The sequence below is a fragment of the Pinus tabuliformis genome, chromosome 5_2, assembly GCF_031772625.1.
Source record: "Pinus tabuliformis cultivar Carrire ecotype Pingquan chromosome 5_2, CPIR1, whole genome shotgun sequence".
NCBI lineage: Eukaryota > Viridiplantae > Streptophyta > Pinopsida > Pinales > Pinaceae > Pinus > Pinus tabuliformis.
In genome coordinates, this window is record NC_142306.1 from 695,385,158 (window position 1) to 695,529,336 (window position 144,179).

Below are 144,179 nucleotides of genomic sequence, written 5' to 3' on the forward strand. Positions count from 1 at the left end.
TAAATATTTAAAAAAAAAAATCATAATGTATTTTCTTGGTGTTATGAAGATATTCCTGGTATTAATCCTAGAATCATGCAACATGAGACCAAGACATATGAAAATGTGAATCTAGTTTTCCAGAAGCTTCAATTAGTGAATCCTAGGAAGGGGAAAACTATTAAGGCTAAGGTTGAAAATATATTTAAAGTAAGATTTATTGACCTTGTTCCTTTGACTGAATGGGTTTCAAATCCCATTCCTATGGATAGAAAGTAAGGAACAATTCATGTATGCACATATTCTAGAAATATTAATAAGGCCTGTCCAAAGGATAATTTCCCTAGACTTTTTATTGATCAAATTATTCATGAGTGTGTGGGAAATGATATTTTTTCCTCTATGGATAGAGTTTATGTTTATAATCAAATACAAATCCATCTAAAATATCAACATAACATGGCTATGATTTTCCCAAGGGATACATTTGCATATCGAAAATTGCCTTTCAACCTTAAAAAACACTAGAGCTACTTTTCAATGGGCCACGTCATATGCCTTCCACAACATTATTCATATTGTAGAATTATTTGGATGATATCATTACTCCGTTTTGGAGAAGAATAGATCACCCAAGTCATCTTCCAAATATTTTTGAGTGATTTTGATTTTATGAAATCTGGTTGAATCCTCACAAGTGTTCTTTCGCCATAAATTTTGGTCAATTGTTGCGACTCATAGTGTCCAGTGAAGGTATCAAGGTTGATCCTTTTAAGTTTGAGTCAATACTTTAGTTTCCTCCCTCGTCCAATATATGTCAACTTCAAAGTCTTCAAGGAAAATCCAACTTCAATAGGCCATGTCATATGCCATCCACAACATTATTCATATTGTATAATATTATTTTGATGATATAATTACTCACTTTTGGAGAAGAATGGATCACCCAAGTCATTTTAAAAATATTTTTGAGTGATGTTGATTTTATGAGATCTGGTTGAATCCTCACAAGTATTCTTTCGCCATAAATTTTGGTCAATTGTTGTGACTCATAGTGTTAAGTGAAGATATAAAGGTTGATCCTTTTAAGGTTGAGTCAATACTTTAGTTTCCTCCCCCGTCCAATATATGTCAACTTCAAAGTCTCCAAGAAAAATCCAATTCTTGAGGATATTTATCATAAATTACGTTGAAATTATTGAGGGATTCATGTGTTAGTTGAAGAAAGGAGACCCATTTGTTTAAGACGAGTATGATCAATGATTATTTGGTGCTTTGAAAAAATGCATTGATCTCTTCTCCATTGTAACTGAGTTCACTTCATCATAGCAGAAATTTCCTTTATATCTTGCAGTGGAAAAATATACCATAGGTATGGTTCTAGTTCAAGAGGATGATATGCCCCATGGGCATGTCATCTATTACCTTAGTCATGGAACATCAGGTCCTAAATTTTTATATTCTCATGTTAAGAATTTGGCATTGGAAACAATCTATGTTGCATAGAGAATCCAACATTATATTCTTCTTAAGAAAACCACCATAATTACTAGCGTTAATCCATTTCAATATGTCCTAAATAGGTGAGTAATTGGGGCTAAATTTGATAAATGGATAGTTATTTTGTAAGAATTAAATCTTGAATTTATGTCAGTGAAGGCTAAAATTTCTTTCGTTTTGCTGATTTAATTTTGGAATCACCTCATGAGTATGATTTTTTTATGATGAGGATTCATTACCAAATAAGCACCTCTTCCTAATCTCCTCACATAATCCTTGGTATGGGGACATTTTGATATATCTCCATACGTTGAAGTTCCCCCATTCCTTTTCTAGGGTTGATCATCAATGTCTCTAAAATCTAGCTAAACATTATTTAATCATTGGTGATGCATTTAATCACCATAGAATTGAATCAATTCTATGGTGATACAATGCATCACCAATGATTAAATAATGTTTAGCTAGATTTTAGAGAAGTCAACGATCGTCCCTAAAAAAGGACCGGGGTAACTTCAACATATGGAGATATATGAACATGTCCCCATGAATAGGATGAAAGAGTTTCGAATGTTTTCCATAGTGGATCCTATGGTGGTCATTTGTCATGGCTGGAAACAGTGTAAACTTTTATGCGTTCGATAATTCTGGCTCATGATATTCAAGAATTGTATTGAGGTGGTCAAGAAGTGAAACCCTTGTCAAATTTATATGAGAAAACTGTGTGCTTATCCAACTCCTTTTTTTCCTATTCTCACCATCATTCCATTCACTAAGAAGGGATTGGATTTGACTACTTGTCACCCAGCTTCGACTAGGGGGAATAAGTACATTATTGTGGAAGTAAACTACTTCACCAAGTGGGCTGAGGCCATGCCAAATTATTTTAATGATGGTGATATAGCCATACTTTGTCTTGTCAAACAATTCATTTCATGTTTTGATATCCCAAAGGATATTTTCATTGACCATGGAAATCATTTTCAAAATCGGATGACGACTGAGTTAGCTTCCGAATTGGGGTTTAAGTAGGGAAATTCCTCTCCACACTACTCCCAAACAAATGGTAAAGTAGAAGTAGCTAAAAATTATTTAAAGACCATTTTGTAGTGAACAAATAATGATGTCAAGTCAAATTGGCACATCATGTTATATCCAACCCTTTGGGCATACAATACATTAATGAAAACTACTACTAGGTTTAGTCCTTTCCAACTTTTATATGGAATGGAATTGATACTCTTGATTGAATGAAAGATTCCATATCTTAAGTTAGTAGTTAAGCTTATTCCTAACATGTCGAGTCTTCAAGAATGTCTCATCCGCTTGAAACATCTTGACGAGCAACGTCAAGATGCATCCACAACAAATGAGGCCCATAAAAGGCATGTGAAGGCTCAATATGATAAGTTTGTGCATCCTAGGGTTTCCTCTGAAGGGGACTTTGTGTTAGTCTATGACCAAGACAAGGATTCCTTGGGGTAGACAAATTCAAACCCATGTGGTATGACCCTTACATTGTCAAACATGTGTTAGAGAAAGGGGCTTATGAATTAGTTGATTTAGATCGAAATGTGTTGTTTGAGCCCATAAATGGGCTCTATCTCAAGAAGTATTATGGTTAAGTTGTTGGTTGAGATTTTTCTTTGTATTATTAGTGTACATAGTAATTTTTACCATGTTATATTTTTGGTGGCATGTATTATTGTGGCTTCAACATGATTTGGTAGGTGTCAATGGGTGATTTAATCTACTTAGGGTTCACATATGGACCTAGTCATCACACTTGGAACTTAGCTTCCACAACATGTGTAATTTACTATACGACTAGAAAACTATTTATTTATGGCGGCACATGTGTAGGACTTGCATATAATTATATGGTTGAATATAGTATTTTCATTGAATTACTCCTGAAAGCAATATCACATGATACAATCGTTAGTACTTCATTGGGATTTTTAGAGAGTGGTATCAAAACTAAATAATTTTTATCATGTGTGTGATCCTTTATTGTTTCAACAATTTCTTAGAGTGAGGTTACTTGAGTGTTCTTTTAGTTTTATTGCTTACATTCATATTCCAATATCTAGTCGTGTCACTGGATTTATTGCAAATTATGTTTTAGATTGGCATATATATCATTCATCAATATGACAAGCATAACCACTATAACACAATTAAATAAACACATGGTCAACTCATCATAAATCATTTTATGCGTGTGTGTGTAGATAGAGAGAGAGAGAGAGAGAAACCCACACACACACACATATAGTGTTCAAAATATAGTTACAAAATGTGGACAAAATTCCTACAAAATTATGGCTTCTATCTTGCTGATCATATAATAAGATCAATACATGAAAACCCTATGGTTGAGGTCCCTGCCTTAAATGTGTGTTGTAATAGTGGATGATGGGATTAGCCACCCTTCAAAATAGTCAAACCTAGGGATTTCATACTCTTACCATGTGTATGTCAACTACCTTAGGACGGCCCTCCAGTTGTACTATTGATACTTGGAAGGTTAAACCCTCCAAGTTCCACTGAATAGAGTGGAGAATCCTCTTGGTCTCAATGGCTACTTCCTCTTTCCTCCTACCTCAATGTTGATGATGAGTAATGTTAACCTCCTATTGCAATAGGTTTCATATTTCATGATTGACTGTTTTACATGCCAAATATGTCATCTTGTCATGCTGCAAGGTTCCATATTTCCAAGAAGTTCCATTTTGAATAATCATACCATTTTTGAAGAGTTTTACAGATAAGGGAAAGCCAAACAACTTAATCTTGGCTTCCCTAGGTTTAAATTACTTGTTTTAGAAGATAGAGAATGAATATCTGTCCAAACAGCTTAAGCTTGGCAGATCAGTAGCTAGGTAGAGAAATGAAGGAGCCCAACTGCTTAATCTGGGCCCTTGGAAGAGATAAGGGTTGATTTTAGATAGGAGGGCAGTTAAAAGAAAAGAAGACAATTAGGGTCTGCAAGTCTAAGTGCACCCATGCAAAAAGAAGAAAAAATGCTAGGTAAGTAGGCTGGGTAAGTAGTTTTGTGGTTGCAGAATCAAGCTATGTGATCCATTTCATGTTTTCAAGTGTTATATCTATTCAGATCACAATTGTGAGGCAGTTTTTTCAGTTGGAGGAGCTCAAGCGAGGCATGTTTAACTCCCCCTTCTTCTTATTCCCCAAATCATTCACTAACCTCCCCAAAGAGGTCAAGATCTGCTTGTTATCTCTTAAGTTTCATCATTTGTCATATCATTGGCCTAAGTAAAGGTTTGCTTTGCTTAGGAGTACTCTTATTCATTCTATAAGTCTTATTTCCCCTTTGTAGCCTAAGATTTCTATCCTTAGCGCTTTCTAAACAAAATTCATATTAATTTCTAACTTGCTATGTAAATCCCTATCTATTTTCCCTTCCCCTATTAAAAATATGTTAAATATCCCCCTTAGATACATATCCCCTCCCTCTGGTTGAAATATAACCATAAATAATTCTTGGGAATTACTAAGTTTATTTGAGACTCAGTAAGAACCCTTAGTTTGCTTCTTTAACCATTTTCCTATGCTTTGGGACCCCTTCCAAAGAATAAAAACCCTCTTCCATGCAATTGGACCCCTTCCAATGCATTAATAACCCGCTTTCCAAAGTTTTTGAACACCCCGCACATAAATAAATCAAATATATGGCGGGCCCCTGTACACTAACTTGTCGCCAGCTCCGCGCTCCGTCGGCCCTCCGATCTACCCTCCCAGATCCAACGGCCCAGGTGCATTTCGGAGCCACCCTGACGTCCGACGCTTAGCCTCCGATAGGCTAGCGGTTTCCCCACCATACCAAAGACGCGTGTCTCCATGTGATTGCATCGGAGCCCCTCTAAAAAATACCGCCCCCGTACAGAAGGCGGTCCGATGAAACCACAAACCGCCTTCTATCCCTCCGCTACTCACGTCACCTCCTCGTCAACCCGCCACTGCAACGTGTCACTGCCACCGCATCTGCCTCTGTCCCTACCCCGCTACCGTGTCCTATGCCACGTCGTCACCCTGACGTCACTACCCAGTCACCCTGCCATACTGGGACCCGCCGCTGACGTCATCACCGAAAAGGCGCCAATGGTGAAAATCACAGCAAAGGATGCCTAGAATGAGAAACTGAGGCAGTTTTCGATGCGCGATTATAAGAAAAATTGATCAAAATGGAGGGCTTCTCATGGCTCGGCTACCTGCAAAACCCAAAAATTCGCGGGAGGCAACATGATTTCTTCATGTATGTTCATATTCAATCATCCAGCGCCGATAGCATTCTAGAGGTCACGAAAATCATTTGCAGCAGCTATTTTTGCCTTGAAAGGGCAGAAAAGGGGCGATTTGACAGTTTCAAGAGTATCAGAGGAAAGATAAAGCCCAAATTCAATCAAAGAGTATCAGTGAAGCGGCAAAGAGTATCAGATCAGCAATACCAAAGCATGTGAACATTAAAGGCCTCCATCCAAGTCAAAGAAGCAATAAAGGCCATTCAAAGCTGATCGGATCGGGATTAGTGCACATAAAAGCCACCTAAAAGCAGTAGAACTGCCTAAGATATTAAAGTCACAGTTATTGCAGAAACACTGCACCGAGCCACCAAGGACACCATATTAACTCATTTTGATGCAGCTGCCTCCAGCACAGCTCAAATAAATATCTTCTTGCATTAATTCCAGGACAAGATTAGATTAAAGAACTCATTTCCCTCAGATCTGTTTTAGGTCTGCTGTAATAGATATTTTTGCATATTTTCTCTATATAAACCATCCTAATTCATTGTTTAAAGGGTTGGTTGGTTGATAATCCTCATTCGAGACTTGTGTTGTATATTTTGAGAGCACTATAATCAAAGACTGTTGGAATGCTTTGGATGAAGAACTATCTATTGTGTTATTAATGGCCAAAGAGTGACTGTGGAATTCCTGTGCTACTATATGACTCAATAAGTGTCTTCCTAACTCTGTTTACAGTTTACATATGTTTATGCACCATTGTGTTACCATCTAAATAGCAAGAAAGAAGAATAGCTTAGGTTTTGCTTGACTGCACCCTATGCTCAATTCTTGTTATTTCTATATGTTTTCTTCAGAAATGGTTATGAATATGCATACTTAAATGATCATGTTTACCCTGTTTCTTTCACATATGACTGTTATTTAGGAATTCTTGACTGCTCCTAGACAAACTTTCATTCACCTTCCCTCTCTGTTAGCTAATGAAAGATTCTTAGTTTCCTTTCATCTCTGACCTTCATTCCATCTTTATTCCAGCCTGATATTGTTTTGTGTGTAGCTATCCTGCTCTATATTCCTCTTGTGACCAAGAAAACGCAACAACAAGCCCTAATCCATGACTCCATACCCAATGGTTTGAACCTCTCACTCTATGCATCCCAACTCTGCTTAAAAACATCATCCTTCCCACCAAAATCAAAACAAAACCCATGTACACCATAAATAGCCTAAAATCAACCCAAAACAAAGTTAAATATTAAAGAGAGAGCCCTCTCTGACTGTAGGTAGGCTAGGACCTGTAGCCCAAAGATTGGTTTGTGGTTACCTCGGCCGTATCCCTTAAGGAGCCAAGGGACAACCTAAGTGATAACATCATTGGCGACTCCACTGGGGACTTATTCAGAAAATTCCAAAAAACAAGTTAGAAGATGGCTCCCAAGAAGAAAACACATAATACTAGGTCAAATCCAGACCCAAATCCACCAGCTATTTTTGAAAATCCCAATTTAATCTCTAGAAACCTTAGCAAACAAAAACAAGAAGAGTTTGTTGATTCTAGTCCTGAAACAGTTCAGCCAAGCTATTTTCCAACCCCTGTTAAAGTTTTGTTTCGTTCAACCCCTACTTCCCCTTGTTCATCATCCACCTCTCCAAGCACCTTTTCCACACCTCCATTCACTGCGCATACTACCACTACCACCCCTGTTATTACAACTGTTCTAGTTGTTCCAGTTGTTCCACTTATCCCTGTAAATATGGCTAATAGATATGCATCTTTACAGTTACCTGCAAATCCAGGGGCTATGCCTCAGGATTACCAAACCAAAATCACATATTTTGAAGGTACTGGTTCTGGCACAGCCCTGCAACATACCAAGAAAATGCAGGACTATTTTGAGAGTTATGAAATAGATGATGATAGTGTAAGAATGAAGATTTTTGTCCAAAGTTTAACAGGAGATGTAAGACCCTGGTTTAGAGCTCTTCCTGCAAATTCCATAGCTGACCCAGAGGCCCTTTACCAAACATTTCTTAACCGATGGGAGAAGAAGAAGGACCCTCTGCACATATTATCCAAGTATGACACTATCAAAAGAGGCCCTCAAGAAGCTGTCTTAGACTATTGTGCCAGGTTTAACAATGTTTACAATGCTATTCCACAAAACATTAGACCTCCACCTGATCTTGCTTTATACAAATTCCCTGATGGATTTGATTCAGACATGGCTTATCAGTTAAGGGAAAGGACCCCTCAAACCTTAGCAGACATGCAAAATGTAGCTGTTAGTGTGGAGGCAAATCTGATTGCCAAGTGAAATAGAGCAAGAGCTGAGAGAAGAACCACTTTTAAAGATGAACCTTCAGCCTTTGAGCAAAAATTGGACACAATCATCAAAGGTATGGACAGCTTTGAAAATAGGATGGGTACTATTGAAAGAAAAGCCTCATGGGAAGGACAGAAAAACAATCCTATCAGAAATCCAAACTCTAGAAAAAATCAGAACCCAAACGTTAGAAGGGCAAGTCCTGACCATGATATAAGACCTCCTTTTCATGAAAACTATGCGGAAGCATCCGCATCTAGTGAGCAGATAGAGGACACTCACATAAACTTGATGGGTTTGAAAAGTGAACAACAAGTATTTATAACCCAAGAAGACCAAGATGACCATGATATAAATCAATTTTAGACCAAGTCTGGAGAGTCATTTGACTTCAAAAAAGGTTGTGATTCAGCTGTCTACGAAGTCCATAAACAATACAAATTGAGAACAAGAACCATTGATGTGTCTGATCCCATCAAGCCAAAGGATGCCAAGCAAGCTAAGAAAGTAAAAGACAAGGCCGCTATCACAGAACCTGCTGATAAAACAGACCCAAAATTAAAAGAAGTGACCATAGAGGATGTATCTGACATGCAGCCCCCTAATAACCAGCCTTTTGTATCCTTTCCCTCAAAAGATAATGTAAATAGCACTCCTCAAAGCCTTCCCAAAACAGAACAATCTCAAGAAATCACTGATAACCAAGAGAAGATCACTGAAGAGACAATTGAAAAGGGAAAATCTGCCAGTCACTATACTAAAACACAATCAGAAAAACCTTTTGATTTAGAAGCAGAAATTGGTAAATTAAAGATATCTATTCCTCTCTCTGAGCTTGCCAAACATGATGTGTATAGACAGCAAATCAAAAGATCACTACAAATGCCAGAGAACAAGGATGATGTTAATGTCTTAGATAATCAACCTGAATTACTTTTTGGTCCTGAAGTCAATGGTAAATCAGGACAGGGAGTTGTTCTACCCTTTTATGTCAGTTTGCACATTCATGATAAAGTGTTGCACAATGCTATGTTTGATTCAGGTGCTTCACACAATCTAATGCCCAAAGCTGTAATGGAGAAGCTAAACCTTGATGTCACTAGACCCTACAAAGACTTATTCTCATTTGAATCTAGTCAGATCAAGTGTTTAGGCTTAATCAAAGACCTTTGTGTGTCTTTAGTCCAATTTCCCAAAAAAATGATCCTAATGGACGTGGTGGTTGCTGACATTCCACCAAAGTATGGCATGCTCTTATCAAGATCTTGGGGAGAAAAACTCCAAGGATCCCTCCAACTAGACCTCTCCTATGCCACTATTTCAGTCTTTGGGAAACCAAAGAGACTGTATAGAGAAACACTAATGGAGTATGTGGTAAGTAGTGAGGAAAAACCCCAAAAATTTCCCATTTACTCAATCCATTCTGATATGGATTCCTTTATATTGTTCAATGATGATAGCTACCCTCCCACTGATGAGAAGACTTTGCCTTTAGAACAAGAAACATGCATCAATCAAGAGTCGGTTGCCCATACCCGTGAAACTGTTAAAACAATTAGTGCAACCATGTTACACTAAAAAATGTCACCATGACTATTTACAGTTAGTATGGCTCAATCAACAGTCATGCTACCCTCTTAGGCAAGTCTTATGCCTCTGCTATCCATCTCAAACTCAAAAAAGAGAGAAAGTCTTGTAAAAAATGTGTTTATCTCTGGGGACGCAGGTTCTCTCAAGCCTTACCTGCGGGGACGCTCACAATGTTCACAAAGATTGCGTCCTTGGACGCTCTGTATGTTAAAGGACAGGTGCATCCTTCTGTAAAAGGAAAAATGCGCAAGTTTCATCTTAAAAAAGTTACTTGTGGTTACTTCTAGAACTTTCTAGAGGTCGGTTTGATGAAATGGATGCGCCTCCAGTTGGTTCATGTATCCCTATTAAGGAGGAACTTATCCCATCAATAAGGGAGCTATCCCACCCAAAGAGGGGGATTATCCCATTGATGGTGGACCTGAATAACCTCTTTACAGCACTATAAATAAAGGCATTAAGCCAGAGGGAGAGGAGGTTGAAGCTATACATTTTCTTTGGGTAAATGCTGCAGGAATTAGGACTCCCATTTAGAACCTTGTGAGGAGAGATTGTCTTTGCTTGATTCTACTTGGAAGTGGGTGAGCTTTGTCAAAGTAGAGGAAAACCCTTGATGGACCCTGGGAGGAACTTGCACAACACCAAGGCCAGGTTGTAAGAGTTTCTTTGTTTCGTTATTAATACAAACTGGTTTATTTTTCTCAATAGCTTGTGTTAATGAGTTATTTCATGTGTTCCTTGGTCTGCATGTTGAATATATGTTTTATTATATGAGATGCAAGTGCTTGGTAATTGTTTGATTGTTTGTGGTTGCAGGAATTGATGTGAAGGAGGAGCTCATCCGGATCGGCAAAGACGGACTACAACAACAACGTTTTGGAATAAGGTAAGCCTAAACACTAGTAGTTTTCATGTTTTAAAAGGTATATTTAGAGAAAGATCACTCCATTTTGTCTTGTTTGTCGCTAGAGAGTTTAGACTCCTAGGGAGGTCAGTTGTGTCCGCACAAACGACTTTTTCCGCCACGACAAATTGGCGACTCCGCTGGGGAATCCATTAATGAGAAAGTCTTTTCCTTTGTGTGAACTTTGCTCTGAGAAAATCATTTTTATTTTCTGGTTTTTGACTATGAGAATTAGTATTTGGGTGGCTTAGCTTTAGATTTAGTTAGATTTGGTTTTTCTTAACTTTTCCAGAAGGACGCACCCTCTTAGTACTGCACAGTGCGTCTTTGGACGCGCTGTTGCCGTTTGCACAGAGCGGGCCCGCGCCTGTTATAACGGGTTGCCTGCGTCTTCCTGTAAAATTTAGGAAAATTCCATTTTTTGCTTTAATTGCTTTTAGATTTTGATTTTTCTTAGTGTTTTCTGCCCAGATCCTTTAGTACCCTGTCAAAAATTTTCACCTGAACTTGTTTTGTGAGCTTTGAGTGTTTTAGTGGATTTCAACGAAGTTTAGGCCTAGGGTTTGATTTTTGGATAGGTCCTGTAGTGACTTTGACGGTAGAAAGTTGTCCAGCCTTAGATCTCTCTGGTTTGTCAGCCTTCTTAGAAGTCGGGCCTGTCGTAAAGTCTCCTTGTGTGAGCAGCTTGCCATTTAAGTTGTTTTGGGTCAAATTTCGAATTACTTGTTTATAAAGTGTTGATTTCCATTTTACAAAAGAACAAAAAGATTAGAGTTTTGTTTTGGCTAGTTTTTGGTTCTGTAATAAGCTAGTCCTTGATTTGATTGTGATCAAGTAAAACACCTTAGAATAATCATTGTTGGTTTTGGCCTCGTTAAGATTGCTTAGAGTAAATTTACCTTTTAGTTTGCTTATGAGTGAATTTTCGTAGATTTTAATAGTTGTTAAGATTGATTTTTGTTACCTTAGATTTATTTGCTTTATTAAAAGAAAAATACAAAAACATCTTCTTTAAAAGTCTTGTTTCAAGTAGCTTTTTGTTTTTGAAAGAGAAAAAGAGTTTTTTCGTGCACGTAAAGAGCGGTCATGTTTTTATGCTTGGAAAAGACAAACGAATTGTTTCTTTGATTGTCTTCAATTAAGAAGTTGCTTTTATAAAGATTGCATTCTCTCGACTTTTTAGTTAAGCAATTCATCGAAAAAGTAAAGTAGTGGGTAAATCATCCTAGGTGCATTTTGTAGTGGTTTCGAGTCGAGTCAACACACCACTGGTTTCACTTCCATCACCTTTTGACTTAAGAAACAACCTTAAAAGTAACGCTTAAATTAAAATCAATCTAGTAATTTTTATTTTTCTAGGGCTCTGAAACACCAACATAGCTTAGGCTAGGGTCTTGGAGTAGGTGAGTACTTAACTCTCCAAGACTACAAAACCAAACAGATAGTTTATCTTGAGTAGAATAAATCCAATTGTTTCAGTTGCACTCTGGGAAAGCTCCTCTTAAAGGAGAAGCACGAGCTCGTGTCCGAACCAGTGAGGGGATCATTCCCCCCTCGTTGGGAACGACGCCAGACAGTACGTATTACAAACGGTAAACCTCGGATTAACCATTGTCGAGGAGCCAGGGGTCACTTATCGGTAAACCTTGGATTATTGTCAAGGAGCCGGTAAGGGGATTGAGCTTGTTACTCTGCCCTTGCGTGCTGTCGGAGTTTAGACTGTTCCCCCAGGTGTAATTGTTGTGATTGGTAACTTTAGTGACCATAATCTTTAGGGTTCTACCGAGGTGACGGTGGAGGGAAGGTCCCACTGTACCTGGAGCAGACGTCGGTTATACTCACTTGGATTTTCCGGGGGTTCACTTCACTTCGAGACGGTTAAAGTGGAGGAACTTGTGCCGGTCTATTCATTAAGCAGGTTGCCGGGGTAACTGTTCCACCCGCCATTTCTGTACTGAATCCTGCGAGGTTGGGCCTAATCACCAACTAGCGCTTTTGGTCCGGAAGACTACTGTTTGTGTTTGGTTTGACGCTCTAGATTATTTAGGCGTGTGCTTCAAATTTGTTTGCTTCTTTAGAAGACTTTAGGTGGTTTGATTTGAAATTTTTACTTTGTTTTCGTGTGTTGTAGTTAAAAATCTTTAATTGTGGCGGAATTACCGAGACAGTCCCGTAGACTTCGGGGCAAGTCTCCTGAGATTGTTACCGGAATAGATTTGTTAAGAAAACTCCGTAAATCGCGGGGTGAATCTCCTGAAGACGTTCCGGGTCAGTACGAAGGGTTAAAGGTCCTTGTAACTCCTCCTAGTGACAGTAGAGTAGGTTCACCTGAAGAAGGAGAATCTTCCTTGGTAGTCCATCCAGATTACCAAAGTTTAGAGATAGGTTACAATCCCGAAACTGTTACAGTTTCCGAGCTTGCTGGTAGTTTTTCATCTGCCAGTGAAACAGGCGAAGAACCTGAAATTTCCGAACTTGTTACTCCAACTTCTAGTTTCCCTGATTCACCGAGAATAGAAAGAATTATCACCGAAAATCTTCCTTCTGGTTTGATTGCTATAGAAGAACTTGCTCCAGAAGAGGATATAGGTGTCTCTCACCTTGAAGGTCAGTTTACAGTCCTCCTAGAAGTACTTCTTGGTACCTTGCGTTAACCAATTTTTTAGACAACTCAGTAGGTTTTTCTACACCTCGTACTCCTTTTCCACCTGGAGGTATTTATACTCCTGTAAATATGTCTGGTCAGTCGTCCGTGTTTACTCAAAGTCCTGAATCTTTTTTACACGGCGGTCCTTCTGTTCCCACTGGGTATCAGTCACTTTCTGGTACCTTTGCGGGGGCATCTCCTCAACCCGTTGATCATGGGTTATTTGCTGGAAACAGTGGTAATATACCATTGGGTGTAGGAGACATTTACATGATGTCAGGTTCAGTTCCCGTTTCCCAACCTCAAGGTGGCCAATTACCGCCTGGGGGGCAACCGCAGTTAACGCCTGGGGGGCAACCTCAAGGTACACAAATCGTGTCTGGGGGGCAACCTCAAAGTCAGTATGCACCTATGGTGCAATACGTGCCTCAAGGTCAACCTCAGCCTCAATATGTACCCCAAGGTCAACCTCAGTATCAATATCAACCTCAAGGATGGCAACCCCAAGGATGGCAACCTCAAGGGTATCAACCCCAAGGTTATCAACCTCAAGGGTACCAACCTCAAGGTCAAGGTCAACCCCAGTATCAGTATTTACCTCAAGGTTATCAACCTCAAGGTCAATACTCAAGTCAAGGTTATCAACCGCCTCAAGGTCAGTCATATGTTCCAAGTATGGGAACTGCACCTTACAATTATCAATCCTACCCTCAATCTGGTTATGGATCTCAGTATCCTCAACCTGTTACGGGTCAATACCCTGGAATGTTAGTGTGGGATCCATCACAGGGTCAACAGGTGTTGCAGCCAAGTGTACAGATGGTTCCTCAAGCTGGACAACCCGTAGTTTCTGGTCCAACCCAGCAACCGCAACCTGTCCAGCCAAATGTTCAAACTTCTGTAGCTTCGGTAGTTACTCAGCCGTCAATTGCACCTAGTACTCCATCTCAAACGGCTGCTGCAACTACCGCTACATCTACCATACTTACTTCTGGAGTATCGACGGCTCCAGTTTCTACTGTCCCTGTTACCACACCTCAGACATCTTTACCGTTGTCTGGATCTACGATTCAAACCACGGTCCAGATGCCTGTAGGTCAGCCTGGTATAAGTACGGTTGTCACTACTCAACCTCAATTTGTTCAACCTCCGTACCAGGGACAGTACCAACATGGGCAAGCTGTCCAACAACCGGTTTACCAGTATCAACCGTATCCTGGGTACACTTATCAACAACCTCAACAACCCCAGTACGGTCCGGTTAATCCTGGTTTTCCAGGAGGATATAATATCCCAAATGCGACTCCTGTTCCTAGTTATCCTGGATATCCTCCTCCTGGGGCTGGTATTGTGACCCAGAGTTTTAGAGATCCTAACCGGCAGTTACCGTTTATTGCAACTTTGGATTTACCCGACTTGACGCGCCTAACGAACGATCCAATTCAATATCTTCAGTTCTGGCCGCCAATGCCAAATAAGTTGCCCAGCGATATACCCAAGTTCGAAGGTAAGTCTGGAGAGGATCCGTCCAATCATGTGATGACTTACCACCTCTGGTGTGCTTCGAATTCTATCTCAGATGATTCCATCCGCTTACGTCTTTTCCAGCGTACACTCATTGGTCTCGCGGCCAAGTGGTACATTGAGTTACCACGGGCCTCTTTTTACAACTTTAGCCAGTTAGCTACCTCGTTCTTAACTCACTTTCAGTTGCCGGTCAGATACGATAACGGCACGGAGTTATTAACTTCACTAAAACAATCGACGTCCACGTATATTTCTGATCACATTCATGAGTGGAGACGTCGAAGGAGATTAGTGAAAGTTTTTATCCCGGACCAAATCTTAGCTGAATGGTTTGTCAAATCATTATTACCGAAGATTACTGAAGATGTAGCTAAGGCCGGAGTAGTTACTGAGGAGCAAGTCATTGCTCAGGCACAATACCTTGACTTAGTTTACACTCAGTCGGGTACGTTACACGAGAAGATTCCGGATCTTCCAAAGTCGAATCAAATCGCTGCTGCTCCTTCGGGATCTCATGCCGCTGATGGTATGATTGGTATCGTGACTACGAAGAGCAAGAAGAAGTCTTCCAAGGCTTCAACTACTCCAATTATCACTTTGCCTGATTCTCCGACAGGAGAGTCTTCTCCTGAACTCACCGCCGACATTCACGCTGTAGAGTCATCTACGGCCAAATCAAAAAACGGTGGAAAGAAGAAAGGAAAGAAGAAGGCTAAAGCAGACAAGGCTCCAAAGGAGAAAACTGAAAAGTCGGAAACCAATGACGAAAAACGCAAACCTCGATATCCTTGTCTTATTTGTGAAGAGGATCATTTTACGAGAGATTGCCCTCATCGGGCCGAGGTTGTGAAAATAGTCAAAGGTTCTCCCACTCCTGCTGTGTTAAAGAATCCATTTCCAGAGCAGGAGAATAAGATGATAGGTTCTTCTTCGAATGCCAGTGAAGAACCCATTTTGATGATGTCTCATGTGAGGATTGCGACTCGATCGCAAGATTATGGTAGTAAGGCTCCTGTTGATGGTAAGGAAGCAGAATCTTCTCACTCTAACCCATCAACCTCAGCTCCTGGTTCCGATCCACTACAGATCGAAAAACCTAACCCAGACTTAGTGATTAAGCCGCCCGCCAAGGGTGTACTTCGAAGGTCTGCTTTCAATCCACATGCGAGAGCAGCCCAGAATTACAACATTGTTGAGGACTTAGCTGTTTCACCTTCAGCAATGTCGGCACTCGAAGTGCTGCAATCATGCCCAGCACAACGGAAATTGCTTTTGTCGGCTATCGGAGCTGTCGATGTTCAGGACCCGAACCTAATGATCTTTGATCTAGAAAATAGTACACCACGTCTCCCCCATCAAATGGCTTTCCAAATTCCAGTGATAGTCAAAAACAGGCCTATTCATCGGACTGTGATTGATGAGGGAGCTTCTACGTGTATTATGTCGATTCAATGTTGGAGATCGCTTGGTTCTCCTTCGTTGAACCAATCCCCCACCATCCTTAAGGCCTTTGATGGCCGTGGGTTCCGTCCGTTTGGTATTCTACAAGAATTGCCTATAGGGGTTGAAGGTAAAACCGTTAGTCTGGATGTGGAAGTGGTTGATGCCCCTCTAGACTACAACCTTCTTTTGGGTCGAAGTTGGTCATATGCTATGACAGCGGTCGTTTCATCGGTCTTCAGAGTAATTAAGTTTCCACATAACGGTAAGATCGTGACTATTGATCAGCTGACATACTTTTCATCCGACCCAGCCTCTTCAGAGAGTATCCAGCATGTCGGTAAGACGACAATCCCTTATAGGGACGTTGGTGTAGGTTTAGTTAAGGATTCCGGTTTACTGGGAACTTTTCCTCTCCCTCCACTCAGCGCAGATCCTTCATTTGCAACAATTCATATGATTACATCAGAAAACATTATTTATGATGATCCTTGGTTCGTCCCATCTGACTCTGAGATAGACTCACTCGGTAATGCTATGCCTTTGAGTCCGTATGAAATTGCTTATGAAGCTCTCATGTCTTTTACCGACTTTCATTCAACCGAAGTCGACCAAATGAATGTGGTCAGTGAAGAGTCACTTTTCACCTCACCCTTAGAACGGATAACGTTTCCCGAAGTCGTGTCATCTGACGAACAACTTCGCGAAATCCTAAGTGTAGACGATCTACCATGGGAGGATCTCCATCACAGATCTTCGTTTTTACCTAAGGATGATGCATTTGAAAATGATTTTTCATCTATCTTTACCGCTGAATATGTCAAAGACGCTCAGGATCCAACGAAACATTCTGATTCAGAGTTGAATTTAGGGAATATTTCTCGTACTATTCCCATTGATATTTCAGTGAAGCCCGGAATCGAGGAAAACATTCATATAGGTGCCGCATGTACTGAAGAAGAAATCCAAACTTACAAGGCCCTATTCCAAGAATTCCGCGACGTGTTTGCCTGGTCTTACGAGGAAATGCCGGGAATTGATCCTGCCATTGTTGTTCATGAAATAAAGACCTACCCGGATGCTAAACCCGTCCGGCAACGGTTGCGTCAAATTCACCCTCGAAAAGCGGCTGCGATTAAAGCAGAAGTCGAAAAGCTGTTGAAAGCAGGTTTCATTTATCCGATCCCGTTAACGGATTGGGTATCGAATATTGTTCCGGTCAATAAGAAACAAGGAACAATAAGAATCTGTATCGACTATAGGGATATAAATCGAGCTTGTCCAAAAGACAACTATCCTACGCCTTATATCGATCAAATTATTGATGATTGTGCCGGAAGTGAAATGTTTTCCTTCATGGATGGTTTCTCGGGCTATAATCAAATCAATATTCTACCTGCCGACCAACCAAAAACGGCATTCATTTGTCCATGGGGGACATTTGCTTATTGCAAATTACCTTTTGGGCTTAAGAATGCCGGGGCTACTTTTCAACGGGCGATGTCTTATGCATTTCATGACATCAAGCACATTGTGCAACCCTATCTCGATGATTTGCCTGCTCATTCTTTACATCGAGCTGATCACCTTGTCCACCTACGAGCAATCTTTATGAGGTGTAGGCATTATCGAATTCGGTTGAATCCCCACAAGTGTGTTTTCTGTATAGAAACAGGTCGATTGCTGGGATTTGTTGTTTCAAAAGCCGGCATTCGCGTCGATCCCTCGAAAGTCGAGGCTATCATCAAATTGCCTCCTCCTTCGAGTTTGCGCCAACTCCAAAGTTTGCAAGGGAAAGCGAACTTTTTACGCCGATTCATCCCAAACTACGCCGAGGTCACTAAAGGTTTTACACGGTTGTTGAAACAGAACGCACAATTCTTTTGGGACGAGATTGCCCAACAATCTTTTGATGCACTTAAACACGCGTTGACCCATGCACCGTTATTGCATCCTCCCAACTACAACCAGGACTACTTCTTATACCTCGCAGCTTCGCATTCCACCATTGGAATGGTGTTAGTTCAAGAAGATGAATTCGGAGCGGAGCATGTGATATATTATCTTAGTAGGACCTTGAATCCCACTGAGCTAAAATATTCGCATGTGGAGAAATTGGCCCTGGCAGCCGTTCAAGCTGTCCAGCGTTTTCGTCACTACATTCTTCTCCGTAAAACTACAGTTATTTCGGATTGCAACCCTATGATTTATATTTTGACAAAACAACTGCTAGGGGGCAAGTACTCTAAATGGATTGTCATCCTGCAAGAGTTCGACTTGGAGTTCGAGAAGTCCAAGTCTAAGAAATCCTTAGTTTTTGCGGAATTGATGTGTGATTTCCCGAGTGCTGACACAGAGACTGTGGCAGAGGAGTCCATTGCGGACGAATCTTTGTTTCTTATCAGTATTGTAGATCCGTGGTACGGGGATATAATCATCTATCTCCAAACCCAAACCTTTCGGCCTGAAGCTTCCAAAGCGGAACGTCGAAAAATTCGGTTTCAATCCCAGCCATACAAAATTATTGGAGATACACTTTATCGCCGGGGGGCAGACTTAGTTTTTCGACGTTGTTTAACTCACGAAGAGGCTGAGAGGGTTTTGAATGATTGTCACTCTGGAGCATGTGGCGGTCATATGTCTGGGTATGCCACAGCTCAGAAGGTGTTGCGCGCTGGCTATTTCTGGCCGTCTATGTTTAAGGATTGTATCATTGCAGTCAGGAAGTGCCACAACTGTCAAGTGTTTGATCGCAAGATGCGCGCTCCACCTGCTCCTCTCCACCCTATAATTGCCGTTGGTCCATTCGCCAAATGGGGTATCGACTTTATTACTTGTAACCCTCACTCGGCCGGGGGGCATGCGTATATCATCCTTGCGGTTGATTATTTTACTAAGTGGGCCGAGGCGATGCCTACATTCGACGCAAGCGGCAAAACAGCTGCAGTTTTCGTATTCAATCATATCATAACTAGGTTTGGTGTCCCACAAGCAATCATTACTGACCATGGGAGCCATTTTCGAAACGTCATGATGACTGAGCTTACAAGCCAGCTTGGTTTGCGCCACGATAGCTCTACTCCTTATTATCCGCAAGCCAACGGTTTGGTTGAGTCTATCAACAAAGTTCTAGTTATCATGATCCGACGAACCATTGGTGTTCATCGGTCGAATTGGCACAACATGTTATTTTCAGCGCTATGGGCATACCGAACCTCAGTGAAAAATTCAACAGGGTTCACTCCTTTCCAGCTAGTTTATGGCTTAGAAGCTGTGTTACCCATTGAATGCGAAATCCCATCACTTCAAATGGCTGTCGAATTACTTCCAGCTACTTCCGAAGAGGAGAAACGTTTATTGTACTTGGCTAAATTAGATGAGACTCGACGTGACGCTACATTGGCAATCGAGACTCACGCGAAACGAATGAAAGCTCAGTATGATAGAAATGTAACCCCTCGAAGTTTTTCGGAAGGAGACCTAGTACTATTATATGATCAAGCTAACGATAAGCTAGGTGCCGGAAAATTCGTTCCCATGTGGCATGGGCCCTACATTGTAAAGCGAAAGCTAGCAAAAGGGGCTTATGAGCTAGTTGACTTTGATGGGGACTCTTTGGGTAAACCCAGAAATGGACTTTACCTAAAGAGGTATTATGCTTAAATGATGGGTATGGAGAAATTTTTAGATAGGTTAGATTTTCTTTCTAGCTAGCAAGTGTGTTAGTTTAGTCAGTGTGCTTAGCTTAGAGAGTGTGGTTTTTCGTCGTTATTCTGGCTTATCTTGGTTTTACTCTTGATATTGCAGATGTCGACGCCTCTCCAAACATACATTGGATTTGCTGATGGTGCTTGTCGTAGTACACGGAATATCTCTTCCGCAGCTTGGGTTATCTATTCGCCCTCTGACGAGTTAGTTTCTATGCATGGGGTAAGCCTCGGTCAAACAACGAACAACATTGCAGAATACAGTGCAGTGATTGAATTATTATCCGAATCTATTTCATTTGGAATTCGACGTTTGATAGTGAGGTTAGATTCTGAACTTGTTGTATTACAGCTTAATAGAGTTTATGCCATTAGAAATCCTGTGTTATTAAGGTTGTTTTTGAGAGTGCGTCTCTTGGAACGTGAATTTGATTACATTGAATATCAACATATTCCAAGGTCTTTGAATACATTAGCAGATGCAATTGCTTCTCGAATGTTGGACAGACATTTACGATAATCATGCAAGTAAATTTAAAAACACATTTCATCACATATGTTAAACAGGATAAGCCGGTAATAGTGATATATATAGATAGAAGTGTGTCAAAAAATATATACATCGTCTTCGATCATAGGTTGAAAACACCTTATGATCGGCAAAATGATAGTACAAAAAGTCAAAATGTCACATGTGACTACAAAAGTGACTAGTCAATCACTGGTGGTGCTCTCTGTATGACACCACTGCGCGGGCTACCTTACGCAAAAATCTCCTAAACGGTCCAGGGACCGCGACTACGAAGCGCTGAAGCCTGTAGGAATGTCATCCATAGTAGTCTCAGGTATATCTGCCGTGAGACGCTCTAGATCATGCTCCAACTCAGCTAGTACTTCTGCAGCCGCGTCCTGTGGGGCCGGTACCGGTGCAGCTGGATGTAGTCTATCAAAAGGCCGGAGGTTGGCTGGACGCTGTGGACCAACATCTGCATTTTGAAAATTTTACTGTTAGTTTTGAGACGATATATATGAAAAATAAAAAAAATACATAATTAGAAAACTTGTGAAAATAAAAGTACCTCTGTCATCCCATTGTTCTCCCTGTGGAAGAACCATGTCCGGATCACCTCGAAATCCACTCCGGCATACGGAAAGTCCTGTATCGAAAAAACCTGGTCCTCTAACCAGTGAAAGTAACTATCTGAGAATCGAACCACTGTCGCGCCCTCGTCAGGATGCCGGGCCATCACCGTAACCCATCGTATCAGCTTTGGCTCCCGAGGACCCAAGATATCAACAGTGAGTTGCTGAGGGATCAGCATTGGAACTCTCTCCAAGGCAAAGCTCACGACTAGAGGCCCATATCCAAAAGTCTTTAGTCGTCCGTTCTTTGCCTTGGTCATTTGGCTCTTCATATGAGCCGACACAGCTTCACACCAGTTGAAAATGGTGCCTTGGTAACAGTCAATTGCCATCCGCATTTGGGATCCGGAAGCAATGTGTAAAGCGGCCGCGCCGCAAATTCTGGTAACCGTGAACGCTATGACTTTGAGTTCACGTAGAGTGATGTGTTTTATCTCTATGCCTTTCGAATGGTGAGCCCCAGGTGTGCACCACTCGTCGCGGAGACTATCAAGGGATTGGCCACCCGGCCTAGTCCCCGCAAGACTGAGTTGCTCGCCTCTGTTCGGCAAGCCAGTGAGAAAGTATACATCCGAGGGCTCTATCTCGAGCTGGTGCCCTCCTATGTAAAAGCATTGTTCTTGAACGTTCCATCGCTCAACCAGCCATTCCAAGAATCTTACCTGGCCCCTCATGCCCGGTATGGTCCAGTATTTGTATAACCGCATGCTCTTAGGGCATCCAGGGAAGGTTGATGATTTATTGCAGCTTCATCATCCTCTACATGCTCTCTTTCTCTCCAATCTAACATGGTTAATGCCCTGCACACCAGAAATAGTCATTAGAAATTGATTTGGGGATTTTTAGATAGTTATTTGAGGGGTTGGGGTTTTGAAATGCGCGTTTCACGGAAGACGCACCCCGCCTTTACAGCACAGGGCGCCCGGACGCGGCTGGCCTGAAGGCAGACTGCGTCTTCCGACCGTTTTCCTGTATAGGAAAAAGTCGGGGGATGCGGGTCACCCGAAGGGCACCCGCGTCCGCCGAGAGGCGCATTCCAAAACCAAAACCCCCCCAAAAAATGAAACTAAGACCTAAAAATTAATTCTAAACGGATAGAAATGCAGAGTAGGATGTGTAAAATACCTGGATAAGACGGCGTTCGATTCCGACGGTCGGATTTTCCGCAGCGACCACGGGAAGTTTCTTGTCAAAAGCTCCTTTTTCAACCTCAACAGTCAAACGGTAAAAATGACATGGTAAAAGGTATTTTTATAGGTTTTTTGGATGAATTAGTTCATTTTTTACCATGAAAAGATATTTTTCAATGTATTTTTGCCTATTTTAAACAGGTATGAATAATGTGTTGCTTTTGTGCAGGACAAAGGGATTTTGAGGGAAATTGTCATTTTTTCACAAACAAAAATATCAGAGTCATCTTTTAAGCCCTTTTCTGACTCCTAAAACATGAAAAGATCGCCGAGCATTTCTTTTACACTCGTTAAAACGGAATTAAAAGACGGTCCCCTTTTAGCTCTTTTCTGACCGCAAAATCAGGAAAAGATTGCCGGGTTTTTGTCGTTTCAAACTCGATAAGGAAATAAAACGACGTGTCCTTGATCGCTTTTTACTTTTTAGGTCAACGACACTATTATGAAAGTACTCCTTGGTCGCAAGATCAAGCGGTTCCCCCAGGTATTATTTTATACTTTTTCGGGCTTGGGGGACACAAATATATGAAAAAGTTCAACGTGGAGTCTCCTTTTGTTTTTTCAGACTCTCTAAAATTGAAAAACGCCGAGTTTCTCCTATACTGTGCTCGTTAAACTTTTACAGTAGAGGACCTGTTCAATTACAAACAGGAACGAACCACTCCTTCCTAGGGTTCGAATTTAAACTAGGTTGGACTCGTCCGAAGGATGAGCTTATAATCAAGCATATGTTATCCTCCTCAAGCTTGTTAAAAATAAAGAGGTACTTGCCAGAAATGGTGGGGGAAAAGAGAGAAGAATGAACCTGTTTGTTACCTTTTGTCTCAAAAGAAACTTTATTACCACTCTTGAACACGACACTTTTTCATTCACCTGGGTTGGGAAATCTTTTACCTCACAGTTGATCAAACCACTTTGAAAATCTTTAACCGGGTTCCGGGGATTAACTTTGAGTTATTCGTCACCAAGCCATCTGTCGTGTTGTTATGTGTTCAAGAGGTCTGCAAGCAAAACTTTCATCTGCAAAATACTTGTCATCCATTTGACCATCCCTGAGTCAGTCCTTACAGCAACATTTCTTCAACTTGAACAATGATTTCGTGTTGCGGGCTTGCCTGCAACAGGTCGCTTTCTATCGACATCGACACATTATCTAGAAAGATGACTTAGGAATCAACAGTACCTTGAAGTCTGCATGCATCAATGGCAGGTTTCTTGCCTTTGACGTCAGTTTACATCATTGACTTTCGATCAAAGGATTCCGTGAAGTGTTCGACATCAAAACATCTATTCACATTTCACGGGTTGTGCTTGGTACTTTGAGAACCATTGACATTACTGGTGGTCTCTCTCACGCTTGTTAACAGTTTACATCATCGACTGGCAATCAAGTGGTTTCTAACATGTTCGACATCAAATCATTTAATCACATGGCTAGAATCGTACCAATTCGGGAAGTAGAAGTGAAGACCCTGGATCTAGTTTCTACCATCCAGGCTGCGAGGAGTTTTGTATTCATTATCTATGTAGACTAATCATAAACAGATGGCTGCGTCCATACTGTGTCTACAAAAGTCTATAAAATGATGTACTGCAAGATCATTCCTGTATCATAATAGTTAGTCCATTAGTTAAAGTTTTGAATCTGAGTATGGGAATGCCTACCTCAGTGATGATATAATCTTATACATGTATTTTGTGTTGAAAATTGCAGGTTCCAACCAGGTCATCCACAAGACAATCCTTGAAATGATAAAGCGCTTCACCCTTCCTAGAATTACAAACCCTAATCTATTCCAGGCTTCGCACTTTAGTGGGCAATCTGTTACACTAAAAAATGTCACCATGACTATTTACAGTTAGTATGGCTCAATCAACAGTCATGCTACCCTCTTAGGCAAGTCTTATGCCTCTGCTATCCATCTCAAACTCAAAAAAGAGAGAAAGTCTTGTAAAAAATGTGTTTATCTCTGGGGACACAGGTTCTCTCAAGCCTTACCTGCGGGGACGCTCACAATGTTCACAAAGACTGCGTCCTTGGACGCTCTGTATGTTAAAGGACAGGTGCGTCCTTCTGTAAAAGGCAAAATGCGCAAGTTTCATCTTAAAAAAGTTACTTGTGGTTACTTCTAGAACTTTCTAGAGGTCGGTTTGATGAAATGGATGCGCCTCCAGTTGGTTCATGTATCCCTATTAAGGAGGAACTTATCCCATCAATAAGGGAGCTATCCCACCCAAAGAGGGGGATTATCCCATTGATGGTGGACCTGAATAACCTCTTTACAGCACTATAAATAAAGGCATTAAGCCAGAGGGAGAGGAGGTTGAAGCTATACATTTTCTTTGGGTAAATGCTGCAGGAATTAGGACTCCCATTTAGAACCTTGTGAGGAGAGATTGTCTTTGCTTGATTCTACTTGGAAGTGGGTGAGCTTTGTCAAAGTAGAGGAAAACCCTTGATGGACCCTGGGAGGAACTTGCACAACACCAAGGCCAGGTTGTAAGAGTTTCTTTGTTTCGTTATTAATACAAACTGGTTTATTTTTCTCAATAGCTTGTGTTAATGAGTTATTTCATGTGTTCCTTGGTCTGCATGTTGAATATATGTTTTATTATATGAGATGCAAGTGCTTGGTAATTGTTTGATTGTTTGTGGTTGCAGGAATTGATGTGAAGGAGGAGCTCATCCGGATCGGCAAAGATGGACTACAACAACAGCGTTTTGGAATAAGGTAAGCCTAAACACTTGTAGTTTTCATGTTTTAAAAGGTATATTTAGAGAAAGATCACTCCATTTTGTCTTGTTTGTTGCTAGAGAGTTTAGACTCCTAGGGAGGTCAGTTGTGTCCGCACAAACGACTTTTTCCGCCACGACAAACCAGCATACAAGAAAAACCACATGAAGCACAAAACCTAGGTCTGCCCAATCCTAAAATGAATGAAACTCTTAATACTAACCACAAGCAAGAAATCACATGGTATTTAGAGTTTGATGGTTCTGTTAATAAGCTAGGAGCAGGGGAAGGAATATGGATTCACAATACACATAACAACCATGCAAAGGGTCATGCTTACAGACTAAACTTCAAATACACCAACAACATGGCAGAGTATGAGGCTCTCCTTTTAGGCCTTAAACTGCTCAAAGCTCTAGGAGCTGCAAAAGTGTCCATTCTAGGTGACTCCGATTTGATCATTCAACAGATGAAAGGTAACTTTGTTACTAATGACAATAGGCTAAGAGCTTATAGGTCTGCTACCACAGAAATACTCCATTCCTTCACTGAATCCAAGCTTGCTAAGGTTTCTAGAAGCCATAACATGCATGCTCATAGTCTAGCTACTTTTGCTAGCACTTGCAAGCTACCCTTTGAGCCCAATTACCACTTTATTGCTGAGATAAAGCATAGGCTTGCTGTCCCTAACAATATCAAAGATTGGCAAGTGTTTGAGGATGATGCTCAAATCAACAATTTTCTTACCTTACAGCAAGAATTCTCAAGCTTAAACATTGATGAAGATGCCATGGATGACCCACAACAGCAAATGAGCCAAAATGAGCAAACTATAACAGCTGAAGCAGCAAATCAAATGCTGCACCCAACCATTTTTGATGAGAAAAACATGCAAGAGTTGAAGCAAATGCATTTAGATGAAATAGCTGAAGCAGAGGCTGAAGTGATTGATTTAAAAGACAATTTTCTACATACTGTCCTCACTCCATTAGAAGACATATTTGATTCAAACGATGTCCCCAAAAATCCAAAGATGTAGCCCTTAAATGCTGCTATGGAAGACTGTAATATTGGGACAGCAGAGAAGCCCAAAATGATTAAACTGTCCAAGTCTTTGCCTCCCGATCAAAAACCAAAATATGTTGATTTATTTAAAGAGTTTCAAGATGTATTTGCCTGGAGTTATGAGGACCTTAAGTCCTATGACACCTCTGTTATTCAACATACCATTCCCTTAAAGCCAAATCAAAAGCCCTTCAAACAGAAACTAAGGAGGATTAATCCTGTGCTTCTCCCTTTTATTGAGAAAGAAGTGAAAAGAATGTTTGAGGCTGGTATCATAGCACCCATTAGATTTTCAGAATGGGTATCCAATCTTGTTCCCACAAGGAAGAAAACAGGGGAGATTAGACTATGTGTGGACTTAAGAAATCTGAACCAAGTCTCCCTTAAAGATCACTACCCACTGCCAAAAATGGACCACATTCTACAAAGAGTAGTGGGGTCTTCAAGAATTTCTTTGCTAGATGGCTTTTCAGGTTTTAATCAAATACTTGTTCACCTCGATGACCAAGATAAGACAACCTTTACAACACCGTGGGGAACATTTAAATATGTGAAAATGCCTTTTGGACTAAAGAATGCAGGTGCCACCTTTCAAAGGGCCATGGACATTGCATTTGCCAAGGAAATCCATTATTTCCTAGTGGTTTACCTTGATGACCTTACTCCTTTCTCAAAATCTGATCAAGAGCACCTTAAACACCTAAGGCAAGTGTTGCCAACCTATAGGAAATATGGCATTTCCTTAAATCCTAAGAAATCTCTCTTCAGCCTAGAAGAAGGCATATTGCTAGGCCATATCTTTTCAAAATATGGAATTAGAATAGATCCGGAAAGAATCCAAGCCATTTTGCAAATCCATTATCCAAGAAACATTAAAGAATTGCAAGCATTCCTAGGAAAGATCAATTTCCTAAGGAGATTTATCCCAAACTTGGCCGAGCTGATACGAATGCTAAATAAAATGTTAAAGAAGGATTCCAAGGTAAAAAGGACTTTAGAGGCCAAGCAAGCCTTTGAGGGCATAAAATCTGCCTTAACCCAAGCCCCAGTCCTCACAAGTCCTCAATTTGATAGAGATTTCAACATTTTTTCATTTGCATCTGAACACACCATTGTTGATGTCCTTTTGCAGAAAGATGATCAGGGAAATGAAAAGCCAATTGGATTTTTCATCCGAGCCCTTAGAGATGCACCCTTGAAGTACCAAATCATGGAGAAGCAAGCATATGCCCTTGTTAAAGCAATCAAAGATTTCAGAATTTACATTTTATATTCACATGTGATTGCTTATGTGCCAAATGCTATTGTAAAAGACATATTAACTCAGGAGGGCATAGAAGGCAAAAGAGGCAAATGGATTGCCAATATCCTGGAGTATGACATTGAGATAAAACCCACCAAGCTGATAAAGGGACAAGGTTTAGCCAAACTGATGTCCGAAACCAATTTTCAAGCCTTAGACATTAATCAACTGGACAATGAACAGGAGCTGGCGACTCCACAGATCAGTGAAGCTTTTTTGCAATCCACATGGTATGCTGATATATGTTTTATATTGTTAAACCTGTGTGCTCCTCCAGGGTTGTCCAGAACCAAAAAGAGATTTTTAAAAATGAAAGCATCAAAGTTTTGTGTCTTAGATAGTGCCCTGTTTTGGAAAAATCATGAAGGAATATTGTTGAATTGTCTAACTATGAATGAAACTGACAGTGTCATGAAAGAATTCCATGCAGGGGACTGTGGAGGGCACTTATATTGGAAGTCTACTGCTGATAAGATACTAAGGGCTGGTTTCTGTTGGCCCTCTTTGTTTGCTGATGTGTGAAAGTTTGTTGTTTCATGCCACAAATGCCAAATCTTTGAAGGCAAAAGAAAGCTTCTGCCCTTGCCCCTTAGGCCCATTTCAACCGAGAAACCTTTTCAACAATGGGGTCTTGACTTCATTGGAGAAATCCATCCATCCTCTTCTGGCTAGCATAAGTGGATTCTAACAGCCACAGATTACTTTACCAAGTGGATTGAAGCCATCCCATGTAGGCAAGCCAATGACTCCACCATCATCCAATTCCTTGAAACCAACATTTTGTCCAAATTTCGCTGTCCTGAGAAGATCATTACAGATAACGTTGCTGCCTTCAGATCCAAGAAAATGATCAGTTTTTGCCACAAATTCCACATTACCTTAGGTCACTCCACAGCTTATTACCCTCAAGGTAATGGCTTGGCAAAATCATCCAACAAGAGTCTGATTAACATCATTAAGAAAGTCTTGGAGGAGAACAAGAAGAATTGGCACAAAAAGCTTGTAAATGCCCTATGGGCAGACAGATTGTCAACCAAGAGATCCATTGGGATGAGCCCATATGAGTTAGTCTATGGCATGGAGGCCAAGTTCCCCTCTTCTTTGGGAATCCCTGTTATCAAATTGCTGCAAGAGATTCAGGCAAAGCCAAATGACATCCAAAGAAGAATAAACCAAACCATCCATTTGCAGCAAACAAGAGAGAAAGTGTACGACAGAGCTCAGATTTTACAAGAGAAGCTCAAGAAAATGTTTGACAAAAGAACCAAGGCTGAAGATTTCTACTTAGGCAACAAAGTCTTAAGATGGGATTCAAGAAGAGAGGACAAAGGAAAGCATGGCAAGTTTGATTTCATGTGGAAAGGAACCTTTATTATTTCTGTTGTTCAAGGCAACAACACATATTTTCTTAAGAGTTTGGATGGTAGCACAGCTAAAGAAGGCCCTGTCAATGGCCGAATGCTAAAGAACTATCATGATCCCTTTTGTTGAACGCAGCACAGCTCTGTATACTATCTGTACATTAATATTTGTATTTTCAACACTTTTTCTTATAGCAGGCCAATAAGAGGGAACAACGCAGCAAATTCTGAAGGAAAGATCAAAGAAAGTTCTATTTCAGACCTTTGTTTTTGAAATAATCCCAAAGAAGTGCTCAAGCAGATTTCAATATGTTTACAAGCACCCAAAGGGCAAGAAGCAGAGCTGTAATGTTTCTGCAATTCATCTCAAAAAGATACTGCATATTAGCTTATAAGAATTCAGTCAAAGGCATTGACAATAAGGATAATTTCAGTTTACAGCAACAAGTGAAGATCAAGGCATTCTAACCTGTTGTTCTTGGCTTTTCATCCTGAAAAACCATCCCCAAGTGGAGCCACTGTTAGCCTCCTATTGCAATAGGTTTCATATTTCATGATTGACTGTTTTACATGCCAAATATGTCATCTTGTCATGCTGCAAGGTTCCATATTTCCAAGAAGTTCCATTTTGAAGAATCATACCATTTTTGAAGAGTTTTACAGATAAGGGAAAGCCAAACAGCTTAATCTTGGCTTCCCTAGGTTTAAATTGCTTGTTTTAGAAGATAGAGAATGAATATCTGTCTAAACAGCTTAAGCTTGGCAGATCAGTAGCTAGGTAGAGAAATGAAGGAGCCCAACTGCTTAATATGGGCCCTTGGAAGAGATAAGGGTTGATTTTAGATAGGAGGGCAGTTAAAAGAAAAGAAGACAATCAGGGTCTGCAAGTCTAAGTGCACCCATGCAAAAAGAAGAAAAAATGCTAGGTAAGTAGGCTGGGTAAGTAGTTTTGTGGTTGCAGAATCAAGCTATGTGATCCATTTCATGTTTTCAAGTGTTATATCTATTCAGATCACAATTGTGAGGCAGTTTTTTCATTTGGAGGAGCTCAAGCGAGGCATGTTTAACTCCCCCTTCTTCTTATTCCCCAAATCATTCACTAACCTCCCCAAAGAGGTCAAGATCTGCTTGCTATCTCTTAAGTTTCATCATTTGTCATATCATTGGCCTAAGTAAAGGTTTTCTTTGCTTAGGAGTACTCTTATTCATTCTATAAGTCCTATTTCCCCTTTGTAGCCTAAGATTTCTATCCTTAGCGCTTTCTAATCAAAATTCATATTAATTTCTAACTTACTATGTAAATCCCTATCTATTTTCCCTTCCCCTATTAAAAATATGTTAAATATCCCCCTTAGATACATATCCCCTCCCTCTGGTTGAAATATAACCATAAATAATGCTTGGGAATTACTAAGTTTATTTGAGACTTAGTAAGAACCCTTAGTTTGCTTCTTTAACCATTTTCCTATGCTTTTGGACCCCTTCCAAAGCATAAAAACCCTCTTCCATGCAATCGGACCCCTTCCGATGCATTAATAACCTGCTTTCCAAAGTTTTTGAACCCCTCACACATAAATAAATCAAATATATGGCGGGCCCCTGTACACTAACCTGCCTCCAGCTCCGCGCTCCATCGGCCCTCCGATCCACCCTCCCAGATCCAACGGCCTAGGTGCATTTCGGAGCCACCCCGACGTCCGACGCTTAGCCTCCGATAGGCTAGCGGTTTCCCCACCGTACCAAAGACGCGTGTCTCCACGCGATTGCATTGGAGCTCCTCTGACAAATACCGCCCCCATACAGAAGGCGGTCCGATGAAACCAGAAACCGCCTTCTGTCCCTCCGCTACTCACGTCACCTCTACGTCAACCCGCCACTGCAACGTGTCGCTACCACCACATCTGCCTCCATCCCTACCCCACTACCGTGTCCTGTGCCACGTCGTCACCGTGACGTCACTGCCCCATCACCCTGCCGTACGGCCACGTCACCCTGCCGTACCGGGACCCGCCGCTGACGTCATCACTGAAAAGGCGTGAAGGGCGAAAATCGCAGCAAAGGATGCTCGGAATGAGAAACTGAGGCAGTTTTCGATGCGGGATTATAAGAAAAATTGATCAAAATAGAGGGCTTCTCATGGCTCGACTACCTGCAAAACCCAAAAATTCGTGGGAGGCAACATGATTTCTTCATGTATGTTCATATTCAATCGGCCAGTGGTTATAGCATTCTGGGGGCCACGAAAAGCATTTGCAGCAGCTATTTTTTCCTTGAAAGGGCAGAAAAGGGGCGATTTGACAGTTTCAAGAGTATCAGAGGAAAGATAAAGCCCAAATTCATTCAAAGAGTATCAGTGAAGTGGTAAAGAGTATCAGATCGGCAATACCAAAGCAGGTGAACATTAAAGGCCTCCATCCAAGTCAAAGAAGCAATAAAGGCCATTCAAAGCTCATCGGATCGGGATTAGTGCACATAAAAGCCACCTAAAAGCAGCAGAACCGCCTAAGTTATTAAAGTCACAGTTATTGCAGAAACACTGCACCGAGCCACCAAGGACACCATATTAACTCATTTTGATGTAGGTGCCTCCAGCACAGCTCAAATAAATATCTTCTTGCATTAATTCCAGGACAAGATTAGATTAAAGAACTCATTTCCCTCAGATCTGTTTTAGGTCTGCTGTAATAGATATTTTTGGATATTTTCTCGATATAAACCACCCTAATTCATTGTTTAAAGGGTTGGTTGGTTGATAATCCTCATTCGAGACTTGCGCTATATATTTTGAGAGCTCTATAATCAAAGGCTGTTGGAATGCTTTGGATGAAGAGCTGTCTGTTGTGTTATTAATGGCCAAAGAGTGACTGTGGAATTCCCGTGCTACTACATGGCTCAATAAGTGTTTTCCTAACTCTGTTTACAGTTTACATATGTTTATGCACCATTGTGTTACCATCTAAATAGCAAGAAAGAAGAATAGCTTAGGTTTTGCTTGACTGCACCCTATGCTCAGTTCTTGTTATTTCTATATGTTTTCTTCAGAAATGGTTATGAATATGCATACTTAAATGATCATGTTTACCCTGTTTCTTTCACATATGACTGTTATTTAGGAATTCTTGACTGCTCCTAGACAAACTTTCATTCACCTTCCCTCTCTGTTAGCTAATGAAAGATTCTTAGTTGCCTTTCATCTTTGACCTTCATTCCATCTTTATTCCAGCCTAATATTGTTCTATGTGTAGCTATCCTGCTCTGTATTCCTCTTGTGACCAAGAAAACGCAACAGCAAGCCCTAATCCATGACTCCATGCCCAATGGTTTGAACTTCTCACTCTATGCATCCCAACTCTGCTTGAAAACATCATCCTTCCCACCAAAATCAAAACAAAACCCATGTACACCATAACTAGCCTAAAATCAACCCAAAACAAAGTTAAATATTAAAGAGAGAGCCCTCTCTGACTGCAGGTAGGCTAGGACCTGCAGCCCAAATATTGGTTTGTGGTTACCTCGGCCATATCCCTTAAGGAGCCAAGGGACAACCTGAGTGATAACAAGTAATACCCTTAGTTATAACTAATCTAACATCTACACAAAATCATTTTTTTCAATACTTTTGTTCCACAAAAAATAAAATTTACTTCTTCCATATATATATATATATATATATATATATATATATATATAAAATCCAAATAAAAAATATTTTTAAAAAATCACATTTTTAGTCACCTATATCTCTCTATGTAGCATTCTTTAGAAGGACTAGCTCTAGGTCTCCTTGGAAGTCTATTCTAACATCGGGGTAATCCTCTATAACGATGACCTATTGTTCCCACCACTAAAAGAAATCATCATTGAATGCGGCTTAGGTAGCTCATCCACCTTTGAGTCTACCCATCAAATCTTCCCACCATTTGATTCAAGGCTCTCTTGGAATATTGATGCAAGGAATCACTAGTGGATTTAGTTCGCTTCCATTCACATATACTTCCAAGGGATCACCGTGAAATTTTTCTACTTACACCATGCTTTCGTTTGTAAAAAAATCTAATCTTGTATGGACCCAACTAGGGAATTTGAAACTTTCTTTGGAGCTTGAGAAACTTTCTATCGTAAAGCAACACCAAATCCCCTTCTTGTAATATATTTTGTTTAATGCATTTTTTATGTCAGGCCTTGTCTCATGCCTTCTGGACCTTTTGGTGGAACCCTACAAGAAACCAATCTTCTTCCAACTACAATAACTCCTCCAATCCATGTTTCAGGGATCCCTCCTCCATCATTTTCATGTATGCCTCAATGCACAAACTTGACATGATATGTTCCATTAGAATCACTCTTTCTAGCTCGTACACCAGTCTGAATGGTGCATGGCCTATTAGATGCTTGCAAGTGGTGCAAAATTCCCAAAGGGAAGCTAGAATATGAGGATGCCAGTCATCGCAACTTACATTGAAAATCTTCATGAGTGCATTCTCTAAGATCTTATTAAAGCCTTCCACCATGCCATTAGCTTTTGGGTGGCACCGGGTACCTTTCTAATGGTAGATCTCAAACTCTTGTGTTAAGGCTATAATGGTTTTATTTAGAAAATTTATACCTTGGTCACTCATTGGGATTCTGTGGCAGCCAAACCTAGTAACAACTCAAATAAGAAATGTGCAACAATATCAACACTACATTCCTTCACTAACAAAGCTTCATCCTATTGAGTTAAATAGTTGGTAGCCATAATAATGTATCTCACACCTGGAATTTTAGCAAGCGGATAGGGATGACAAAATATATATCCCACTTATCAGAAGGATTTTATGTAATTTGAGGGTTCAATGACATATTTTTCCCTCCTAGGTCTCCCTACTCTCTCAAAGAGGTCACAACTCCTACAAAATATGTTTACATCTATGTGTATTGCCATCCACCACAACCCTACATGCATAATATTTTACACTATAGCCCATCCTGCATAATGTCCTCCTCCCACACCTCCATGTGCCTCTGCAAAAATCATCATCTATTCATGTCCTAGGATGCATCTCCTCAAAATTTCATTGGCACCCAACTTATATAAACATCCTGAAATCATTTGATAGTCTACAACCTTCACTACCAACTGTTTCTTCAGAACTAATGTATAGTCGGTTGGAGTAACCACTATGCTTAATTACTATGCAATCTCTATGAAGTAGTCATCCACCATGGTCATAGAAAATAGCTACACATTTGGAAAACCATGGCCCATACTTTGAGCTTCTTCCCCCATAACGATTCTTGAGAAGTATTTTGGTTGAGCATTCAAACATCCAAGATTGACCATAACTTCAAAGTCATATTCCTAGAACAATAACAACCAATTGCAAATATGCCCCCCTAACATGGGCTTGTTGACTAGGTATCTTAAAGCAGAATAATCAATGTACATTTTAAGCTTAGTACCTAACAGATAGTGTTGGTATCTTTGCAATGCATATACCATGGCTATGCCTTCTCACTCCATGGTGGTGTAATTGTGCTTAGTCGTGGACAATTTATTTCTAGCGAATGTGATGGGGTGATCCATATTTTCTCCTCCTAGTTGTGCTAGCACAACCACTAGTACATGGAACTCTTTGTTCCAATTGGGGAAAAACAAGATAGGCACACTGACCATTTTATCCTTCATTGTGTTGAGGGATTACTAACACTCATTCATCCATTTAAATAGGACTTCCTTCTTTAATAGATGCTCCATGGGTTTTGTTATGTGCAAGTGCCCCTCAATAAAATTCTGATAGTACCCTATGTGACTCAACATGGTGCACAATTGTTAGATTGATGTAGGGGGAGGAAGAATCACTATTACCATTATCTTCATCAGATCCACTAGCAATCCTTATTTTCAGATGATATGGCCCAATAATGTGTTGAATGGTGAACAAAATATACACTTATTAAGGTTTGAGGAAATTTAGATTTTTTGACACATGTCCAGCATTAGCCGTGATGAGCCCCGAATTGGGTAACTTATTGGGCTCATTTTGCCTAATTATCCTTGTTCAATCCTCCATTTTTCATAGATTATGCATGTTTTTCTAGTATGTTTATGTTATTTGAACGAATAAGGGTGGTCACTCTACCTAGGAGGCTAATACGTGGATATTTCAGGATTTTTGGACAAACTTTGGAGCAAAACCAAGCAATCATGGGTCAGCTGACAGCCAAGCTTGAGGGGAGGATTCTTAGGGAGGTTGTCTCTTGCATTAAATGGCCATCCTCGAAATCTCCACCCTCAACTCCGAGCTCCACAGGCCACCAAAACGAGTTTTAAAGGCAACCAAGCAGTTTTGGGAAGAACTAGCAGTTGGGACAGCTAAGTCCCTTGAATCTAGGAGGGGTGCTAGCCCCCTCGTATTATACAAATAGGAAGGCCTCAGCCTTCGTAGTTTACTTTTGGAACTGTTGGTATTTGCACTATAGTGTTGTCCTTTCTTCAGCTCGTTTTTCTTAGCTACTGTTGTACAAACTTTCTTGTGATGATTATTTTTTAGTAATGAGAAGCAGTCTTACTTGGCATCAGATCTGAGTTCTTTATAGGAGCCTGTAGCTCTTGGGGTTGGGCCCAACCCGAGTGCTAAGGCCTCCTTTATGTATTGTTATTTGTTCTTCATGCATTTGCAAAATTATTTCTATTAAAGTAGATTAAATCTTGCTGATTAACTAGGTCACTGTTAATGGTTAGAAAGACTTTTGATGCTCAGATTTAGTTGATAGGTTGTTTACAGGGAAAAGCTTCAAAAAAGGGCCATCAACCATCTCTGGTTTCACCTCTCCCTCAGTGGGATCAGGAGCTGTGATCAGGATAACCTTTCTGCCCACAAAAACACTGATTTTGCTTTGCCATGCAATCACTAGTGTTTGATTTTCATGTATAGAAGTTGGTTACAAGTTCAAACTTTTGCCTGCTTAGTTGCATGAGTTAGTGTACATGGTTTCATTGCAGTTCAACTTCTGTTCATCCTTTTTACTGCAGCTAGATCAGATTAGGTCAACGTAACTAGGTTTTTGATTTTACAAGTCTTCATCGGTTCAGTTGGAAAAACGACTTTCAGAGTCCTGGACCACCTCCAACCCTTATCCTACCTCCATACCCACTCCTTCATATTTCTTCATCCATCCATCCTCCAAAATCCCATTTCTGAACATCCTGTATAAAGTTACAGAACATCCTGTAGAAAATCACAAACATCCTGTAGAACCCCTACAGACTTCCTGTAGAAGCTCACGAATGAGGTTTCTTGATAGCCAAACTCTGTGAAACTCTCTGGAAGGATGTTAGAGACCCCTTAGGCCCTCTCTAAACCTTCCTGACCTCATCCAAGCATTTCCCCTCACCAATCCACCTCTGCACAATCAAAACAGTCAAATTTCATGCATGATAATTCTGACAACTTATTCAAAAATACAAAAAGATGTTTTTTTCAGTTGTTACTGTAGAAGTAGCTTAGATACATGTATTTACCTTCCTAGAAGTCAATGGCATCTCTTTCAGTATCTTGCATCCTCTTTCTTGCATTGGTAGGGATAGCTGGTAAAATTAGGGTTTGCTAGGGTTACGTTTCCTTTCAGCTTTCCAGTTTCTTTCTGCAAGTAGATCAACCTTCTTTGAGTTAGCTTTCTTCCATCAGTTAAAAAGCTTCTTCTCAGAGCTCATAGAAGTTGGCTTAAGCCCCTATCAGACTTGTGCCAGCTGACCAAGTGACAGTTGCGGCAAGAGCTAGTACTTGTGCATACAGCACCGTCACTTCCAAGTTTGTTACGAACTACCGGGTTGATAAAAGTAAAGAAGGGAGTCCCAGGAGTTGCATCATTATTGCTGCAATACTGGAGCTCGCCACTCTTTTTGGCGCCATTGTTGGGGAAGCGTCAGACTATTTGTGATTGCTGCTTTTCTTCTATTTTCCTACTCTAATCTTCTGCTAAGTAGTTTATTTCAGTTCCATTCTGCAAAAGTAAATTAGACATTTCCTGCTTTCATAGATTAGCCTTTTAATTCCGCAATTTCAATTCTGCAAGCGTAAAATAGAATTTCAATTCTGCAAGCGTAGTCTAACATTTCATTCTAGCAATTTGATTTCAGCAAAGTAGATTAGTCCTTTCCTACTTTCATTTCAACTCTGCATTTCCATTTCTGCAAGATAGATTTTAGTTAGTTGCAATTCCATCTGTTTCAGTTTTGCAGGTACAAGCAGAGAAAAAAGCAAAGCAACCAAAAATCCTTTCATGCCTCATAGGAACAGAGATAATACCGGAAAATTCCTACCCAACACCCCCACCACTTCACTGAGTCACCCTTCTCTCTTCTTTGGTGGAAGTGATCCAGAAGAACCTATAGGTGAACCTCCTGAGATATACGAAGATCCTATAATAGAAGAAGAGCAAGAAAACATTCCTTTTGAGACCATGGCTGACAACAGAAATGGTAGAGATGATGACGAGAGAATAGAAGGTACCTTCCCCATCCGAGAGACCAATGGGGACATGAAAATGAAGAACATCAGTCCCTCAGCCTTACCTCATTTCCATGGATTGACCACTGAAGACCCTAATACCTTCCTGTTTGAGTTTACTGTCCTTTGTCGAACCTGTGACTATACAGAAGATGAGAATAAGTTGAAACTCTTTCCCTCTACCCTCAAGGATGCAGCATTACACTGGTTCATGGGGTTACCTGGAAACAGTATCACTACTTGGGCTCAGATGCAGCAATCCTTTAACAAAAAATACCGGGATTACTGTAGGTCAAAGGAAACCAAGGGAGAAATCTTTCGGATGACCATGGGAAATGATAAGTCTTTAGAGGACTATGAGGAAAGGTTCCAACTTAGCTATAAATGGGCCAGGTGCACACTTGACCCTGAATCTCTAAAGCTGGTTCTGCTCCGAGGAGTCCCTGAAGACCTTCTAGATACCCTTCACATGCTAGCTGGAGGAGACATTTACCAACTACCTTTTGAGGACATAAAGACTTTGTTTAGAAACCACTCTAGGGCAGCCCAGAAAAGAGGTAGGGGGAATCCACTTTCAGCTAATACTACCTTCTCCAAGCATGAGTTTGCTAATCAGATGGAAGACCTCAAAAGTGAGATGAGACAGACCATTGCCATGCAACTTGATACTTTCCAAATCCAACAAAAGAAAGAGGAAGCTGAGAGGGCTCTAGCCATTTTCTGTCCCAGATGTATGAGGAAGCACCCTAAGAACGAGTGTCCATTACACTCAGTATAGGTATGTTTCGTTTGTGAGGAGAACCACCCTACAAACCAATGCCCAACCTTGCCCGGATTCAAAGCCATGTACCAAGGGACTGAGGCACCCACTGAACCTCTCTACTTCCTCAACCAAAGGAGGCCACATGGACCCAGACCTTACCAGCAGGGGATGCAAGGGACATCCCAAGCTTATTATAGCCCCAACCAATCTGCTCACATGCCTTCTTGGGGTCCCCCTACTCATCCTTCCTGGTCTGCACCTCCTCTGTGGTCTTATCCACCTCAATACCATACTCAACCCACTTCTCATTCGTTTCACTCACATGTCCAGCCACAGCCTCAGTGGAATGCACCTCAACCGGGGTGGAGGCCCCAATACAACTCTCCTCTCGCCATTCTGCCTCCACCACTGGCTCAACCACAACCATTACCTCCTACTCCTCCAAGACAACCCCAGATGCCTGCTCAACCGAACCTGAACCCCAACAACTGACAGGCCCAACAGGTATACACTGGGGAGACAACATGTCCTACCTATGCTGTGGAGATCTAGGAGATCAACCTGCAATCCGGAAAGACCCTTCCAGATCACCAACCTCCTCCCCCAGAGGACGAGGAAGAGAAACAGGAAAGTGAACCCAAAGCCATTCCACCCTTTCCTAAGCGACTAACAGTAACCATGCAACCAAACCCAGAGGAGACTGAACTTCTGGGAGAACTGAAACAGTTGTGTGTGAAAATACCCCTTCTCCAGGCCATCAAAGATGTACCGATATACAACAAATTGATTAAGGAGAAGTGTTTCAGGCACCCAGGTAGGAGAAAGAGAGATGCCTCAACTATCAATGTCATCGGACAACTGTCTGATCTAATGTTGGGGCGAGTAATCTATCCAAAGTATTTGGACCCTGGGAACCCTGTAGTTGATGTCCACATCAATGGCACCATAATTCCCCATACCTTGATTGATCTAGGGGCTGCCATTAATGTGATGACCAGGGACACCATGCTTAAACTCAACCTTCAGAATTCCTTAAGGAAGACCTCGACAGTCTTGCAGTTGGCAGATCGCTCCACCGTGACTCCCGAAGGGATTGTGGAGGATGTCTTGGTCTCTGTTGACTCTTGGGAATACCCTGCGAACTTCTTGGTCCTTCAGCCAAATGCTAAGCTCACTGGATACCCCCTCATTTTGGGAAGGCCTTGGTTAGCCACTGCGGATTCTTACATCAGTTGTCGAGCTGGAAACATGACCATAAAAAATGGTCCTATGTCCAAGAAGCTAGTCCTATACCCTCCTGCCCAACCTCTGCTAGAACATGACTTACCACTCTGGTTGGAAGAAGGAGATGAGGATGAGGTCTACTCTGCACCCTTGTGCACAATAGAAACCACTAGGGGAGGTCCTAAAACCAAGGATGATTTGATTGAGACTTTGATTCAAAATCCACCTCCCAGTGCAATGTCCTTAGAGGAATTGGTGGAGGATACCCAAGCCAACACCTTAGTGGACCTCTGTGTGACTGATCCAACCTCTCCCAGAGTTAAGAATGTGGAGTTTGGTCCCCAAAGAACTTTAAAGATCAGCTCTTCCCTATATCCTTCCCAGGAGAAGGAGCTGTGTAGCTTACTAAACAATCATTTAGATGCTTTCGCTTGGAGCTATAAGGAGATGAAAGGAGTCCATCCTTCGGTCTGTACCCATCACATGTACATCAAAGAAGATTGTAAACCAGTCAGGCAGCCTCAGAGGAGAATGAATCTGATCCGGATTTAAACAGGAACGCAATAAAATACAGAGATAACCATAAACACAAAGATGCAGCGGAAATAATACTTCATTTCATTACTGTAAAATACTGAAATATGCTTGCAACCAGAAATGGAAATAAACCAGCTAGGGCGATGGTAGCTTATCTCTGAGAAGAGATGTGCGGCTACATGCCTCTGAACTGTTCTAAACTATGTTACAATGAGGCTCGAAGGCCTATTTATTTTTGAGAAACAATGGAAAACCCTTCACATCCCGAAACCTAACCCTAGAAGATGAAACACCAAATTGTGGGCCCCGTTTGGGTAAATTGGTACATCAATTTCCCGAGGTCGTAACTTTGGCATACGATCTCCATTTGACGCGTACGATAGCTCGTTAGAAAGATCTATCTGAGTACTACCACTTTGGGAGACAACATCGGTCCATGGACCCATGTTGCCCCAGATTCCCAAAAAAAACGTCGTTTAGGGCCTCAAAACGGCTCCGGAAGTTCAGGACCCGAAAAACTACTAAAAATAGTAAACTGTGCTACAATTTAGGAAACTGAAAAAGCTAAAAGAGACAGTTGTGGGGGTCCAAATGGGATAGGTGGGTGGCCACCAACATCCACCTGGATCATTCCTCCCCCCTTGGGAAGCAATGGTCCCCATTGCGTTGAGTTCATCCCTGAGATGAGGAAGCTTCTGCTGAGCTGGGTCTCTGGTGAGCTGTTCTGCAATCTCTGCTGTGACCAGAAATGGTGGGAAGCATGGTTGGCGATGGTCCACATTGAACACTTGGTGCAAGCGAAGGAATGGAGGAATGTTGTGCTTCAAAGCATTGTTGCCCGTAGCCTTGGTACTGGTGTAAGGACCATGTCGGAGTCGCTTGATTTTCTGATGGGTTTTGGTAAGGCGTTTTCTCTGCAGATGTAACCAAACTTTGTCACCCACCTGAAGCTTGTGTGGTACCCCTGTGGGTGAGGAGAAGTTGTTCTTGTGTATTGTCATGACTGTATCCCTTTACTGCTATTGCTGCATGGATGAACCCTTCGCGGGGGTCATGGATGTGATGGCAATCTTCCCCTTACTTTGGGAGTGAACCAGACAGATGAATTTCCTGGTCTGGGAGATGAGCTTGCTACCTTTCTTAGCAGTGATCAAAGATGTGGCCATAGGTGGGGCTACCTCTGGTATCCTGTATAATGAATTTTTAAATAAATAATGATAGCACGAGGTCTTGACTCATACACAGCATGTTGCCTCCACAAGTATGGTTGGCCTAATAATACATCACAAACATCCAGAGGTGTAACATCACACAATACCTCATCTGTGAAGGGCTTGATGCTGTACGGAAGGCGGCACTATTGGCGAACTTTTAGATCTCGTCCTTCGTGAAGCCACCCGATATTGTACGACTGCGGGTGTGGTGTAGTCGGTAGGCCCAACCACTTCACGACCTCTGCTGAAATGACGTTCTTTTGGCTGCCACTGTCAACAATGAATTGTAGCGGCGAACCCTTCACCCACATCTGTGAGTGGAAAAGATGCTCCCCTTCCTTTGGATTTTCGAGCTCATCTTTCTGGATCTTGGCGGTGGCAACAGTGGTGCTGGGATCCGCATCAATGATTTGCTTCCCTTTGCCATTCCCCTTGTCGGGTTCTGGCTCAGGGTCAGAACATGCATCTGATTCGGAAGCCTTCAACTCGGCCACAAGCGACTGCTTGGTCCGACACTCACTTGTGTTATGAGTGGGACTCTTGTGGAACTCACACCACTTTCCTGTGTCCTTCTTCAGCTTCATGGTGTTGTTCTTTTCTTGCGGCTTCGACTAGTTGTCTTGGGTCACCCCGCCTTGGCTTTGTCCTTTGGGCTTCGGATTTGCAGATCCAAAGTCTCGCTTCTTCTGTTTGAACTTTTTCTCGATTGTGACAGCGTATCGGTATGCTGTGCCAAGTGAGGAGATGTTCAAGAACACCATCTCTTCCTGGATGTACTTGTGCAGGCAGCCACGGTATTTGAGTACCAAATGCAGCTCAGAATCTTTGATACCCAACTGTGTGCGAAGGGTATGAAAAATGTTTGTGAACTCCGGCACATCTTGGTCTCGTCCCTGCCGCAGTGTGGTCCATTTGATGTATTTGTCCTCATATCTTCCGACAGGGTAGTACTGCTCTTTGATGGCATCCCGGAAGTCATTCCAAGTGGGTGTGGCTGAAAATAGTGAGCCTGTACTTTCATCCTTCTGCTCGCAGTAGTTTTCCCACCAGTCCTTGATGTGGGGGGCTGCTTTGAGAAGAGCAAAAACAATCTTTTCCCGACTTGAAAATTCGTGAACAGAAAAATACCCATCTAGCAGATTTAACCATTTATCTACGGCATCTGCGTCTATTTGACCCTCGAAGATGGGGATTTCAAAATTAACTTGTACCTTAAACGGTATGGCGTTTCCAGAGTCGCTGTTGGAAGCCGATGCATCGCCTCTGGGTAGCCACTGAAGGATCTGCGCAAAGCTATCCATCATCGCGTTCCTTTGCCGCTCGAGCGCTTCTTTGAGCAAGATTTTGATAGGATCTCCTGCCCCATCGTCTTTCTTCTCATCCGCCATAGGAGGCCGTCGAGATTTGTGAGGCTGGTCTTGTAAAGGTTCGACCAGTTCAAGCCCTAACTCCTGATATCCCGACCTCGTTGGGGACATGCAAAGAAAAACAAAGAAAAAGCAGACCGCTCTGATACCACTGATCCGGATTTAAACATGAACGCAATAAAATACAGAGATAACAATAAACACAAAGATGCAGCGGAAATAATACTTCATTTCATTACTGTAAAATACTGAAATATGCTTGCAACCAGAAATGGAAATAAACCAGCTAGGGCGATGGTAGCTTATCTCTGAGAAGAGATGTGCGGCTACATGCCTCTGAACTGTTCTAAACTATGTTACAATGAGGCTCGAAGGCCTATTTATTGTTGAGAAACAATGGAAAACCCTTCACATCCCGAAACCTAACCCTAGAAGATGAAACGCCAAATTGTGGGCCCCGTTTGGGTAAATTGGTACATCAATTTCCCGGGGTCGTAACTTTGGCATACGATCTCCATTTGACGCGTACGATAGCTCGTTAGAAAGATCTATCCGAGTACTACCACTTTGGGAGGAAACATCGGTCCGTGGACCCATGTTGCCCCAGATTCCCAAAAAAACGTCATTTAGGGCCTCAAAACGGCTCCGGAAGTTCAGGACCCAAAAAACTGCTAAAAATAGTAAACTGTGCTACAATTTAGGAAACTGAAAAAGCTAAAAGAGATAGTTGTGGGGGTCCAAATGGGATAGGTGGGTGGCCACCAACATCCACCTAGATCAGAATCCATCCCTTAAGGACATTTTCAAATAAGAATTGCAAAAATTATTGGATGCAGGATTCATCTATCCTATCTCCGATAGTGAGTGGGTCTCACCTCTATTGCTGGTGCCCAAAAAGAATGGGAAGTGGAGAATCTATGTATATTACCGAGAACTTGACAAAGTCACTAAGAAAGACCATTTCCCTTTGCCTTTCATAGATTAGGTGTTGGATGGACTAGCAGGGAAGAAGTTCTTCTCTTTCCTAGATGGGTTCAGCGGGTATAACCAGATCTAAATCAGCCCGGAAAACCAAGATAAAACCACCTTCACCTGTCCTTGGGGTACCTTTGCCTATCGAGTCCTTCCCTTTGGGCTATGCAATGCTCCTGCCACTTTCCAGCGACCAGTATTAAGCATCTTTTCTGAGTTGGTCCATGATTCGGTAGAAATCTATATGGATGACTTTACTCCTTATGGGTCCAACTTCCAAGAAGCATTGACTAATCTGGGAAAAGTTCTAACCAAGTGCATTGAGATGAACCTATCCCTCAGTCCCGAAAAATGTGAATTTCTGATGACTGAAGGGACCGTGCTAGGACATACCATTTCTCGCCAAGGGTTACAGGTGGATCCTAACAAAATTGCTATCATCCAAAAGGTTCCACCTCCTCAGAAGGTAAGAGATGTTCGGAGTTTCCTAGGCTTAGCAGGATATTATCGAAGATTCATTAAAGACTTCAGTAAGCTAGCCTCGCCTTTGTTTGGACTCTTAGGGAAGGATGTTGAGTTTAAATGGACTGACAACTGTCAAGGGGCACTGGATGAGTTGAAAGATAAACTGGTGTCTGCCCCAATCTTGAGAGGTCCAAACTGGGCCCTACCTTTCCACATCCACACTGATGCCTCAAACAAAGCCATAGGGGCAGCCTTAGGACAAGTTGAGGAGAAACTCCCATATGCCATATACTTCGTCAGCAAAAACCTGTCCAAGGCAGAAATGAACTATACTGTAACCGAGAAAGAGTTCCTGGCTGTAGTCCATTCCCTGAACAAGTTCAGACACTACATCACTGGTTATCAAACATTCGTACACACTGATCATGCCGCGATTAGATATTTAATGAATAAGCCTGATGTCAATGCTCGTATCATTAGATGGTTACTTTTGTTGCAGCAATTTGATTTGACAATTGTTGACAAGCCAGGTAAGGAAAATGTTGTTGCTGACTTCTTGTCTAGATTGGACTTGCCTGCAGGTGAAGAAGGAACAGTGGATGACCAGATACCAGATGAGCATCTGTTTGCTATCTCTGTGCTCTCTCCATGGTTTGCTGATATAGCAAATTACTTGGTCTCAGCACAGTTCCCTCTGCATCTATCCTCAAAGGAGAAGAGTAGAATTGTAAGGAAGAGTGCCCTGTTCATTTGGATAGGGGGCAACCTATTTAAACTTGGCTCAGATCAGATCTTGAGACGTTGTGTTAGGGAGGAGGAAGTCTTTGACATCCTCCTAACCTGTCATGATGGACCTTGTGGAGGCCACTTTGCAACCAAAAGGACTGCCTTCAAAATTCTACAGGCAGGCTACTATTGGCCTACTCTTCATCAAGATGTCAGAAGATACATTAGCCAGTGTGACCGATGTCAGAGGATGGGGAAACTGACTCCAAGGGATGAAATGCCTCTCCAACCTCAAGTGACCTTCGAGCCATTTGAGAAGTGGGGCATGGATTTTGTGGGTCCTATCAAAGCTCCTTCAAAGCAACGGTCTTACATCATTGTGTGCACCGACTATCTAGCCAAGTGGGAAGAAGCGAAGGCAATCAAAGCAGCAACAGAAGAAAAGGTGGTTGAGTTTCTGAGGGAAAATATCTTCTACAAGTGTGGCTACCCAAGAGAGTTAGTCACAGATCAAGGAAGCCAGTTCACCTCCAACCCGATTGAAGATTTGATCGCTCATCACAAGATCAAGCACAAGACTTCCACCCCCTATCATCCTCAAGCAAATGGGTAGGTGGAAGTCACTAACAGAGCATTGGAATGGATTTTGACTAAGGTTGTGAGCAGCAGCAGAAAGGATTGGGCAGATCGCCTGGTTGAGGCCACCTGGGCCTACAACAGCAATTGGAAGACCACAACCAGTTTCACACCTTATGAGCTGGTCTACGGGAAGAAAGCTTTTCTGTCCATAGAGTTCAAATACAATACATTAAGGGTGGTAGCTCAGCTGGACCTAGATCTCAGCCATGCTCAATGTGAAAGATTATTGCAGCTGAATGGATTAGATGAACAAAGAATGCAGGCCCTCCTCCACTCAGAAGTAGTTCAACTCTAGAGGAAGATATGGCATGACCGGCACCTTAATGAAAAGCAATTCCAGCCGGGAGATTGGGCGCTGCTGTATGACTCAAGATATAGGGATTTCAAAGGGAAGCTAAGGACGAGATGGTTAGGACCGTATACAGTGGAGAAATGCAATGACAATGATTCAGTCCTTATCAGGACCATTGATGAAGAAGCCATCCCCATGCTTGTCAATGGGCATCGACTAAAAATCTACAAGAAACCCCTTTCAAGGCAGGAGTTCATTGAAACTGTGGAAAAATCAATGTTGGTAATAGAGCAGGGTTCTACCTCTGCTCCGGCCACACCTTGATCATCAAAAAAAAAAAAAAAAGAGGAATAAAAAGATCCCTGGACAAAAACCTCTCTGAGGCGGCCAGGGCAGGCAGTGAGGGTGAAAACCTTAGGGAGGCGCCCCTGCTGTCTCTCAGAAAATAAAGAATTTGAATAAAAAGATCCTTGGTTGAAAACCTCTCTGAGGCGCCCAAGGCAGATAGTGGGGGTGAAAACCTCATGAAGGCGCCCCTGTTGTCTTTCAAAAAATAAAAAAGAGGAAATAAAAAATAAAAGAAACTGGTCTAATCTCTGAAAAATTATTGCAGGTTGCAGGGAATACAGTGCTGATAAAGAAGGTCTCGTAAAATGAGGACAGGGGTCCGTACCAAGTCACCAAACATCCTCACATACACTCCCTCCATGACCACTCACTTTTTCCAGGATTTGGACACATTCAGGTCAAGACTCGACCTCCTACAGGAAGTTCAGGGCTTTCTACAGGAAGTTCTGCATTTCTACAGTAAACATCCTGTAGAACCTTTGGGCAGGCCAAAATCAATTCTGAAGAGGGATTTAAAGCTTGAAATCTGTTGATAAGGCATGCAGCCATCCATTTTTCCCATCCATCACCTGTTTCATCTCTTTCCACCACCATTACCACAATTTGGTCCCGTATTCCTGCATAGTCATGCAAAAAGTCATGTTTTCCTTAGAGTGACTTTTTTTTCCTAAGGGACAAATCAAATGTTCAAAAGCTCGCACACTCTACCTGTCAAAAGCTTCAATAGGAACCTTCATCAGTGACTATAGCCTTTCCCATTTCAGCATGCATCCTAGGAGGAGAAGCAACTACAAGATGTCCTACAGGAATCCTGTAGCAGCTGATCCATCTGGAGCGCACACTATGGAGTCAAGAGCAGTTGAAATCGACATAGAAGGCATGCAACCAGCTCTGCGTGAATGTGAACACCTCCTTGACAGCTGAGAAAAGACGGGGCTATGCATGCGACATTCACCACCAGAGTGTTGAAAAGTGTGCAACAAGAAATGCTTGTTGAGAATGCAACAAGATGATGGAGCTTAGTGGAAAGGAGTCACCTTCACTAAGTGGGCCCGCAGGAAAATTATGGCGCAAAGTCTATTTTTGGATCACACCAGGAGTGAGCACAGCAGGAGTGATCAGAGTCTATTTTTAGACTGCTAGTCAAAAATAGAAAAGTCAAATATTATTGTCTCATAATAATATTTAGACTATAAAATTTATCTTATCCTCTTGGAGCACTTTAGTTTGAGCTACAGATGTGGCACATGCAGCTGTTAGAAGGAAATACGCTTTCTTTATGAGTCAGTTGAGTTATTGCATGCAGGACATCAGTTAGAACTCATGTGGTTGAGTTATGTGGAGTTAGATGAGCAGTTAATGGAGTTGTGTTCAGTTTGACTTAGTTGAACTAGTTGTATTTAGTCTAACTGATCAATAGACTAAGTGATGAGTTGTTTGAATTAGTTATTAATTAATTCACTAATTATTAACTCATAATGCAACTGAAGAATACATCAGTTAACTCAGTGCATGTACAGTTCAGTAGAGACAGGTGTTAGAGGTTGAGATTGCTATCAGTTGTGCATGAGATTGTGCATATGCATGGGATTGAGTTATGCCAATGATCTCTGCGTAGTGTGGGCCAATACCAAGTGAAATATAGCTTGTGCTCACGTGATTTACAATGTGGGTGATTTTCACAAGGTAAATAGGAGTTTGGATCAGCCATTCTCATTCATTCTCAGCAGGTATTGCGCAGTGGAGGCAGGCAAGCAACGGAGGAGATTTGGAGATCAAATATGAGCTGTATTGTGTGTAACAGGTGGAGATAGTACTGAGTACTTGTGAGGAGTATTGTACTATGTTTGTTACATGTTCTCAGTCAATATAATATACAGATAGTTGGGGTTTTTAGCGAGATGCTTTCCCCGGGAAAATACTGTGTTGATATGTGTGATTGATGCTTCTATGTGTGCATGTTATTGTTTCTACTTCTATAAATTGATGATCAACGTAGAGGAGGTTATGTATTATGCATGTATTCTACAATAGTGTATAATCAGGATAATCTATGTTGAATATGTGTTTATTATTCAAAATTTCTACATGGTATCGGAGCAAGCTGATTTGTAGAAGAAGTTCTAAATGATATCAGTGTTGTATTGATCATCATATCTATTATTTAGAAAGTGTTTACATTTTATTTCTTCAGGCAGAGTCTGTGATCGGGCCAGGTAGCCTCTGGATTCATCCTTCTTTTGGAAGGTGAGATATCTGGTGAATTCCCATATAGTCGATCTCTGTACGAGAAATACTTTGTTCTCACAAATTTTAGATCAGAAGCGGTTGAGTTTTTTTGAGCTGGTGGAATTCGAATTTGCAACAGTGTTTTCTTAGTGTCAAAGTTGAAATGTCTTTCAACGGATTACGATTGGAGTATTCCCTTGAGGGCAGCTCGAACTATATTGCATGGAAGGATAGGATGGAGGCGGTGTTAGATGATAATGGGTTGAAGGAGTTCATAGATGCGGATGTCCCAAAACCTACTGATGCTGCTCAAGTCGAGGATTGGCAAAAGAAGACAGCAAAGTGTCAAAAGATTCTGTTGGAGGGTGTGAGGGATCACATTGTGTCCAACCTCCATGGAAAGGCTTCTCCATATTTGATGTGGAAAACGTTGACAGAATTATTCCAAAGTAAGAGCGACCAGAGGAAGTTGGCGCTCAAGGATAAACTCAGAAACATTAGGTGTAAGAATGGAGATAGTATGCCCCAGTATCTCACGAAGTTCACCCAATGTCGGGATGAGCTGGGAAGTGTGGGGGTAACTGTTGAGGATGAGGATATGGTGAGTCTAGCACTCCTTGGCCTTCCTAAGAGTTGGCATAGCTACCAGGACTCGGTGAATGGAAGGGAGAAATTTCCAGGATGGGAGAGACTTTGGTCGGATCTTGTGCAAGAGGAGATTAGATGGCACACCAGAGACAGTTCTTGATCTATGCATGATGAGGAGAACTGTGCCTTAGCGAGTAAGGCGAAGAAGGGGAAGGGGAAGGTTTCTCTTTCTGAATCCAGTTCTTCCAATGATGGGAATAAGGTTGACAAGTCAAAGGTGCGATGCTTTCGTTGTCATGAGTTGGGCCATTATGGTACTAATTGCCCAAAGAAGAAGTCTAAGAAGGGATCCGGGGAAGGATCTGAAGGTGAGGCAGCCTCACTTGCTTCACAGTTTGAGTTGGACTTCACACTCTTCGCATGCATGGTTTCATCCATGGTGGGAAGTGGTTGGTTTCTTGACAGTGGAGCTTCTTTCCACATGACCGGTGACAAAAGTTTGTTCAGTACTTTGGAGGAGAAATATCTCCAGATACTCATAGGGATGGGTAATGATGAGAAGTATAGTGTCTCAGGTGTAGGCACGGTTATTTTTTAGAGGGAGCATGGAGCTCGCCTTACCTTGACCGATGTCAATTATGTACCAGGACTGAAGAGAAACTTGGTGTCGATCGCGATGCTGGAAGATAGAGGCTATGATGTAGTCTTTAGTAAGGGAAAGGTTTTCCTTAGACACATCATCACTAGATAGGTGAAGCAGATTGGTTCACGGGTCAAGAACCTGTATGCTCTTGAGGTTCAATATGCATGCAAAGCCTTGAGTAGCGAGGCAACTAATGGAGACTTGGTGGTTGAGAGGGAGCGTATATTACCTCTCAACATGCAGAGCCAAAAGAAGTCTCAGATGATTGTGGAGGAGCCACGATTGGTGCAGCAACTTCAGGAGGTTGTGGAGTAGCCACAACAAGGGAAGCTGAGAGGAGATCGAGTAGAGACATCTACTCATGCAGAGACCTCCAGTAGGGGGAAACTTCGAGCTAGGTGGGCTTAGGGATCGCATGAAGCCATACCTCCAGGTAGGAGGTGGGGTGATGTGGATTGATCGTCCCAAGGAGGAGGGGCAGGATCCTTGAGGTACCCAACCTCTTGGATGTGACCTTGCTACGGGAGCCCCAATGTGTAGTAGCAGGAACTGACTGATTTGGTAGAGATAGATGTGGATGGAGCGGCAGAGAGAGCGACAGTGTAGGGAATCCCAGGACAGCGCATAGCATGCAGGCTGCAACAATATGAGAGACACAAGTGTTTTTCACGGTGCTAGGTGGCACAGAGAGGTGTGCAATGGTGCAAGATGCATGGAGATGTTGCAGTAGCGCAGATGTCAGAGAGGGAGCACTTGTCAGCAGCAGGTAGAGCTTCAGCATCAAAGTATGTTCCTAGCCCAACAAAGTGGTCATTTGGGAGTGTTTTTGTTCCAAGTGTTGTTGGAGCAAAGTGGAGCGGGAAGATGTGTTGCATGCAAAACATTCCAGAGTTACAGGATCGGGTTTGAGAGGAAGCCTTTCTTGTTGAGAGGGAGTGTTGAAAAGTGTGCAACAAGAAATGCTTGTTGAGAATGCAACAAGATGATGGAGCTTAGTGGAAAGGAGTCGCCTTCAATAAGTGGGCCCGCAGGCAAATTATGGCGCAAAGTCTATTTTTGGATCACAGCAGGAGTGATCAGAGTCTATTTTTAGACTGCTAGTCAAAAATAGAAAAATCAAATATTATTGTCTCGTAATAATATTTAGACTATAAACTTTATCTTATCCTCTTGGAGCACTTCAGTTTGAGCTACAAATGCAACACATGCAGCTGTCAGAAGGAAATACACTTTCTTTATGAGTCAGTTGAGTAATTGCATGCAGGACATCAGTTAGAACTCATGTGGTTGAGTTCTGTGGAGTTGGATGAGTAGTTAATGGAGTTGTGTTTAGTTTGACTTAGTTGAACTAGTTGTATTTAGTTTAACTGATCAATAGACTAAGTGATGAGTTGTGTGAATTAGTTATTAATTAATTCACTAATTATTAACTCATAATGCAACTAAAGAATACATCAGTTAACTCAGTGCATGTACAGTTCAGTGGAGACAGGTGTTAGAGGTTGAGATTGGTATCAGTGGTGCATGAGATTGTGCACATGCATGGGATTGAGTTATGCCAATGATCTCTGCATAGTGTGGGCCAATACCAAGTGAAATATAGCTTGTGCTCACGTGATTTACAGTGTGGGTGATTTTCACAAGGTAAATAGGAGTTTGGATCAGCCATTCTCATTCATTCTCAGCAGGTATTGTGCAGTGGAGGCAGGCAAGCAGCGGAGGAGATTTGGAGATTAGATCTGAGTTGTATTGTGTGTAACAGGTGGAGATAGTATTGAGTACTTGTGAGGAGTATTGTACTATGTTTTTTACATGTTCTCAATCAATATAATATACAGATAGTTGGGGTTTTTAGCGAGATGCTTTCCCCGGGAAAACACTGTGTTGATATGTGTGATTGATGCTTCTATGTGTGCATGTTATTGTTTCTGCTTCTATAAATTGATGATCAACGTAGAGGAGGTTATGTATTATGCATGTATTCCGCAATAGCATATAATCAGGATAATCTATGTTGAATATGTGTTTATTATTCAAAATTTCTACACAGAGGACCGGGTCTTGAAAGCCTTGCATCCAGCATCAGCCAATGAACGAAGGAATTCCAAACGCTTGTGCACGAGGTAGCAGTGAGCAAAGCCATTGTTTCACGTCCAGAAACCTGCGAAACACATCCACAGCCACATAGGTAAGTGCCTAACCTTATTTCATCAAATTTCATAAGCTATACTGTGAACACTGCATATCTGTGAATGGTGCGGATTGAACGAATGCAATGGCCAATCAACTAGCCACCCACAGCCAGTAGAATTGCATCGTGGGATCTGAACAAGCTCGGTTACACTCGATTCCGCTAGAAGGACGTGGAGCCAACATGTGGGAAGTGTCCAGTCGGGGAAAATCATCAGATTTGCAGTGAAATCGACGGACTGACAGGGATGACGGCGGGTAATGGCAGAGATAGACATTGGCGGTCAGAGACACGCCGAGGAATGATGGCCGTGACATTGTCTAACGACTCGGCCTAGACACCTCACCCCTTGCGCCATGAATTGTGCCGTATTTCAAAATCATTCGACCAGAGCTCTCACATTAACCACTGTCATTTACGCCTACAACCGGTTTTCAGCAACATGAGCGTCCTCCTCCTCTGCAGTTCGTTAGCCCGAGTTCCTCGACCCGGTTCAAAATATTCCCATGTCCCAAGCTTGCTCAGAAGCGCCATGACATCCTCCAGAAGTAGGAAAAGCTATCTACAGGAAGGAGCTCTACAGGAAGCACAGCGAAAGCTCCCGGAGCAGAGAAACCCATATCTGCTGCATCGGAATTGGAAATTTCGGAGAGAGGTAGGCTCGAGCATGCCATTCCCATGCTTGATATTTCGAAAGGTGGTGAATTAACTTGTTTGGAGTAGGGAAAAGTAAAACCAGTCTGCCTGTGGGTCAAGAATGGTGGTTTGCTTATATGATACACGGAATTTCTTTCAAATGATGCTGCATCACATTTTCCTCCACGATTCCTGTTAACCAATTCTCTCCATGAATGATAAACCACTATAAGGCTCACCTGTGCACATATAAAAGATTGTTGTGACTGTTATGTGGATGGAATAGAAAAACAAGCTCTGCACCCTATCTGTGAGAGCCTAATTTCCTTTTGACAAGTCGAGTTTTGGTCAGCAACAGTAGTATAACCAGGAAATTGGTGAAAGGGGAGATACAAACAGCTGAGAAACCCTGTCCTGAGAATCCAAGGAGAAAACCATATCCAAATTTCCATTCTAACCAGGGTTCAAGCTAAAAACAGAGTGTTTTCATCATGCCAGGAGGGTTTATCAGAAAGGAACCCTCCGATTCCAGAAAATTGAGGGAAACTCCCGAGGTGGTAGAACTGTTTACCCGTGTCAACTGGATGACCTTCTGTGATAGAATTCAAGGTCACGATAATGAAATAATAGAGGAATTCCTAAGGTCCCTGCAGCCCAAACCAAAAACACTGGCCACTGTAAATTTCAGAGGATTGACCTTGAAACTCACCCCACAACTCATTAGTCGGGTCACTAATTTGCCATTGGGGATACCCTGGGATAAAGAGGAAAGTAAATTGGGCCAGAAGGCAAGAAATGAATTCTTCCTATCGGAAGAACAGTTTTCAGAGGATAAGAATGGGGTCCAGAGAGCCAGCCTTCAGCCATTTTGGAGCGAGGTTAACCTTCAGATTATGAAATATATTACCTATGAGGGGTGATTCAGTATTGTGTATGGTTATCACTTCCGCTTGTTAACTGAGCTCAGGCATAAAATGGATTTGCCCTCAGAAAAAAAATTGAGCATCCCATACTTCCTCCTATAGTCATTGATTGAGTGTGGCACAAAACTGAAGGAGTGGACACCAGACTAGCTGGCCCGTCATGGGCTTATCAAGCTTCTAGTAGAAGATGCCCTCCATACTTATACTGTCCCTATCTCCTGGGAGATTTTTCGCAATATGACCAAGGATGATGATATCCAGATTCTAGCCGAGGAACTCACTTCATCCAACAGTGAGGAAAAGGAGCATATTGAGGTAGAGAAGCTAACTAAGGGTAAGGAAATTAAGGGTAAGAAAATGCAGGACAAGCCACCACAGGAAAAGCAAGAAGAGAAACAATAAAAAGGCCAAGATACTGAGGCTAAAGCTGTGGGTGAGATAAAAGCACAAACGCCAAGGGAGAAACGGTTGAAAATTAGGGCAGAAAGGACTGAAAAGGTCCAAGCAAGTGAGGGCACATCCAAGGAAACCATAGCAAAATTGAAGAAGAGGACACCCCCAGCCAAGCAAGCCAAATTAGTAAAAACCGGTTCTACAGGAAGCCCGAAAACTGCTTCTACAGGAAGATAGAAAACAGTCAGCACAGGACTTTCTATAGGAAGTCCGAAGACAGAGCAACAGAGGGAAAAATCACTGGAAATTTTAGCTAGGGAGGTAGCAGCTATGCTGGCCACCCTAAGAACATCTCCCAAGCAGAAGGAAAAGTGAAAGAGGGAGCCTCCCCTATATTTTAAGGCAAGAAGGAGTGTAAGGATTAAGACTGGCAGACCCCAGCCTCCGTCAAAAGAACCAATCAAAATTGTAGACACCCCTGCCACACAAAAGGAGAGGTCCCCCTCCAAGGCATCCATCACTTATGAATGGGGAAGCCCAAAGACATCCACCTGGAGGGAGAGAATGAAAATATTGGACACAAAGGCCTCTCTACAGGATGTTGAGACTATTCTACAGGAAACACTGGCTAGGTTGAAGGAGACCGAAGCAATGGAGGGTGAGGCAGATAAATCAACACAGGAGGAAGAAAAGGTAGAAAACATTCTGGAACCTAGCCCCCAGCCCAGCTTGGGCTCCTATTATAACTTCTTGGAGGCCGGAAAGATCATTCCTCAAAAATTCACAGTGCCACTTTTCCTTGCACTAGAAGAAGAGAGAGTGAGGACCCACACTTGGATGAAAATCGCTAAGTCCAAGGGTGTGGCAGATATAGGTCCTCTGGAGGAACAACTCAAAGAGGCAAGGAGGGAATTGGCTCTAGTACGACATGTGGAGAGCAGCCAATGGGTCAAGCTACAGGAAGAAAATGAGCTGCTTAGACAACAGCTACAATTACAGGGACAGAGGAAGGAAGACAGGCCTCATATCTTGGGAGAACAACAGCAGCAGGAGGAGCCCACAATAGCCAGAGATACCCCTGATGAATAGCAGAGAAAGGAAGGGGTGCAGACTGAAGTTGAGATACTGAATCGGCAGCTACAAGAAAAAGAATTGGAGACACAATCTCTGAAACAGCAGATACAAGAAAAGGAGGCCCAACTAGCCTGCATGGCCAGCTGGGCAATGGAAGCTCTGCAGTGTAGGCAGCCTGCCAAATCCTATGCCCTATACCTCAAGGATCAATGGTTACAGTTTCAGATCAATACCTTGGCTCAAAGGGGCATCACCCCAAATTATCATCAGTTTGCAGCACTATGTGGCAGTAGTTCATCTGAGGATAGGGCCAAATTATCATAGTTCTACTTGCACAACTTTGCCCTTCCAGACATGAACGCATGAGATCCTAACATGGTGGTAGGGGATGTCCAGATCATGGCCATGGCCTCTTGGATGAGCCATGAGGAGAAGAGAGCAGCAGAGGTCCGCAGTGTCATAGGCAGAGAGCTCAGTGAGCCTCTCATGATCAGAGCAAAGCTAGATGACCCATTAGCAATGATAAGCGCCCACTACCACTTGGCCAATAGTCCTCAGGATCTACCGGAATACATTGAGCAACAGGCTCAAGCCATTGCCCACTTTGAGGACATGGAGAGACTGTTGGGAGAAAACTGCATGCATGCCTGCACAAGGTGGTGGAACACACTGCCTCACAGCCTGAAGATAAAAGAATACCACTCTCCCACCAGGATGAGGGAAGCCTTGGCAAGGGTACCCCTATACAAACAGTTGATGGAGAACTTGCAGGCCAATTGGATTGGCTTGAAATTCAGTCCTCCTTTACTTTTGGGATTGCTAGAAGGAGTGAAGGAAGAGGAAGAAGGTAGACAATGGGAGGAAGTGGAAAGGAAGGCAGGATTCCACGACCGGGAAGAGGATATCATAGCAGAGGCTTGGGACGTGAGGGAGGCGATCAAAGCCATAAAGGATGATGAGCCCCGAATTGGGTAACTTATTGGGCTCATTTTGCCTAATTGTCCTTGTTCAATCCTACATTTTTTATAGATTATGCATGTTTTTCTAGTATGTTTATGTTATTTGAACGAATAAGGATGGTCACTCTACCTAGGAGGCTAATACGTGGTTATTTCAGGATTTTTGGACAAATTTTGGAGCAAAACCAAGCAATCATGGGTCAGCTGACAGCCAAGCTTGAGGGGAGGATTCGTAGGGAGGTTGTCTCTTGCATCAAATGGCCTTCCTCGAAATCTCCACCCTCAACTCCGAGCTCCACAGGCCACCAAAACGAGTTTTAAAGGCAGCCAAGCAGTTTTGGGAAGAGTGACTGTTTACTAGCAGTTGGGACAGTCGAGTCCCTTGAATCTAGGAGGGCTGCTATCCCCCTCGTATTGTACAAATAGGAAGGCCTCAACCTTCGTAGTTTACTTTTGGAACTGTTGGTATTTGCACTATAGTGCTGTCCTTTCTTCAGCTTGTTTTTCTTAGCTACTGCTATATAAACTTTCTTGTGATGACTATTTTTGAGTAATGAGAAGCAATCTTACTTGGCATTAGATCTGAGTTCTTTATAGGAGCCTACAGCTCTTGGGCTTGGGCCCAACCCGAGTGCTAAGGCCTCCTTTATGCATTGTTATTTGTTCTTCATGCATTTGCAAAATTATTTCTGTTAAAGTAGATTAAATCTTGTTGATTAACTAGGTCACTGTTAATGGTTAGAAAGACTTTTGACGCTCAGATTTAGTTGATAGGTTGTTTACAGGCAAAAGCTTCAAAAAAAGGGCCATCAACCATCTCTGGTTTCACCTCTCCCTCAATGGGATCAGGAGCTGTGATTAGGATAACCTTACTGCCCACAAAAACACTGATTTTGCTTTGCCATGCAATCACTAGTGTTTGATTTTCATGTATAGAAGTTGGTTACAAGTTCAGACTTTTGCTTGCTTAGTTGCATGAGTTAGTGTACACGGTTTCATTGCAGTTCAACTTCTGTTCATCCTTTTTACTGACAGCTAGATCAGATTAGGTCAACGTAACTAGGTTTTTGATTTTACAAGTCTTCATCGGTTCAATTGGAAAAACGACTTGCAGAGTCCTGGACCACCTCCAACCCTTATCCTACCTCCATACCCACTCTTTCATCTTTCTCCATCCATCCATCCTCCAAAATCCCATTTATGAACATCCTGTAGAAAGTTACAGAACATCCTGTAGAAAATCACAGACATCCTGTAGAACCCCTGCAGACTTCCTGTAGAAGCTCACGAATGAGGTTTATTGATAGCCAAACTCTATGAAACTCTCTGGAAGGATTTTAGGGACCCCTTAGGCCCTTTTTGAACCTTCCCGACCTCATCCAAGCATTTCCCCTCGCCAATCCACCTCTGCACAGTCAAAACAGTCAAATTGCATGCATGATAATTCTGACAACTTATTCAAAAATACAAAAAGATGTTTTTTTCAGATGTTACTGTAGAAGTATATTAGATACATGTATTTACCTTCCTAGAAGTCAATGGCATCTCTTTCAGTAGCTTGCATCCTCTTTCTTACATCGGTAGGGATAGCTGGTAAAATTAGGGTTTGCTAGGGTTACGTTTCCTTTCAGCTTTCCAGTTTCTTTCTGCAAGTAGATCAGCCTTCTTTGAGTTAGCTTTCTTCCGTCAGTTAAAAAGCTTCTTCGTAGAGCTCATAGAGGTTGGATTAAGCCCCTAGCGGACTTGTGCCAGCTGACCAAGTGACAGCTGCGGCAAGAGCTAGTACTTGTTCATACAGCACTGTCGCTTCCAAGTTTGTTACGAACTACCGGGTTGATAAAAGTAAAGAAGGGAGTCCTAGGAGTTGCAGCATTATTGCTACAATACTGGAGCTCACCAATCCGTAAGACCTCAATATGCTTCTGCAATAAACTTAGCATTGTCCAGTCATTTAATTAGACTTCCAAGAAGTTATGGATGATCTCCTAGAAAGTTAGCCACTACAACTAGAGAGAAAATAAATGGTGCATTCTTTAGGCTGAAATGCATTACATCATACTGAAGTCATCCCCATTTTGTCACAAATGTGGTCTTGTGGCAATCCTCCTTAGCAATACAAATCTGATGGTACCCTGAGAACTTGTTTGTGAAGGAATAAGCTTCATGAACCCCAACACTATCTAGAAATTCATTCATAAATGAAGTGGGGAACAGGTCATGCACATAAGAATCTTTTAGTTTCCTTATGATAACAGAAATATGAATCTCTCATGTTTTCTTATTCTGCACCACAATAGGGTTGATTCATTCAGGCTACTCCACTAGCTTGATGATCTCAACTTCCAACATCTTATCCAATTCCTTCTTCACTTTTTTTTTGTATATCAGATTTAACCGGTACGACATATGGTTTATCAGTCTTGTATCTGGCTTGAGAGGAATGTGAATTTTTCCAAGATCTCCCACAAATTCCTTCATCTTGGTGAAAGTGTTCAGGAACAACTCCTAGTACTCTCTTAGCATATCTACAACTTTTTTTACAGTCTCATCATCCCAATAATCCCTAATTAATGCCATCTTTGGTTTGTCCTCACTCTTGATATTTACTTTGTTCATCCTGATTAGAATAATCCTCTATTCCCAGATCTAGTCCTATTACTTTATGTTCCCCTTCAGATTCTAGAATATTTAAATTTCTTGGGTCTTCATCATCAGCATCCCATGTAACATTGTAGCACTCCATGAAATCTCGTGCCTATTTCCAATGCTAGTGGGCTGGGCATAGTAGCATTGTCCTCTACTCTAACCATTGTTCCATTAAAAATATTTCCTTCTTCAATGCCTTTAGCACATGGTACAATGCTAAATTATCAACCATGAAACTAAATGTGACCTTAAAGTTTCTCATTTCTTCCCACTACGCAGTTCCTCTAGGCACTCCCAATTCCACATACCAATTCTAGGGAATGGTATCCAACGTATGCACAAATATATGAACCCATTCATCCTACAGAATTACTCTTTGATTCCATGCTACAACAAAAATTTTCACATGAGTTTTGGGTAAATTCATCCTTGTATACTTCTCTCCCCTAATTTTTTTCTCACAACCAAACTATATGCACAAAAAATGCTTCAACTTCACTTAGGTGTCAATCCCATCTTTATGCGCCACCCACCATCTTGCAGGAGTTTCCTTCAAAGAAATATCTATGGTTGATAATATTAAATGCTCATCCAAATTCTTCTCAAACTCATAAAAAAATTCTCCAACATCAGTGAAACTATCATACCTTGGGGGATTGTGCACTTTCGTTATGATCAAGCATATTATGCAGGTAATGTGTGTGCACCGCTGAGTTGAAATTTTGTGCAACCTTCTTTTTTAGTTTTCTATTCCCTCTTCAAAATCTGAGGTGCATGAACCAATACAGCACCAACTTAGTACTCCATCCACATTTGGGTTGACCCAGTCCTCCTTACGCACAGTGACTTTATAAATTTACTCCAAAGCTTCTATGTTGGCTTCTTCTCACACGAAATCCACATAGTGATCCTCTTCACTTGGGTATAGCAATGTGATTACGTAGACACCCCCTAACTCAAAGATATTTTTTATTTTTTTTAGATTGATAAGCACCTGGTTATTGCAGGCCCAATGAATCCCTACCAGGATGAACAAGGATCTGTATCATCCACAATCTCAAACACCTCAAAGTATGTCATGTTGGTAACTCCATCGATGTCAGCCTCCACATTAGATAATTTTCCGATCGGAAAAATCTTGCACTGATTGGCCAATCAAATTTGGATGGGTGAACAAGTTAAATTTAGCCTCCCCATCATCTCCCACATATTTGGAAATATATTCACATTAGAACCCAAATCTATAATTATGTTATCCATCTCGTATGCTCTTGCCTTTGTCCAAAACAAAAATTCTTGGCTAGTTATCTTCTTCTACGCAACCTAGTTAAATGTGCACCTTGTCACTTACATTTCTTATTTCTTAGGCTCCTTCGTGCACTAGGTGATCACCTTGCACATATTTTGTAGGTCCCCATCATCTTGTATCATATCCAAGAAGCTCTTCAAGAATGCCAAAATCAACCTATCTCCACCTTCTAGACTCTTCTCAGTTATCCTATCAAAAAATCGGGGCATATCAAAAATAGGGTTATCCTCAGGAAGCAACAAATCTATTGCAACCAACTCCTTACATGCTTCCTTGTATCTGTCCTTCTCTTTTTTAGGATAAAATCTCAAAGTTGGATCATTAGCTTTACACACCCACTGTTGACCAATACCATCCTGGCTCGCAGTGTCTATGCCAATCTTAATTCCTATGCGCATCACCACCTTTACCTACAGTTGGAATTATGTATTTTGACCTTAACCTTTTGCAAATTTTACCCCTTTTTCTATTGTAGCTTCACCAACAGCTATGGAAATTCCTCCATCACATTGTTAAGAGCCCAACAATATATACAAGGAAAGTATGGAATTGGACAACCTCTCATAAGATGCCAAGGTTGACCACAACTGTAACAAACAATCATTCCTCTTCGATGCCTAAAGGCTCCTCGTCCTTGTCATAATCCAAAAATCCCTCCTAGTCCTCTCCCCATTACACCTTGACGTCTACCATGCTGACTGTAGTTTTTCACCGACCTTTATTAACCCTCCTATACTTGATATGCATCCATACTGTGGTTGTGCATCAACTCCAATGCCATGCAATGGTGGATATCATGACCAAATGAGTTACAAAAATCACAAAATAATTTTCTTGTAGAACATTGATACTTTTTCATTATAAGGAAATCTATGGGCATATGATCCCACACTCTACAAATCTCACACCATAACCCTCTTCCTTAGACTATGGGGTTTGCACCACAAGTCACCATGTAATCACTAAGCATGGGGCACTCATTCTTGTGATGACCATCTATGTGATAGATGGTGCACCATACTTCCAAACATTGTTTCTTCCCCTTAGCTAGGTCCTGGAACCGTTTGGTGAGCGCAACCATATGTGATTGAAGTTGTGTTATGGCCACATTATATTTGACCATTGAAACCATTTGAGACACCTTCAAATTCAACGAGTGCTCTAGAGATTCTGACTGAGTGTGTATCTCCTATTGAGTAAGTGGTACCTAAATGTGAGGTATTTCTCCAACAATAAACCACTATTTATGTTGTTCATCTGCAATATCAAACACTATCTTCCCTAGTAGCATCTTAAATCACTAGTCGTATCCACAAACAAACTCACTTGGCTTCTGTGTAATCTACTTCGATTCTTTCATACATTGTGAGGAAGAATTAGGTATGTGAAACTCTCTAAGAGGTTATTGCTTGATATCCTGGAGTGTCTTGGCTGGACTGGCGAGGCATTAACTATGTACTTAATATACTAGGCTAGTACAGGGTCTCTAAAATGTGAATAATCAGTTACCTGATTCCTACTGCAGCAAACTGATAATATTTCACCTACTTGTTAAATTACTTGAACAAGTTACTTGCATTTTTCTACGGAAAATATTGAAATACATACACTACAACTTTCACAAAATAAAATACCGCGGAAACGAAATACTTCACTGAAGAGAAATAAACACACACATCAACACAGTTGCTTTTGGACAATGTCCCCAGAAAAACCCAATGTGGGAAAATCGATGCAGTAGCTGAGGGTTTTAATTATTATGCAACAGTAAATCTTAGTACAAATCATTGGATGCCAAAACTGACTATCTAATACAAAGAAATGTTGGCAAAGAGTTAGTGATAAAAATCTCACAATGATTTTGGAGATCCGACACTGATCAGGGGCTGGCTAGCTAGCCCCATTCTACCTCTACGCATCTGTTGCGTCAATCCTATGTAGATCTGCTTCACACTTGCTAGGCTCTACGTCACCTCCTATGTTGATCTTGTGTTGTCTGGAAATTTGACCTTCTGGCCCTCCAGTCTCACACCCCTGCTTCTGGCACTGGATCTCGACTCTCCCAGCTAGATTTCAAACTCCCTCTAAAGCTTTGTGATGTCTCTGCGTGGCACCGCACTGCCTCATTGAATTTCTCTATGCACTCTCTGCTTTGCACTCTCTGGATCTAGAAAACTCTCCTCCAGACTACTATCCCTTCCCCTCACTGCAAGAATATCACTTGATCTCACTTCGACAACTCAATGATGCTACTCTTGATAAATTCGATCTCTGATCTCTCATTCAATATGTCCTCCAAGTGCCCATCAAACTCCTTCTTATAATCTCTCATTAGAGCTCCAACGAGCAATATTAAAACATAATCAAAGGTTAATATTAATTTTGAGTTGATCCTCAACCTTCTTCTAGAAGATTCACACCTTATTTAATTAATTCCCTTTAATTAACCAGATTTTCTAAGTTTAGACTTAGGGAACCATTTAAAAAAGTTAATTATTTTAATTAAACCATCTCTAGGTGGAATTTTCCCAGACGATTTTTGGGTATTGGAGAATGCACGTGTCTTAGCCTCTCTATAAAATATCGAGGAAAGAGCACAACTGATTATACAAAAATCAACACACCCCTCTTAGCGAGGAATGTTCTCTGGCGTTGCAACCTATTGAAGCATCACTTTGTCTTTGCATCATCTCTTGTTGCGCTGCTGATGTTTGGCTCTAATTCCCACTAGTTGCTGCACAACTATAATAGTAGTTGCGTTTGTGTTGCTATTGACCCTGTTGAACTGCTATCAACCCTTGCATCCTCACTGCAACCCTCTCTCCATCTGTTTTTGTTGTAACTACAACAGAAAAGAATCCAAAATACTGAAACAATTGTGTTCAGTATGATGCATCTGTCGGTCGAGTTCTGACTGCTGCTAGCATCTACGTTGTCACTGAAGCTTCTATGATGCTGTTGACTTTGCATTGTGCCAACTTCACTTTGCCAACTCTTCTCTGTGCTTCTCAGTCTCATACCGCTAGTAGCTACTTCATCTGCCACTCTAGCACCTGACTACACCAATTGACACTAGTTCATTCTGTGACTGCTAACTATGGGCTCCCATAGCAAGATCTTGATCCAAGAGGTGGAATCCTCAAGGATCCTGCCCATCATGTAGCTCTTTGGGGCTACAACTCCATATCGCCCCACCTCACTCCTGGAGGCATCTTGATAATCATAACAAACTCTTCCTCCAATGTGGAGGACAACCTATCGATCTCAATGGATGTAGCTTGTTGATTATGCTTCTCCTCCTTGCCCTTCTTTCTAAGAGGACACTGACTGTTGTAGTGGCCCATCTTGCCACACATGAAGCACATGATCTTCGAAATATCCTTCTTTCTTTTGTATTGCTCCTATTGTCCCTTTGATGCAAGGGCCATGTCCTACTCTTCATTCATGGCTTTCATCCCACTGCTTCTACTGTCACTAATTGTGGCCTTCACCAAATCACGCCTCATATCCTCCTCCTATAGATCAGCCCATACACGCTCCCAATTTGGTAGTTTTTCTCTACCCATGAAACTTTGGACTAAAACTTTCCATTCTTCAGAAATGTTATTTAGCTCTAATCGTACAAACTCCGAGGGTTGGGGTGTTGATCCTACTAAAGAAAATTGGTCCCAGACATCCTAAAGCCTCGTAAGGAAGGGGACCACTCACTCACCTTTATGCATCCTCGTGCATCTCAGCTTCTCGTATAAGTAATCTTCTACTCCTCGGAATATCCTTCATATAACATAGCTAAGGCTTCCCACATCTGTCAGGCAGTATCCTTGCCGAATATATGGGATACTACATGATCTCAAACCCCATCAAGAATGATCATCTTAGTATTCGCCATCTCAGCCTTGTACTTCTTGAGCAAATTTGCATCGTCAAGTATAGCTACCACACTATCGACATAAGTTTTAAGATCATGCTCATCTAGAAGGCAGGAGATACTAGCCTTCTATATCACATAATTGGAGGATCCATCCAACCGATCTTGATCTCTCAACCCAGCTAATGCCATCTCTCTTGAAAAATTCGAGCTTCTCCCTCTTCTCCTCTATGCAGCTACTGCCTAGCTATTCACGCTCCCTTCTAGAGTGAGAAATCTCACACAAATCTATTGCTGCTCTCCTAGAAAAATTCAAACTTCTTGGTTGGAAGCCCTTTGATGAAGAAATTCCCTAAGTATGTGTTACTATCTTCTTCTGACGTTATTCTTCCAGCAACTGCTACAAAATATCTACATCTAGCTGAAGATTTTCTCTACAAGGAAAATACGTTGCTCCCTTCTGCCTCTGGAAAGCTTCAATCTAGAGATCAAATTTATTTGTTGACTCACTTAGAGAAATCAATTTCTCCTCAAAATTTCGACTTCCTTGGCCCAAGGACTGTGTTGCCTGTGGGGTTTTGAATTGTTGCCTCTGCATTAATTTCAAAATCCCTCTTCCTTTTTGCAACTGAGATCTTCTTCTCACAATATGTGCTATAATACCATGTGAATAATAGGTTACCTGATTCCCACTATTGCAAACTGATAATATTTCACCCACTTGTTAAAATACTTGAACAAGTTACTTACAATTTTCTTTGACAAATATTGAAATACATACACTGCAGCCTACACAAAATAAAATACTGCGGAAACTAAATACTGCATTGAAGAGAAATAAACACACACATCAACACAGTTGTTTTTGGACAATGTCCTTGGAAAAACTCAATGTGGGAAAACCAGTGCAGCAACTGAGGGTTTTAGTTATTATGCAATAATAAATCTAAGTACAAATCGTTGGATGCCCAAACTGGCTATCTGATATAGAGAAATGTTGGAAAATAGTTAGTGAAAAAATTCTCACATTGATTAAGGATATATGACACTAGTCAGGGGCTGGCTAGCTAGCGCCACGTTGCCTCTGCACATCTTATGCGTCAATCCTACATAGATCTGTGTCACACTAGCTAGGCTCTGCATCACCTCCTTTGTTGATCTCTTGTTGTCTGGAAATTCGACCTTCTGGGTCTCTGGTCTCACACCCCCCTTCTGGCACTGGATCTTGACTCTCCCAGTTGGATATCAAACTCCCTCTGAAGCTCTACATTACCTCTACGTGGCACTATGCTACCTCACTAAACTTCTATATGCCTTCTCAGTTTTACACTCTTCGGATCTGGAAAACTCTCTTTTGGACTACTATCCCTGCCCCTCACTGCAAGATCACCCGATCTCACTCCAGAAACTCAATGATGATACCCTTGAGAAATTTTATCTCTAATCTCTCATTCAATATGTCATCCAAGTGTGCATCAAACTCCTTCGTATAATCTCTCATTGTAGCTCTAACGACCAATATTAAAACATAATCGATGGTTAAAATTAACTGGGAGTTGATCCTCATATTCTTCTAGAATATTCACACGTGATTTAATTAATGCCCTTTAATTAACCATGATTCCTAATTTTATACTTAGTGAACCATTTAAAAAAAAAAGTTAATTATTTTAATTAAACCATCTCTAGGTAGAATTTTCCCAAACAATTTTTGGGTATTGGAGAATGCATGTGTCTTAGCCTCTCTACAAAATCTCGAGGAAAGAGAACATTCGATGCTACACAAATAAACATAAAAGTAATTCCAATTGTACAATCTTTGCATTCTCATCCTGCACATTATTAGTATCCCAGACTATTTCACACGCAAAAAAATGCTGCTTGGGGTCCTCTTTCCTGGCACTGCGAAAAACTAGAATATTTAAAGTATCTTCCATCCTTCTTTGTCCACCACCTCCTACTAGCATTGCTCCTAATCCAACTATTATCTGTTTCACACTACTCCCTCCTATCTGACTCTATCCACTAACTATTATATGCAATACGCTACTAGGAGAACTTACCACTACAAAATCAAATGCACGCAGGGTGGTGCATTTAATGTGGGACATACTCTGAGTAGGATCCTTAGGATTCACAATCTCTGCGAGTTTTGGTTTAGGATACAACAACTCCCCTTCTTCTTCTTCAATGCATGGCATACCAATGTGTGCTTTCTCGGAGATCCCCCAATATCCTCCACTCTTTCTCCTTCTATGTCCTCTCACCGTCTTCTCTTCAAACTTCCACACTATTGCTAGCCCTGAAGCTGACCTTTCTCCTCTACAACAACCTCTTCAAAATCATCTACCACTCTGGATTACTCCTTCTAATTCCATCATATCTTACATTTCCCACAAAACCTCTATAGGCTGACTTGGAATACCCTTTTCCTCTTCACATTTAGGGATTTCTCACACCACCTTCATTATTTTCTTCCTTCTCCTCTTGCATCCTAGTCCTACCTCTCTATATTACACCTCCTCCATCCCCAAAATCACTCTAAGTGCACAAGGGGTCTGGCCGCTCATGGTGTTAAACGTCATCTTAAATATGCCTTGATCACACAACAACATCTTCACAAATGTCAACAAAATTTGAGTAAAGCATCCTTAAGGACCTCTTAGAAACCAATGTTCAATAGCTTTCTGCTATTATTTCTCAACACCAATTCTGTAGTTTTTTTTTCCTCCTACATCAAGTTCTCATAGTTCAATTCTAAACCCTCTACCAATTTCTTCCTTAATGGGATTCCACATCCCCTTCAATTCGAACACCCCATCTAGGAAATGAAACCATTTATTTGGAAATTTTCAGCTATATCTTACCTAATTTTGGCGTGCTCGATGAGCCAAGCGAAGTCCTTAGCGGTACCGACCCTTTCAACAATAACTAAGGAACATTCAAAGTCTCACTTGAGCCACCTTAGACGGAGTCGCGAGAACTAAGTTTCGGCAGTTGAGAAGGGGATGGGATTCTAATGGATGCCATTTTCTCATTGGGGGTCAGGGCCTCAACACTCATACACATATTTTTCCATTCTCGTATCACACATATTGCATTTTTAATGCTAGAGTTTAGCATAGCCACGAAAACATTAACAAAAAATAAAGAAAGGGGGCTCTACATCCTTCAAAAAAGTTAACAATTCAATGATGTAACATTCTCAATCAAACATATAATTCACATTGACAATATATCCATGTATCAACCTTGCTACAGGGATAATTCATAATCATCTTATTAGTAATATTAATCGTCCTCGAGAATCAGAAACATATTAGAAAACAAAGCAACAAGCATGAAATAGAAACCACATTACACCATTAAATAACAAAAAAACACATAATTAACCAAATGCATGTTTCATTAACTCATAGCAGAAGATTATAGAGAAAAGACCCAATTCTCTATCTTCTCTCTGTTAGTGTCAGTATTTGCAGCCTTCCTCCAGTGATCAAATATGCTCTTACAAAGTGGTCTTAGAGTTTCAAAGTCAAATTTTGTCATTTCAGTGAGTTTTCAAGTAAAATTTGGTCACTAGGTATTAGGTCTAGGGTTTGTGTTCACTCCTTCCAAATTTTTCCAAATGTCGGTCCATGTCACCATTCAGCTGAGTGTACCATCATTCAAAGAGTTGTCATCATCATTTCAGGTTCCAATGGGTCATTTTACACCTTGTTCATATTTTAGTTGTGCTTAGGTAAGACTCATTTCCCTCTCCTAGGGTTTTGAAGGTAATTTCTCTTAGATGGTCAAATCATCAACAAAACTTGTGTCCTGATGCTCATACACCTTCCCTTATCCTTAATGTACCTTATTAAACACTTCCCATCATTGATATCGCTCAAATTCCTCATTTTCCCACAAACCCTAGTTTCTTGCTACAATTTGATAATTTTCTAGGCTAGGCCTGTGTTTTTCCCTTTCGGACCCCTTCCCTCCACTCAATATTTGAAATTGCACTTTCCCCTATTTCCTAACATCCCTTCCTACTTCCCAAAATTTTCTTAAGAATTTAGAAGCCCCTTATCCCCTTCATTTCACTTCATTTTGACAAAACCCCTGTTCCACACATCAGGATAGGTTTTAATCAAATGCTTCTTCTAAGCAAAGAAAAATGAATTTGGAAATGTGAGAGAGGCGTTTTCTCCATAATAGGCCAAGGAAGAAAAACCTCCTTCACTTCTTACACAGGTGTTATGGTTTTAGAGAAATGTCAAAAATATAGTTGACTCAAGAGAATTGTTGCACCTCTGGAGTGACCTTGGGAAAAACAAGATTTCTCCTAAATTGGTTCACCAAATGACTTGCTTGATGAGTGAAATTATATCTAGATAGAGATATCTTTTCAATGAGCTATCATGAGCTCAATTTGGAGTTGACGAAGACCTTCAAACGTTGACTGCAACAACACTCTGCATTTAGGCAGCCTCATTTTGCACATTTTGACCAGTATTAGGAGATTGGACTTTTGACAGGGAAAATGACCTCCAAATTGAAAAATTCAAGTTGTTTTGGAAATTAGACTCAATACTCTTTCCAACGAGCTATCACACGCCCAATTTGGACACCAGGAAGGCCCTAAAAACTGGTCTGCAAAAAGGCGCTACACATAGAATTGGTGCTACGCACCTATGGCAAGTTTCCAGTGTAAAATTACACTGGTGCTATGCATAGAATTGGCACTACGCACCTGGCAGCCAAGCCCCAAATCACTCCAAAATCACTCAATTTGCTTCAAATATCTCAAGTTATCTCTTGGCAAGTAAGTAAATCAATCCTTCTTGTTGAAAAGGGTTTTGCATCAAGTCTTGGTGATTCTTTCACTCATAAAGTTAAAACCCTAGTGTTCACCCAAACTGTCCCATAAAATTGAAAAGTTCACCCTCTCATTTGCTTTCCTATCTCATCAATTTTCACTAAACCCCATTCCCTCATATAAATTTCCCAAACATCATTCCCTCATATATTCTCCCTAAATCCCACTCTTTCATATAAATTTCCCAAACCCTATACATTCTCCTCAAAACCCTACACACTTTATCCTACATACATCTCTCCTACACTATCGCTAAACCATACTCACTCCCATTCCCTCTCACCTATTCATTCCTAAAATCTCTTCATACTCATCTTTCATCCATCCACCCTATATCATCATTCACCACAAGTGTTCACAAACAATGAAAAACGCCAAGTGACTAGGTAGTAAAGAGGCAAGGTTATAAAACAAAAGGCAAAGGAAATTGAGAATCCTAAGGAGATTTGTCTTGAGCGGTTAAAACACACCTGGAGAAGTTTATTTAGAGGGTTAATAGAGACAAAAAAATGCTTCGTCACTTAGCTTATCACTACCTAACCCGGAACAAGATTTGTAATGCAAGGACAAAGAGGTTAATGGCCAACCTAAAAAGAGTTCTGAGGAGCAAAAAAGAGCAAGATAAGCTCATTATATTGGCTGAAGCCTCATTGGCTCATCAAAGCACCTGATAAGGATCACTCATGCCAAATTTCAAGAAATTTGGAGCATTTTTTTTTCATTTTTGAAAATTTTAGGGCAAAAAATAGGTTATTTTAGTAGGTGCGTAGCACCACCAGTGCTACGCTTTTGTTGGGGGCATCCATTTGCAAAAAGGTTTGCATTTTTGGAATAAATATGAAAAAATATGCATGCTCAAGAATGGATGAGATTTTTGGACAAGTCCTAGGTCACCAAAAGGGCAAAAAACACCCAAAAAGTGCCCTTTCTGCCACTTTTTTGCCACACAGGAAGCAGTCTTGGTATAATCAATTTTTGGAGGGGAAAATGGACTCCAAATTCAGAAATTCAAGTTGTTCCAGAAAGTAGACTCACCAAGCTTTCCAATTAGCTATTCTTCACCTGATTTGGACTTCAGGAAACCTTCCAAAAGTGGCCTTGAAAGAGCGTTATGCATAGAATTAGTGGCGCTATGCATAGGAGAAATTTTGCCAGTTTTGCCTATTTGTTCAGAATTTCACCCAGCTTGGCTGTAAGTTGACTTTTTCTTCTCTCTCTGGTTAATTAATGATGTAATATGATGTAACTTGATGTACTATGATGTAAAATATGATGAAAATTGACTTGAGGAGGTAGATACATCAATTAGAGTTGGTTTGAGAATGAATGAATCAGTTTCCATAGTTTTAGAGGTAAGCTATTTCATTGCCTATTTTTCAGTTCCTAGTTTAGATCTTGTTGAAACAGCTCCTTGACTCATGGATTCGACCCCTGATGGCTAGCATAGGTGGTTTGATGCCTATATCTTGTACTTTATTAGTCATTTGTCAAGGTTGGACTCTTGTGGATGCATTGAGCACTATTGTAAATCACTTCTGCAGTTTGGCAAGGAAATGAACCAGGGTTTTGTAGCATTTTGTGGGATTCTTGTGGTAAAGTGTCTTGGCATTGTTTTCTCTAATGTAATTTAGTTTCTCTTATGTGTATGTGTTCCAAAATATATTTCATTCTTCATAACTAAATGAATCAAGAGAATTAGGTATAATCCATTGATATTCAATGCTCTGCCTAGAGGATACATTTAGTTTTTAATGTTTTATGTTGTTTGAAGAGGAATTATGAACCTTGCATGTCCTCTCCAACTCCTCACCAGTCTTTAGACTCACCATCACATTCATTTCAAAGTGCTAAAGCACTTGCCTACCTTGCCCCACAGAAACCTCTGCAAATCTGAGTTGATTTCTCGGACTCAAAGCTACCTTCCTCATCTGATCCAGCAACCAACCATTAAAATCAATCAAAATCCTCTGAAAAAATATACCTAGCCTAAAATTAACATTTACTTTAAGTCATCTCAAGCCTTCATTGCCATATTCTTGTTGAGATTGACAAGGAGAGAGCCCTCTCCCAACCTAGTAGGGCTAGCTACCAGGTTAAGCATGGTTTGATGTTACCCTAGACCTGCCTTTCTTCAACCTAAGGTAGGTTTAGGCACTAATATAGTGGTGACTGTACTAGGGAACGTAGTGCTATCTTCCTCAGTAAAATGTAATCAAGTTCAGATTTTATTTTTGATGGTGAACAACGATCAGACACAACAAGGCTGAAATCATTCACCCGACGACTGCCAATCAGTTTTGAGATCAGATCCAAGGACTCCACTGGAGGATGAACCTAACCAGTAGAAACACGAAAGGACAATATGGAAAGATTAGGTATTAAAGTTAGAATTTCATCCATGACATTTTGTTCTTTGTTATAAATTATTTCTTCTCTTTTCTCGAGAATGTCAAGAAGGCTTTGCAAAGTATATTGTATTTGAGAAAGGATCCTCAGCCTGCATTCGATTTCTTCCCTTTGAAGATTGTGAATACCAAAGATTTGCATGCCTTTGAGCTTGATCAAGACCCTTTTTCTGAAGCTTGTGATGACCATTTTCAAACTGATGAGCCTCAAGAGACCAAGACTAATTATACACCTTTTTTACATACCCTTACACCTTGTAAAATTCCAGATCGATACAAGCCTCTGATTTTACCTCCTATATTCCATGCTTTCCCTAAAAATCATGACCTATATCTACCAAGATTTGATGGTGAACGTGACAACATCACTGCTGAAAGACATATATTGAATTTTGAAACTTTTCTCGACCTTTTTGAAGTTGATGAAGAAGATGTTAGTAATAGACTTTTTGCTCTTTCTTTGCAAGGCAAAGTCAAGAGTTGGTACAAAACCCTACCTGATGCAAGCATCTCAGATTTCCAGTAGTTCGTCAAAGTTTTCCTCGACAAGTGGGTGGTTAGACAAAACCCTTTCTTGATTATAGAAGAGTATAACCAGCTGAGAAGACTGCTAGGGGACATAGCACAACAATTTTCTTCTAGATTTAACAAAGTCTATTTTTCGATGCCGGTTAATATAAGACCTCCTCCTGGATTTGCTCTCTTGCACTACACGGAAGCCTTTGATCCGGAAATGGAGTTTCAGTTGAGAGAAAGGAACCTTGCAACACTTGAGGAGATGCAAAACAATGCAGTAGATGTAGAGGCTAACTTGCTGATCAGAAGGGCAAAGTTGAAGGAAAAAGAGATGAAGAGCATAGATCCAAAGGAATCGACATCTTTAGAGGTAAAGCTTGAAATTTTGGTAAATGCAGTGGAAGAGATGATGCAAAGGATCACCACAAGGAATGAGTATGATGTTCAAGACCATGGCTCATTGATTGAAGAAGAACAAGTTGCTGATCCAAAACATCTTCTTTCTTATCCCAGTTGTCATAGATATGATAATGATTATTTTATAGATCATCTTGGAGAAGAGAGATCTGTTGATATGACATGTATTCTTGATTATGTATTTTATACTGATGACTTGCCTCAGTTTGATTAGTATGATGATGATTATGTTCTCCAAACCAAAGCTAGTCTTGCAGACAAATCAACAGTTGGTTTGTGGAAGGAGGAAGTTCAGTTTTAGTAGCTCGAATACAGTGATCAACCGATGCATATCAGCCATGGAAGTGAAGAGGAAAGTGCAGCAAATTTTAAAGTAAGTGAAGGATCTTTTCCTTTTTGTTTTGCTTCATTTCAGTTCATCAGAGACAACATTCATGCAATCAGAAATCAACTGTCGACAAGTCTTGATCTGGACTATCTTGAGGGCAATGAGATCCTTGTTCAAGACTTCTCTTATCCAGAGTTGCAGCCTCCGAATGCCATTGATTGTAAAGCTGCAAATAAAGACTTGGAAGCTAGACCATATGATCAAATGATGCCAGATGATTCCATACCATTTTCTTTTGAATCATTTCAGATTTTGAAGGGAAAATTGCATCGTATATCTTCAAATGAGCAGCCTGTAGAAAATCATGCAATCTCATTAGAACCAATATAAAATAGGTTGCAACAATATTTTCAGGTTTTTCACGATCCAATAGCTGATGTGTTGGATGATGTCTGTAGTCAAAGCCCTTCTCCATTAGCTACCTGTGAGCTTGAAGCAAGTATTGATACAAATTTTATCCGGTAGCCAGTTTCTTTTTCATTTTTAGCAGGAGTCTCATTGCAAATATCAGAAGAAAGTTTGCATTCATGGTATGAGGAGAAGCAAAGCAATCTATTGGATGAGCTAAGTCCTAGTGCACATGAATTTCAAGATCCTTATGCAGTATTTTTGGAGTCAGATAGAGAATCCATATTATTCAACGGATCTGTTTACAAGTTTTCATGGGAGTTTCCTTTCAGTAGTTCTTTCTTGTTGTTCATAAGAAAGCACTTGCAAAGAATTCCAACAACAACCAAAATGCTTACTTGGTTCCATTGGTTGTTCCATTTCACTTGATCAGGTGATGAATGGAACAATTAGAGTAGGTTTTATTGAATAAGCTCCATTTTGAGCATATTTTCAGTTTGTTAGTTGTGTTTTAGTATTGAGATAGTTTTAGAGTCAGTTTGTTTTATCAAGTTATCAGTTTTCAATCATACATTTCAGTCTGATTTTTTGACTCCATGCCCAATAGATAAGGCACCGGTCTGCTTCTCCCAAAGATCTGTGGTTCTTGGCACCTCCAAGGAGCTATCATCCCCATTGGAGCCAATGTTAGTGTCAGTCTTTGCAGCCTTCCTCCAATGATCAAATATGCTCTTACAAAGTGGTCTTAGAGTGTCAAAGTCAAATTTTGTCATTTCAGTGAGTTTTCAAGTAAATTTGGTCACTAGGTATTAGGTCTAGGGTTTGTGTTCACTCCTTCCAAAGTTTTCCAAATGTCGGTCCATGTCACCATTCAATTGAGTGTGCCATCATTCAGAGATTTGTCATCATCATTTCAGGTTCCAATCGATCATTTTACACCTTGTTCGTGTTCCAGTTGTGCTTGGGTAAGACTCATTTCCCTCTCCTAGGGATTTGAAGGTAATTTCTCTTGGATGGTCAAATCATCAACAAAACTTGTGTCCTGATGCTCATATACCTTCCCTTATCCTTAATGTACCTTATTAAACACTTCCCATCACTGATATCCCTCAAATTCTTCATTTTCCCACAAACCCTTTTCGACCCCTTCCCCTCACTCAATATTTGAAATTCCACTTTCCCCTATTTCCTAACATCCCTCCCTACTTCCAAAAACTTTCTCAAGAATTTAGAAGCCCCTTATCCCCTTCATTTCACTTCATTTCGACAAGACCCCTGTTCCACACATCGGGATAGGTTTTACTCAAATGTTGTTTCTGAGCAAGGAAAAATAATTTGGAAATAGTGAGAGAGGTTTTTGTCCATAACAGGCCAATGAATAAAAACCTCCTCCACTTTTTACATAGGTTTCATGGTTTTAGAGAAATGTCAAAAATATAGTTGCCTCAGGAGAATTTTTGCACCTTTGGAGTGACCTTGGAAAAATCAATATTTATCCTAGCTTGGTTCACCAAATTACTTGTTTGATGAGTGAAATGATATCTAGATAGAGATATATTTTCAATGAGCTATCATGAGCTCAATTTGGAGTTGAGGAAGACCTTCAAATGTTGACTGCAACAGCACTCTGCATTTAGGTAGCCTCATTTTGCACATTTTGACCAGTCTTGGGAGATTGGACTTTTGACAAGGAAAAAGACTTCCAAATTGAAAACTTCAAGTTGTGTTGGAAATTATACTCAATAACATTTCCAACGAGCTATCACACGCCCAATTTGGATACCGGGAAGGCCCTCAAAACTGGCCTGCAAAGAGACGCTACGCATAGAATTGGCAATATACACCAAGCAGCCAAGCCCCAAATCACTCAATTTGCTTCAAATCTCTCAATTTATCTCTTGGAAAGTAATTAAATCAATCCTTATTGTTGAAAAGGGTTTTTCATCAAGTCTTGGTGATTCTTTCACTCATAAAGTTAAAACCCTAGTGTTCACCCAAACTGTCCCATAAAATTGACAAGTTCACCCTCTCATTTGTTTTCCTATCTCATCCATTTGCCCTAAACCCCATTCCCTCATATAAATTTCCCAAACATCATTCCCTCATATATTCTCCCTAAATCCCACTCTTTCATATAAATTTCCCAAACCCTATACATTCTCCTCAAAACCCTACACACTTTATCCTACATACATCTCTCCTACACTATCCCTAAACCCTACTCACTCCCATTCCCTCTCACCTATTCATTCCTAAAATCTCTTCATACTCATCTTTCATCCATCCACCCTATCTCATCATTCACCACAAGTGTTCACAAACAATGAAAAAGGCCAGGTGACTAGGCAACGAAGAGGCAAGGTTAGAAAACAAAAGGCAAAGGAAATTGAGAATCCTAAGGAGATTTGTCTTGAGCAGTTAACACACACCTGGAGAAGTTGATTGAGAGGGTTAACAGAGACAAAAAAAATGCTTCATCACTTAGCCTATCACTACCTAACCCGGAACAAGATTTGTAATGCAAGGACAAAGAGGTTAAAGGACAAGCTAAAAAGAGTTTTGAGGAGAAAAAAAGAGAAATATAAGCTAAAGATCTTGGCTAAAGCTTCATTGGCTCATCAAATCACATGATAAGGATCACTCATGCCAAATTTCAAGAAATTTGGAGCATTTGTTTGTCATTTTTGAATATTTTAGGGCAAAAAATAGGTTTTTTTTCAGCAGGTGCGTAGCATCGGAAAACAGGTTTTTTCAACAGGTGCGTAGCACCACCGGCGCTATGCTTTTGTTGGGGGCATCCATTTGCAAAAAGGTTTGCATTTTTGGAATCAACATGAAAAAATATGCATGTTCAGGAATGGCTGAGACTTTTGGACAAGTTCTGGGTCACCAAAAGGGCAAAAAACACCCAAAAAGTGTCGTTTCTGCCACTTTTTTGCCACACAAGAAGCAGTCCTGGGAGAATCAATTTTTGGAGGGGAAAATGGACTCCAAATTTAGAAATTCAAGTTGTTCCAGAAAATAGACTCACCGAGTTTTCCAATGAGATATTCTGCATCTTATTTGGACTTCGAGAAGCCTTCCAAAAGTGGCCTTGAAAAAGAACTATGCATAGGAGAAATTTTGCGAGTTTTACCTGTTTGTTCAGAATTTCACTCAGCTTGGCTATCAGTTGACCTTTTCTTCTCTCTTTGGTCAATTAATGATGTAATATGATGTAAATTGATGTACTATGATGTAAAATATGATGAAAAGTGACTTGAGGAGGTAAATACATCAATTAGAGTTGGTTTGAGAATGAATGAATCAGTTTCCATAGTTTTAGAGGCAATCTGTTCCACTGCCTATTTTTTAGTTCCTAGTTTAGATCTTGTTGAAACAGCTCCTTGACTCATGGATTCAACCTCTGATGGCTAGCATAGGTGGTTTTATGCCTATATCTTGTACTTTCTTAGTCATTTGTCAAGGTTGGACTCTTGTGGATGCATTGAGCACTATTGTAAATCACTTCTGCAGTTTGGCAAGGAAATGAACCAGGGTTTTGCAGCATTTTGTGGGATTCTTGTGGTAAAGTGTCTTGGCATTGTTTTCTCTTCTATAATTTAGTTTCTCTTATGTGTATGTGTTCCAAAATCTATTTCATTCTTCATAACTAAATGAATCAAGAGAATTAGGTAGAATCCATTGATATTCAGTGCTCTGCCTAGAGGATACATTTAGTTTTTAATGTTTTCTGTTGTTTGAAGAGGACTCATGAACCTTGCATGCCCTCTCCAACTCCTCATCAGTATTTAGACTCACCATCACATTCATTTCAAAATGCTAAAACACTTGCCTACCTCGCCCCACAAAAACCTCTGCAAATCTGAGTTGATTTCCCAGACCCAAAGCTACCTTCCTCATCTGATCCAGCAACCAACCATTAAAATCAATCAAAATACTTTGAAAAAATATACCTAGCCTAAAATTAGCATTTACTTTCAATCATCTCAAGCCTTAGTTTCCATATTCTTTTTGAGATTGACAAGTAGAGAGCCCTCTCCCGACCTGGTAGGGCTAGCTACTAGGTTAATAGAACTAGTTGGAGGTTAGTTGTGTAGTGAGACAATAGTCTAACTCAAAGATCGTCTAGTTAACTTATTGATCAACCAAAAATAACTCATTCATGCAAGGAATTCAAATTGCTTAGCTGTTTTGGAGATTCCAATGCAGTGTAACATCAGTTGTAGACTAGTTTTGAGTGTATAGGTGTTGCATGCAACCAATGATCAATCCTTGGGAATTGTGCAAACATTTTGGAGGAAATTCCTGAAGAATAGGGGAAAGTTTCCTTAGGATTTGTGCAAGGAAATAGGAGCTCGGGTGGAGGCATATTTTGACTAAGTCTGGGTCAAAGCTTTTCAATGAGCAGAGAGAACAGTTATTCACTTGTAGGTTGAGCTCAAAGCAAGCAAGCAATTGTAATAGATTCTCTATTCTTTTGATTAATGCAAGAAGATTTAAGGGTTTTTTACTAGTTGGTTTCCCCTATATACATATGTATACTTGTGTATGTGATTGATGCATGTTTGTGAATGTTTTTCTAAATTGTGAATTAATTTCTATAGATCAGTAGGGTAAAATTGTGTCTTTGGATTTTCTAAATTGTGAATTAATTTCTGCAAATCAATAGGGTAGAATTGTGTCTCTTGATTTAGATTAAATTTCTTGAGAAGTTGCAATTATATCACCACATTTCTACATGGTATCAAAGTAGTATTCACATTATAAAAAATAATTTTGAATTTTTTCCTTAGGATGTTCAAATTTGTAGCTTTAGTGTGGCAAGATTTCTCTAGAGTTAGTGACGGTCCTCTAAATTAGACATAAATTAAGGTCATGCCTCTAAATTAAACATAGATTAAGGCCTATGACCATCCTTGAGTACATTAAACCTCTCTTTTTGCATTAGATAATGTATTTTTAACTTTAATATATTCATTATTAAGGTTTATGAATAATTGCATATTTGTGCCTAATATTATTTATTTTTGTGGAATATTATGAGAATATTGAGTAGATTGTGAAGATTTGGAGGACTAGATAATTTAGGGACTTAATCCCTACTACAGGAGAATCATTATTAAATAATAAATCAACAATATATTATGGAATTATGGCACAAATTGCGGAAATCCAATGATTAAGAAAATATAGGAATGTGTTCCCTCCCATTTAATGCAGATTCCTATCATTGGGAACCAAATCCACTAATCAAGGGATTTTGGTGGGGAAAGCTTCCCCCATTCAGGGGGAATGATTCCTAATCATTTTTTTATAAGCACCAAGTCGAATTTTCCCCCAGGGATAGATTTTCATTAGTGTTCTTGTGGAGATAACTTGTACTTCTACAGTTCCATTGTATTTTTTTGCAGGGATGTAATTGTATTGATGAAAATAATGAAGATTGGTGTCATGTCCATCTTCTAAATCTTTTTTTCCTCCATAGGCCTTTGAGTTTCCTTGGGATTGGCCATCCCAGGAGCCTCATAGCCCTTATGTATAATTTTCTTTCCTTCTTTTCACTTCTTATTCACATGCATCTCTTGTTTTTATTTCTTTCCATTTCTGCATTTATTATTAATGATTTCTTGTTGTAGGACTGAGTTAAATAGTTGATGTAAGTTATTTTTTAGGATAAAAAGCATAATTTCATCCTTTGAAAAGCTTTGGAAGGTCATAGTAATCATTGAGATACATGGATTAGCTTTCTTATTCCCAAATCTAGATTTTTGGAACTCCTTTGTGGCAAAGAACAGTGAATTTCTGCTATTTTTTTAGAGAATGCTAACGAGCTTCAATTGAGTTGGTTCCACTTGCATTAGATCAAAGAAAACATTCTAGTTCATAACAAAAATTACCCCATTGAATTTTCACTTGATTAGGTTAGGAATTTTATAGATTTACTAGCTCACTAGTTCTTGAATTTATAGATTTTTCGACTAGTAATTTTTTGTTATTTTTTAGCATCGGTTAATAGAGGTTTTTTTGAGTGATTCCACTTGGAATGGGGACCTAAGACATCCTATTCAATAAAAAAAATTGTCCCATCCAATTTGGATTTGATTTTCTTGGTCATTCGATGAATTATAAATTCGTATACTAAATTTGTAACATCCTGTAGTAAAACAGGGGATCTTGTAGGAGAACTAAGGGATCTTGTAGGAGAACTAGTACATCCTGTAGGAAATCCTATAGCGACCTGTTTTGAACTAGGATTGAGAAAAATCATCATTTAATCTGGGATTAGGCCCCTACTTGAACTCGAAGCCATCAAAATCATTGTACCCCTCTTCCTCCACACCTGTCTCCCCTTCCAAAGATCAAGGAAAGATTAGCATTTGCATTTATAAAGAAAAAAGATTAAAAAATGAATTCTTTTATATTTACACATGCACACAACAGTTAGTACTCTCTAGATCATATTTCATGCTTAGATTATTTAAAACATCACATATGACAAATAGAGTTAAAATAGGGTTCTTTTGCAAGCAAAGTGTGTTAATAAGTAGATAGAGGATTTCATGTTACTTTACAATCATTTTTAAATTCAGCCTTTCATTCCTACAAATAGGAAACATTTCTTTTCTCTCATGACAACAAAGGAAGGACACATTGTATGCTGCACATATAGTGTCGATACCTCTTAAGTTTGTACGAATCCCGGGTTGATAATTAAAGTCGGTAGCCTTGGGAGTTGCAACATTCTTGTTGCAATACCAAGGCTCATAACTTTTTGGCACCATTGCTGGGGAGGTGTCAAAGTTTGCATTATTTTCTTCCCTAGTTGATTCATTTCTTTTTAATTTTTACAAAAGAAAAAATAATTGCATTAGACATATTTCATTTCAAAAATAGAAAAGTGCATTGCAATAGTGTTTTCATTCAATCATAAAAACAAAAAAAATCTCCAACACCAACCTAGCCCCCACATTTGATCACGTGGTGCAGTAAGAGCCACACCACCATTCAATTTTGTAGGTAGAATAAGAAGATGGCGAAGAATGTAGAAGAAATGGATGGAGATGATGACAATGAGGAAGATCCTCTCAGATTTCCCATTCAAGATACTGATGGTAGTGTGCACATGAAGACCATCCCTCCATATTTTCTTTCAAAATTTCATGGTCTAAGGTCAGAGGATCCAGAAACCTTTCTCTTGGAATTTGAAATTGTTTGTAGATCTTATGGTTACTTATTAAAAACTCAAAAATTGAGATTGTTTTCAGCAACATTGAAGGATAGAGGTCTTAAATGGTTCATGAGTTTAGGGACTAATTCAATAAGATCATGGAATGATATGCAAAATATATTTCTAGAAAAATATAAAGATCGTGATCTTAAGGAAGAAATCTTTCGAATGAATCAAAGAGAAGATGAGAGCCTTGAGGATCTAATAGAGAGGTCCATGTATAATGTTAAGAGGGAAAAACTACAGCGTTTAGGATCCGACACACTAAAAACCCTCTTACTTAGAACAATTAGGGATGAGTGGATTGATCTCCTTGTTCTCATGAGTAGAGGTGATGTATACCAATTATCATTTGAAGAAATTTGTGAAACACGCAAAGACATATCAAGAGGAAGGGAAAGAGTAAGTCAATCAACATCAAGATCGGTAAGTCAAGCTAAACTTGGAAATTTGTTTGATGACTTTAAAATAGAAATTCTTAGCAATCTAACCAAGCAAGTAGAAATGTTAATAATACAAAATGAGCAAAAAGAAGATGTTGACATTTGTGTTGCAGAATCACATGATGTCAAATATTTCCCCTCATTACCAAGGTTGAAGGAAGTTCACCAAGAGGACAATGGAGCAAGTCAATTGCCAATGCATCTATGTTATGTAGCTCCAAGAGGACCATGGAAGTCTATTCAACCTAGTATGATCCAAGAACCCGATTCACAATTTCAATCTTATGCACATCCACCTCAAAGTAATTGGAACACACCCTTTCCTTGGCAACATTGGCCATCTCAACCCCAAAACCAATCTTGGCAACAAGGTTGGAAAGGAACTTATGGGAGTCATCCACAATATCCTCAATATTTACCTCAATATCCTCCATACCCAAATCCATGTAATCCCTACCATCCACCTCCACCACAACCACAACCCCAACCACATACATCTCAAATATCCACTCCCACTCAACTACCTATACCACCATTTCCAAACCCACACATTGACGTAGTTCAACCCACTTACAATGTTGAGGTACAACACTTCCAAACATATCCTCTTGAGATCAATGGTATTCAACATAGCTCAAGAAGAGTATTGCAAAAAAAATATTATCTTGATATCATTGAAGGACCACATCCAGAAGAAGAAGATTCAAATGAGAAGACCACAGAATCATGGGTTGCACTTGATGAAGAGCAGACATCAAAATTAGAGATCGAGAGAGCTCCCTCATGGTTACCATAAAATCCTCCATGTATTCAAGAGAACAATCAGCAAAAAGAGGAAGATTTGAAGATCATGGTAGAAGAAGACATGAAGAATGATCCAGATAAGCAAGAAAACGAAGGACATCAAAGTTATATTGAGGTTTGGTTCCAGAAAATCAGCAAGATGGAGCATCACTCTCTTCTTCAACTATGCTTGATCCTTTCAAAGTCAAATCATTTGGCTTTGAAATCCAGGTACATGTCAAAGCATACATTTCAAGCCTACACATCGTTTTGTTTGTCATATTGATGTGCACATGGATCCATTGGAAGTATTCTTATAATTGAAAGTGATTTTGTTTTTCAAGTAGGGTAGGGTAGAAAAAAATAAAAATAAAAATGAAAAATAAGAGAAAAAAATAAAAATATTAGCGAAAACCTCCTTTGAGACACTTCATATTGGCTCATTGATTGAAAACCTCAGTTAGTCAATGGGTTGGTGTTAGGCCCCTATACTACTAGTGTAACCCCTTATTGTTATTAGTACAACGCACTTATTATATTGATGTACCCATGTAGTGCCCATATTGTTAGTATTGTGCACCATAGAAGCCCACTATTGTTATTATTGTGCCCTTACATTATTATTGTTATGTCGGCTCTGATTATGTTATGACCCCTTAGACTCCTAAATATAGAAAGGAGGTATTTTCATTTGTATCATCAAAGAATTGTTCATTTATGTAATGTAAAGGAGGTTTCCCACTCGAAGAGGCTAAATTCTAAGGCGTTGATCTATCTTTTCTATCTTTTTGTGAGCTGGTTTCATAACATTTGGTATCAGAGCTTTGGATTCTAGGGTTTCGCTGCTCCAAACAGGTCATCGTGGCATTTTCACTATAACTTTTTTTCTCCGATGTTTCAGAAGCTAAAAAAAACCCATTTGAGACGAGACCGTACTGAAGCTTGGGTCTGAATTTTAGAGATTTTTGCGCTATATTTGTGGAGATATGATCTGAGGAAGTTGGTATTTTTGCAAACTCCTGAATTACATTCCAAACAAGTGACCTGGGGAAAATCGTCATAACTTTTTCTCTGAGCATCGGATTGAAATTTCATAATAAGGTACAGAAAGAGGACGAACTGTAGTTTCTTGTAGATATTTTTTAGATCCAAAGGTCGAAATAGTGACACGTGGCACTTCATACAAGTTTTCTCTTTTGGAAAGGTCTATAATCAGGCCATCTTGGGAGATTGTGCATAACTCTTTCTTGGAGAATCCAAATTGGATCAGACTAGTGGCATTGGAAAGAGGATGTAGAGGGCTACTATAGGTCGCAATTTCATAATTGAAAGATCTGAAAGTACAGAGTTACAGTTGTTTCAAGATCGAGCTCCTAAAATCAAGAAAAAGCAACATGAGGAAGTTTGATGGCAAGGATCCGGTAAATTGGATACTTCAGATGGAGTAATATTTTGATCTACATGGTGTACCACTGTTACAAAAGGTATGTATTGCATCTTCATATTTAGAACCAAATCAATTTGTATGGTATGAAGGGATTTGTTCTCGTAAACAACTTGTTACATGGTCAATTTTCACGGAGGAAATGGTAGCACATTATGAAGATACAAAGAGCAACACCTTCTTTAGAGCAACACCACAACAATTGGAAATAGTAAAAGGGCTTTGTGACATAGTGGAAAGAAAAATTATGGAAACCAGGAAGCATACCCCTTACAACTATAAAGATGGAAGTGTTGTTTCTCCTAGCCTTCCACAACCTACAAGGGTTACACCACAACAATTGGAAAAAAAAAAGAGAAAAAGGGCTTTGTTACAATTGTGATAGCAAATGCACTAAAGGTCATAAGTTTTCTGAGAAGAAATTATTTTACATAGAATATGAAGAGGAGGAAGAAAAGGATCAAGAAACATCAAAAGAAGAGGATATACGCCAGGACCCCACCCCAGAGCAAGAAGAAATGAATCAGACCATATCTTGTAAAGCATTGGCAAGAATTACCACTCCTCAAACTCTCAAGATAGAAGGACATATCAAGAAGAAAAAGGTGCAAGAAGTGAAAGATCACATCGAGAAAGAAGAAATAAATCCAACCATATCTTGTAAAGGATTGGAAGAAATTGCCACTCCTCAAACTCTAGAGATAGAAGGACATATCAAGAAGAAAAAGGTTCAAGCAGTGAAAGATCACATCGAGCATCAACAACAAGTTCTCCAACTTTTAAAGGATAACGCCACTTCGGTGCAAAATCAAACGAAACAACAGGTAGATCAACATTGTAGTGAAAAATGTTTTGATGTAGGTGATTGGGTATTTTTACTGCTACATATCAAGCAAGCTATTTATGATAAGGAAATGTTGGCAATACTACATGCACTTAAAAAATGGCGACCTTACCGAATGGGAAGACTCTTCAAGGATGAGGATGTGGAAGCATTGTTTTGTACTATTTCTATTATCCAACCAGACTGGATAAATGAAGCAAGGGATGAATGGAAGAAGGACGAAGAAGTATGGCCACTTATTCAAAAGTTGCAAAAGATCCCAACTCAAACAATATTGCCAGAAATTGAAGAGGAAGGAAAAATCATATTGGAACCTGAAGCAGTCACAGAAATAAGAACCCGACAGCTACGAAATCGATCAATTTCAGAGTATCTAATCAAGTGGAAGAACTTACTCGCTGAAGATTCCACATGGGAGGACAAGAATGTTATACAGAAGCATCAAGAACTACTCAAGCATTGAGGACAACGCTTTTTGAAGGAGAGGGGCATGTTAGGCCCCTATACTACTAGTGTAACCCCTTATTGTTATTAGTACAACCCACTTATTATATTTATGTACCCATGTAGTGCCCATATTTTTAGTATTGTGCACCATAGAAGCCCACTATTGTTATTATTGTGCCCTTACATTATTATTGTTATGTCGGCTCTGATTATGTTATGACCCCTTAGACTCCTATATATAGAAAGGAGGTATTTTCATTTGTATCATTGAAGAATTGTTCATTTATGTAATGTAAAGGAGGTTTCCCCCTCGAAGAGGCTGGATTCTAAGGCATTGATCTATCTTTTCTATCTTTTTGTGAGCTGGTTTCATAACAGTTGGGAAAAAAAAGGAAAAAAAAAAAGGAGAAAAAAGAAAAGATCCTAGGCGAAAATCTGCTTTGAGGCGCCTACGAAGACCTACTAGTTGAAAACCTCATTAAGGCAGCTAGTAGGCCTAGAAAAAAAAAAAAAAAGGAAAAAAAAAAAATCCTTCCTCCAAGTATCTCTTTGATAAATGTGGGTTCTCTCCAACATCTGCAAAGAACAAAAACAAGTTGCCACCAAAAAAAGAAGAAAATAGGTCAAACCTAGTCAAAAGAAGTCAAATTTTGACTTTCTCCTCATTTTCTCAAATCATCCAACAAGGCCAAGGCCATGCCAGTCCATAACCCTAATCTATTTCCACCATCCACCCATAATTCTCAATCTTTTCACATTAAGTTTGCTTGTTGTCCTAAAAAACTACATGAAGGCTATATTTTACTACAGGAAACAAAAATACATAGAGAAGAAATTTATTTTTTCCATAACTTGAAGACCATGCATCCATTTAAAACGTTGTTTTATGGGGATATGCATATGGATGATGGTAACATGACCAAGCAATTTCATAAAATTATAGTGCACGGTTTCCAAGAAATTGGCCTCTATCACCTTCAACCAATTTTTAGTTTTTCTCGAGATCTGTGCATCCATTGACCAAATTAGTTTTATGGGGAGGTGCATAATGATGATGGAAACATGCTCATAAAGTTTCAGGTAAATCCATTCTACCTTTTGGGAGATATGGACAAAACAAGTTTGCTACAAGAGGTTGTCCTGAATTATTACAGGAGTTTCCTATAGTAATTGTTGGGAACGGGTTCCCCCAAGGACAGTTTTGGGGCTAAAAGCCCATGTTTTGAGACAAATTTTGTAATAAAGTTGTAAAGTCTCCACATTTTGTGGTCACGGAGCATGAAGTTACCAAGAGTCATAAAGGGTTGTCTGCTCTTATTTTGTAAATTGTAAAGTCGGCTATAAAGATCCACCCATGGTCGCAGACCATGGGATTGTATAAGAAGGAGCTAAGTAAGTAAGCTCTAGTTATTTTGTTGGTAGACAAGCTTTGGATTCTTGGTAGAGAAGTCTAAGCATTTAGGGTCTTAGTGTAGGTAGAGGCTCTGCAGCTGAGTGCGCAAAGGCCTACGGTGGAAGTCCGCAACTGAGTGCGCGGACCCCTACGGCTGTGTGCCCAGGGTGGATAGAGTCTGTATTAAAATAAAGATAAGTATTCTGAAAATTTTGTGTATTTATTTCATGTTACTGCATTTGGTTATATCGAGTTTTGGGTTTAATTTACAATGTTTATGTGATGCGTGAATGTATGTAACTGTATCTGTTAATCGAACGCAAGTAAGAATATCTATTTATGCAGCGCTAACTATGATTGTTTAGTAAGATAAGTAAAACACTTAATATAACTTGGGAACCTATACAATACGTTGTCATAGCAGTGCAAAAGTACTTGGATCGCAGGTTAAGGAAGCGCGAAGGTCAATCATACACCTTCGCGGAGGTACTGAAGGGTGAAATAAAGGGGTAGACTAGCAGAGCCCTAAGGCTTAGCGACCTGCAAGAAAGTAGGAATAGAGGGTATAAACTGACTTCACAACCATCTCAGGGTGCAAAAACTTGGTTCCATTATCCCCCCATACTGCTTTAGGTGAGACGTTGATCCGCGCTCTATGGGCTAATGCCGAAAGGGCCAATAGTGTAGGGATTTGTTTGGCTAACTAATGATGAACCTAGGTCAGGCCCCACAAAGCCAACAAATGGTTCTATTGTTGGGACAAGAACCTGCATAAGAGATGTGTGATGTCATATCACTGGAATCCAACTAAGAAAGAGGTCGAAGACTGGTTGGACATGAAGATCCATGAATTCGCATTGCAGGAGAATAGAAATCTGCGACTGATAAAGGAACAGTGGCTAGATAGGTACTTATATATAGAAATCCACAAGATATTTTTCTGTTCCTTTCCAAATGAGTTATACAAGTGGATCGTGAACCTAGTGGATAGCCAAGGAAGGTGAAGACTTAACGGTCCTATTGTTTGGACCTCGAAGTTAGTATAGAGACTGGAAACCTCTGAGGATAAGATCGCTCGTGCTGTGGATCATTTGCTCGATCGCATCATAGGAGGATTTGTGACTGAATTTGTGGTCGATACCTTAGTTAGTGACAGTGAGGCGGAGCGACGCTTTTTCAAAGGTCCGCAAGGTAAGTACTTGAAGTCTTTAAATACCTGGATTAAGACGTTATTGTGCGAAAAACGGGTTATGAAGCTACCTTGATGTTCGGAGCTATGCGAAGTGGAAAGACTTACAAAAAAGACGAAAGGAAGGGTCCTGAATATAGCCCACTAATTTCACCACTGTTGGGTGACGAAGAGGGAGTAGCACAGGCTTCTTCGTGAAGTGCAGTTCAGTTAATAAGATACGGATTCCTGTGATTTCCATTTCCACCTATACCACCTCCAACTTCACCACCGTCACCTATGACTTCACCCGTACCACCACCACCTACACCGCAGTTGAACATGGCAAATTCAGTGAAGCTACCTTTGTTTAAGGGCATGGGAAATGAGGACCCAAACCCGTTTTGGTTCGTCCTGAAAGTTGTATGGGAAGCTCAGGGTGTCACAGATGATCACATGAAGAAGGAAACATTCGTTAGTGCTTTGCAGGATTGCACACTAACCTGGTACATCAAGTACTCTAATGATAACCTAAGCGTTGGATTGGTAGAGATCTAGACAGTGCTAAATAAAGAGTTCAATAGGCCTAAATCTGAGGCACAGTCGATTGTGGGGTTCAAGGAAATCACGATGAAACCAAGTGAGACACCTTGGGAATTGGATCAAAGGTTGAAGTGTAAAATCCGCGAAGTTAATATGAACTTAACAGAGGGACAACACCATGAGTGGTTCGTGGCTTCGCTCCTGCCTCACCTAAGGGTTGCATTGTCACAACAGAAGATGACGACTCAGGTAGAGGCCCTGAGATTTCCATAAGACTGCATGAAACACTGATACAAGACTCGAATCTGGGGGTTCAATAGATCCATGTGCAGTTGCAAAATCTTTGCCTTGAAATGCAAAGTTTGAAGTAGGATAGAACAGTTCGACTAGAGGTGCGCGAAGAGATATGGTGCCTAAAATGTAAGGGTCAGGGGCATGACAATGACCACGGCTCGATCTTTGTGAACTATATTGTAGGAGAAGGACTAATTGCCTTTAAGGCCAAAGGCCCAAGAAGCACTGAGCATGGGGCCTACGTTGTGGTGTGCTATATGTCAGGTAGCAGGAAAACATATGACGAATAAATTTCATTTGCTACAGAAGTTTGTACAAACACCACAACAACTGTTTTGCAAATTCTGCAGGTCGGTAGGGCATGATGAGCACAACTGCCAAAGTTATGAATTGATGATGGATAGAAAACCTACCTATAGGGTTCAGGTAGAAACGCGGCCCCCTGACCAGAGTGTTGGGATGGTGCGAACAGGCTTTCAGGGGCACGGATGAGGCCGAGGCGGAGGAGGACCTGGCAGAGGTCGGGGACAGCTAATTTGCTACAACTGTGGAGGACCAAGACACTATGCCCATGAATGCACTAACCCAATGCGACCATCGTGAAAATATTGTACTCAGTTTGATCATGAGACAGAGGACTGTCCTACGCTGATAGCGAGGATACATGACAAAGGGGTGCTACCACCTCAGCCGACTCAGAACCTGCAGATGATGAGGGTTGAGCCTCGCGAAGAGGATCCGAATGTGAATATAGTGCTCCGAAGTGGAATTGCAATGGGCGATGATAAGGGGAAACAACCCGAAGATAGTGCATGGGTTCACAAAGCTTTGGCGAAGGAGGTTGAATTTGATTTGGATTGCGCACGCAAAATGTTCATGGAAGCAAAGAAGAGATTCTTTGAGGCCTCTACCTCAAGGAGCATGGATAAGCTTGAGCAAGAAATGGACCCTTATATGCTTAAGACCTTTCTAGAAACTTGTATGAAGTTGTTGTGCGATAGCAAGGCTGTGAAGGAATTATAGGAACTTATAAATAGATGCGCTAGAAACACTCCAGGTGAACCGCGCGTGGTACAGAAAATTGGTAAGCATAAAGCAAGGACAGGGCGTGATATGAGACTAACCATGTAGATAGGAGAATATGAAATGGATCAGGTTATTTTGGATCTGGGGTTAGTCGCGAATGTTTTACCAAAGTAGAATTGGGAGCGGATGGGAAGACCCGCACTGTAGTGGTCTCCGATTCAGTTAAGGATGGCAAACCAGTATAAGATCATCCCCATGGGATGACTAGAAGGAGAAACTGTAGACATTGAAGGCGTGAGCATGTTGGCTGACTTTGAAGTGATAGAAATTGTGGATGACAGCAACCCCTACCCTGTGCTCCTTGGTGTTGATTGGGCTACTGACATGAACGGGGTAATCAAACTAAAGAAGTGAAAGATAATATTTGAAAAGAAATCGCTTCGTGTAATAGTACCCCTAGATCCTGCTAAGGGATCGCGCTATACTAAACCAGTCTGCAATTACGAGAGAGATCATGATTTGGACTTCATATATAAGATAACAGCACGAGACCAAGATTGGGTGAATCTGACAGTGGATGGACGAATTACATGGGATCGCAAGAGTTCCTACACCTCAGACTATGATGAAGAATTAGAGTGCTGGCAGAATCAACTACATGAAGTAACCACACTAAGTTGTAACATGATGACCCAGTTGTCGCGCTGTGTATCATCAGAGGTAAGAAATTTTCCCACTTACAATGGCCTGAATGATGTAGATGTATTTTTGGATGCGTTTGAGAGGGGGGTACCAAAAAAGCAACACTTCCAGGCTTTGGACTGGGCACTACGCACTACGCCCGCAAGATGGTGGGGTGCACACAAGGGTAGTGTTGATGATTGGCGTGAGTGTAGGAGGATGAGGAGAACATGATTTCAGAAGACGAAGGTATGAATGACAGGAAAATATGACGGAAAGGATGATCCATGCACAAACTTGGTCAAATGGGCTAAGGCTTATGGAGCGAAGCCCCAACCTGAATGGGTGCACTTGTTCTATCACACCTTGGATGTCATCCTGATGAACTGCTACTAGGAGATAGAGCTCTGCCACGGAACAGGTGAATGGGATATTCTGAACGAAGGATTCAAATGACATTCAGCTTCGAAGACGGTTTGACTATATTGATGAAGCGCTACAAGAAGTTAAAGCAACAATCTTTAGGATACAACATGATCCTTTGGATCTGATGCAACTTGATTAGACTACTTAACTGAGCCACGCACTGTAATTCTATAATGTGACCTTTGAAGAAGAAGACGAGGATCCATGAAAGATTAATATCCCTGAAACCGAGGGTCACCGTGAGGTCGAGGGACCACAAATTGAGAATCCTGATATAACCCTGTCACTGAAAGTAAAACAGGTGAATATTGGTATGGAGGCGGAGCCCAAGTTCGCGAAGGTTGGAGATTACTGGGATGACACGGTGGTAGATAAGGTCGTCGAATTTCTCCACCAATTCTAGGATTTGTTTCCTACCAAGTTTATGGAGCTAAAGGGGATAATAGGAGACCGAGGCATTATGAAGATCACGTTAAAACCCAATGTGAAGCCAGTTAAGCAAATACCTTACCGTCTGAATCCGAAGTATAAGGAGAAGGTCCGCTTAGAGCTAGACAAGATGCTCGTGGCAGGAATCATTGAGCCAGTAGAAGAATCTGATTGGGTAAGACCAATGGTGGTACAGGAAAAGAAGCAGAAGGATGAAATAAGGATATGTGAGGAAGTTGAATGACGCTTACGTACATGATCCTTTCCCGACTCCATTCACTAATGAGGTATTAGATAATGTAGGTGGCCAGGAAGCATACTCCTTCTCTAATGGGTTCTCTGGGTACCATCAGATCAAAATCACACTTGAGGATAGAAGCAAGACGACCTTCACGACTGAATGGGGATGTTTTTAGTACATTGTAATTCCTTCCATATTGAAGAATGCACCTGCGATTTTTTTGCACGTAGCCATTTTTGCATTCAAAGAATTCATTCATAAGTTTTTTGGAGGTGTACTTTGGTGACTGGACTGTGTTTGGGTTGGTAAAACGCCATGTGGCAAGTTTACGCCTAATGCTAGATACTTGTTAAAGGTACCATATTGCACTCAATCTGAAGAAATGTCTATTTTGTGTGCCTTTTGGGACTTTGTTGGATAATGTGGTTTGTAGACAGGGACTGATGGTAGATCCCGTGAAGATCGCAGTGATACTTAACTTGGATGCACTGAGGAGTGTAAAACAGCTGCGTGCAACCTTAGGACATACGAGGTATTATAGGAATTTTATCAAGGGCTATGCCCAGATCACCGCGCCTATGGATAAGTTGTTGAAAAAGGATGTCACGTTTTGTTGGAATGAGGACTATCAGAAGAGCTTGGATGTATTGAAAGGAAAAATGGTCACTGCGCTGATTTTAGTCTTCCCGGATTGGAAGAAGGATTTTCATGTACATGTAGACGTGTCATGCATCGCACTAGGAGCATTACTAACACAGGCCAGCGGAGGATAATTGGACCATCTTATAGCATTCGCAAGAAGGAGGTTATCCAAGGCTGAGAAGAACTATTCCACCACTGAGCGTGAAGGGTTAGCCATCGTATATGTGCTTTAGAAGTTTAGACACTATTTACTGGGTGGACATTTCAAGATGTATACAGATCATTCCAGGTTGCAATACCTAGTCAATAAGCCTATTTTGGGGGAGAGAATCTGTAGGTGGTTGTTATTATTCCAGGAGTATGATTTTGAAGTTATTGTGAAGCTTGGACGACTCAACGCGGGACCAGACCATCTATCACACATCGAAACAGGGGAAGAGCTCACTAATTTGGAAGAAGGATTGCCCAACGAGAATCTATTTGCAGTGCACATCACGAATGGTCACTTTGAGGAAATCATACACTTCCTAATGATAGGAACTGCCCCAGAAGGTTACACCGTCCAGCAAAATGAGTTAGTAGTGCATGCTGTAGACTTTTCTGTCATTGCCGGACATCTGTACAAAATGGGATCTGATTAAGTATTACGATGATATGTACCGGAGTTTGAAAGGAGAAGTATCCTTGCGGATGCTCATGGGGGCACTGCGGGAGGGCATTATACAAGAAGGGCGACCGCATAGAAGATTCTACGTGCAGGGTTGTGGTGGCCAACCCTCCATCAGGATTCAAAAACTTATTGTAAGGCGTGTGATGTGTGTCAAAGGATTGGCAAGCCATCGCGGAGGGATGAGCTGCCTCTGAACCCAGACATGACATTACAACCTTTTGAGAAATGGGTGGTATATTTTGTAGGACCCATTCAGCCCCAAGGGAAGAAGACGGGAGCACAATACATTATCACCGCAACTGAGTATTTGACTCGATGGGTGGAGGCACAACCTATGAAGGACTACACAGAGGCGACCATTGCGAAGTTTCTCTTTGAGTATGTACTGACGTGATTTGGGTGTCCAAAGCTTTTGATGAGTGATCGCGGTACGCACTTTATGAACGAAACAATTAGCACGCTGACAAAGGAATTTCAGGTATATCACCAGAAAAGCACGCCTTATCACCCAAAGGCTAGTGGGACGGTGGAAGCATTCAATAAGTTGTTGAAGAACACACTGACCAAGGTTTGCAACGCTCAGCAAAGTGATTGGGACCTAGGCATACCCACAATCCTATGGGCCTATCGGACAACATGCAAAAAGTTAACTGGACAGACACCCTTTAGGCTTGTATATGGTGTTGAAGCAGTGATGCCCATGGAACACATTGTGCCTAGTCTACGCATAGTAGCAATCACGGGTATGACAGATCACAAAGCCTCGGAAGAGAGACTCACGCAGCTGGCTAAGCTTGAGGGAGAGAGATTTCTAGATGGATTTCACCAACAGGTCCAAAAGAAGCGCAAAAAAGCATGGCATGATCGACACATGAAGCTGCGCACCTTTAAGGTAAATGATCTAGTTTTTTATATGACAGTGAGTTTAATAAATTTCTAGGGAAGTTTAGAATGCACTCATTAGGGCCCTATGTCATTAAGGATATTACCGATGGTGGAGCAGTTCAGTTGGTTAAATTGAATGGAGATCCCTTCCCAAAAAAGGTGAATGGTAGTCTATTGAAGCCATACACCAGCGATTCGACCAGGTGAATATATGAGGGTAGCATAGTCTTAGTGCTCCAGGCAGCTGAAAGGAGGCACAGGACTATAAACTACACTACCCAGGTTGGCGAATCGCATGATTGGAGGATTGTAGGGACAAGGAAATTTCATAGGGTTTGCGATAGTGCGAAGGGAGCTGTGCTACCCAGGGATAAATCACACACGTCAGCTGGAAAGTGACCATTAAAGTCACTGTTCATGACTTTACAGTAGGAATGCAGCCAAATGGAGCCTGCGGCCAACACTTAAGACAAACTTTATGGGTAAGATCCTTGAAAATCTATCGCCAATCCAGCATTAATAAACTAAATGTGGGAGGAATGGTTAGATTTGAATTCAAAATTCCCTATAAATTACAAGTGGAGGCCCAACAAAAAACACTTGGCAAAACAGAGTGTGGCTCTAACAAAGGCATGAGGTCACCTTCGCTGGAAACAAAGCAAGAAACGAACGAGAAAACAGAGCAGCATGGCTCGGACCAGCAGATGACATTGGACCGCATCAAGTGTCCAAGGGAGAAAGAGAAAGTGGGGTCAAGGAAGAAATTGAAGGCCACTAAGGCATCACTAGACCCAATCACCCTCACAGAGGGTGATTTGCACGACATTGGAGACACGGTGTGGGATGTCACCGTGGAGGCACTGCAACAATTTGAGCAGTAGTAGCAACTACTATTGGGGGCCATCCAGACAGGTCTGCAGGAGTTGCAGACTTGTGCCTCAAGGGCTGGCATGGTGTCCACCAGCCCTGCTGTTGGTACTTTAGAAGCTGCTGAGATGCGGCGAGTGACGATCTCCCGAGCGATAGTGCGACCAGATGGAGCACTGACCACAGAGAATGAAGTTGACAGGCCCATTGTTAGCACCCTCAAAGGAGTGTGGTTGAAATTTGCAGTGCTCCCTAGCGAGGTGCTCCACCTATTGTAGGATGGAGTGATCACGGAGCTGATGGCCCGCGTAAACCGCGCTTTACAAGTGATTAGCGAGCAGAAGATTAATAATGAACAGATGGCCCTACAACGAGACTCTGCCATCGCCACCATGACCGAGGTAACCGAATGAAACAAGCATATAGTTCAGGTCATGGAGGAGGCATGCCGAATGGTCCCAGAGTTGGCCATTCCTGAGGAAGAACCGGTCAAGGTGCACGTTTGCAAGCTTGCTACAGGGGTGTGCAATGCTCGTACAGAGTTGGCTAGGGTTCAGCTGGAGCTGAACCTACAGGTTGCAAATTTATAGTTGAAGTCCCAGCCTTCAAGTCTGCCATAAGTAAAGGAGAAGCATGCAACCGCTGTCACAAAGGCGACAGCGGCAGTAGACAATGCAATAGAAGACTGCACACAAATTCTTGAAAAGTTGTTCGAGGTCCTGACGAGCCTACAAGAGGACCCTAATGTACAATGGCTGGAGATAGAGGCACGAGAACTGCAACAGTGCTATGACAAAGTAAAAGGTACAGTGCGAACTGTCACTCTTACGCAGATACTGGTGAAGCTGCAGGAGGCCAAGCAATTGAAATAACAGGTAGATGCAGTGCAGCACAAGGAGGCAGTGCTGAAGGCACACTTGAAGCCCTGGTTGGATGAAGCTTATTCAGTCATGACCTCTATTGAAGGCAAACTTGCTACTATGCACGCAACTCAACAGAAGCTTCAGGCTGACAATTCAGCACTAGCAACCGAGCATTTGGTTGAAGAAGCAAAGCAGGAAACCGCACAGTGCACTACCGAGGTTGCCTTCATATAGGTCAAGCTGGGAGGTCTTCGAGCCAAGATCTCTGTGCTCGTAGAGTTACTCAAGGGAAAGTCACCATGTTTGTGTTGGGGGCCTGTTGGGAATAGGTTCCCCCAAGGACAGTTTTAGGTCTAAAACCCCATGTTTTGGGACAATTTTTGTAATAAAGTTGTAAAGTCTTTGCATTTTGTGGTTGCGGAGCGCAAAGGTGTCAAGAGTCATAAAGGGTTGTTCACCCTTATTTTGTAAAGTGTAAAGTCGGTTGTAAAGATCCACCCATGGGGGATTGTATAAAAAGGAGCTAAGTAAGTAAGCTCTAGTTAGTTAGTTGGTAGAAAAGCTTTGAAGTCTTAGTACATAAGTCTAAGTATTTTAGGTCTTAGCATAGGTAGAGGCTCCGCAACTGAGTGCGCAGAGGCCTAGGGTGGAATTCTGCAGTTGAGTGTGCAGACCCCTGCAACTGTGCGCGTAGGGCAGATAGAGTTTGTATTAAACTGAAGATATCAATAAAGAGAAGTATTCTACAAATTTTGTGTATTTATTTCTTGTTACTTCATTTGGTTATATTGTGTTTTGGGTTTAATTTACAATGTTTCTGTGATGCGCGAATGTATGTAACTATATTGGTTAATCGAATGCAAGTAAGAATATATGTTTACGCGGTGCTAACTGTTATTGTTTAGTAAGATAAGGAAAACACTTAAGATAACTTTGGAACCTATACAATACGTTGTCATAGCAGTTCGAAAGTACCTGGATCGCAAGTTAAGGCTGCACGAAGGTCAATCGTACACCTTCCGGAGGTACTAAAGGGTGAAATAAAGGGGTATACTGATAGAGCCCTAAGGCTTAGAGACCTACACGAAAGTAGGAATAAAGGGTGTAAACTAACATCATGACCATCTCAGGGTGCGGAAACTTGGTTCCAACATCCCCCCATACTGCTTCAGGTGAGACTTCGGTCTGCGCTCTGTGGGCTAATGCCGAAACGGCCAGTAGTGTAGGGATTTATTTGGCTAACTAAAGTTGAACCTGGGTCATTCCCCAGAAAGCTAACAGTAATATAGGAAGTTCTGAAAATCTATAGGAAAGGCAGTCCGATGGAAAAATTATGATGCAGGCCTGTTTTGGGATAGGAAAAAAGGACATTGACTTCACAACATCTCAACCAACACCCATCATGACCATGTCACTCTATGGCCACACCTTCCGCTCATTCCAATACCTATTTACCCTCCAACAAAGAAAGGACACGAAAATTCAAAAAAAAAGGCAGCTATAACAACCTATTTGGAAGTAACAGCAGGCTCCTAGCCTAACCTTCAACACCATGATTGAAAGAGGAGAAGCATAACTACAGGCACAATGAAACTCCTCCAGGGGTCAACAACAATAGAGGAAGCCATCACTTGCACATCAACAAGAAGACAACCCATCAGCAAAACAAGATCAACAAAAAAGAAAAAGGAAATCAAGAAGATGTACCTGAGTCATGAGAAGCACAACAACATCAACTCAGCAGAAGCATGCATGTCTCTCCAACAACCATCAAGTAGGTACAAGTATGCAATTGATTCGAATTGGATCCTCAAACAATTCCATGATTGGTTAGAATGAATGATAGACTTCAAGAAATCTTATAGCTATCAGAAATAACCTCTGAATAATGGCAATTTGTAGCTAGCATGGAACAAAGAGGACCTTCGGTCAAAGTGCATTGACTGTTGGCCCATGGAGATCACGCATGGCGCAAAAATGGCAATTAGGAAGCTTAGATCTGGAAATGGAGGCTATTTCTGATATGCGATTAGTGCAATCGCGTATCGCTAGGAAAAACCCCTCGAGAAGGAAAAGCCCTGAGCGCTCGGTCACAAGGAAAACTGAAAAACCATGGGAAAGCATTAAAACCAACAAGGCAGGTCCTGCGCTCAAAACTGGTGGAATATCAGAGGCATTTCAGGCAGTAAGTGGATTTGGCCAAGGACCCAGGGATTCCATACACTGAGTGACGTGTGTCCAGTGGGGAGAGAGGGAAACCACTTACATCGTGGACTAATGGTCAAGCAACTCAACCGCGTGATAGGAGTGAAGACCATAGGATCTGGGAGCTATGGATCAATGGTGGAGGTTCAACCCGATGGATGACTGGACTCAAGGGAGAAATAAACTGCGATGCATAAGATTTGAAGACCGATTTGACCAATGAATTAACAGAAGGATCCGTTTCATAGGCATCTGGGAAATAACGGAAAAATGACCATTCAGGAAGAACTGACACTCAATTCACAAAGAGATAGGTGGCCACCTCTCTACGAAGCATTACACAGCAATGATGACATAGGGCAGAGGAGTCCCAGTGGACAGAGGCAGGTGATCCAGAGAATCGGAAGCAGAAATGAACAGTCAGAGGAATGAACTAGCTTTAAAGCCACGAGCTGACAAGAAGTAGGGGGACAGTGAGGCAGAGAAGCAGTGAAGAATCCGAAGTCTGAGAGACACAGAAAGAGAGGCAAAGTTGTAGAGGGAAGAGAAGTCGAGCTAACCATCAAAGTAAGGGCAGCATTAAGCAGACAGAGACCAATTGAGGTCAAAATTTGGTAAGCGGAGTCTGTGAACTCTAAGGACTTGGGAATTCCAAGTGCCATCCTACTGATAATCCTCTGTCAAGTGAGACTCAGATTGAGCTCCTTATTGTAAGACTCTGCTTTAAAAACATAATAAAAAGGCCACCACTGAAGGCTAGACTAGGATATGTAGCCCTAGAGGACTGGGTGAACTCCTTATTAAATTTTGTTGTGTTTATGTTTGATTACTGTGATCTCTTACTGTTTCAAGTGTCTGTGTTTTTCACAATATTATTGATCCGTTGCACAAGATAACATAGACACACACACCAGCACATGAGTCTGTAATACCTCCATTAATTTCCTGAGGTCACCTAGGGGTGATTTTAGATCAAGTGGTATTAGAGCTATAGGTTGTTAAGGTTAGACAAGCTTGTGTTGGATTTAGCTGTTGAATGCTAACTAGATCGAAGCTCAAATTAGGAGAAGGAGAGTTGGTCGAAACTAATCCTGAAATTGGAAGAGTCTACCCTCACAAGACAATGTCGGAGGAAGGTTCCATGGTCCCAGACCCACAATTTATAGATAGTTTCCTGGCCATGAGATCCATGGTAGAGGAAATGTATAAGGACTTTAGAAAACATAAAGATGAGGAATCATCAGGCTCCAAACAAGATAAAGGAGAAGAAGAGTCTCTCCTCCATGACCACTCAAAAGGAAAAGGGAAAGAAGAAAACTTTCTCACACCTCCTAATAGCCCTAAACATAAAAAGAAGACATCTTTAATTAAACTAGATGTTAAATTTGATTTACCAACATATGATGGAGAGTTGAATGCAGAAAAGTTGGACAATTGGATCAGACAAATTGATTCTTATTGCAGAGTGTAGAGTATCGACTCAGACAAGAGCAAGATTTAGCTGGCCAGCTTACACCTTGGGGGCACTACCTTGATTTGGTGGGAAGGCAAGACCCAAGCTGACATGAAGAGACATGGTAAGACTCTTTCTGTCTAGAGTGAATTTGTTTCTACAATCAAAAAGCAGTTCTATCCATTGGCCTACATGCAGCAATCCATGGTGAGCTGGCAAACTCTTCGCCAATTGAAAGGGAAAAGTGTAAAAATTTACACCCAAGAATTTAGGAAGAGAACTTTGATTCTAGGAATCTCATTAGACTCACCTGAGACTCTGTTGAAGTACATCAGTGGTCTACACAGCTACATGAGGCACACTATCCTCATGTTTAATCCCACTAATATAGATGAGGTATCTGTTCAAGCTATGCATCTAGAAGCTAGAGGAAAGAATGGGAACCCAGAGGTTGGAGGATCATCCAAGCCCACTACAAGCAAGAATAAGGAGAAAATAAAATAGAAATGGAAAGAGAGGAAGGCCAACACTGCACAGAAAAGCAAGTCTTCATGCACTCACTGTAAGAAGGATGGGCATGATGATGAGCACTGTTGGATTCTGCATCCGGAGATGAGACCTAAGAAGTTCGAGGACAAGAAGAAGAAGACTACTACAGCTATTTAGAAAGATTTGGGGTCGGACTCAGGAGAAGAAACAATCATTGCAGCCACGGGTATAGAAGGTAAGAATTCTGAAGCATCTACTAGTAATTCTGCACAATCTACTATTGATGAAGAAAATGAGAGAAAAAGACATGAGATTTTCCATATTTGAGTTACTTCCAAACATCAAAAGATTGATACTTTGTTTGATAGTGGATCACAAGTAAATTTAATTTCTAAAGCAATTGTAAAGAAGTTGGGATTACTGACTACACCTCACAAGAAACCATACCCATTAGGTTGATTAAGTGATAAAGCACAACTACAAGTGACTAGACAATGCAAACGCAAGTTTTCTTTTGGGTCAGCATTTGTAGATGAGGTTGAGTTAGATATAATTCCTTTGGATATATGTGGAATTGTTTTAGGAAGTCCTTACTTGTATGATAGAAAAGCTATTTTCTATAGAGTTGAGAACAAGTATCTACTCGTTAAAGATGGAATCGAATACTTTGTAAGAGCTCATAAGCTCAAGAATAATTATACTCTTATAAACTTAGGGCAGATGAAACGAATTGTAAATTCATGCAAACAATTTTTACTGATGGTTGTAAAGGAAAAGAAACTTGATAAAACCAATGTATTTGAGGGCTGTGATGCTAAACAACAAGCTAATTTAGAAAAAGTTGTTCTAGAGTATGATATCTTGTTTCAAGAACCTAAAAGTCTGCCACCCAAAAAGGAAATAGTGCATGATATTAATTTGCAGCAAGATGCTCCATTGCCTAACATTGGGATGTACAGGTTGTCCGCTATAGAGAATGCAAAAATCAAGAAGCAGGTGTAAGAGTTGCTCGAGAAGGGGTTCATGAGACCTAGCACATCACCATGTGGGTCACCAATCGTTTTGGTGAGAAAGAAAGATGGCTCGTGGAGAATGTGCATTGATTACCGAGCACTGAATAAAATAACAATAAAAAATCGTTATCCCTTCCTCGCATAGATTATCTATTAGATCAGTTAAAGGAAGTTGTTTATTTTTCCAAGTTAGACTTGCATAGTGGATATCATTAGGTTAGAGTTGCAGAACAAGATGCATGGAAGACTGCTTTCAAAGCAAAGCAGGGATTGTATGAGTGGTTGGTTATGCCTTTTGGCTTAACTAGTGCTCTTGCTACTTTCATGAGAATAATGAATGATGTGCTCAAACCTTTTCTTGATGATTTTGTTATTGTATATCTGGATGACATTCTTATATTTAGCAAAACATGGGAAGAACATTTAAAGCATGTTAAGCAGACACTAGATGTTTTGAAAAGAGAAAGAAATTATGTTAAACTCTCAAAATGTGAATTTGGAAAAACATATTTGAATTATTTGGCACATATAGTAGGGGGTGGTGAATTGAAGATAGATCCCTCTAAGGTGGAAGTCATTGTAAACTAGCCTAAACCCAAATCTGCTACAAAAGTTAGAAGCTTCTTAGGAGCAGCACAACATTGGAGAAGGTTCTTTCTAAATTTTCCTTAATTGCAGCTCCCTTACAGGCTTTAACAGGATTGAACAAGGTGTTTCAGTGGGGAGGGAAACAACAGAAATCCTTCGACACCTTGAAAGAAAATATTAGTACAACACCAGTACTAGCACTGCCAGATCTTCAAAGACCATTTGAGATCCAAACAGATGCCAGTGACTATGCCATGGGAGCAGTGTTGATACAGCATGGTAAACCCATATGTTATCATTTTGAGACGTTTAACTCTACAGTAGTTAACTATCCCACATATGATAAGGAATTGTATGCATTAGTACAGAGTGTGAAAAAGTGGAAACATTACTTAATGGGCAAAGAAACATTTATCCATAATGATCATCAACCACTTCAATGTCTACACTCCCAAACTAAGTTGTAGCAATTAAGACACTACAGGTGGATGGGGTTCCTACAACAGTTTAATTTAGTCATCAGATATAAAAAGGGCATACATAATAAAGTTGTAGATATGTTATCTATACCCATTATAAATGCATCTACTATACTTAAGCATAATTCTGTATTACTTGAAAGTTACATTGAACAATATGCTCAAGATATAGACTTTAAATATGTAAATTCAAATTTAAGTCAAGGCAAACGTGTAGAAGAATTGGATTATCATATTAAGAACCAACTCTTGTATCATTGTGGGGAGATATGCATTCCATAAACTGAAAGAGTAAAGATAATTTGAGAAGCACACACTTCTCTAATATCAAGTCACTTTGGGGTAAGCAAAACAATTGCATAGCTGCAAAGATTTTTTTATTAGCCAAAAACGAACGAGAAAGTTTCTAGATATGTAAGAGGGTGTACTATGTGTGCTAAAAGCAAGCCCAACAATAGGAAACTAGGCTTGTACACTCCATTGCCAGTTCCTTCTCATCCTTTGGAAAGTGTTTCCATGGACTTTATTGGAGGACTGCCTAAATCTAGGAAGGTTCATGATTATCTGTATGTTGTTGTGGATAGGTTCAACAAAATGTGTATTTTGATACCTTGTAATAAACTGATTACAGCTGAACAAACTGCAAAACTGTTCTTTCAACATGTATGGGTCCATTTTGGATCACCCACTTCCATTATATCTGATCGAGACACCAGATTTGTGGGGAAGTTTTGGTCAAGTCTGTGGGAACTGACGGACACCAAACTGAAGAAAAGCATAGCTTTCGATCCACAAACCAATGGCCAGACAGAAGTAGTCAACATGACAGTCATCCAATTGCTCAAGGGATATTGTAGCAAACATCCCAAGCTTTGGGATGAACATTTGTGTTATGTGCAGCATGCTTACAACCAAGCCAAACATTCTTCCACATAGAGATCTCCTTTTGAGACCTGTTTTGGTTTCACACCAAGGTCTCCCTTGGATTTTTTCTTTGGTAATGACACAACATTGAGGGACACAGCGATGTGGACAAGGCAACTAGGTTCATTGAACAAATTGAAGGGATCCATAAGGCAATATAGGGACAACTGGAAAAGAGCCAGGCCAAATACAAGGCAAGGCATGACAAGCATTGGATGGAGCATAGTTTTCAATTTGGTGATCAAGTCTGCCTATATATCAGCAAGGACAGGATGCAAGGTGAAGGTAAAAAGCTAAAACCAGTAAGGTATGGACGTTTCAGGATCCTTGAGAAAATTGGTGAGAATGCTTTTCGGCTTGATTTGCCAGCTTATATGCACATCTACTTAGTCGTCAATGCAGACAACTTGAGACTATTTGAACCTTTGTTAATTGAAGATCCTGAAGAGCAGAGTCAATTGCCTTCTATTGATGACCTATTACCTAAATATCTTAATGAATTGCAGGAAGACACAGCTCTGGACAGGAAGGTGAGAATGACGCACAAGGGAGATGTTGAGTACCTCATAATTGGGCTCAGGGGTTCAAAGCCAAGCAGTGAAAAATGGATAGAGATTGTATAGGTGAGAAAGTTGTATCCTCACTTAGTCGATGCTTGAAAACCAAATTTTGGTGGTCCAAAAGCTTTTTCAGTGGGAAGGCCGTGATTTGAATTGGATCCTCAAACAATTCCATGATTGGTAAGAATGAATGGCAGACTTCAAGAAATCTTATAGCTATCAGAAATACCTCTGAATAATGGCAATTTGCAGCCAGCATGGAGCAACGAGGACCTTCAGTCAAAGCACGCTGATCGTTGGCCCATGGAGACCACACATGGCACAAAAATGGCAATTGGGAAGCTCAGATCCAGAAATGGAGGCTGTTTCTAATATGCGATTAGCACAAAAATTGTATATTGCTAGGCAAAACCCCTCAAGAAGGAAAATCCCCGAGCGCTCAGTCACAAGGAAAATTAGAAAACTGTGGGAAAGCATTAAAACTGATAAGGTGGGTCCCACACTCAAAACCGACGGAATATCGAAGGCATTTCAGGCGGTAAGCAGATTTGGCTGAGTGACGTGTGTCTGGTGGGGAGAGAGATAAACCGCTTACATCGCAGACTAACAGTTAAGCAACTCAACCACGTAATAGGAGCGAAGACTATAGGATCGGGGGGCTCCAGCTCAATGGTAGAGGTTCAACCCGATGGATGACCGGACTCAAGGGAGAAATAAACTATGGCGCATAAGATTTGAAGTCTGATTTGACCAATGAATCGACAGAAGGATCCGTTTCATAGGCATTTGGGAAATAACGGAAAAAAATGACCATTCAGGAAGAACTGACACTCAGTTTGCAAAGAGACAGGTGGCCACCTCTCTGCGAAGCGTTACACAATGATGATGACGCAGGGCAGAGGAGTCCCAGTGGATAGAGGCAAGTGATCCAGAGAGCCGAAAGCATAAACAAACAGTCGAAGGAATTAACTGGCTTTAAAGCTACGAGCTAACAGGAAGTAGGGGGATAGTGAGGCAGAGAAGCAGTGAAGAAGCCGAAGGCTGAGAGACATAGAAAGAGAGGCAAAGTTGCAGAGGACAGAGAAGCTGAGCTGACCATCAGAGTAAGGGCAACATCGAGTAGACAGAGACCAATTGAGGTCAAAATTCGGTAAGGGGAGTCTGTGAACTCTAAGGACTTGGGAATTCCAAGTGCCATCCTACTGATCATCCTCTGTCAAGTGAGACTTAGATTGATCTCCTTATTGTAAGGCTCTACTTTAAAAACATAATAAAAATGCCACCAATGAAGGCTGGACCAGGAAACGTAGCCCAGGAGGATTGGGTGAACTCCTTATTGTCTGCTTACTGTGATCTCTTACTATTTCAAGTGTCTGTGTATTTTTCAATCTTATCGATTTGTTTCACAAGATAACATAGACACACACACTAGCACATGAGTCTGTAATACCTCCATTAATTTCTTGAGGTCACCTAGGGGTGATTTTAGATCAGCAATATTCTTGACCTCTTCTATTCAGCATATATTATAGTTAGAAATTTGTTGTCAATGCATGAGGGCTGAGGTTTTATAAGCTTAGGATGGGTTAACAGTCTCAGCCACCTTCAACTAGTTAATTGCAGCTTACTCCTTCACTCATGCAACGTTGGAAAGTCAAATTATGAAGGGTGATGATTTCAAGGAATGAGGAAAATAGCTACAAGAAGAAATTTTTGCAAAGTCCAAGTCACCACAACACTCCAAGCCCTCCATCTACTTTATATTCACTATCTATCCATCATTCATCCATTCCATTTCATAATTTCAAGAAAAAACCTTTCTCACCTAGAAAATTTCTTGAAAAAACAAACAAAGCATCCTCTCCATTTTCACAAACCTACATCATTTCTTATCACTCCCATATAATTAGAAGACTATGAAGGAAGAAGAAATGACTACTACAGGAAGGAAAAATGTTGCTACAAGAAGGAAGAAAGAAAAATTGTGCTAAAACTCAAAATGACAGTGCCTAAGAGAGGCCTAATCAAAAAAGAGAACTCCAAGGCCATTAGGCAATCATCTAGGCCACAAGAGAGAAGAAGAAGGCAACAAAAGGAAATGAGGCATCCACCATCAAAACAAAACTCAAACTGCAGTGATGAAAAGAGACTTTCCAATAGGTCTCTAATCTCTTTCTAGCTTTTCTCCAAGGCCTAAAAGATGTTATAGAAATGAGATAAAGGCATGGGAGTCAAGTTGAGGCCCTGTCCTAGGCTCAAACTACCATTTATGCTCAAAAAGGGTTTCCTGTAGTTTTAACATGGTTTCATGTAGGTTTCTTGTAGTTTTGACAAGAATTACTACAGGATGTCCTAGTTCTTCGCACAAATATGTTTTTGGGCTTGTCCTTGTAGAACTTACAACCAAGATTCTTAATGCACAAGAGAGAGGCCACCAAGGCCATGAATGAGGCACGATGACGTTACTAAGTTGCTCAGAGGATGAGCAACACTTTCAGCACGGGGGTATGATGGGCCTCTAAATTAGACATAAATTAAGGTCATGCCTCTAGATTAAACATAGATTAAGGCCTATGACCATCCTTTAGCACATTAAAACTCTCTTTTTGCATTAGATAATGTATTTTTAACTTTAATATATTCATTAGGAAGGTTTATGAACAAATCCATATTTGTTCCTAATATTATTTATTTTTGTGGAATATTATGAGAATATTGGGCAGATTATGAAGATTTGGAGGAGGAGATAATTTAGGTACCTAATCCCTACTACAAGAGGATCACTATTAAATAATAAATTAATAAGATATTATGGAATTATGGCATAGATTGTGGAACTCCAATGATTGAGAAATCTATGAATGTGTTCCCTCCCATTTAATGTAGATTCCTAGTATTGGGAACCAAATCCACTAATTAAGGGATTCTGGTGGGGAAAGCTTCCTCCATTCAGGGGGAATGATTCCTAATCATTTTGTATAAGTACCAAGTCGAATTTTCCCCCAGGGATAGATTTTCATTAGTGTTCTTGTGGAGAGAACTCATATTCCTACAGTTCCATTGTATTTTCTTGCAGGGATGTAATTGTATTGATGAAAATAGTGAAGATTGGTGTCATGTCCATCTTCTAAATCTTGTTCTCCTCCATATGTCTCTGATTTTCCATGGGCTTAGCCATCCCAAGAGCCTTAGAGCCCTTTTGTATCATTTTCTTTCCTTCTTTACACTTCTTATTCACATGCATCTCTTGTTTTTATTTCTTTCCATTTCTGCGTTTATTATTAATGATTTCTTGTTGTAGGACTGGGTTAAATGGTTGATGTAAGTTATTTTGCAGGATAAAAAGCATCATTTCATCCTTTGAAAAGCTTTGGAAGGTCATAGTAATCATTGAGATACTTGGATTAGCTTTCGTATTCCCAAATCTAGATTTCTTGAACTCCTTTGTGGCAAAGAACAGTAAATTTCTGCTATTTTTTTAGAGAATGCTAATGAGATTCAATTGAGTTGGTTCCACTTGCATTAGATCAAAAAAGCATTCTATTTCATAACAAAAACTACCCCATTTAATATTCACTTGATTAGGTTAGGCATTTTATAGATTTACTAGCTCACTAGTTCTCGAATTTCTAGATTTTCGACTAGTAATTTTCTGTTATTTTTTAGCATGGGTTAATAGAGGTCTTTTTGAGTGATTCCACTTGGAATGGGGACCTAAGACATCCTAGTCAATAGAAAAAGTTGTCACATCCAATTTGGATTTGATTTTGTTGGTAATTTGATGAAGTATAAATTCGTATAGTAAATCTGTAACATCATGTAGTAAGAAGCGATCTTGTAGGAGAACTAGGGGATCCTATAGGAGAACTAGGGGATCTTGTAGCAGAACTAGTACATCCTATCGGAAATCTTGTAGTGGCCTGTTTTGAGTCCGAATTGAGAAAAATCAACATTGAAGCTGGGATTAGGCCCCTACTTGACCTCCAAGCCATCAAAATCATTGTACCCCTGTTCCCCCACACCTGTCTCCCCTACCAAAGATCAAGGAAAGATTAGAATTTGCATTTATAAAGAAAAAATATCAAATAAATGAGTTATTTTATATTTACACATGCACATAGCAGTTATTACTCTCTAGATAAGATTTCATGCTTAGATTAGTTAAAACGTCACATGTGACAAATAGGGTTAAAATAAGGTTCTTTTGCAAACAAAGTGTGTTAATAAGTAGATAGAGGATTTCATGTTACTTTACAAGCATTTTTAAATACAGTCTTTCATTCTTGGAAATAGGTAGCATTTCTTTTCTCTCATGACAACAAAGGAAGGACACAATGTATGTTGCACATATAGTTCCGATACCTCTTAAGTTTGTACGAACCCTGGGTTGATATTTAAATTCGGTAGCCTTGGGAGTTGCAACATTCTTTTTGCAATACTAAGGCTCACAAGTTAGGAAAATGACCTTCAATGGAATGAAATTAGAGTATTCCTTAGAAGGAAACTCAAATTTCATTGCTTGGAAGGATCGCATGGAGGCAATGCTTGATGACAATTCATTTTTGGATTATGTTAATATGTACGTTCAAAAACCAAGATCACTTAATTCCCAGAACCTAGCCCATTAGAAGAAATATGTAGCCAAGGCGAGGAGAATAATTTTGGAGGGAGTGAGAGACCACATTGTCTCAAATATCCAATGAAAATAAACTTCTTTCGAAATGTGGAAGGCACTAACTAAACTATTTGAGAATAGTATTAACCATAGAAAAATGTCCCTCAAAGACAAAATTTTAAACTTTAAAATGCAAAAGAATGATATTATTCCATAGTATCTCACCAGAATTACACACGTTCGGGATGAGCTTGGAGGGATTGGTGTGAATGTTGTAGAATATGACTTGGTGAGCCTAGCCCTTCTAGGCCTTCCCAAAAGTTGGCATAGCTACCACAACTCGGTGAACGAGAGGGAGAAATTACCGAATTGGGAACGCATATGGTCTGATTTGATACAAGAAGAAATTAGGCGAAAGACCAGAGATGTAAGTTCATCCAAGGGAGAGGATGAAGAAAATTTTGTATTGCTTGGAAAGGGAAAGAAGGCCACAGGGAAAAAATATCAAAGCAATCTAGAATCCAAGGGGGCAAGAAGAAAGATTTGTCCAAAATAAAATGCTTCAATTGTCATGAATTCGAGCATTATGCTATAAAGTGTCAATAGAAAAATTCTAGAAAGAAGAACTAAGGAGGAGCAATAGGTGAAACTTTGGCTTCACAGTTTGAGTTAGACTTCACCCTAATTGCATGCATGTCCAACATTGTGATGGGGAGTGTGCACTACTTGGATTCAGGTGCCTCATTCCACATGACAGGGTGTAGAGAGTTTTTCAGTGCCCTGGAGGAGAAATACATCCATATGCATATTGAGCTTGGGGACGACAAAAGGTACAGTGCTATGAATATTGGTACAATAACATTTACGTGGGAGTTGGGATCCCCTATTTACCTCAACATTGTTATGTTTGTACCAGGTCTAAAGAAAAACCTCATCTCTATAGCAGTTTTAGAAGATCGTGGCTATGATGTGATCTTCAGTGAAGGGAAAGCCTCTCTGAGACACATAGCTACTGGCCATGTGAAGCATTTCAGGGTTCGTGTGAAAAACATGCATAAAATTGATGTGGAATATTGTGATACATTAAGTCGTAATGAAGAGAAAGTGAAGAGTCGAAATGTTGGTGAACTCTGGCACAGAAGACTTGGTAATTTGCACTGTGGTGCCCTTAAAATTATGCAACGAATAACCACTGACATCCCTAAAGGATCACTTGAGTAGCAAGATGTCTGAAAGGGTTGTACCTTGGGGAAGTACATAAAATCCACATTCCATGATCAAGACAAAAAAGAAAATGCAACATTGGAAAGAGTCCACTCTAATGTTTGTGGACCCTTCTCAATAGCCTCCACTGCCATACATAAATACTATGTTATTTTTATTGATGATTTGTCAAGAAAGTGTTTGATCTTCGTCATGCAGAAGAAGGATGAGAAATTCTCAAAATTTGTATAATTCAGGGCACTAGTTGAGAAAGATACTGACAAGAAAGTGAAGGCTCTCAGGAGCGATAATGGAGGTGAGTATGTTTCAAGTGACTTCAAGGAATTTTTTGCCAAAGAAGGAATTCAAAGAGTACTAACAACTCCCCACAACCCATAATAGAATGGGGTAGATGAGAGAAATAAATGGAGCGTTGTGGGAGCTTTGAGAGCTATGTTACACGACCAAGGCCTGCCACTGCATTTGTGGGTTGAGGCATGTAACACATCAGTCTACTTTCAGAACCAAAGTCCTCATCAGATTCTTGCTGTGATTACACTGGAGGGGGATTTCCTCGGGAGAAAGTTGTATGTGTCTCATTTTAGACTTTTTGGAGGCCTTTTTTACTACCATGTCTCCAAATATTTGAGGAATAAACTTGAGCCGAAAACAAAGTTAGGAGTCTGTGTGGGTTACACCGAAACTCCACACAATCACTAGGTGTACTTACCTTCCCTCAGAATAATAGTTTTGTGAAGAGATGTAAATTTTGATGAGGAGAAATCAATGAGATGCTCCCTTGAGAGAGAGCTTCAGATCCCACTAGAAAATGAGATTTTAGCTCCAAAGAAGGAGCCTCAGGAAGTTGTAGAGCAACCACAAGTGGAGGAATAGAGGGGAGGTATAGTGGTGACATCCACTCAGGAAAAACCTTCTAGAGAAGGTAGAAAAAGAGCAAGGGAAGTTGATAGATTGGTGTAGGATGTGAGGGAGAAAGTGGGAACTCCTTCAAATTTGTGCAGGCAAAGGAGGTCACTTGAGAGGTACACTGGTTACATGGTTATAATGGCTGAGCTTGTAGATACTAAGCCATACTCTTTTGAGGAAGTTGTTGAGCAACCAGTTTGGGTTGATGAAATGGTGGAAGAATATGAATCCATCATGAAGAACAATGTTTAGGAAGTGGTCCCAAGACCGACAGATAAATTAGTTGTGCATTCAAAATGGATCTTCAAAGTTAAGAATGCAACAGACATAAGCACAGAGAAGTATAAGGCCATATTTGTTACCAAAGGATTCTCTCAAGTTTAGGGAATTGAATATGAGGAAACCTTTTCTCCCGTAGCAAGTTATTCATCCATTAGATCAATTTTTTCACTGGTTGCGTAGATGGGGTGGAAGATCCACTAGATGGATGTAAAACCAATATTTCTCATTGGTGTTATTGAGGACAAAGTGTACATAGAGAAACCAGATTTGAGACATCTAATTGGGAGTCTCATGTGTGAAAACTTAGGAGAGAATTGTACGGTCTCAAACAGGCACCCTGAGCTTGGTACACTTGGATTGACAATTATCTCACTAGATTGGGCTTCACCAAAAGTGAAGCAGATGAAAACCTTTAACATATTTTGGTGGAAGGTAAATTTATTACTGTTGTTTTATATGTTGATGGTTTAATATTGACAGGTGATGAGTAGTTGTTTAGCTCTTGTAAGGAGGACCTTACAAGGGAATTTGAGATGAAATACATGGGTCTCATGAACTACTTCCTCAAGCTGGAAGTATGGAAAGGCGATGGGGACTTGTTTATGTCTCAAGGCAAGTATGCCACTGAGATACTGGAGAGATTTTGCATGGAGAGTTGTGAGCCCATGGAGACACCTCTAGTGATCGACTCGAGGAAGGAGAATACCACTTTAGGTGAAGAGGTTGATGCTCCCATTTACCGACAACTAGTGGGTTCACTCATGTATCTTGTGAACACACAACCGTATATGTGATATGCAGTCAACCGATTGATCCAAGCTATGGTTAGGTCGACCAAATTTTATTGGAAGGAAACTAAGCATGTTTTACGATACCTAAGAGGAAAAACCTAGCATGGATTATGGTACAAATAGACAAAGGGAGTGATGTTGTGCAGTTTCACAGATTCAGATTGAGCAGGGAGTCCATCTGGCCAAAAGAGTAAATCATATGGAGTTTCCAGTGTTGGGTCCACAACAATTTCTTGGTACACTAGGAAGGAAATGTTTGTGGTACTCAACTCAAAAGAATCTAAATTCACGGCTAGAAGCCAAGAAACATGTGAGGTGATACGGATTAGAAAGATAACTATGGGGCTATTTGGTCAAGAGATGGATCCAATTTTGATATATTTTGATAATAATAGTTGGATTAAGCTCTCTAAGAATCCATTATTTCATGATCGATCCAAGCATATAGATATATTTTATCATCATTTACAGGATTGTGTGCAGAGGATGATAATGCTGTTACAATACATTTCGATAGAGGAACAAGATTCTAACATTTTTACAAAGGATTTTTCAAGAGGGAAGTTCGAATTCCACAAGTGAAAGATAGGGGTGGTAGTGTTGAGAAGTGTAGCAAGAAAGGCTCAATTTGACTTAGCCTTGGTCAAGTTGAGTAAATTTGAAATTTCCACATCAATAGAAAACTTGGAGGCAGTTAACTGAGGTGACATGGCTCTTGTCACTCAGTTAGCTCAATAAATTCGAGTTAGTGGCCTTGGAGTTCATTTTGCATGTGTTGATTGCTAATTTGTAGCAATCCAGTTCAATTATTTCTAGTTGTGCTCAATTAAACTAGTTCTAAGAGTTAATAAAACTAGCTGGAGGCCAGTTGTGCAGTGAGACAACATTCTAACTCAAAGATCATCCATTTAACTTATCAATCAACCAAAAATAGATCACGCATGCAAGGAATTTGAATTTCTCAATGGCAGGGGATATTCCAAAGTAGTGTAACATTAGTTGTAGACTATTTTTGAGTGTACAAGTGTTGCATGCAATCAGTGATCAATCCTTGGGAATTGTGCAATCATTTTGGAGTAAATTCTTAAAGAATAGGGGCCAATTTCCTCTGGATTTTCACAAGGAAATAGGAGCTTAGGTGGAGGCATAAATTGACTGAGTTTGGGTTAGATATTTTCATTGAGAAGAGAGAAAAATTATTCACGTGGAGGTTGAGCTCAGATCAAGCAAGAAATTGTAATAGATTCTTTATTCATTTGATTAATGCAAGCAGGCTTAAGGGGTTTTTACTAGTTGGTTTCCCCTATATGCATTTGTTCACTTGTGTATGTGATTGATGTATGTTTGTGAATGTCATTCTAAATTGTGAACTAATTTCTGTAGATCATTAAAGTAAAATTATGTCTCTTGATTTAGATTAAATTTCTTGAGTAGTTGCAATTCTATCACCATATTTCTATAGACTCCAAAACCCCTACCTTGAAGGCCAATAAACATTTTCCCTATTACACATAAATCTATTCAAAGGCCCTTGTAGAGTTTTAAATATCATACTTGTCATAATGTTTAATCATAATCCCATGGATACATTTTGTTGCTTCTGAATTAGTCCATGCATAGACATCATAAGCATAGGGATACACTTTAGTGGTTTTGAATTTGTGAATAATCTTAGTTGTAATTATAATATTAGTTTGAAGGAGTTTCACTTTAGATAGGATGATGTTACCCATATTTGGTTGAAATTCATTTTTGCTTGGATCCCTCGAGCAATGTGGATCAAAATGGAACCCTCAAACTATGTTAGAATGGAATGATTTCTCATTGATTCAAGGAATTGAAATAAATAAAGCATTTCATAATGAAATTGATTTCATGGAGATTAATTTTCATCTTTATGCTATATGAAATCATAAGAGTCATTAGTTTGTTAAAGGAACTAGCAATTCATAGCCTTTAAAGGCTAATTTTTATTAATAAAGGTAAGTGGACCTAGTAATTATAACCGAGAGATATAGGTTTAAGTATGATCATGGCTTATGTTATAAGTGGGACTAGTCGTAATCATTGGGATATGTAGATATGAGCTTGAATACACTCTCAAGAAACTTTTTTTATTTATTTTTTCACTCTCCCCTAAGAAATTACCTATATCCCATTCTATTAGTAGCTAGATGTATCTTGTATATATCAAGGTAATATACATCTACCTAATGAGTAAGGTCTTTATCAAATTCTTTATATCAAGTTTTACCTAAATCTTACTTATTTAATTGAATTTTCAAGACTAAATAAAGACTTTCATGTTCTTATTTAAAAGGGTTGTCCTTTCCATTAGGAGAAACCTAGTGAAAACCTTTCGAAACCTAAATAAGAGTGACATACAACCAAAATAACATTATTCCTTTCAAGATCATATTCTTCAGTGTTTACTAAAGTAGAAATAGTACATTTCTTGAATCACAAGTTTCTAGGAAAATTTGTGTTAATAATCTTTGAAACATCCTCTTCAAGTGGATAACCTTCTCGAAATACTTATTTCCTTGGCTGTGAATATGGAAATGAAATTTATTATTTTAAACAAATCATCCTCAAATGAGCCACTTGTTGAGGCAAAATCCTTAGTGTAATGAACTATTCCAACACCCATCCATCAAATGATATTATTAATGTTGGTACGATGGAATATCTCTCTATTTTTATTCTTTTATTCCCATGATTACTAAATGGAAAATATTTATGGTTATCGCTCCATATCATGGGTCAAAAGGGTTGAGGGACATAGAAATTACTCAATGATTATTAGGGAAATAGGTTATGTTTATGTTTATTGGGGCAGGTTTATGTTCAAGTGATAACCACATTAAAAATATTGCTTCATAAACATAACAAAAAAAATTATTGCAACAAAAAATTGTTGCAACATGAAAAATGCCTTACCAATGCACACATTTACCTGATTAACCATGTTATGGCTTAACTTTAACTTGAGAAAAAAAAGGAATTTCACATTTTATTATAAAATGAACCATTTTGATAAATAAAATTTCCTTATATATAAATGAATGTTATAAATAATAATGGTTGCCCAATGGTTAAGAGCATGTGTTTCCTCCTAAGAGGTCACAGGTTCAAAACCATAGGGGGTAGAGTATGTATGCCTTCATAGACTTAGCAGTCAAATCACTGCATAGAGGTGGGTCCCTTGTCCCACAAACAAGGGGATTTCATACACCAATTTGGTGAATTTGGTGTCTGGCTTGGTCGTGACCTTAAAATTGGATAATAATAATATAATAATAATGAGGAAATTATCATGGAGGAACTTATTAAAAATGGAATGATCCCAAATCCCACTCTGTAACACACTACAACCCTTAAGAATTCAGAATAAGCATATGCTGAGCATATTCCCTTTAGAATCAATCTATGCCGTAAATTAAAAGAAAATAAAAATAAAAAGTCAACATATCCTCATCCACCTTAAGTTGAAATTAGAACCCTTCGGAAATTATTATATGTTTATGTTATGTATATATTATATGTGGTTGAATAATAAATACATATATATTTTATAAAGAAATTGGAAAAAATAATTTTTTATAGTTAAAACATTTCAACCAATTTCACTATTTTACATTTTGGCCTTCTTCAAGGGTATAAAGATTTGATGGAAATGTAAGTTTAAGTTGTGTAGTCTACACAATCAAAGTGTCTAAGGAAATTTTCAAGGTATTGAATCCATTCATGTATCCCAAAACACAATTTAGGCATTGAAATATTTTTTCACTTAAAAAAAGGTTTGTATCACAAGAAATTTGATCTCCCTCTGTGTTTGGTAAATTTGTGATTAAAATATATATATATGGATTTACTTTGATCTTTTAACCAATTAAAAATGGATTTATTCAAAAATGAAAAAAATAGCTTCTTTGGTTTTTTTTTTTTTATCAAGAAGTTAACATGGTCAAAGGATGAGCACATATAAGAGCTCTCACAATGCTTTTTATAACTAGTGTAGAAAGAAGGTTGTCAAATTATCATCGTATGAATTGAGAAAAGATGAATCCAAAGTCTTGAACAAGGGATTGAATTTTGCAATTGCTCCTAAAAGGATACCTACTAAAGAAATCATATGTAACTTGGAGGATGGTATTCAAAATCTTAGAAACGAATAAAAATATAAAATTAGACAAGATTGTGTAATCATCTTGAGGAAAGAAAAACCACCCAAGAATAACTTAAGCCAAAGTCAGTTTCTTTCTCTTAGAATCCTTAGGAATAATGAAGACATTGTCATTCTAAAAGCCAACAAAGGGGGAGCCACAGTTGTGATGAATAAGGTGGATTATGTCTCAAAAATGACGGACCACTTGTACAATAGTGGAAGCTACAAGAAGCTGAAGGACAACCCCATCTCCCAGATTATAAAAGAAGTTAAAAAATACATCATCAATTCCAATCTAGACGACAAACTTAAGAAATGCCTTTTTTCCAGTAATGAGATCACACCTAGAATTTATGGGGCTCCCAAAATTCATAAAAAGGATGCTCCCCTAAGACCCATTGTAAACACTATTGGTCCGCCCACATATGGATTAGCTAAGTGTGTGGCTAACGCCCTTGATCCTCTGGTTGGGAAGACGAACTCCTACATTAAAGATTCTAATCATTTTTTGGAGCTCATCAAAGAAAACAAGATGGATCCTGAAGGCAAAATTGTGAGCTTTGGTGTAACACAACTTTTCACAAAGATACCATTAGAGGAGGCTATCCAGGTTTTCAAGGAGGTTACTGACCTAGAAACTGCCAAGCTTGCTGAAGTTTGTCTCTGTTCCACATTCTTCACCTTCTATGGTGAATACTTCGAGAAACCCACTAGGGTGGCTATGGGGTTGTCATTATCCCCCATAATATCCAACCTATTCATGGAAAATTTTGAAAATAAATCCTTGGAAACTTACCCTCTTAAACCAAAATTTTGGACTAGGTTCATTGATGATACTAGTGTGAATTGGCCCCATGGAAATTCAGAACTAAACAACTTCTTAAATCACCTTAATATAATTTCTAATGACATTAAGTTCACAATGGAGATTGATGAAAATGGTTGCATTCCATTCCTTGACATTCTTCTTATCAGGAAGAGAGATGGATCATTGGGTCACAAAGTATACAGAAAAAAGGCTCACACAAACAGTTATCTCCATGTTGAGTCTCATCACCATCCGTCCCTGAAGATGGGGGTTCTCAACACTCTCTTCACCAAAGCTTTAAGAATATCTGACAAGGAACATGTACATGAGGAAATTGAATATCTGAAGAATGTTTTGTTAAACACCGGTTATACTCATAAGGATATCAACAAAGTTATCATAAAAGCCAAAACCATATATGCTTCTAGGCCCCCCTCTTCCAACTCACAAACCCTAATTGGTAAAGCATATTTTATTTACATCCAAGGAGTCACCGACAAACTTGCTAGGGTCCTAAGAAATAAAGGAATAGCAACCTCATTCAAGTTGGTGAATACGATCCAGCATAAGATGAAATTTGTTAAAGACGACCTAGATCACTTCCAGCAAAAAGGTGTTTATAAATTCAAGTGTCCTTGTGGTAAATGTTACATTGGTGAGACATGAAGATCCTTAAAAATCAGACTCAAGGATCATGTTGCGGATATCAAGAAAGGAAGAGTCAGATCCTCGGCACTACATTCTTCCAAGACAAACCATCACATGTGCCTGGAAGACGTGGAAATAATCTCTAGGAAGAACCACTACTACAAAAGAAAGGTGTGTGAGGCACTAGAAATCATTAAGCACCCCATCAATCTCAACAGAGACAGTGGAATTGAAGTCAACACTAGTTAAATACCCATGCTCACACAAAGATGCACCCCAAACTAATCCCACTACCCTAAACACCTCTACCCCTAATAAACATCTAAGCCCCTTTAGTTTTAATTTTAATTTTAAAATATCATAAAATAAAAATAATAATAATAATAAATAAATATATATATATATATATATATAGATATATATATATATATATATATATATATATGTTGTGGTTCACAAACACTCTGGTCAATGGGTGGCACTACGTCCATGGAAAAATCTGGGCTGATCGACCCCGAAGGGAATCTAGCCCCGCAGCCCACTAGCTAGGCCTGACCCCAAGGGCTTCAGGGAGAATGGACCCTATGACCTCCCGATGGCGAGGCACTGATTTTGACCAACTGAGCTAACCCTTGGGACTCATTAAAATATATTAATTATAAATATATTTAATTAATATTTAAATATATAAATATATTATAATTTTTACATTTGAATACATATATTAATATATTTAAATCAAAATTAATTAAATATATTTAATAAATATATAATGAACATTGCATACTAATCAAACTTTCATTAATTCTCTAACTAAACCAGAACAACTCTCAAATTATAATAAATATATGGAATAGTAATTAAAATTTAAAAAGCATATTAATTTAAATACTTTAAATCAATAATTAAATATAGTAACACATTATAATAGTGTTATTAATATATTTAATTCATTAAAGTATTTTAAATTAATATGAAATCATTATAATCATAATTTTAAAACTTAAGCCATTTATAATTAAAATCAAATATATTAATAATATAATACTTTATCATAAAATTAAATTGACATTTTAGGTTTTCCCTGCATTTATATTTCAATCTCTCACTGCCGGCCTATTTTTTTTATCACTCTTTATTTATTGCTCTATCTCTCTTCTTCTTCTCCTCAATCTTTGTCCTCACAATGGGTCTTGATATAGACTCAAAACATTGGCATTCAAAAATGTCTATTGTGGATTTTCCGACATCTCAAATTCAAGATCAATCCCACAGAAATCTACAAACCCTATATTTATCAAAATAAACAAAATTACATCTTTTTATATTTATGTAGGTGTGTGTTCAATATGGATATGCCCATATCTATATTGCCTTAAAAATATGTGACAATACATCCTATCTAAAAAAGTTCTCAACTAGTAGAAGAAAACTCAGCATGGGCATCAGAGCCCATCTAGAAAATATCACTGCCACCATATACAACCAAAGAGAAAATAGAATAGACAGTCAAACAACTTATATCATAGTGTCAAGGCTATATGTCATGAATTACATACAAAAACCAAAATATAAGTGTAAAAGACATGTAAGTAGTCAGAGATATAAACTAGATCTGAGGCTCTGGAGTGTCCATAAAAGGATAATGATAGAACTGATAATGAGAATCATTAAAACTTTCTTTAGTTGATCATAACTCTGCATTCAGGTTAAATCTTTCCTTAAAAATTCAATCTTCCTTGTGGTTTCGTTCCTTGTAAATATGAGAGAAAGAGAAATCAACATATAAACATTTTATCCTCAATAAATCCTCCAGAATGTGAATAAGATATAAATGGCAGTACTGTTAGATCTCATTAACCCAATTGATGACCAATAATGAGTCACCAAAAACCTATAATTGGTCACAACCCTTTTCCCTTGCAAAATCCATAAGAGAGCGACAAACAAGCAACTCAACCAAGTTGTTTAAACCTCTCCCAATACCCATGGAAACTTTGTAAAAGTGTTGATAAAACGTAGGTAATGCTGATATGAGTTTATGAAGCAAGGAATATGAACATGAGCAGCCTTGTATTAAGCAAGGAATATGAACATGAGCAGCCTTGTATTAATTCAAAATAACAGCGAGTAACAAATAGAGTAACCTAATATAAAATGCAGCAGTGAATCTCCCCTTTTTATATTCAGTCGTTTGAGGGATATCAGCAATAGAAGCTACATGAGTTGAATCCCTTTATACAGTAAATAACAACCTATGCTACAACCATGTATATGTTATGGGAAGCTCATTGAGTTACTGATTTACACGCTCAACAACACTGGCAACCAATAATCATGTCATTGGGCACAAATATATACATATAACAGCTCCAATGCAGAGGATTTATGACCCACAGTGATGAACACGTCCCTCCCTTGTGACTGATATAAATCCGGTCCCTCTAATACCACTCGGATTTTTTGACTAATAAGCTCAGGGAATGAAGGAAGCGTCCAACCAATATTGCAAAAATTTTCCACTGTTAGGATGCAATTTGTCCCTCTTCAAACGAGATAATAAAGGGATCGTTCTTGCTGGAATATATTTGTTTTTAGAGACAGAAACATCCCTTTTACAATCTGAAAACTCCTCTTGATAACCCACTCTCCAGCTGAGCGGATAGCAAAAGATGCCCAACTCGGCATAAGGAAATTAGCACAATTTAATCTCTGAATGGTAAATGAAATAGGATTAGATTGGTCTTCAGACTCGGTCCTCTTGAAAGGCTAACTTAACCTCTTCAACAATAGACAAATTCGTCCCTCCTTAATACTTGAAGCACAATATAAATTAACTTCCCATACTTGTTAATTTAGTCTAAAACTCGTCCCCTTTTTCCTTGCTTCAGACTTGAAATATAACTAGGCCCTCTTGGAAGAATGAACTTGACCCTTGTAGTGACTGGAAATTCAGCCCCTTTCCATAATTATTCTCGTAATAAACAAAAATAGAAGATCTGAAATAATCTTCCCCGGCACTCAAAGTCCACCAAAATTAGCTTAGATTTTCACTTGAAACTCTTGAACTCGCTTGAGCTCCTTTCAATTGTTAATGAGATAGATAAGAATAGAATGATTTGCAATTGATTGTATACTCCATTTATAATTCTCCATTAGGACTCCCTCTAGCTTCTAGATTCTCCTTTTTCCTATTGTTTTATTGGTGGGGATCATTTTCCACTAGGAGACTTTTTGTCATCATTTTGAATAAAATAATAATTTGCCTCCCTTCTCAATAAAATATTGTTTTTTCGCCCTTTTTAATAAAATAATAATTTACTTCCATTCTCCAATAAAAAAATAATTTACCTCCATTCTCCAATGAGATATTATTTTACGACCATTCTCTATTAAAATAATAATTTGTCCCCCTTATCCAATAAAATATTATTTTTTCGCCATTCTCCATAAAAATAATAATTTCCTCCTTTCTCCTACAAAATAATAGTTTCCCCTTTCTACTTAATATTACCAGAAATTGGCAAAACTCCTTAGTGATTTTGCATTCACAAAATTGGGAACATTACATGGTTCTAGCTGGATTGTTAATATGAGTGAGATGAGAGAACCCTTTGTCTCTCAGAAAATTGATTAAGCCCTGAGGAAATTGATGGGAGAGCTTGCTGCGTGGCGAGGGGTCCTGCCCCAAATGAACCTTAGTGCCATTACCAACCTTCCAAACAAAACTTGAAGCAATAATGTTAAAAGAGTTAAGTACAACCCGCCAAATGATAGATATATTAACCCAGTGGTTATCCATTAGCCTAATCCAATCTTCCAGAGAATCATGATGTATTACTACTGGCACACCACCTACATCCATAAACTATGCATAGATAGGAGAATCCTTCCTTACTTAGCTGCTAAAGCATGCGATAATAGGAAAACACTTTTTAGATCCCACCCTCCTAACTCTTTAGGCAAGGAAATCCACTCCCAATGGACCTAAGGGAGCACAAACTAATCCTAGCTACCATCCCATAAGACAACCACCTAAGACACTATATTTTTAATCCACAGGGAATCCAAGACATTGACATCCAGAAGGGAATCCAAGACATTGACATCCAGAAGACTAGAATGGCCTCTAAGACTGATTTAACCAACACAACTCTCCCATCAATAGACAACCACCTAAGACACTACATTTTTAATCTTATTAAGATCTTGGCAATAAGCCAAGACAAGTCTTCCTTCTTGTGACAATTGGGTTTCAAATGAAACCCATATATTTAATACCATCATCCAACGCATGTATTTCAAAAGTAAAAACATTTACGAGATTCATACCTTCAATATCAGACAAATTCTAATTCAAAATAGATTACTTCCTGTCATTTACAACCATGCGTGTAGCTGTACCAAACTAATTAATAATCTCAGATAAGATAGATACATCTCTACAAGAACCATTGTAGAAAATAATGATATAATCAACAGACAATATATGAGTGATTGCTAATGCATTTGAAATAACAACTCACTAAAAATCACCCCGGCGATTAGCATTAGCCAGTAAATGGATAAGACTTCCAATAACAAGCAAGAAAAAAGGGATAACAAACATCCTTGGAAAATACCTCATTATGCATGGAAAAAAGGCGATTTTTCCCCATTGATCAATACAACAAAATGGATTGATCTTAGATATCCCATCACTCAATTTATGAAATATATCTTGAATCCCACATGATCTGAAGCAATCTAAAATGCATCTAACTCAGACGATCATTGGCTTTGGATAGATCAATTTTATTACTGCTCCCTTTAATTTGTGATATTTAATACTATGAAGACCTTCTTGTGCCACCCCAATGGCCTCATGGAACTATCTCCCATCTGGAAACAAAAAGTTTCCCTTTGATATAGAGGTCAATAGAATTAGTTTTAACCTCCTATAAATCACTTTATATATGACTTTGTAAGTACAATTTCATAAACAAATAGGGTGAAAATCCTTAAAGGATTTAGGTTTGTCCCCTCTGAGGATGATAGCGATGAAATTGGAAATGAAATCTAGAAGAAATCTTCCTTAGAGATTCATTAATGACCTGTAACAAGTCGTTGCCAATGATATCAAAGAAATATTCAAAGAACACAATCCCCTAGGCATCTAGATCAAGACTTTTAACTTTTTGAAAACTTGAAATAATAGCCTTCAATTATTCCTCAGATACCTCATCCATCAGGGTTTTGTTTTCTTCATCGATCACAAAACTAGGGAACAATTGGGTGACCCTGATGACTTTAATGATACATGCTCTCTCATGCTCCTTAAACAAATTTTGAAAATAAGAGACACTTAAGGAAGAGATACCTTCACACTTTGAGATATCCCTACCTGAACCATCCTAAATATTCCAAATGGTGTTACACATCTTCTGACCCTTAGCATAGGCTTGAAAAAACTTAGTGTTCTAATCCCCACTTTATAACCAGGTATCTCTTCTCTTCAAATGCCAAGCAACCTCTTGAGATTTTAGGATGGATTTCCTACGAGAGGGAAAACTAAATAGAGCCTCCCTAGAGGCCACATCCAAAAATCCACCAGAACTTGAGTCGGAAATAATCTGAATTTGCTTTTCAACATCCACAAATTCCTACTCCTCTTTGCACCACCTTTTTTTTCCCATTCCATCAAATGTCTCTTAGCACTAATAAGATTTGTTTCAAATTGTTGGGCTATATACAAACCATATTGTGGATCAAAAGGAAATCATCCCTCCTTTAATAATTTGATAAATTCTTCATCTATGATTTAAGAGGAATTTAGCTTGAAAGGACAACCATGCTTTCACCTAAGATTATTTAATTCCAATAATATTAGATAGTGATTTGATTCCCCACTAGATCTAATCCACTATCGAATGTTGGTTGATTTTTCCACCAATGCTTCAGCCACTAAAACTGGTTAATACACTTAGCAATATGGGCCTCCCCAATACGATGATTTCTCCAAGACAGTTTGAGCCTAGTAATATCAACATCCAAAAGTGTTTTTCCAATAATTTTATTTAGGAAGAAATTCGATAGATTGTTAGCCCTAGCCTAAGGCCTCCAAGATTTGGTATATCTCATAGAAAAGTTTATACCCCCACCTATTATTAGACTATTTTCTTCCACCACTTTCATATACAAAATGTTATTCAAGAATTCTATCCACCCATCATAGGGCCTGTAGATATTAATTCAAATAACAGGAATCCCCAGTTCCAAAGAAAATATTTCAAGACTTAGCCCAAGCCTAATACTCCAAAAGTTTTGAACTGGAATCTTTTGAGACACCCACCCAACATTTAGGCCGCCAAATCCACCTCTCGCATCCAACTCAATAAAGCTCCTACCATTAAATATATATTTCAATAATTTTATGACAGCCTCGTGAGGACCTAGAGTTTCTTGGAGGAAAATGATATATGGAACTTCTACATGAATCAATCGCTTTACAACAATATTTTCAGAGGGGCTTACCAACCCTTGACAGTTAAATGATGGGAATTTCATGAGGAAACATAGCTCTATGTGCCCTAATAATGGAAAGTTTTCTTCCAACAACCATCTCTTTCGTAGTTTTTTCCTTATCCCTAGCCAAAATATATTTCCTCCCACAAGATTTAGTACAGGAAGAGGAGATAATAATCTAGCCAAGACCACTAGACCAGCCTTCAATATATGGGAAAACTTTCTTAGACCAAAGATTATAAGGGATTTCACTGGAATCAAGTTCCCCTGTGAAGGAAGATTTCCTTGAAGTGATGGAAATTTGTGGGGACGAAAGGGACAATGGGTGGGAAGGAACAAAGAAAGGGACCTGGGTTGTGCCAATTCTGGAAATAGAAGAAAAATAGTGGGATCTTATCGCAATGGTATCTTATTGCAATCCATAAAATGAGATGGTATATTATCGTAATCCATAAACTGAGATGGTATCTTATCGCAATCCATAGGATCAAGAGCAGATGTTTCAAAAAAAGGCACCATTAGGGAAGACAACCCATCAACATCCATGGGGGAGAGTTAATGCCACCAAAAGAGGAAATTTCTTAAGACTCCACATCTTGCTTCCTCAAATCAGGCAAACCCCTAAAATTTTACCCGAATCCATTGAATCCACTTCATTGGCTTTACACATCATCCCATAGCCATGTCTAGAGCAACCTTCAATTTTTTCTTTACCCCTCCCTGTGAGGTACCTCATTTTAAATGGAGATTGCAAATAAAACCATATTACCATATTTGTGGCAGCGCTTACACCTAAAAGAAACTCCCTCCTAATCAAGCATCTTCATTTGTTCTAACCCTCTACCAATATTTATAGTCTCATATAGGCTTTTCTACAAATCCAAATGCATCGAAATATGAGCCATAAGCATATCATTTCTTTCTCAGAATTAGTCTGCATAAATATAAGCCCCCATTTTGTTACCAAGGTCCATAAAACTTTTTTCATTCCACATGTTAGAAGGAAGACCAGGAAGCCTGACCCAATTTGGAACCATGTCAATACGCTCCCAACTCATGTCAAAAAGAGGGTTCCTAAAATTAAAAGGAATGGGAGTTGAATATATGGCCCAAACTGAATGAGAAATACATTATGCATCCTCATGGGATCCAAAATTTATTTGGGTCCATCCTTTGGCCAACAAAAAAATCTCAGGAGAAGACTGCACTGTGGGAGTAATCTCATAGCTAAGTCATTCATGCAGAGTGTCTATGAAAAACTTGCTACCCCTAACTCATTCGACCATAGCCCTATCCACTAATGTACTTGCTTCGTCCACTTCTATATCCGCCCCCAGACTAAGATGATATGGAGCAAATGATTTTTCACTTTTGAGAACCCTGTTTTTCTTTGGCTTTGGGTTGGAATCAAATGGCCCTTTGACTAGAGAGCATGAACCCTACTCTCTCCCAACCCCCTCCACTTGTTCTTCACCCACTTCTTGCACCTTTTGGAGCAACACCATAAACACCATTTGCTTGGAAATTGTTCAATAAGATACTAGAGGAAAGCAAGAAACCCTTTGAAATCTACTCAACTTCATAAATCAACCCCAACAAATAAAAAGCTACACCATATACAAAGGAGGGAAATAATCCCTCTCCCAGAGAAAATGTTAGAGAAGAAACAAAACCCATCATCTGAAAATGCTCAAGTTCCAACTTTGAAACAAAAGGTGTAAAACCCACATAATAGGGGGGGAGGGTATGGTAGGGTGCAAGAAGTTTCACATAACGATCCCACATACCCATAAACACCACTAACAACCTACAAATGGGAGAAGGGGACATAAAACATGAGGAAGAACCACTTTCTTGAGACCCAAAAGCACCTGATACTATGACAAAGACAATGTTTCACTGAAAAACCTCCTTCTGGTTCACTCATACCTCCTCCTAAGTTCTTAGTCTACTAGAAACCAAAATCCATATTCCTTTTAACTTCAAAATCAGAAACAAAAATACCCCCATGACTAGGGAAAACAACATTGTCTCATGGCAGAAAAAATATGTTCCCCAGCTAGTCCGCCTGCAGAAACCAATGAGACCTCGATCTCAACATCGTTCAACCAACAATTTCAAACCCTTATTGTGTACATCTTATTAATTAATTAATTTATTATTCAATTAAATTATAATATTACAGTTAATAAATTTAAAATGAGAGAATGTTAATGTATTATAAAAAGATCAATAACTCTTAATTTAAACAAGAAAAACATTATTTTTTCAATAAAAACAAATGATTTTGTATGGTGAAGTACATAAGTGGATTTTGAATAAGAGCTAAAACATAAACAAAAAATAAGCAAAGTAAATATAATTTTTTAGATACTTAGAAAGTACATGAGACCTATAAGCAATTGCTAGTTCCTAAGCCGCTAGATTTTGTCTCGTAAACATGGCATAGGCTATGAGTCTCTTGTTCAATGTGTAAAACCTCAACACCATATCCAACTCCTTGGATACATATTAATTCTATGAGTCCTAAATTCCCTAGAGGCAACTATCAAGGATAAGTACCTAGTTTTTAAGCCTAGCACCTAAGATCTAATGAGTTCATCAACCTTAAAAGGTCTCTATTTCATACTCATAATCTAAATATTATATGTGTAGGTTTTTTGTAGTGGTTCAATGCTCCATGCATGGCCCACAAGTCCTAAAAGTAATTACTAGTGATCAAACCCCTATTTTTGTTCATTGACCATGGCATGGGGTAACAACCTTATAATTGGTCCAAAAAACCTTGAAAAGGTACTCGTGCCTCAATTTTAGGAAAACAAATATCTTTGTAGGTCTTATATGATGGCATGAAACCATGTGCATAATCCAAGAGTGCTAAAATATTTTTTTAGGGATTTAATTACTAGTTTGTAGTAGTAGACCATGCCATACGTCCTAACAAACCTCCTTAATGGACAAAAGCTTGAAATTGTGACCATATCCCACTCAAGTTAGCTAAAATATTCATTTTGTGGATTTCGTATGGTGTTTAAAGATCGGATACATGTAAAATGATCCCTAAAACCCACTTCTAGGTTTTTGTCTACCTGGTTTTCATCCTCAAGGCCTGAGTGTAGTTTGGTTTGTAAAATTTTGAAATGGATCATATCCAACTCATAGACCAAAACTTCTATGAGTTCTAAAATAATTCACTAAGTCTTGTATTCTTATTTTCCACCCTTGGCATGAGAGTTAGGACACATTTTTAGAGTGAAAAACATTTTATGGTTTTATATCCAATGTGTAAGGGTATTTCTTTTGAACATTATAACATGGTGCATGTCTCAAAACCAATCTGTAGTGTGTAAAACCTCAAAATTATGCTCACGTCCTACTTGTAAGAAAACTTTTCTCTAAATATGGATTGAGACCTAAATATTTTCCTTGTATAAAATTCAAAAGTTTGCATACCCTAGTTGTAGGAAAAATAATATATCTATAGGGTTCTGTAGTGTTTTGGTCCCCTTAATTAGACCATGGTCTATCAAATTAATTAGGATAGAATATGACCTAAATTATAACAAGAAGCCATGAATATAGCCCCATGATCTAGCCTTCATTCCCTAAAAAGGGATAATGGTGGTTTTATCCCACATGGATTTACATCCTCAGTTTGTACAAGTTTAAAATGGTGATTGAAGCTTACTTGTAACCCCAAAACTCACTTTAGATGGACCTTATACTAGCTTGAGTATTTATACAGTACCAATGTCCCGTAAAAGAAACTAATAAGGATTATATCCTCAATTTTTGGACCTAAGCAATGGTCCATGCATTAAGACCTATCCTTCATGTGTAAAAACTCAAAATGTTTCTCATATCTCAATAATAGGCTAGTGTTACTTGATATAAGGCTCTTTAGATCTTAGGTCTTGGGCCTAAAAATTAGGTACATATCCTTGATAGTTGCCTCTAGGAAATTTAGGACTCGTAGAATTAATATGTATCCAAGGAGTTGGAAATGGGTACCATATAGATATTGTCTTCAATATTCCAACACTCAATCCACAAAATCATATCTAAAACTTACAACTACTACAATGAACCTATGGTCAATTATATGAATATATTTTTGTATTTTTTAAATTTTAATAGAATAAAAACACACCACTAAGATTATTTAACTATTAAAAAAAAAAACTATAATTGAAAAGACACACAATGGAATGCAATGTTTACATTTACCTTTGGGAAACCCAAGTGGGAAAAACCAATAAGAAATGAAGGATTATGGATTTTATTTTCTATGTATGGAGATTATTTTGGATATCACAATGAAAGTTAAGATTATTATAAAGGTACAGGATATTCTTGTTTATTTTAATCCAATTTAGATTAATTTCTCTTTTTATTCTCTTAGTAAGACCCTCAAGTTCACTTCTCATAGAATAGTAGTGACAACTAAAGATAGTGAACCTTCTTATCTCTTTTTACTAGATTTTTGATAGCAAGATTAAGGATTTGAAAACCCTTTTGGAATATTCATAATGCCTATAGAATTTTCTCATGGATTCCCAACACCTTGTTATAGAAATTTTAAAAATCTACTTAATTTTAAATTTCCACCTCACTTGTAAAAAGTTATGAAGTGTGACTTCATTGATTTTTTATCATTGATTTTTTATCTTTAATATTGAACACAATTTCAACATTCCTAAAAGAAAATTTAACTTTTTCAATTACTAATCCCTTGAAAACTCAAGAGTATAGACACCATAAAGACTTCAACCATGGATCATTTAAACATTCAATACACAATGTTGAAATTAATCCTAGAAAAACTCAAGAATATAGACACCATAAAGACTTCAACCATGGATCATTTAAACATTCAATACACAATGTTGAAATTACTTCAATTACTGTGGAAATATAACAAAAAAACATGAAATTTGAAATTTTCCTTAAAATAACCTTGGAAATTTGAAAGTGTCTTAATGCACAATGTTGAAATTATTTCAATTACAGTGGAAATGTAACCTAAAAAACATGAAACTAGTAAAAAGCAGGCTAAATTTAAGTATCAACGAGAATGGGGAGGTGCCTTGCTAAATTTCAGTATCAATGAGAATATAATTAAATTAAAATTTTATAAACTCTATTCCAAAATAAACATGTCTATCAGTATTAAAATTCTAAAAATTATATTCTAAAGTATAAAAATTCTAAAATTTATATTCCAAAATAAACTTACTTGTAGATATAAGAAATTAAATGACAATATATACCATAAAAATGTAATGTTTCTACCAAAATTAATAATGATACCTGAGTAATGAAAAAGAAATATAATAAAATCAAAATTCAGAAATATCCCAAAATTTATAATAATAATAATAATAATAATAATAATAATAATAATCCCCGGATGCGGGTGCTGGTACGTCAGAGGGGGTCGAGCCACATGCCCAGCATGTGACGCCCCGTGTTAACCTTAATGTTTAATGGAATACCGCCGTCATAGTTTCATGTTTCGCTACCCGAGCTCTGGGCATTCAATGCCGAGCAGAGTGAATCGATGGCGTTGCAGAATGCAGTTAATGGACGCTCGCAACGAGGGAATGATGCTCGATATCAAGGGGCAGGTGAGGCGACGCAGACTCATTGGCATGGTGAAGCTGGGAAGGTGCGAGCGCAGAGGAATTCGAGGTGGGTGGATGTCTTACCACCTCAACACGCAGTCTTGGCTTTCCGCCGCTGCAACACAAGGAATTGCCTTAGGTGGGAGCGACAATTCAAGAGCATTCAAGGACAATTGGATGCGAGGAGTGAAATCTCCCCCTCCGGCGAAGTTTGCTCAGTGGTTGTCACGCCTGTGCGTGGTTTGGGGCGAAATCAGCACTGTGCTTGTTTTTACAATTCACTTCAGGTACTCGAAGGAGGCAGCAGGGAGTTCATGGCAAAGCTGCGGGAACGGCAACCGAGCAGAAGGGGACCAGGGCGTGGTTCATCCTCTCGACCCCCTGCAGCTGATGAGCACCACCATTGCTGCTGCTGCTACTATTATAGGAGGGCAAGAGCCACACCAATTCCAGCCGGGCAATTCGTGGAGGTTGGCAGCTCAAGTGAAGGAGAGCCAGTGCTTCCAGCATTTGGCTCAGTCGTGTTCACTCTGGGCAGCTCAAAGGATAATGCAGGTATCAATGCTCACATTTCAGTTCTTTTCACTAAAGTCCCTGAAGGAAATGTTGTGGGAAAACCTCCAGGATCGGTGGAGCAGCCTCCAGGAGGTACTGGTGAGGAAAGCCCTGTCTTGCAGCCACCAATTGAGGCGGGCACCTCAGGGAAAGAGATTCTGCACGCCCCCTCACATCCCCTGGAGCCGGAACCTCAGGGCACTGCAAAGGATCCACGGACCACCATGTGGGAAGGAATCCCTGAGGGCCCAGGGTGGAGCTATATCGTGGAAGATAAAAGTCTCTGCGATGACTGAGTCTCCGACGAACGCACCGGCACATGCCTTTCTCTCTCAGCTCGGGTCCAGGATAAAAGTCTCTGCGGGTATTGGGGTTCTGGTCATCAATGTGTCTGTTTACTTGCAGTTTTTAATACTGTCTTGTTTATGTCGGTCTTGTTTACTCTCAGTTTTTAATACTATCTTGTTCATGTCGGTCCATTGTAAGTTCTTTGATGGACACGGTCCACAGTCAGTTTTGGATGGAAGCCCCTGCGTGGGCCGTCACGTTCATGTTTAACTCAATGCGGTTCCAGGTTCTGATGTTAGTCATGTCATTTTGGTCTCCAGCCTCAGTAAGTTTTTGGAGGGATTTTGGAAGTCCTGTAGGTGCTGCCCCTGCGAGGGAGCTTTTTGTTTCAAAGCTAAGCTATCCAAGGTGCAACTGCTGGCCCTGGAAGGCATGTCTCACTGTTTGTAAAGTTTACCTGTAAATATAATACAATAGACTAGCTAGTTTTTTACCGAAAAAAATAATAATAATAATAATAATTATTATTATTCTTGGACACTAATAATTATCAAATTCCTAGATATCCCTTAAATCTAGGAGCAACATAAATTCAACTAAAATATATATCTCAATGTCATGAGTCATGTAAACAAAATTTAAAAAAAGTTAATTATTTCACTCCTCTAATAATTATCAAATTCCAAGATATCAGTAAACATAAATTCTAACTAAAATATATATCTCAGTAGCATGAGTCATGAAAACAAAATTAAAAGTGAAAGTGACGGCTGCATGAGCACGGAGTCTGCGAAGTATTTGGCGCGTCTCAATCGGCAAGCTCTGGACGGCGCCGTCAAGGTCGGCGATGTTTATCCATCCGCGCTTTCGCATCTTTCTGTGTGCTCGCCCGCGGAGGGTCGGCAAGCAGCAGGTTCTATGAGGGACAGAAATAATTGCGTCCCAAAATCTCTTTGCGTTCTCGTATGGCTCGTTTTTCAGAGAGTAAACACTGAGGGGTTGGTGCAGATTGCTCTTATCATTATCGCCCATGTTTGATCTGTTGAAAAAGAAAAGCGCTGTGAGTAAAATTTTGTGGTAATGGATTGATTTATACTAATAAATGCGCTGGTTTCTCCAGTTCGATCGAAAGACACGCCACCTTTGAGATCAATGTTGAAACATGTTGAGTTTGGAAATTTCACAATCAACTTATTATAAAATTTCCACTTCAATTGTAAGACAAATAATTTCTCTAATATTCTTAAAAGAAAATTTAGATTTTTCCTACAATAATACTCCAAAACATTAGGAATATAAACATTATAAGGACTTCAAGCATGGATTTTTTAAGCATTCCTAGGGAATGATCTATCCCAATGCATAAACTTGAAAAATAACAATAATAAATCAAATTTAATGTTTTATTAAGCATGCTAAAACAACCACAACAATAAATCAAATTTAAATTTTTCATTAAACAAACTAAAACAACATAGAATTCAAGGACATTGTAGTAACAAATAAAAATACTAAAATAGCCATGAACTTGTTTAATACATGAGAAAAATGAAATTTACCATTACATTTTAGGACACAACTAGTATATTTTGTCTTATCATAGCAATGATGATAAAGCACAATACTTTTGTTCATCTCAAGCTAGTATAATAAACCTCTTTCATCTCATTCCATTCAAGGACTCTTCAAAGAAAACTAAACCCTAACAAGGACACCCAAAATCACACTTTAAACATCAATACAAATGCCAAGCAAGACATCTCACTAACATCTTCAAGTTAATCCTTATATCTACCAAGCAAATTAACATCACAACAATAGTCAAACACCAAGATCTCCCATTTACATCACACAAACTATCAAGGAGATTCACAAACTTGTATCCCAAAAGATACAATACTTAAAACTTGCATCTTACAAGGTGAGAAACCTTAATGCTATCATACTACAAGAATTAATCCTTGTTACAAGTGTAATACATGATATTCCAAGATTTTCCAAATAGCTAACATTACACCAACTATCAATTTCTAAGAGACAAAGTATTTTTCTTAACAAAGACCCTCTCCTTCGTTTACATAGGCTAAGAGAGAGAGACAAAAAAATAAACATGGAATAAGTCAATAAGCAGCCTTGATCTATTTCATTAAACAAAACCCTAGATGGAGAAATCCTCAAAGCAAGGTATTGGGCATGTTTTTTATTCTTGATAGGTTCTCAAAGTAAACGGGATAGAGAGGGTTTGTTAACCACCCCACCCATAGTAAAAAAAAAGGGGGAAAAAACTTGGGGTATGGTTTCTAGTGTATGTTTATGTGTATCCATTGTTATTCTTAATTTTTTGGATTAAATTAGTATTATTTTTCTCGCATAGGTTTATTAAATTCTTCTTGTGATATCAAAGTGAGGTTATTATCCTTAAGGGAATACCTTTTTTCTAGGGTTCAACTAATTTTGTGAAGAGCAAGTATTTCTTGGGTCCGTGATAAATATATGCTTGAGTGGAAGCTTTGTGTAGTGAATCTTATGTAAAGAAAATGACAAACATTTCAATAATATAAATAAAGGAAATTTAGTCACCAAATATTTGGGTTATGGAAGCTAAAAATGGAATATTTTCTTGTAGATAGAAATTAATAAGTTGTTGTGATTCCACATACAAATCTTACTAGTATGTTGAAAAAAATCAGGAAAAGTTAGAAAGAAAGGCAAGAGTACACTGAATTTTCCTCTCCAATATGGTGTTTTCAAATGTCTCCATAGAAGATGCCATAAAAGGATTGTGAGAAAAGATAGGGAGTATCAATCAATGTCTCTGATAAACAAGTTGTTTCTTTGAAATAAATGCATCATCTTAGGATGGAAGATGATGAATCCCTAATAGAGTATATAAAGGCCTTCAATGCTATGGTAAATCAAATTGTTTCTATCGATATTAAGATGGAGGAAGAAGATAAGTGCATTATATTATTATGTTATCTACTAGACTCTTAGAATAATTCATTGGTAGCAATTGGAAGTACCACTCATTTTGCATGAAAGTTTGAAGATGCAATCACATCCTTGTTATTAAAGGAAATGAGGAGAAATTACATGGGGGTGTGGCCAAGGATTTTGATCTATAAGAGGTCAATCCCAAGAGAGAAAAAACAAGTCATTGAAGGACATATCTAAATCTATAGGTAGAACTTATTATCTAGTACAATATTTAAGAAAATATTTGAAATGTGGTAAAGCTTTGTGTTATAAGAAAGATTGTGTATCTAATAATGTTGATAAAGGTAAGGTATTTGATGATTATCCTTCATTAAATGGAAATCCCTGTAGAATAAGTGAGTTTTCCCTAACATATTGTTGTGAGGTCTACAACAACCCCATTTTATTGAAAATAAAATAGATACCCTTATAAAAAAAAAATATTAAATTTAAATTTTCTATTATAAATAGCCCTATTTGATTTATTCAGATCTTTATAAAATTAAAAAAAAAAAAAAAACTATCCAAACACCTAGATAACTTTTAATCCACATAGTTGGTCATGTTATAATTCTTTATTTATTATTTTCAAACTTTCTATATTTATGATTTGTATCACGTAGTATTTGCTTAAAATGCCACATGGTTTCTACCCAAACTCCTAGATACCTAAACTAGCAATTGCACCAAATGTTACAAAGGAAACTGTTGGCATTTTGGCACAGGTGTGGCCCTATGGTACAGGTGTTGTCCTTGATGGCAACTCACTTTGGTGTCAGACCTCAGTTCAGGCGCTCAGAATGAAGGAAATCTTATATACGCAGGTTCACCTTGCCGAAGGCGTGTATACACACGGGTTATACATTCATAAGTCGCGTATGCGTGTACACACACTTTTATGCACAGAAAAGCGCGTACATGGTGGGAAACTTATTTTTGGTCCATGGTTGTTAGTCCTTGGAATTTGAACCTATGGTTTTGGACCAAGGTATCTCGTCAGAAGTGTTGACCCCAGGTTTTGGGCCCTTGGTATTGGTTTATTATGGTTTTGGACAGTGGTATTGTGGAAGGAGATCATGTGACAAGGCATCATCTGAATTATTATTGAATATCTGATAATGTACGAGATCTGAAATATTGGTGATTAGCATTGTGGAGCAGATCTGGATCTGAATGAAGGAGGAACCTTAGCGAAAAGAAGGATAAGTTCTATTGATGGGTCATAATCTCTTGGCTTGAATGATAATATCTTTGCATGATTTTGATCAGTTATATATGGCACATGCGTGATCTATAAATCTGATAATCTGGGTTAATCAGTGCCTGAATACTTGAAAGAGTGAATTATGTTTGTAGATCTGTACGCAGGTTCAGTTCAGCTAAGGCGCGTATATACACAGGTTCAGTGAAGGAAAACAGCGTATACGCAGGTTGTTCCATACACAGAAGCGTATGCACACAGGTTTCAGGCCATTAAAGTAGCGTATACATTTTGAGTTGTGTTTTTGCTGCTTCTGTTTATTGCTGCAGAGTTCTGGGTTCAGTTTTGGTGTGTGGTACTATTACTGTGATCTGGGTACAGTCATCAGAGAGGTGTTTATGTTGATTTAGTTTTGGTGAAAAGGTGATTGGTTGATGTAGAAATTCTTGATGGTTGATTGATGTTATTTGTGGATCCAGTCTGAAAATTTATGAATCGTGGTTCTTGAAAGAAAGAGAAGGTTGTAGCCTTCTATAGGCCAGCACCTACGTACTAGTATCTTGGCTAGTGCAAGAGCTAAGGGGGTTGTAGCTCCCTTCCAGGAGAAGCTGGAAAACGAGAGAGAGTTGTAGCTCTCTGCAGGTTGCAGCCTGCGTACTGGTAAAAGGACTGCACCAGTACATTTGTAAAAAGAAGTTTCTAATTAAAGAAAAGATAGAGACGAATTGCAGCAGGTGGTTTTCACCCACATTGGGTTTCCACCTTATATCTTGTGTTCTTGTGTGCGATTGTCTTTCTGCTCTGCTTTACTGTTTCTGGTTACTGGTTATTTGCTTCTGAATCATAGATTAATAACTGACATCTGGAAGATAAATCAAATTATAAGTCTGCTTTGTATACGTGGGTTTCTTTATCTAAAGTTGCGTATATACAAGGTTTTTATTAAGAGAAGTAGCGTATATCATCTAGAATTGAAAAGGAAATATTTGACTTGATAATACTGATTCACCCCCCCCCCCCCTCTCAGTATTATTTCCAACAATTGGTATCAGAGCAGGTCCTTCTGAAGAAGCTTGATCGCTTGAAGGAAGATCCTTCATCATGAGCAACTACGAGAGGGAAGCATCAATCAGGCCACCGGTTTTTGATGGGACAAACTTCGTATATTGGAAGGTAAGAGTTATTGCCTATCTTCAATCGTTGGGTACAGAAGTCTGGGATATCATAGATACAGGATATACTTTTCCAGTAGCAACTCCTACAGATCCGGCTGAGAAGAAGAAATATGAAACAAATGCAAAGGCGGTCAATACTCTATTGGGATGTCTATCTCAATCAGAATTCGTGAAAGTTATGCAGTTAAAATCAGCAAAAGAAATATGGGACAAGATTGTCCTAAGCTATGAAGGAGATGATCAGGTAAAATGAGCAAAACTTCAAACCCTCAGGATTCAGTATGAAAATCTCAAGATGTATAATGATGAAAGTGTGGCTAACTATTTTCTTCGTGTAGATGAGATTGTTAATTGTATGAAAAATTTGGGTGAAGAAATAAAAGAGGCTGTTGTGGTTGAAAAATTTCTAAGATCCTTGTCCCCTAGGTTTGAATCTAAAGTTTCTACAATAGAAGAAAAGGAGAATCTACAAAGCCTTAAAATGTCACAGCTGCACGGTATTCTAACTGCCTATGAAATGAGGAAAGGAGGACCATCAGACAGGAGAGAAGCTGCCTTCAAGGCTTCAGGCAAAGCCGAGTACTATGAGCCAGGACGTGTGTCAGAAGAAGAAGAAGAATCAAATTTTGTCAGAAATCTTCAACGGGGTACTGGACGGTTCCGAGGTAAGTTACCTTCCAAATGCTTTGCTTGTGGAAGAGTCGGTCATTATGCTGCCAAATGTCCTCACAAGGATAAGATTGACAAAGGGAAGGAACCTATTAGATGGAACAAGAAACAAAATGCAAATAAGAAAAGCTATTACACTCATGAAGATAGTGATGGACTTTCAAATAGTGACGAAGATGAACGAGGTAATAAATATAAACTTTTAATGGCTTTTGAAGATGATGACCACATGGATGCTATAGATGTAGAAGGTTTTTCTGAAGAGATGACTAATCTCAAAATCTGCTTAGAAGAGAAAAGTGCAATTATTTAGTCTCTACAATATCAATTGGCTGAAAGGGGAAAACATCTTGAAAAATTGGAATGTGAAATTGTTTGTCTTAGAAAGGAGATTGAGAAAACAAAAGCTATTAATCTTAAATTTGTTAAATGATCTGAAACTCTGGATGAGATTATCAATGTGCAGTGTTCTCCACTAATCAAGACAGGTCTGGGATATAATGGAGAAACATCTCAAGCTTCTACCTCCAAAAGTTATCTTGATGCAGCAAAGAAGAGCGAGCAAAGGCCTAATAGAAATCATCAGGTAAATCAGGGACAGTTTACCTCAAGAACGAATAAAGACTATCAAGAAAATCGGGGACAAGCTACCTTAAGGACAAACAGAAGCTACAATCAGCCATAGGTAAAATCTTCCCAATTTGCCTCCAGAATGGATATCAGTAGAAACTACAATCGATTGGATGATAGATTTGATAATCGCAGGAGTTTCTTCAATGGCCAATGTTTCTCTTGCCATAATTTTGGTCACAAAGCAGCTCAATGTGTTGCCTATAAGACAATCATGACTAGAGAAGCTCAAAAACAAAGGAATATGAATGGAATCACGAAAACGACTTATAACAACTTTTCCGCCCTTGAAAATGAAGTTGAATGTTCTATTTGTAATAACTTTGGTCATGAAGATTCTGAATGCAGGAGCAAGTTTTGGAAGACAACTCAGAAGGAACATACCTCAAGTGCCAAAACATGGAGAATGAAGGAACCACAACCAGAAAGATGTGGGATAGCCTTCTATGCAGAAGGACAGGAAAATATATGGTATATCGACAGCGGATGTTCAAAGCATATGACAGGGGATAAAGAAAAACTTGAATCATATACTGCAGTAGAAAAGGGGAAGAAGGTGTCTTTTGGAAATGATACCCCTGCAGCCATAAAAGGAAAAGGAACTGCTCAGTTGAAAGAACAGGTCAAAACTGGAAATGTTTTGTATGTTGATGGCTTGAAGCATAATCTACTAAGTGTTAGTCAGATGTGCGATCAAGGAACCGAGGTAATATTTCGATCAAATGGATGTAGTGTTCGTGATCTTGATACAGGAGAAACAGTGATCAAAGGCAGAAGAACTCCAAATAATCTATACATATTTGAAGAAGGACAACAACAATGCTATTTAAGCAAGGATGATGAACACTGGTTATGGCACTGGAGTTTGGGGCATCTAAGCTTTTCACAAATAAGGAAAGCATGCAAATACCAGGCAGTTCGTGGTCTTCCAGATATCAAAATTCCAGACAACACCATATGCAAATCATGTCACTTTGGTAAGCAAACCAGAACTAACTTTCCTGAGAAGGAAGGATCAGCTAGCAGGCCTCTTGAGCTAGTACATACAGATGTATGTGGTCCATTTAGGACAAGGTCACCTTGAGGAGAAGAATACCTTATACTATTCATTGACGACTTCTCCATGTTTGTTTGGTTAGGACTTATGAAGCACAAAGGCGAAGCATTCGAAAAATTCAAATCCTTCAAAGCCTTGGCTGAAAATGAATCAGATTACAAAATTAAGTGCCTCAGGTCCGACAGAGGTGGGGAATTTACCTCAAATGAATTTTTTGATTTCTGTGAAGAACATGGAATAAGAAGGGAATTCTCTACAGCTAGGACTCCTCAGCAAAATGGAGTGGCGGAAAGGATGAACATAACAGTCCAACAAATGGCTCGTGCTATGCTTGATGAGTCTGGAACTCCCGCAACCTTCTGGGGTGAAGCTGCATATGCAGCGGTTGTTATTCTCAACAAAACAAATGTCCGAGTGAACAGCACTCAAACTCCTCATGAGCTCTGGTATGGTGAAACTCCTTCGGTAAAGTATTTCAAAATTTTTGGGAGCAAATGCTATATTAAGAATACGGATGAGCAGCTTGGCAAACTTGAACCTAGAGCAGATGAAGGCATTCTCCTTGGTTATTCTCCCTACAGCAAAGCATATAAGTGTTACAATAAAAGGCTTGGAAGAATTGTTGACAACATTGATGTAGTGGTTGATGAAAAAGGATACATCCCTAGGGAAGTGAATCATGAAAACATCAATGAGGATGAAGACTACTCTCTAAATCAGACAGATGATGAAGAAGAACCCCAAGAGGTACCAGAGGAACAAATAAGGATAGAAGAAAAGACTCCATCCAGGTACGTTCAGAAGAATCATCCAGAATCTCAAATTTTGGGGCAGAAAGAAGCAGGTATACAAACAAGAAGAACAATAGCAGAAGCTTCAAGCTATTTGGCATTGCTCTCTTCCACTGAACCACAAAATGTAAAAGAAGCATGCAAAGATGAGTTTTGGGTTAAGGAAATGGATGAAGAGCTTGAGCAGATCGAAAAGAATAACACTTGGGAGTTGGTTCCTAGACCAAAAGATAAAAATGTCATAGGAACAAAATGGATCTTCAAAAATAAGTTGAATGAAAATGTGGAAGTGATTAGAAACAAGGCCAGACTTGTTTGCAAAGGGTATGCTCAACAGGAAGGAATAGACTTTGAAGAAACTTTTGCTCTCGTTGCTAGACTTGAGGCCATCAGAATGTTCCTTGCTCTCTCTAGCTTCCAGAAGTTCAAAGTATTTCAAATGGACGTAGAATCAGCCTTTCTGAATGGAGACTTAGAAGAAGAAGTGTACATAGAGCAACCAGATGGCTTTATCCTTGGGAATGATCCAAATCTTGTATGCAGACTTAAAAGGCTCTCTATGGGCTTAAACAAGCTCCAAGGGCTTGGTACTATCGTTTGGATAAATATCTTCATCAAAAAGGTTTTTCAAAAGGATCAGCAGATAGCAATCTCTATATAAAAATTGAAAATAGCAAATTGCTAATACTTGTTGTGTATGTAGATGATATTATCTTTGGAAGCAATGAAGAAGCTATGAGTCAAAGCTTTGCCTTGGTGATGCAGAAAGAATTCGAAATGTCCTTGCTTGGAGAACTGACATACTTTCTTGGATTGAAAATCCAACAAAATGAAGGCAGTATCTTCTTGTCTCAAACCAAGTACCTCAAGAAGATTCTGAAGAAGTATGGCATGGAAGATTCAAAACCAGTATGTACCCCCATGGTTACAGGATGCAGTCTCAGTGCAAATGATGAATCGGCAGCAGTGCATCAACCAACCTATAGATCTATGATTGGAATTCTTCTTTATTTGACAGGTACCCGACCAGACATCATGCATGCAGTGGGAATAGTTGGAAGATTTCAGGCAAATCCAAAGGAAACTCATCTTCAGGTAGTCAAGAGAATCTTCAAGTACCTTCAAGGAACTCAAAACTATGGCTTATGGTACCCTAGAGATACAGATCTCACACTTCATGCTTACACAGAAGCAGATTGGGCCGGAAGCGTGGATGATAAGAAGAGCACAAGTGGTGTTGCATTCTTTATGGGTTCTAGATTAGCATCTTGGTTCAGTAAGAAACAAAGTTCGATTGCTTTATCTACAGCTGAAGCGGAATATGTGGCTGCTGCATCTTGTTGCACTCAACTTCTTTGGATGATGCAAACCTTGTAGGATTTTCAAATCACATGTACTCCACCTGTCTCTATCTTATGTGATAATACAAGTGCAATAAGCATTTCAAAGAATCCTGTCATGCATTCAAAGACCAAGCACATACCTATCAAGAAGGGCAGGACCTTACCGCCTGAAAGGATCTTACCGCCCACACCGGCCGGCACAGGACACTTCTATTTATTCCCCTCAATCCTTACGAAGGTAAGTAAGTGATAACCCCCCGCCCATCTCAAAGAATGTAGTCCGTTGGACCACCCATATCGAAAGATGTGAAAAATCAATCAAGATCCGATGCCCACCACCCAATAAGCATCAAGGATAGCACACTCGACCACTATTTACCCACCCACCCCAATCCCCGGGGCCCGGTAGGGTGAGGAACGAACGCTCGACTATAAGGCCGCCATCGACTCACTCATTCCGATGGGTGAGGACCAGTAGGGGAAATATCACTTTCTTCGGGAACAATTGCTTGAGAAAAAAGTCAAGTTGGAGTATGTTCCTTCTAAGGAACAAATTGCCGATATCCTCACCAAACCACTGCCCAGGGAAAATTTTGAATATCTCAGACAAAAGCTGGGAGTAGTTGATGCTTCATCCTGCTGTTGAAGATTGTCTGTATCAAAGAAAAGCTGGTGTACGCAAGTTGGATGAGGGGAATCTGCGTACATACGCCGATTTATGCAGGTGCAGTCGCGTATCTGGAGAAAATCAGCAAGGATAGACTCTGGTTGAAGAGAGTCTGATATGGGTCTGTCAGAGACCTTCAGGCACAGGTTCATGGGGAGCAGATTATCTTCTAATAATGCATTGTTGGCATTACCTTAGAAGCTCTTAGTTCTAGTACTCAAGCTGTTTTTGGTTCAGGTGGATCAGCTGCAGAAAGGAGATCAGAAGGAGAACATGGTTGCTGATATATACAGTGATTATCAGAAGCTGCTGATAGTAGTTATTGGTCATTTGCATAAGTCTTGATATTTCGTCTCTATTTCATGTATATTATTTTATCAAGGTCATGTAACAACCTATTTTGGTTTCCCCACTATGCCTAGGATGATTGATGTGATTGGTTGTCATATGTAAAATTCTGATGTATCCCCACTTGGTTGGGTGATGGTTGTATGTATTGAGTCTTTTGGTGATAGGAAGGTCTTTTATGATGTATATGGTTCTTCTTGAAGAACATCTTTTTGCAGATCTTGCCTACAGTCAGGGGGAGCATGTTCAACACAGCAGAGCAGAGATATCAGCATGTACTCAGGGGGAGCACAGCCCTTTTCCCTTGATGACAAAGGGGGAGAATGACTTTGAGGATCGTGGGGTTGCCATCAAGTCCAAAGGGGGAGATTGTTGGCATTTTGGCATAGGTGTGGCCCTATGGTACAGGTGTTGTCCTTGATGGCAACTCACTTTGGTGTTAGACCTCAGTTCAGGCGCTCAGAATGAAGGAAATCTTATATACGCAGGTTCACCTTGCCGAAGGTGCATATACACGCGGGTTATACGTTTAGAAGTCGCGTATGCGTATACACGCACTTTTATGCACAGAAAAGTGCGTACATGGTGGGAAACTTATTTTTGGTCCATGGTTGTTAGTCCTTGGAATTTGAACCTTTGGTTTTGGACCAAGGTATCTCGTCAGAAGTGTTGACCCCAGGTTTTGGGCCCTTGGTATTGGTTTATTATGGTTTTGGACCGTGGTATTGTGGAAGGCCTAAAACTATAAAAGAGGAAGGAGATCATGTGACAAGGCATCATCTGAATTATTATTGAATATCTGATAATGTACGAGATCTGAAATATTGGTGATTAGCATTGTGGAGCAGATCTGGATCTGAATGAAGGAGGAACCTTAGCGAAAAGAAGGATAAGCTCTATTGATGGGTCATAATCTCTTGGCTTGAATGATAATATCTTTGCATGATTTTGATCAGTTATATCTGGCACATGCGTGATCTATAAATCTGATAATCTGGGTTAATCAGTGCCTGAATACTTGAAAGAGTGAATTATGTTTGTAGATCTGTACACAGGTTCAGTTCACCTAAGGTGCATATATACGCAGGTTCAGTGAAGGAAAACAGCATATACGCAGGTTGTTCCATACGCAGAAGCGTATGCACGCAGGTTTCAGGCCATTAAAGTAGCGTATACATTTTGAGTTGTGTTTTTGCTGCTTCTGTTTATTGCTACAGAGTTCTGGGTTCAGTTTTGGTGTGTGGTACTATTACTGTGATCTAGGTACAGTCGTCAGAGAGGTGTTTATGTTGATTTAGTTTTGGTGAAAAGGTGATTGGTTGATGCAGAAATTCTTGATGGTTGATTGATGTTATTTGTGGATCCAGTCTGAAAATTTATGAATCGTGGTCCTTGAAAGAAAGAGAAGGTTGTAGCCTTATGTAGGCCAGCACCTACGTACTAGTATCTTGGCTAGTGCAAGAGCTAAGGGGGTTGTAGCTCCCTTGCAGGAGAACCTGGAAAACGAGAGAGAGTTGTAGCTCTTTGCAGGTTGCAGCCTGCGTACTGGTAAAAGGACTGCACCAGTACATTTGTAAAAAGAAGTTTCTAATTAAAGAAAAGATAGAGACGAATTGCAGCAGGTGGTTTTCACCCACATTGGGTTTCCACCTTATATCTTGTGTTCTTGTGTGCGATTGTCTTTTTGCTCTGCTTTACTATTTCTGGTTACTGGTTATTTGCTTCTGAATCACAGATTAATAACTGACATCTAAAAGATAAATCAAATTATAAGTCTGCTTTGTATACACGGGTTTCTTTATCTAAAGTTGCGTATATACGCGGTTTTTATTAAGAGGAGTAGCGTATATCATCTGGAATTGAAAAGGAAATATTTGACTCGATAATACTGATTCACCCCCCCCTCTCAGTATTATTTCCAACAGAAACGTCGTAAGGCATAAATTCGAGAAGAATCATGACATATAGAAGATCACAGAATATAAAAAATAGTAAACAAAATGCCATTCAAATCTAGAAAATAAAGAGAAATCACTTACATAATGCCACATTTAAATATTTTATAACCTATCGAGCATAGATTGCCTCTCAATCTTCAAAGATGCTATTTCAAGTTCAAATAGGAAATATTTGATAAAAAAGATGCTCTTTTTCAATATTGAATTGTCTCACTTGATCAAAATCTTACGGTCCTTTACCACTTTCTCTTAAGGTGATTGAATTTTCCCTTGCTTGTCCTTCTTAACAAATTTTGTGAATTTGTATTGGTTTGTGACATAGGAGATTTATTCAATGGTTTTTCCAAATGCTTCAAGCAAATAATTTTTAATTTTTTCTTCACATTGTTCAATCGACATTTTTTGGAAAAGCTATGAGCTTACACCATGCTACATGGGGATCCATCTTGGCTAAGACAAGGGAGTCAACTACATGAAGCTACTTTGGAATTTTATTATATGTTGGTTCTAATGCTTGGCAACACCCACACTAGGGTGGGTATATCTACCAAGAACAAAACATTTTCAAACAAAAAAATATAGATTGACTTGCGCAAAGCCATATGAAAGTCCCTTGTGATTTTTAAGGATGCCAAACTTGGATTACCAATATGAATAACATAAGAAACTTCAATTGAAATACAATAAAAATCTAGGAGTTTGAGTGACAAATCATAAGAAGTATCCTAACCTCAGTTACAATAAAACAAAGAGCTAAAACTTTTGAATGTTATGGATGAAAATCAGTGAAGGGGTTCAGACTCTGTTAATTGTTTGATTGATTGTTAACTACTTTTAGGGTAGATTTACTATTGTGGAAAAAATATCGTAAGTATCCATGTTATGATTCAAGAGAATGCCTAATATGCGTAGACCTGAAATGCTAATAAAATTGGAGAGAGCAACAAGAGAACTTTTACTGAGTAGAGACCCGAAATGCTAATAATAGGGGTGATACCCACAAGAGAATGCTTATTATGAAGATACCCTAAATGCTAATGAAATAAAAAATCTTTCACATGAGTCAGTACTTCTAGAAGAAATTATATGTATAGAAAACCAAAAAAAAAATCATGATTAGACTTAAGGTGTTGAATCTATGTTGTATTTGCAATAGTTGAGAAGTCGTACAAGAGATAGTCAGTCTAGATTTTTGTTCCAAACCCATGATCAACCGGACCTGCAAAACTCAATAGATGGTCTTATTTTTATATGGACATTAATAATCAATGTTGTCTAGGTACAAGAGGGAGAAAAAGAATGTCCATTGTGAAGAAAACCCAAGAATGCCCATTCTGAAGAAAGCCCAAGTGAAGTGGATGATTATAATAGAGATACTACTTTTGGAGGCACTACAGTACAAAAGTGTATTGCATGGAGTAGAAGTTGAGATTGGATGGTTGAGAAATGTAGATAAAGGATTGGATGGATGAAAAATGTAGATAAAGGATTGTTGAATACGACAACTTATGACTCTTATGTAATATGTATAAGAAAGTATATAGTGTCATGTTTAGCTTAATGTAGTGATGTTTAAGAATATATGTACCTAGTATTTGCATGAGTGGAGATTGGTCAGTTGTGATTTAAGCCCAGAGAAAACCTAGAGCATCCTAGAGCATGTCTAGGGTGTTGACAAAAACTAAACCATGGTTATAGGTAATATTAGAAAGCCCAAAATAATGGTGATGCAATGGAAGTTACAAAGACATGTATATGAATGAGGGCATGTAATGGAAAAATGGTTGAATGATGTATGTACAGGAAAGACATCCTATTAGAATAGTGCTTGCATAGGGCTTGCAACAGTTGGTTACCCATGCATTCAGTGGATGGTTGTTCATTTATATTGATGTAAACATCATAGAAGTATGATATAAATACTAGGTTGAACTAAACATAGACATTGTTGATCAAGAGGATAAGTTGGGTGTGGTAAAGAATTCATTTCGCCCAATTTTATGGACGTAATTAAAATTCAAATTTACAAATATTTTGGTAGCAATCCATTTTTTTTTCCTTTTTCAAAAAAAAAAATTGTCATGATTATGTGATTAAATAATAATAAAGAAAATTATCATTGATACATGTATATATATTTAGACTCTTTCATCTTAACTAATATTTTTAAATAATAATAAAGAGAATTATTATTGATACATGTATATATATTTAGACTATTCCATCTTAACTAATATTTTTATTTTCATTTCTTGACAAATATCTTTCAATCTTTGATAACTAATCCACTATTTTATATCAAATAAAAATAAATTTTAAATATTATTCCACATATATATATATATATATATATATATATATATATATATATATATATATATATATATATAATTGTTTTTATTTTTATTTTTTATTTTTTTTAAAGTTTCAATAAATTTGAAACACATTCTCACAAACTCTATTTAATCTATAAAATGTTTCAATTATATTGAAGAACTACTCTCAATGCTAAAAAACAAATCATAAAATGATAGTTATTGAATTGAAAAAGCCTTCGAATTATCCAAATTTCATTTTTTCTAATTTTTAACCAAATTCCAAAAAACAAATTCAAAACATATGGGATAGAAAACAAAAAAAGGGTAGCATACATGTTTTAGACTTATTCTAAATCATTAAATCATTTTTTCTCATGTAGAAATGATATTTATATACTCCTTTCCTTTTGTGCCACCTCCTCGTATCACGGAGGCTTCACTCAGTTAACCTCTAACATAGCACGTGCGTTCGTGGCATACTAAACAATACCCTTAATTTGACTACATATTGGAAAATACCTCTAAAAATCACTTTATTTAACCCCCTACCAATACTAACCTAATACACCTTCCAAATTTAAAAATCCCCTACTTTCACTAGATATTGTAGGTATTCATTTTTTCATAAACATTTTTGATACCCCTTTATATTTATATCACTTTATTTTCATTAACAATGGTAAGTAGATTCTGCACCTAGAAAGAATAACCTAGATACTAGGTAGCTGAAAACTTGAAATTTTTAATAAAAAAGAGGCAGATATAAGTTGGTTGATTTACAAATACATGTGTGGAAAATTTGAATGGAAAATACACAATTTTGAACTCTCAATTGCATCTATCTTCTATTGAATACTGAAAAAGATACACTACAACAGTTCAAAATAAAACCTCGATAACCAAAACAATGGTGTGCCTTTCATCTTGTTTATAGAAAAGAAGAGGAGAGAAAGTACAATGAATATGGACACATGAAAAATCATATTTGGTTGTACTTTGTCAAATCATATCCCTAACCTAATCACCTAGTGCACCATAGTTGCATGCTAAGAGTGCCAAGTAAGTGTGTCTCCATCAAAAAATGAATCGGAGCATGCAATCATGCATCCCTTCCTTGAGATCTGTGTCCTCTACCTAATATGGGAATTTCTCATGCATAAATATTCTAATTGACTAAGGATCTGTAGTCTCTTAGTAAGAATATATCATGCATGATAAAAATAACAAAAGAAAAGCTCTAATAATAGAAAAACTCTACCCAAAATTGAAATTGCTAAATTTGAAACAACATCTAAACTAGAATTAATTGAAGTTGTGACATGCATTCCCTTAGCATGCATGCACTCTCTTCCAAACAATAGTCTATTTCACTATCTCCTATGGCATGCATGTTCCCTCTACCAATCAATAGTATATATCATTGTCTCCTTCACTTTCATTCAACCTATTCATCACTAATGTAAGGAAAGGGTGAAGGTGC